We start from the raw sequence: 144,179 nt of genomic DNA on the forward strand, positions 1-144,179 counted from the left end.
AATTTTATATTAAATTTTTAATAAATTTAAATTAAAAAAGTTTTTTTTTTAAACATAATTAAAGAAAAATAATTTAAAACTAAAAAATAAAATACAAAAAAATTAAATTAATAAAATTTAAATTAATAAGTTTTTTTAATCAAAAAACTGTATGAAGAAAACATTAAAATTTTGTCTGATTTAACTATTATCGGCGACACTGTAATTGAACATTGTTGTAACTGAACATTTGTATAAACATAACAAAAAAAAAAAAAAATATAAACAAGAAAAATTATTTACTTGAAGCATAAACAAATTATTAATTTTGGTGAACATAAAAAAATAGAACTATTAAAAAGCAACTTTCTTTAAAAGTATACACCATATTTGTTAAAATAATAATATGCCAAAAACTTGCCTAGTATGACAAAAAAAAAAATAATAATAAATAAATGGCGTAGACTTGTAAGAGCAAATTGGAGTCTGGAAGTTTGGCAAACGGAAGCACACAAATGCTTACACCGTTTAGAACGTTCGACGGTTATAAGTATCGAAAATCGTTTCTTTGCATATTGAACGGCACATTGGGTATATGTATGTATTATGACGAAATTCATATCAAATATTGAAGTATTTGCAGTTACATGTGTGCATATGGAAGTGTATGTATGAAATTATTTGATTTCGGTTCTTAACCTCAACTTTATATCACAAAAGTATAAACTATCAAACATTATTATAATAAATATATAAAACACACAAACTTAGACTCGAAACACACGCAATTGCAACGACCAATTTGTTTAGAATGCTTGTTGTTTGTTTTGTTTAGTTTTTGTTCACTTTAATTTAAACTAATAAAATACCTAAAATTGCAACAATCATTATTGAATACGCATTATCGACATCTTGCACATTTATCGTATAAAAATACTGCACATTAACTCATTTCCTCGCATATTAACTACTTAGCGCATATATATATTACAATACACAATTGACGACACTTTTTCTATATATATTTATATATATATATATACAATCTGACGTGGGTTTTTGTTTGCTTAAATTGTAGCTTTTACATAATCGCTGCTGTCAGATAGTACAGATCCATAAGCATTTGCACATTAATTGGCAAACACGAGAGACGATCGTGTGTGTTGGAGTCCAATGCCAACCAGGATAAGGCATTGTAACCCTCCAACACGAAACGCAATACATCGGCAGTGAGTGAGGAATCCAGTGGATGATCTATGGCTGACGAATGCGCATTTGTCGAGTTAAGTATATCGTCGGCGGTCTGTATGTTTGGCACGTGGAGGTGCAATGCCGTTTTCAAGAATACAGGACAAACATCTTCCAAATGCGGGCAAGCTGCCCAAAACCAGGAAGGCATGCGTCCAGTTGGCGCTGTAGAAACCATGTAGCCCACGGCTAGCGGTTGCTGATTTATTGAGCCCACCTACAAAGACAAAATAAATAATTAGTTTATTAATATACTATAATTATTATAATGAGTGATTGAAATTACCTCTTCAACATCCTGTTGCTGTGCCGAGTTGAAGTTATTGCCACCGGCACTTGGCCAGCTGCGATTATCTTCCATGCGATCGGGACTGCAGTGATTCGATAAGCGACCAGGTTGAGCTAAAAAATAGTTTATAAGTGGATGTGTGAGTTTACGTTGTTTCAAAAAATTATAATAACAAAATAAATTTGTATATAATATAAAAGTTTTCATACAAGAATTTGATTTTGAGCTATCAGTTTGTATGGCAACTACTTATATGTAATAGCTGTCCGATCTGAACAATTTCTACAGAGATTACACCATTGCCTTAGACAATAACCCAATCCAAAATACGTTGTTGTTGTTGTAACTTCTATAGGCAAGCTGTTTTATTTTGGACGTTCCAAGCTTCGTGGCAAACTTAATATACCCTATTCAAGATATAAAAAAAATACTTACGATCCCAATCGAGCAGATCACCCATGAGCTCAGCATCAGTGAAGCCGCCATTTTCGTCATCATCATCGAATATGATATCATTTTCCAAATCTACTTGTGGCTCATTTTGAAATTGACGTGTAAATGACTGTAAAGAGGCGGAAACATATACATATATCATCAATATTTTTAGGATTACAAAAATTTACATTGCTTAATGTATTATGGATTGACGAAGACTTACCAAGCAAACGGCACTTGTCGGGAATACTAGTATGTGTGTGCATGTTACATCTTGTGGAGTGGATAGCGGGTTCTGCATGGAAATCTGCGAAAACCGCTCATCCGGTGTGAATTGGTCAGGCATTACGCGCAGTTTTGAATCTGGCTCCAACGTCACCAAGCAGGCGCTGAGTATACCAGGTGGATACATGAAGGAACATTGCTTACAAATATCCTTTAGTTGCTTGGAAGCTTTCTGTAGATTTTGTTTACTCAACAAAGAACTCCATGATTTTAGTTCGCTGTGACCGATGCGTCCAATACGGCCCACAACCAACCGCCAATGATGCGCTGTCTGTGAGATCAAACCCATTATGAAGTCCATCAGCTTCTTGAGTCCCACACGTCGCGCCGGTGCCTTACGTCTGCGCGCACGATTCGGTACATCTATATTGATGATGATCTTTTCAAACATCTCACCACGATCATCGGTCACGGTCGCGAGCAACCAACATTGATCTTCACTCAGACAATAGTTGCAATACATGACTGAATACTTTTGCTCGTTCAGTGCGCGCATACTGGATGATTGGCGGGAGAAGTCTGTCTTGTCATTTTTCTCATGCATTGGCGCCAATACATACGGCGGTGTGTACATTTTGTATGGTTGTCGATTCTTGTCGTCTTTGCTCTTTAGGAATGCTTCCATATTGGCGGCTGTGCCGAAACCGGTCAGACTCTTCACGGCCTGCGTGTGCACCATATGTCGACGACACTGCGAGAATATGTTCAACGCCAAGCAACGAATTTCGTCGGAGAAACGTTTTCGTGTACGCGATCGTCCCAATTCAACTATCGATTCCAACGATATGATTTGAATATTGATATTTGCACGTACCGAATCCGGTATGGACTTTAATAGCTCAGCATAGCAACGCAACAAGGCTATACAAGCTAAACGCTCCAATTCTGGTGAGTCGGAACCGAATGTGAAAGGTTCAACTACGTAGAGCACAATTGCCGGTGGGTTTATATCTTCCATTGTTTCACCCATACCCAAAGGATCGCTAAGTACAATTGGTGGTTTTGTGTCGGGTTTGATGTCTGGCTTCATGTCGATCGATTCGGCAGAATTCTGTTGTTGTTGCTGTTGATGTTGCATCTGCTGATGTTGGAGTTGTTGTTGCTGCTGCTGTTGATCCATGCCCTCGATCTTGGGCGATGTATGCGTTTTGTCTTGATCAACACCACTCACCGAACTGTGTATCGAACTCATGCTGCCCATTGGACTAGTGGTGCCACGTTCGCGTCCTGCTCCCGGTTGACAACTGCTATTCTCAGGTGGATTAAGCAACGTCTTGTCGCCAGGCACACGATTGAGGTACGGCGCTATTTGGTTATGAAACGCGCTCGCATACAATCGTATTTTTTCGGCTATAGCGGTATTATCTAAGGTGCGCAACCAATCGTCCAGTGGTGTGCTATTTGGTGTATTATCTGTGGGCGAACGTGGACCCACCGTCAACAAACCATCCCAACCGCGAATGGGCGTATGACGACCCAACTTACACATTTCATACGTAGAACTCAATTCTCTGAAATATGTTCGCGTATTCTGCACCACAAAATCAGTTTCCGGACACACAACCAGATACACAATATCACGCGCATACGCATAGGGTTCCAGCAGAAGTTTGTCCCAATAGTGTATGGCTAGTGGTGCTACTGAAACCCAATCCTTGTCATGTCCAACTATCACCGATGGTATCGGTTGTGGTTCGCATTGTCCAGAAGCACGTCCAGCCAAGCGATGGAACTGTCGCCAGGTCAATGGTCCGCTTACTGTGTAAGTAGCATCTTTGCTGCCCGCTGCACTGCGAGATTTCGAATGGAATGCATTTTGCAACATGGGTTGTATGAAGTTCATGGTGCGCACAATCTCTTTATTACTGCGTGAAAATCCAACTGGAATGTACGGCCACTTATGCACTGTTAGTCTGCCACCAAAGAGTTGATGATTCCGTTTGGCCGTGCCAGGACGGCTAGGGTCGAAAGGTGAGAGCTGGTTTTGGCTGGAAAATTCATTCACATCCATACGGTTACTTTCGAAAGCTAATCTCGCCTGCTCAAGTGCCAAACATATTACATCGTTCGCGTCGACGAATTCTAACACATTGGAGATGGCAGCCACCGATTGTGGTTGTCGGCTTTGTCGAGCTAAACGATGTCGGTGACGTTGTAAAGCTCGGTGTACTGCACTGCTAGACGTTTGTATGATGGAACATTGTTCAAGTAATAAATCAAAGATGACGTGCGCATGTTGGAGTGCTTGCGCATCGGGCTGTACGTGGTTAGCCTTGTCTGCTTGTGCAGGTAACAATGAGTTAGCGCCCTTAATGGCTAGAGAGGACGTCAATTTCACAGCAGTTGGCGTCAGAGCAGCCGCCAAATTAGCTATCAGGGAAGGTAATGACTGTTTCTTGTTACGGGCGGGATCTTCGGCAACACCCGTTATCTCCATCTCATCCTCGTAAAAGAGACCAGCTCGAAATGCAAGTCGTCTATTGACTACAGCACTAAAACCGCAGGTACAATCTACCGGATCGTCGTCCACGTACCCCGTAATATGTTGATTGCTGGCAGGTGTGTTCGAAGATGAAGATGAACCTGAACCCGTGTGCCCCGATGTTCCTGGCAGCGATGCTGGTGAATCCAAAGCACTGCCACCGCCAAAGGCACTTAACAGGCGCATACTTCCTGCGGCAGCTCCCCCACCACCACTACCGCTACTTCCGCTGATGCCGGCAACAGCTGGGTTCCCGCTTGCATTTGAAGAAGGCGGTAATGGATTAAAGCTTCCACCTGGCAGAGGCACGTAAACACCTGAATCTGCACCACGTATGTTACCCACTTTCTGAGAATCCGCATTACACACACAAACGGTGCTGCTATCGAAATTGTGATCTCGAAAGACATTCAACGCTGTGTCATATAGCAGAATATTCACGATCAAAGAGCTAACTTCGGGCAACTCACGCGCCACCACGGCGCCAGTCGCAACACCGGTTGATGGCAGATTACCCGCTGCGCTTAGCGGTCTAGGAAGATGTGTTGAAGGCATACCAACGCTTTGCGGTGTTGGAGGATGCTCCTGCGAATGATACTGTTTATTCAAATACGAGGATGTTGAGGTGGCTGGACTGGCCACAGCCATTTCATAAGGTGGCGGTGGATGCCGTTGTGGTTGCATCATGGGAAACGGTACCACCGAGGCGGGTGATGGTGATATCGGTGACATGCCGGCCCGTTGCATCATTTGCTGCATACTCGTGCTGCCGGGCGTATTTGTGAGTGCTGCCTGCGGACAGTTAAGCTGATTCAGCAAAAGATTATTTCCACCGCCGACGCCACCACCACCACTGCTCAACGGTGTGGGCACCGTGTTGGAGTGCATTGGTGATGGTATGGGGCCCAAGGGTGTGCGCGGTTGCTGTAATGGTGTGCGCGGCGCTGCTGAGAGTAGTTCGTGTAGTTGTTGATGTTGTTGTTGCAGTTGCTGTAACTGTTGTTGTTGCTGCTGTTGTGCTGCCGCAGCTTGAGCAGCGACCACAGCACGTGATTTCTGTGTTGTCCATGATGGTTTATAGGTGCAATTTGTTGGTAACGCCAGTGGCGGCAGCGTTTGACTAGGTAGGTTTGTTAGAGGCGCGTATTTGGATGAGCCCACAAACTTTGCACGCTTCGGCGGCCGATAAACATATGACCAATCTTCAATTGGCTCTTCAACGGGGCTACCCAGTTCGGCAAAATATTCTTGTTTGATTTTAATCATACCGCCCATACCGGCTTCCAAGCCTCCCGATATTGCGGTTGCTGCAGTAATTACACTGAGATCCGTCATTTGGATGTCCATTTGGCACGGGCTGGAATTAGGATGGTGCTGTTCATGTGATGGTGGTGTAGGAAACATCTTAGTCAGATCTTCCGCCATACTGGAACCGCCGTTACCGCCTCCATTACTGCTACCATTATTACCTATACTATTCGAAGCATTCGGTGTATTTGTGCAGTTTTGCAACGCAGCGATTGCGACCGCACTGGCGTTCACAGCAGCAGCAACTGCAGTGCTGCGCTTAAGATCGTCAATTGTGGTCGTTGCGGTAGAGCCATTGGATGGGTTGTTCGAGTCGGGCGGTGTATGTATTTGCACGCTGCCGCAGCCATCGTTTGATGTCTCAAACAGCTGCTCAAGATCGTTCATTGTTGGATTTAGGCCTTCAGCGGTATACAGATCACCACTGGCACTGCTTTTGCCATCTTTGCAAGGCGAAGCTGTACCCTGTAGCGCATCTGTAGTTTGTATGTCGAGCCCGCGGAAATAACCGCCGCCATTACCATTGCCATCACTACCCACATTTTCCTCCTTGATATTTGTCAAATTGCCACAATGCGCGGCTATGCCCACCAAACCACCACTGCTACTACCACTCGCAGACGCTGCGTTCATGGCGGAACTAGTTAGCGAATTGAGGGAGGCATCTATAGAGAGTAACTGCGAACCATATATCGAGCCCGGTGACGGCATAAGCGGTTTCGAGTGAGTATGACCTTCGTAGAGATTTTTGGTACACATGCTGCGACACGGTTTGGTCACATCGTTGAGCTTGAAACGTTTCATTGGATGATTCGCCCTAAAAGAGTAAATTGAAAGTTAATGTTAATTGATGTTAAGTAATGCAAATAAATTTGTAAGCGACTGCAATTTATAGGAAAAAATTGCATGTATAATATATTTGTGCGTTTATCATTTGTGCAATTTATACTCTCACTATGGAATGTAAAACAGTTATTCGGAACACATAAACACTGGCTTTTGTTTATCTTAGAGTCTAAAGATAGAAATATGCATAAACTGAACTGCAATTTCCCCTAAGAACTCTGTAAAGTATATGTAAGGGAATTTTAAAGCGGTTCAAAAAACACTCACCAAGCATTCTGATACGTGAAATCATACAGTACATTATATTTTGAGCAGTCATCATTGGCGAAACTATCGATATCCTTTACTTTTATTTCTGGCATCTTAAACGATTTCCAATAATCGTTGATCGCATCTGCCGCCGATATGGCAGACGACGTGGAAACTTCTGGCAGACCATTTCGACTACCGCTACCCGACAATGGTGTCGGCGCATAACCCGGTTCGGGTTTAATTTGATCAGCACTTAGTGTGGTCAATGACGGTTGTTGTATCTCGAATTTCTTAATGCTTATAGTGCCACATTGGGGACCAGCCGAACCCGTTGTGCCCGTGCCCATAATTTGTGCTTGTGACTGTTGTGAACCTTGTTGTTGTTGTTGCTGCTGTTGTTGGCCGCTTATAGTCGGAGTGCTACGCCCGACACTTGGTGGTTGTGGCACGCTGCCAGGTCCATTTGGTCCCACGCCAGTCACGCCACCGCCACCATTACCCGCCTCAACAGAGGGTGGCGGCTCTACGCTTGGCGTAGGCCGCACATAAGGCGATGTTGTGATGCTTTTATTATCGTGCTGATCGGTGGGTGTGGGTGCCGGTGTATTCTTGTCCAATAGATGATCAATCGGTGTTGGTGGTTGTTGCAAATTCGGTACGGATGGTGGTGCACGTGGGCTCATTGTTAACAACTAAGCGTGATAAGCAAAAATATAGTTAATATATATTTGAAAAATATTTATTCGGTAATGAAAGGGTGTTAAAAAGAACTAGTATAAACCTCAGGCACTCACTTGATCGGCTGGTGGTACAGACGTTGGCTGTGATAGCGTTGAGTTCGGATGAGGCGATTGTGCGGGTGTGCCAGGCGAACCCACCGAGGGCACCGGCATCAAGTCGCCCACAGAGTTGCGCGAATAAGTTGAAGCGCCGCCGTGCGGTGTGTCGTGCGGCGTCATCGATGCGGGATTCAAAGTTCTGTAAACAAAAATTGCATAATATAACAATTAGTTTGGCATCAAAATTTAAGTAATTTATTATGATTTCGTTTTTTAGCAAAATGTATGCTATTTATGTACATATGTAAGTTGGTATGCTGTTATGCATTCAAACACCATCCTAAAGTGATTTTTAAGAGTTTTGATGTACGATTATATATTGTAAAGGGTATACATATATGCAAATATTCAGCTACAACCATACAGTTTTTTATATAGTATGGAATATTCGATTTTATGTGTCTAAACTTTGTATTCATACAATTATTAGAGCAATACTTTGTTCTTGACCAGCGTTATTGTTACAATTTGTTTGTGTGCATTATGGCGGTGATAAATTCAAATCAAATTAATGTTCAATACTCAATGCATGACCCATAGCCAAGTATTCGATAAACTTGTACAATATACATACATATATATTTTTTATATTAACACATGCTTAATAAATAATAAAACTGAGTATAATTATATGCAATATGAGTTATTTCTCATTAAGTTGACATGCAAATACCGTGACCATCACCCGACTTGTTAGGCAAGTTACAATTTCTTTTTGGGGCTTTCGAGTTTTAGGTATTTATAATAATGTTGTAAGTTTGTATTTGTGGCAGCAAAATAAGAATCGTTTAGTTACCAAAACCAAAAGTCTTTCGAAATTTCTAATTTGTTTGTAATTGCAAGCTTATACCATCTGATCAACTTTTACCCAGTCTAACAAAAAAAATATTTTCACGCATTTTGAACAAAACTTAATTTTTCGACTTCAAAATAGTCACATTTTAAGCATGACAACGAGTTATCCAATTTCCCATAATTCATAAAAATTGCTCTGTTATCTTTCTGACGATGATTTTCAAACAGTGTTTATAACTTTTTTGACGTTTTAGTCATTAAAAAGGACAGATGGACGACTCGCATAAGACAATTTTTCGATGACTTCACGACCTTCTTTGAAAGTCCCGTGCCCTTCAAATCGTAATAAAGTAGACTCCCAAAGCACATTTGCAACATTTTCTTCGGTAACGTAGCCGCGACTCCATTTGAAATACAAAATTTCAAGCAAATTCAAACTTTCACACCTACAAAAAAAAAGGTGGTACCAATCCGAGCCAAATTTGATCAGATGGTGTATTGATATTAATATATTTAAAGGAACAGTAACTCTCGTTTGTAAAGTCGGTACCTCTCACACTATTTGAACACAATTTTTATCTATCTAACGATATAATTTTGATTTTTTGATTTCAGCTGATTCAACATCGAGTTATGAGGGGCACCGCAATTCAACTTTTTTTTCGAGACGCTTTAGAGTCCATTGCCCTAAATTTTAAGATCTTTCCATGAAAATTTATATAACAGTCTTCAAATGATACTACAATGTCACATTGGTTTTTTTAAAACAGATTTTAACTGTTTCATAAAAAATCATTCATATAAATAGGATTTGTGTTACACGAATTAAGCCTACTATAATATAAGAGGAGCAAGTGAAATGTTTAAGTTTAACCACTTTTTGAACTAAAACTTATTATAACCTTATTTCTTTACATTTCTATGGCTTCAACTTTACCTAATACTACATATGTATGTATGTAAGTATGCATGTTTGTACATATGTACATGAATTCGCTTTTATACAATCAAAACAATTTCAGTATAGTGTTAAACTAAATATGAAATTCAGTTACTAATTTACAGGAAAATATATTGTGTAGTTGCATCACCGTAATAATAGTTTTTAAAATAATAATATATACATATGTATGTATATATTTATACTATATGTATGACTACCAAAATTAGTTTTGTTATTTTCTGGGGAGTATGAATATGTTCCAACTTCACCAGTTTTTATGCAAACATTAGCACCATATCTTTTGAGTGTGTGAGAAAATAGCATTCTAATGAGTTGAGATACATATATGTACATATGTATGTGGACCATAGCATACAAGTAATTGTGTGGGAGTTTGCAGTCCATTTCCAGCCAACCAAAAAAAAACGATTAATAATGATATGGAACAGGATAAAGAGCAAGTGTATACATGTTGATAAGAGAATAACTGCGAGTAAGAGCGTGAGGTGGTAAGAGAAAGTGAGAGAGAAATACAGAGAGATAGAGAGATAGTGCGACAACACAAACCTTTGCTTTGGTATGGTGTCTGAAGTTTGATAATGCATAGTAGTGATGCCATTGGAAGCAGCAGCTGCGGCAGCGTCTACTGTGTCCACTGCACCGTCAACGGCGTCAAAGCAAACGCCACCGCCAACACCGCCAACGCTTTCGCTACGACACCGCAATAGCGAATTGCATAGATTTGTATTCAAATAGTTACTGCCGCCGCCGCCGCCGCCAGTAGTGATGCTGTTATCGGTGCTGTATAAGTCATATTGTTGTCGCCGATGGAATGGAATACACACTGTTGTGCGAGATGTAATACTTTTTACATTGCTGTGGTATACAGACGAAGACGATGACGCTGTTGCCGTTGCCGTTGATGGCGACGAAAAGAATGTTGTTGGTGTAGCAGTACGATATTGTTGCTGTTGTTGGTGGCTATTGTTGTAGCTGTAGCTGTTGCTGCTGCCGCTGCCGCTGCCGCATCCCGTCGAGCCGGTGTGCATTTTGCCACCCAATGCCATCATCATGCTGTTGCTCAGACGCACTGACGAAGCCGGCCCGGAAACACTATATATAGGGGATGTCATTGACAAAGAAGTAGTAGAAGCTGCAGTTTTTTTGCTGCTAGTAGAAGTAGTATGTGTGAGAACGGATAGTGTCGACGACGACGATGAAAGTCTGAAAATTGTTGGCCAATTTTTTTTTTCTTTACACCAAATATATGTTTTCTTTCCTGTGCTCTCCCTAACAATTTTCGTATTTACGTTTATATTGCAATATATATTATAGAGATTTATGTGTTGTTAAAAAAGACAGACATAAACTAATTAACTTTGGCATTCGAAATGTACCATAATCTTAAGAAAGCAGAATTCACATGACATTTCTATAGGTAAACATTTGAAATTTGAGGTTATAGTCATATTACAATCAAAAAGCAAATTAATATTGTTTGGGAAAGAGTAGTGTGTAAAATACAGAAGGTTTTTCATGCAGTACACAAAGTATATAGAAGATAAGCTAGAATTTGCAAACAAGATAAATACGAAACAGAAATACTTGCAATAAACACTAGGAAACTTGTTTGTTTACTATCTCATGAACATTATGCGTTAAAATAAAAATTAAGTTAAACATTTTTGGAGGTCAAATATTGTGAAATAATCAACGACTGAATCGTAATAAATTAAATTTGATAGACACTTATGCGTTTTATTAACTCTTAACTGTAAGTGCTCCTTATCACATACATACGCCTACTAGTGACTTTTCAAATTTCATTTTCGGAATCACAGATTCAAAAAATTGAGACACACAAATAAATAACTGCAGTCATTCAAATTTAAGTAATACATTGCTTTGAGAACTTACTTTGTGCATGAACAGGGTGTCTTTTCCGTTGGATCAACAAATCCCCAAAATTGCATTTGCTGCATGCGTAGCTTGGCCTCCACTTCATTGGCGTCGCCAATTTTTGTGTTGGTATTTTGCGTGTCCATGGAACTACAACCGCCACTACTGTTGCCAGCACCGCCAACGCTGCCGGCATTGTTGTCGTTGTTGCCATTATTACCACTGGTGGAATTGCAATCCTCGCCACCTACTGTACCACTGCCTGTGGCAGTTGTGGTTGTTACTCCGCCGGTGGTAGTAGAGAGGGATGAACAAGTTATTTGAGCGGTTGTGGCGCCAGTACTCATTGCTGTGGCAGCAACGCTGGCCGCATATGTCACATGCAACGTATTCGTTATGCAATCCTGCCATACGCGCTCTGGCATTTCGGTAGCCGCCTGTGGTGAGGCGTGAGTATTAGTTGTGTTGCTAGTAAAACTGCTCGCCGTGGTGTCATAGTAGGGTTGCGCTCTTGCTGACAGTTCATGCAAATGTTGCTCAACCATTGCAATACTGCTATTGCTGTTAATGCCATTACTTCCGCCAACCCCACTGCTGTTTGCTTGACTGCACGATGTGGCAACTGTTGTTACAGTAGTGACAGTGTGCATTTGCTGTTGCAGTTGTTGTTGTTGCAAGCTAGCGGGTTGTTGCGTTGATGTGGACTTTCGGCTGTTGCCTGTAAATTCATTTGTATTCGCAGATGAAATAGCCGCCAGTGCGGCAGCCTCCGCCGAAGATGTTGTGCCCAATGAGCCCTTTTGCGACGCAGCCGCTTCCATTTCCTCCATGTCATCCAAATCAGTGACTAGTACATAAATTGAGGGATGATACATTTTATGTCCGCCTAAACAGCAAAGAAAATTATACACGATTTCAAAATTAGTAATAAATTATGAGAAAATTTTTTTTTATATTTACCCGACACAACTTCAACCACCGGTGGCACATCAGAGTTTTCCTTATTGCACAGTGGGAAAAATGATGCCCAATCTTCTAAGATCTTCTCGGCCATTGGATCTGTAGCTTTAAAACTATTGCCGGTTAGTGTTGCCGCCATACCAAATGGCGCTAGTATTACTCGTCGCGGCTTGGGTGTAGTGGAGGAATTCGGAGAGTTTGAGTTGGTGCCACCGTCTCCCACAGCCCCGCCACTATTGGGGCTGTGTGGACTTGCCACATCTTCTGGCAAATTCGTTACATTGCCATGTTCATGAGATTGCGACAGTGTTTGCGAATTACCAGCGGCAGCAAAAGCCGCCGCTGCTTCAGTTAAATGCTCCTTTGATAAGGGCCGCACCGCAGGGTGTTCCCTCAAATCGATCGATGCGCATACCGTGTCGCCGTGCACAAAGAACGTAAACGAGAATGAAAGGTGCTGAGAACTGAAAACCAAAAAAAAAGAAGATGTCAATTAGAATGTTAAGAAAATTATTAGATTTTCATAAAATTTTAAAAATTCCTATAATATAAAAATACATGTAACAAGTTGAACGATGATTCGCGTGGTATCTCAAAACAGAACCACAGAGAACTTGTTATACATTTTCTCTAGGATTTCCAAGCAACTTATTGCCTTACAACTGTACGGGAACAGCAAGTTTTCATATTATTGGTTATCCAAACAACAGTAGTATGTTATGTATGCTCTAATATATGTATGTAAGTGTAGTAACTCACCTTCGGCCAAAGAGTCGATCATTGGAAGTACACGGTTGAACAAACCATTTACCAAAACGCACAATATCTTTGGTCAACACGAACCTGCAGAATTTTTTTTTATTAATATTCAATTGTTAATTACTTTTAATTATTATATATACCGCTCCATTAAATTGTGCAAAGCTTTGAATAATAGTGAGCGGCACTCGTAGGTAAGACCTCGTTCCCATGTTCCATTCCAAAGTGCTTGATTTGCTGGAATAAAAATTACAAAAGAAAAAGTATTATTAGAAATTATTGTAAAAATGCATACAAAAAAGAAGAAAAAATACAAAAAATAAAAAAAAAATAAACAAAATCATTGGACGACAGTTGAAAATGTTTATGTACATAAATGTTTATTCCAGAAAAAAATTTGTTATAGTTCTAACACCCACGACACACTCCAGAATCTAGCTATCAGAAATGTACAAATATGTATGTGTGGATGCCACTGCAGAACACACCTGGAGCGAAATATTGAATTTTTGAAATACTCAAAAGTTGCTAGTTGGTTTTGCGGGGCGAAAAATACAATCTTACATGCCCATAAGTATATATAGTATGTATGTTTGTATGCAAGTGCAAATAAAGGCAGTTAAATGATTTCAACCCGCGCCTACAACAATGTTTAACTATGAGGCTATTTAGAACGAATAATGTACATAAACAACTGTCAAAAGTTGATACCTAAACAGAATCACACATACTCATAGATGTATGTAGCGTATGTATAAAAGACATAAAATACAAATACAAGTGAGAAATTAACAATTGCAAAAATGTGCATCCGAAAAAAAAGGCACAGCAACATGTAAAACAATTTATAGAGACTTTGTGGGTATGAATGTAGGTTGCAATGTTTATATACATTTTACAGTCTCTCTTCTCACCGAGCATGCTCAGTGCGAAGCAATTTTACTTTTTAAACAGAATATTACTAAACGATAAGGAATTTTTTTGCGCTTTGTCAATGCCAGATAAAAAAAGCTTACCTTCTGTAAAGAAATAACTAAAACAAAAAATAATAATTTCCTAATTGTAAAATGACGGTATAAAAAGTAATTTGACGGATGAAAATTAGACCTTGAGATTGAGTGTTTTTTTTCATATGAACCACAATGTAAATAAACCAAACAGACTATGTATAAACATGTTGATTTAAGACTACTGTCTCAAGCATATAACAATTACAATGAATTAAACTAATTTCAAAGCAAACAAATTGATAAGCCTATCAGCGCTACTATTAATTATGAGAACGTCGAAGATTAATCCAAATGTGAACACAAATATACTCTTTTTTCAAAAGCAAGGCTATAAAAGGTAGTTTGAAAAATATATGCATGTAAGTATATTGAGAAGAATTAAATAGAGAAAATCGGGAGGCAGAGTGAAAAGTTTTGTATAGATATATGTATGCATGTATGTTTGTATGAGCGAAAAGATAACGAAGAGAAGTTGCACATTACGGAAGAGAAAGTTTTGTATAGGTGGTTAATTAAAAAGAAATTCAATATAAACCCTAAGGTATGAAATATTATTTTTTATTTATTATATTAATTAATTTTTTTTTATTTTATTAATCGTTTTTTTTTTGTAATTACTAATTGTTGGTAATCAATTGTAGTATCGTGTCACCAGCATAAAAAAAGAAAAATTAACTTGCGTTACATCGAAGCTTGAATACCCTTCACAAATTCCAAGAACTTTATTTTGATATGACAGTTCGTATGCCGGCTATAGTATAGTGGTCCGATTTGAAAAAAAAATAATCAAATATTGTTTCGTCGCTTTGGATAAAAAAAGATTACCATACAAGATCTTGATATTGATCTCTGTTTATGTGGCAGCTTTATGCTAAAATAGCCCGATCGTTACGAGCAAATAAGCAGCTTTTTTGTGAGAAAAAAGCAGGTGCAAAATTTCAGAGCAGTAACTCAAAAACTGAGGGACTAGTTCTCGTTTATACAAACAAACAGATGGGCATGGCTCAATCGACTCAGCTGATATAACGCTAATCAATTATAAGTATGTATTCCATAACTCGAAGTTTTCCTAACTCGAACTTGAATTGGCAAAAGTCCAATTTCATACAAATTTCCTTCCATAACTTGAAGTATTCTAACTCGTAAGTTTTTTTGTGAATTATGGAGATTCGAGTTAAGGAAGTTCAAGTATATTTTATGGAGTATTCATTCTGGATAGTAGTAAACTGAGTGTACCCTATTCAGGCTATAAAGATAACTGTAACAATTTATATAAGGGGTGACAAACAGGGAAACTCTAAATATATCAAAACAAATGAAATTTACAGTAAAGATGTTAAGAATAATTAAAATATAGAAAAGTGGTTAAAAAATAATTTCTATCTGCCTTTTATAACTCTAACACCGATTCTGTAATTGTAAAACTTGTGTCAACAATAATAAATATTGTTTACGCAAAAATTTAATTCCATAATAATATAACAAAAGGTAACTTTTTCAAATGCTGTAAATATTTATACAATTTGAAGTTGTTTAGAGAAATATAAATATTTACACTGGCGCCAAAAATGTGCTAATCTGAAGTCAATACCATAATCTGTTAAGCTTAACAAGCTAATTCAACCCTCTTGTAAAGGGTATGCATATAAAAAAAAAGAGGGCAATAAAAAGTACGGCTAAGAATTTCGGCCGACAGCGTATCATTGGTACAAGGAACTATGGGGTCAGGTCACCTCATATTATATACATATGTATATATTTTAGTGAAAATTTGAATCTTCTTTTATTTTCCATGCGCTCTCGCAGTGATATGAGATTTACAATAACAATAATCATAATAATAACATGCGACAGCGGTAATAATAACAGCACGTTTTAAAAATAAACCTGTGAATAAACACAAGCAGAGATGAAGAGATGTCAAAATACAAATCGACAAATAAAATTAATGAATGAACGAATAAGAATAAGCTAATAAACCAATCTCAAATGGCAACAAGCAGTAAACGAATAAAGAAATCAAATGCAAAAGCGAGATGAGAAGAAACTGTGAGCGATGAGGATGTGAACAATCATAAATAATGCTGCAATACCACCCTGACCGCCAGAGAGCAGCAAATGACAGCAGTGGATGTCGAAAAGAGAAGGTGTAAAGAGAGCGAATGCGTGAGAAAAAGATGACAATAATTTATTTTAACTACAACGCGAAAAGTAGTATATGTAGAACATACGAGAGTAAGTAGCGCGAAGATATATCTGTGTGATGAAAGCAATATATTTACTATCTCACCTTAGTGCTCGCGCGAAGTAAGAGGAGAAACAAATTGTAATAAAAGGTTGGTGGAAAAGAGCTGTTGATAAGGTAGCTGCTAGTGGCGCACTTTGGTGATGTTTACAAACGACAACAAATAGAGGAAAATGAAAGAAATAATAAGTAATGACGACAGCGGGATAATAAAACGCAAACAATAGCAACAACTTAATTTTTGCATGCACACAACCATGCACAGGTATACGCTGCTCTTGCATTCTTGCCTATATGCGGCAATATTTGTATTTATTTGAAGCACTACCGAGATATTATTGACACATATCGTATGCAATGTTGCCGTTTTGGGAATTGTATTGCAATGAGGGTAATATTGCATATGTGTATAAATAAAAAAAAGGATTTTTTTGGTGCGAATATTAAAAACTATTATTTACTAACATCATAACATATATGTATGTAAATGACCACCCAGTTCAAAATCATTAATAATATTTTTTTGTTAATAAAATTAATTTATTGTCATATAGGTAGATTGAAATTGAATATTAAATAAATAAAAATTAACTTTTTATCTAATTATTGAGAAAGTGGTCACACACCACAGCTTTTTTATATTATATGCACATTTGTTTCTTTATCAGAATGCTGATATGAGCTATGCGCTATTAGCTAGTTAAAAACTAAGCCGCAAATATATTTGAAATATTATTGTTATAAATACAAATGTTTGACATTATCATGAACTCAGGTATTTAAATTTAAAAATGTGTGATAAAAATACAAGTAATTACAAAAAATGCTATGGTGGTTCGATCTTAGCAATATATTCGGAGATTTTATCGTTGCCTTGGAGATCCAGACCAAACTTCGCGAAAATATCTCGTGAAATGAAAAAGTTCTTCAAACAAGGTCTTCATAGTAATTGGTCAGTTAAGTCTAAATGACAGTTGTTCTTGTTGTGGCGGCAGAATTCTGCCGAGTTGAAGGTCCTAGGCGGGATGAAAATCCAGTTATCGCTCACAGTGGCTCGAAATTGGCGATTCCGGCAAATAAACGGCTGTTTGGGTAAACAAAAAAATCAGTTCGATATCCTAAAAAATGAGGGATTAGTTCAAGTGTGCATATGCAGACAGGCAAAAGGACATGGCTAATTCGATTTAGCTCGCAATGTTGATCATTTACATATAGTAGTTTAAGAGTCTCCGATTATTTCTTTTAGGTTTCATTAAGTTTGAGACAAACTTAATATACCGTGCTAAGGGTATAAAAATAAGAAAATTATAAAAGATAGTCCACAAATATTCAAAGCTTGCATGTCTCAAAACAAAATATAAATTAATATCTTAATATGTACATAACTATGTAATTGCACACACACCCTAATATACCAAAGACATACCCACAATACACATTTGCGAAAATGAAAGAATAAAATATTAAGTTCGTGTGCACCGTTTTGTAAAACAACCATCCAATCTAAGTGGCAAACAGAACCAGCATTACGACGATAAGTCGACTGAACCGTGATGCACCAACCTCACAGCGGCGATCAAACCCCCCTTACCTCACCCCCAACCAAGTTCATAAATTCAACCTCAACAATGGCAAAATACACTCCCAGCCATTAAACAACAGTTTCTGCAAACACATAAGCGAGTGTGCGGCTACATATTTACATACATATGAATGTATGAAGGAAGGAAGTTACACAACAACAAAGCCGTTTATATTATCCAGCACGTGTACATTTTTATGCTCTGCTACACGGCTGTTCATAGTAAAAAGGTATATACTAACACCTATGTAAAAGGCAAGTAACAGAGTGCAGTTAATGATGCATGTACATACATACATACATTACTTAGCATGTATATAGGCAGCGGGATGTGTTACACACCCCAAGTTTGTGAATTTTGTACCTTTTTGTGTCCGGTGGTCCAACAACGCACAACCACAACAGTTGTATGTACACATGTGCATTCATAAAACAAAGCGCCAACAACCGATAACGCCGGCGTCATTAAGCGATTCGCTCTTTCTAGTTCCTCCCTTGAGAGCATCAAATACGTATGTAAGTATGTACATATGTATGTATGTATGTAGGATGTTGATGGTGTTGCCATTGTGGTGCAGTATTGCCTCTTTCTACAATTCTGTTTAGGGGTGAATTTGACATAAAAATATTTATTGCAGTTGCAATAGAAATAATGTGAGGTTAAAAATTTCCACACGCTAAAAAAATGGTTAAGTACAGAGATTTAAACCCGAACTTCCAGGCTTCCAATTAGCGTAAATTACTAAATAAATGAGAAATTACACATGGCACGTCGACATTCAGATTTATATACTAAACGCAGAAATTACTCACAAAGAGGTGACTGCACAAGACTGTGGATAATGTTATATGTTGGTTTGTATATCGACAACATTTGCCATTAACATACTTATGAATAACAGTTATATCAGACAACAAATCTTAGCGGTAAATGCCTATAATGAGTCGAAAGCTGTTTTTATTGTATTATACACACATGCATGTATGGGTAAGTATCTAACAGATATGGATATGTACGTATTTGTGTTGTGTTATGCCTTAAAATTTTGCGCAAATTTTCAATGTTTACGATTGGAAAGAAAAGAGCGTGCCACCACCAACAGCTTAACAGCGCGCCAGGTAGCCTCAGTAAACAGAAATTCTGTTGATTTCTTCTCTTTCATATTTTAACAGCATAAATTTAGATTTAGTCTCCGTTTCGGTCTTCGTTTTCTGTTATTCACAGTTGCTTCTTCATTGTCAGCAGGCATCACAAACCAACCGAACGTCCGCCTTACCTAAGCAGGTCTCGCCGGCCTGTGCCGTTTAAAATGTGTTGGCCGTACATACACACACGTATGTATTTATAAACATACATATCTACATATTCAGTGGGTCCATTCCGTCGTTGTTAAGCAGTGCAATAACCCGTAAAATGAGACCAAAGCACGACACTGAAATAAGAAACTCGCACAAAATTGTATATACGTATGTCTGTATGCACGTATTACTACGGATGCGGGTAAATCAACGAAGTAAAATGCTACCAAACAAGCGTGCGAGTAGACACCGTTAATGAGAGCAAAGCAAAAACAGCAAATTTTGTTTTATCTTCAAGCAGAAATCCATAGCTGTGTTCGTGTGTTCATTTTGATGCGTTTGTGCGTGTGTGTGTGCTTATGTACAAGTACTTCCAATGAGGGTCATTATAATCGCAAGTTAACACTGGCGAACGCTAACCTGAACATAAAAATATGTACCTATGCATGTATGTGTGTACATACATATGTATATAAATGCCTACGAATATCACATGCTAAATGTGTCACTACTAAAGATTTTCCCGTAAACAAAATTTAAGTAACTTCTTAAAAAACGGCAAAACTAGTAACTATTATTATTTGACTTTGGGACTACAGCCTGCTTTACAAAACCAAAATATGTTTGTTTATATGACATTTTAATCTTCGAAGCGCATATTTCACAGAGCATGTATGTATGTATGTATGTATGTATGCACATATATGTATGTGTATGTGTATGAAATTCACAAGGATGAATTCTTTGTATAAAGGAATATAATAGAGGAATATGGGAGCAATGATCGGCATGGAAATTTTAATCGATTGGAAGGGTGTGTGAAAAATTCAGATGGATGTCGGTCTGACATACATTGTATGTACATATGTAGCTAACCCGACTCAGTTGTTATTAAAACAAACAAATTTATACAAAAATGTAAATTTCTTCAGATAGTTTATAATAACATACATAATTTTTATCCAAAAACAATAAATTACATACCCCATCTCATTTCATTGTTCTGAATTGAGGGGGGTGTAACGGGTTGGTAGTCATGATGCCCGAAGGCCGTAACTGGCACAAATTGATGTTTACGAATTTAAAGTGCGATTTTTACTTATTAGGATAGTTTCGTCACCCTCTCTTTTTGGGAAGGAGTTTGAAAGAAAGCACATTGATTCATGACGTTATAAGCATTAGAGAAGACACACGACAATTTTCGTAGCCGGAAACTGGATTATTATTTGACTAGTCACTAGGAACTCGCCAGCATTCCACCAAAAGACTTCAGGAATGTTTTCTGCCGCTACAACAACAACAACAGAAAACTTTTAAATTATTTTGAAAAATGTTTATCAAGTTATTTGGCTTTATCATTTTCGTCTAAGCAAGAGACTTGAGTTCCTTCCATGTGATTTTGAAAATATCGTACAATTCCCAAGCTAATTTGTGGGCAATCTAAGAAAAGTAATGACAAATATAAAAGTCAATGAAACAATCCGAACGGCAATTGAAAATTGAAGAAAGCAATGGACTGTGAATAGCTATTCAAAACTGAAGAAAGCATGAAGAGTATTATTATACATATCTACATACATATGTATGTATGTATGTACATACAGTGTGCGACAAAACTAAAGCACGGAATCTGCCTTGTCGGTATTTAACCGAATAAAATCATAAAGTAGGCATTACGTGATGTTTTATTGATTTGTATTATTAGTTCATGTATTCTTCTTTTAAAATTAGTAAAAGTTAAACAAATTAACTTACTAAAATATTATATAAAATTAAATATATGAAGAACTCCAAAAATCTGGTGCGACAAAACAAAAGCACATAACTAAAAATTTACATTAATTGCACATTAATTGTTTGTCAAACGGTTTTTAATGATCAAAAATTCGTCATTCAGTACGGTTGGTTGTATGTTAAAGAGAAAGATATTTCAATGGCTCGAAATAAGTATTCTGTTCATTTTAGAAAAAAAATTGTTAAGGATTTTAAGAAAAGAGAATCGGTTATGACTATTGCAAAAAAGTTTGGAATAAATCATCCTAATGTTTCCCGAACATTTAGCTGATTTGGCAAATCAAGCTCTTTGGTTACAGCGCATAGAGGTTGACGGCCGTGGAGAGCAACCGAACGAGAGGATAAGGGAGTCATTGGGGCAATAAAAAATTACCCTTTTATATCGGCAATATCTATTGTAAGACAATTACGGTTAAATATATTACAGAGATCCATACAACGTCGAGCTGTCCATGGTTAATTTTCATGCTACCTGTAGCAAGTTATTGCAAAAAAGCCGTATTATTTATTTAAAGAACAGACTGGCGTGATTGGAAAATGCACATAAATTGAGCGATTACCAAATGGCAAACTGTACTTTTTTCTGGCGAATCGAAGTTTAATATCAGAGATTGAGATGGGCTGAAGCTGGTAGGCAGACCGAAGGGACAACGCCTAAATCAACGTTATAAAACAAGCGCGGTGAAACATGGTGGAGACAATGTACTAGTGTGGGGTTGAAAATATAGTATAAAAGCATAAAAATATTTCTCAGAATATTAATGCTGTGCAGAAGAATGGCTTTAAAATGGAGTTATCAACATGACAACGACCAGAAACACACTGCTATTTGTGTAAAACAGTGGTTTGTTGATAACAGGAATGAGGTTTTGAAGCGAATCGCACAATCACCTGATCTCAATCCCATAGAGAACCAATGGTAAATTGTAGATCGAAAAATCAGACTTGAGAATTGTAAAAATAAGGCCGTTTTATACATTCAAGTGAATATGGAAAAGCATTTCCTGGGACATATCAAATAAATTAATTGAGTCCATGCCTAGCCGATGTGCAACTGTATTGAAAAATTACGAAACCAAATATTGAAAGATTTTTCAATCATAAAATATTTCGTGCTTTTGTTTTGTCGCACCAGATTTTTGGAGTTCTTCATATATTTAATTTTATATAATATTTTAGTAAGTTAATTTGTTTAACTTTTACTAATTTTAAAAGAAGAATACATGAACTAATAATACAAATCAATAAAACATCAAGTAATGCCTAATTTATGATTTTATCCAGTTAAATACCGACAAGGTAGATTCCGTGCTTTAGTTTTGTCGCACACTGTAAGTAAATAGTTCGCTTCCGATTCACTTGACATTATTCTCAAATAGTTGTTTATTGATGTTTTAATAGGTCAACTCAAGAAGCCTCAAAATTCTAAATGTCAAGCCCTTATTTTTTGAACTCAATACAATTCTTTATCCATTTGAAGAAATGCCAGTTATTCAAGTCTACAAGTGTTTGCATGGGGAATAATAGTCAAACAAGTTGTTAAGTATGGGACAGCGATTACAAATGTGCATAGGCTATATGAATATTTGTAAATACAAAAATGTATATATGTACATATGTCGGTATGTATGTGCATTTAAGGCTTTCCCATGACGTACCCTCTCGACTCTCGAACAAACAGGTTTTACTATATCTACAACTTATTATTGTTTTGCGCATACCAAGCACAGAGAATGAGATTGCAGCAGTTCGAGAAGAAAAATCGTATAAAGAGAGCGATACAAATATTGACTCAACACTCAGTAAAGAGTCAAAGAGCTCTAACAGCGCGGTAGCGAAACGAACGTAAACAATACACATAACTGCGTGATGAGAAAATTCAAAAAATTATAAAACTCGTAATATGTAGATATGTATGTGTTTATGTACATATGTAAGAAAGTGGGTAGCGGTGAGGTGTTTACTACTACATTAGCATTTACACGACAGCTGTTTTACGCCAAAGACTTTGGGGTATACGGACATACGCGTTTGTATATTAATGTGTACGAATATAAAAATCAGATTGTGACGTCTATCACACAACTGGTATTAAAACCAACTCTAGTTGCGCCGTTGCCAATTTTCTTACAAGCGGGCGGATGAATGGCACACTCACCAACAACACTTCTAACCGGCAGATGTGAGACGACGTGTGAGTTGCGTTAAATTGGATGAGACCATTGTGGTTGTTGCTGTAGCCGCAAGGCCGTTCAGCTTTTTCGCAAAGAATATGTATTGGCGAAAGCCCGAATCTAATCTTAACTTTGCACTTCAAAACTACCGTTTTTTTTATACATACATACATACATACACACATAACTCTAAGTAGTTAATTAAAACAAGTTATTATGCTCTTTTTTATATGTGTATATAAGTTTTGATCAATGGCATTGGCTTGTAATAACTTAAACACGCATGTGCTTCAATAAATATCTGAACTTATGCAAATACGAATATCATGAAAGCAGCTCACAGGAAGTTACAAACAAAGCATTTCGAAATTCCATCAAACTGTCGGCAGAAAAAAATCAGTCACCAGCCACGCGCAATCACGTCGCATCTAACCTGTATAAGCGCACACACAACCACACACATACAGCTGCACATTTACTATGTGCATAGGCTTATGAACTGCCGCAATCATCACCTGCTCTGTGCTTTATCCGCTTTTTAACTCACTTTCTTCCCATGCACATCTCATCCAACTCTCGGGCATTCAACTTTTTCCTTTTTCTCACGATTGCATTTTTAAATCATTTTTATTTGTTTATCGCCTTTGTTGTATACAATATATTTTTGCATACAGAATATTTAGCGAAAAAATACAAAAAAGAGAAAGTGTTGCACGCGGCATTGTTTAATACAAACAATAACGGGTTAAAAGGAAAACAAAGTAAAAATAATTGATCGAAAATATTATTGTGTGTAAATATGAATACAGTTTTTACTAAATGTTATATACAAGGCCGGGGATGATTATAGTGACTTGTTGGAGACAAAGCTTTGCAAGAATTTTTTGGCAGATCACCGGGCATCCCTGAGAATATGAGACCCGCGTGGAAAAGTTTCCGAAATTCTCGCGAAATATGTATTTTTTTGGCGTAAAACGGTACTTTTTTTTAATAATATGAAAAAAAAACCTGGAAAACTGTTGCGGAAATTGCTGTTTTATTGAATTGCTCTCGAAAAAATGGTTTGATCTATTTGACCTAAAACAAAAAAAGGAAAACCACCGCGAAAGACAACAATTACTGAAGATAGAACCATAGCCTGGTAAGGCAGTGCCGACCCATTGAAGCCTTCAAAGCAAATAATGCAGGAAATCGATGAAGAATATGGGCTAAATATGTCAAGGAAGATGTTTAGTGACACACATTCAAAATCGATGGCATTTCGCGAAAACACATAGGGAGAGGAGAAGCACTTAATTTTTTGGAAAAATGGAGGAATTAAACTAAAATTAATAGAATTGGTTCTGATAGAAAATGTACTGTTTATCGTCTTAAAGGTCAATCTTTCAATCACAGGTACACAAAAAAACAGTGAAACACACAGGCGGAAATATTATGTTGTAACGGTTATCAACAATTAACAATTCCATGACAGCCGGGCCTACGTTTCCGGAACCGAAAAATCAAAAATCCATCAAAATAAAATTCCTTTAATAACCTCTATGAAATCGTCCAATTTATGCAAAAATTATACAAAGTAAATTTAATTCGTAGTGTCTTGACTTACCGGCAACTTTCAACAATTCCGCATCCACCAATTCACTAAGGTCTGGTTCTTCGCCATACCAAAATATCCATAATTCTTTGGCGGCGGCTAACGAAAGTGGTGGATGAACTTTCGATGTGCTAATCTCAAAAATCGGATTTAAATCCGAATTATCCTGCTTGGTGGACGGTATGCGGCGCCACACACATAGAATGTCAGCTTGCATACATCGTGAATAGGAGCGCAGGATGGGATCATCTAATGGATCACTTGACGCATTTACTCGTTCGCTGTTTACGAACTTACGCCATTTAATTCCGCATAAATCAGTCTGAAAAGAAAAGTTATCATTAGAAATTGTTTGATTACGTTTTCGAAATCATCAATATGTGTATTTTTATTAATAAAAGATTGTTTTTTATAAGAGATTGTGTGAAAAAATTATAATATTAATTATTACGTTCAAGTTTTAAGATATATTCGAAGATTTTAGCGTTGCCTTGGACTATGTATAATCCATGCCAAATTTCGTGAACATATCATGAAAAATTAAAGTTTTCCATACGGAGTTAGTGTGCTTGTCATCTACATACATATGTATATACTATATCAGTTCGATATGAACAATTTCTAATTTATTATAACGCTGCTTTGGACAATAAACTGAAGATATCTTTTCAAATAAAAATGCTTTCCATACAAGAATTTTGTTTTTTTTTGGTCCGTTTGTAAGACAGCTACCATAAATATGTACATACTAAGTTTATGCAGAGTGGCCCGATATCAAGGGTTCATACAAATGAGCAAAAATAGTATTTTGATAAGGTTTATGTTGCTTTAACAAGATTTTATTCCCGAATATAAGGCAGTCGGATGTTCGAACAATCTATAAGATGAGTATATTCCTAACTAATCAAAAATTTTCAAAATCGGAGCATTCTTCAAAAATATTTAAACGTTTTTAATGCCGCTATAACAACAACAAAAACAACAAGTGCAAAAGTTGACGCCAATTCGATGTAAATATGTCTATGAATACAGAAAATATAGGAATTGAGAAAAGTTGTAGCGTAGATGAAAATACACAATTCGCTCAATATAATTGGCGATACTCATAGCATAACGAACAAGAAGGAAATTACAAGCAGCAAAAATGAAAACAAATATTACTTGCATTCGTACTATTCTACACATAAACATAAACATGTGCATAAAAATACATACATACATACATGCACACCTTGAAAAGAGAATGAGTATGCATTGAAAACGAAAACATGGCCAAAGCGGCGAAAGAATGTGGAACATGCGAACGGTCTTCAGCCGTAAGCATTATCTTTGGTGGGGCAAGCGCCAAAAAATTGCAATTCTCAATGTTCACTTCACTGTGGTAAACAGCAAACATTTATACGTTTAAATGTAAGCAGCACCTACTCGCCGAAGTCAACAAAACACCAGCACCAATTAGGAATGAAACTGTTGTCATTTTTTATTTGCTTTGACTTTGGAAATGAGTACGAACACACACATATGTACATACATGTTGAATAACGAATGAGCTACATAAATATACGGGAGAGAAATACAGCCGCATCGGAACAAGTGAAGAAAATGATGCGCTAAAGCACACTGGCGGATATATTTGTATATAAATATGTATAATGTAAGTATAAAATGTGTACATAAATAAATATAACCGAGAGTCACAACAAATGCTATAACGAAATCGAAAACACAAAACATCAAATATTGGTCATAAATAGAGGAAAGAAATAATAAAAATAAAAAACGAGTGCTCCCTATATATTAATGAATCAGACATTATTCTTTCGTTACAACCTTGATCTACTCTCGAAATGTAATCTTAACTCGTTTACAAAATGAAAAAAAGTTTAAATATAAAACTATAATTTACTTTTACTTCGAAGTAAAAACAGCCGGTAATGCAAATTTGTTCTTAATTAAAATTATATATGTATGTATGTATATTGAGACTATGAAAGGCAGCGTGAAATAAAATCCACTTTATATAATGATGTATGTAAGTAAGTTGTTTTAACAGATAATGCAGGAATAAGTGTGACAAAGATACAGGTGACTACTATTTGCAGAAATACTACTATAAATTAATTTAATGATTAAGTATTAGTAACCAGAAAGAGTATCAGCCGAGATTTGCAAAATATACATACATATGTATATGTAGATATTTACAAACGAAAATAGAATTTATATTCTTAAACATTTATTTATTAATTACTTGAAATGTATACTTATCAACAAAAACTGTGTATGTAAATATATAAAAAATGATTTCTTTTTAATAAAGGAACAGAGCTTTTGCAAAGTTATGTTCGCAACAGTGTTTTTGATTAATTCGCACGTACATACATATGTACACTGTATAATAACAACAAGGCCCTCAGTGAAACTGCAAATGTGAAAACACAAGTCAGGTGGGTGTAAGAATCAAAAATGCTAAGCTCAAGTCAATATTATGAATTTAAAAAACATATTTAAGTTTGTTTTGCAAAATCTAACAAACACTCTTTATGTAAGTAGGTGAACTAATCAAAGTATGCAGCTCATATTCTCTTTTCTACTAATAAGACAACAAACACACTCTCTAACATATTACCGGGAATTTTTGAGAATATGAAGTGCTGTAGTATGTATATTTGTGATCAAATGATTTTTGAAACAATTATATTGATTTTATGGCTGTAACGGCACATAAATATATATTCATATTGGTTTTATAAATTTAAAACTCACCAGGGCAAAGAAGTTTGTATGGCAATCCTCCAAACTAGCGCCGTTGGTCTGATGATTTTGATGCGTCATAGTTCATGTATTTTTTTAACACAACAGCTCCTCATTTTCTCAATTATCGTTGATAATAAGCAATTTGCGTCTCAGCAAAAATTTCAATTAAATGAGAACTACACAGCAGCACCACGCAAGACAAAAGCTTCGTAGCTTCTGTATTTTGAATAACTAAACGATATTTTTGCTTTATTTTCTCTAACGTACCTACGTCATTACTGTGTCGTTTGCTCAGTTACTCTTACATTCATATAAATTATATAGTGCTATCGTTATTTTGCCGTTTATAACTTTTGGTTATGCTTTCATCAACTACCGTGTATCGCATACTATGCGAAAGCGAATTGATAAACTCGCAAAGCACATACACACATGCACACGTTATAACGGTCTGACGTACAGGTAGGAATTAGGAAGTGCCCTTGTTGCACTACTGTTACTGTTTTATTTCTTTTCCACTATTTATCTTTGTCTCACATACACTTATTCTTTCGCTTTTAAATTTATTTCGGTCGCTAGGTAATAAAAAAACGAATATTTAGACACTTTTTTACTACTTGTTTATGATTTCATGCTTTTATTTTATATTTATCTTTTCTTTTACTTGCTTTCTCATTTTTAAACTCTTTCTTTGGTTTTCCAAGCACTTATTTTTTATTTGTTACAATGTCGTTTTTGCTTTGTGTTCCGCTTTACATTTTTAACACTATACTGGATTAGGATTCCGATTCAAATTAACATTCGGATTCAGGTAAATCAATTTCGAAATTACCAACCAACCACAATTTTTACTAACACCAGTGTGCATTTAGTACATTGACAAACACTAACAACTCTGCCGACGTTTACGATCGACTATAGTCGCTACTGCAGCTACGATTTCTCACTTACACAAACAAATAAACACCACAGTTCAGCGACAATGAAATTTGTGCTCTTCGCAATTTTTGCACGAGTTTTGCCACTGATGACGATGACGACGACTCGTGCAACAACAAACACTAACACACTACCGCCACCGATAAACAGCACAACTGAACGGGATACTAACTAAACGTGCGAACGAGTAAGCGGCCAACAAACGAGCAGACGAGTGGTGCACAATGTGAGAACCGGTGACGTTACGATAGATAGAAAGAACAGCGGCGCGCGCGACTATGAACACTTTTATTATTTTTTTGTTTTATTTAGTATATTTTTTTCTGTTTTCTTGTTCACTGTTGATGATGAAGGGTAGCCCCAACACTGCTACTACTGTTCCGACACAACAGTCACCGACTAATACCGATGCCCCTCAGATTTTTTTTGCTTTGTTGCGACGCAACATAATGAGAAGAGAGCGAATTGCGATGAAAGTCGATGGTCGTTGGCTGAATGACTGGTTGCTTTGCTTGTGGTTCACCGTTTGTTGCTGGCTTTTCGTTAATCGTTGATGTTGATGTAGACAAAATATAAAATAATAGGTAGGTAATGTATGTAGTTTATTAAATTTTCCACTGCATGCTCAAATATTTTGTGTAGACATTTTGCTTTAATTATTCGTATGATGCGTATGAATTTTACTTTTGATGAGTTTAAGAAAATTTTGAATTTTATATTCTTTGATTATATCAAACCTGGTGAATAAATTATAATAAAAGATATTTGGTTAAAATTTATCACACTTTTTATACTTTATTTAAAATTGTAACTTTTATTACAATTTGTTTCACTGTTAACGCATCCAACGAACAGATGTGCACTTTTCCTCTTTATATACTTAGGTATATACATACCTACATGAGTGCGTACATTAACATGAAATCTTTTTACTGCTGCCGTATTGTAAGAGTTGTAAATTTTTTCAATACAAAAAACAATTTATATTGAAAAACACACCTTGGATTAATATAATCATGAGTAATATCACGTTTATAAACAATACAATTATTGAATTTTCTCGTAAAAATAATTATTTTTTCACTTATTATTCGGTTTTGCAAAATTTTTTAATAAAATTTCCTTCTCACTAAAAATATTATTGACCACAGCGATAGCGAACACGAAAAAATGTTAACCAACGAATGAACGACATACAAGTGCTGCAAAGTCGTCTATACACAATGGAAATTTTGTCTTTTTTACTTGTGCTTCTATTTCTACTTCGGAATGGAAATGAACCGAATCGCAGATGAAAGAGACAGCAACCACAACAACAAAACCTAACAGGGTTGCATTTGTTCTCAGTATTTTCGATTTTAAATGTCAAAACTAGCGAATCAATTTTTTTGATTTATTTTTCCTACAAAAAATAATAAACGTTGAATTGCACATATAATACACACACACATCAACTTATACATTACAATATTTAAAGGGCTTAGTTGAAGGAGAGAGAAATAATGAAAGAGATTTCGAAAAATAAAATTTTTCTCGATATGATGGGCATAAAAAAAAAGAGTATTTGAGTGCGGAACGCGACGTTTGGTGTTCTCTTTTGCGCTCTAGTAAAATAAAAAGCCGACACATAGCGGTCGACCTCAGCTACTTTGTCGAGTCGGTGCCCACATTCCAATAACCCACCGTATATTTGTAGACGTTATCTCATAGACCCTCATTAAATCAAACAGTGGCCCTAAAATCTTAGTTTTCATCTTAGCAATGCGAAACTCTTTCACAAATATACCTTGAACTATGTACGTGCATACATAAATAAATGTTTTAAGAGAAATGCGAAAGCAAGTATGTAACTAAATATTGTACAATAAGGAATCACTTCTCGACCAAAAATATGACTCAAATGATTTATTCAGATAACAGATTAAAAGACTCAAAAGACCCAAGTTCTATTCTTATAAAGTACCGCAATGTAAAAACTACTTTGTTAATTATGAATTTACAAATCCTTTTTAAAATAAAATGAAAGAACATTAAAAATTACTAAAAGAAATATTTAATCTCTTCAATTATATTAAAAAATAAATTTTTCGAATAGCATTTAAAACTCTTATGAAAGAAAATGGAATATAATACAGAGAGTTGGTAAACGACGTGCATTAATAATAGAATATCTCAAATTTTAAATCTTTCTTAGTAAAATTAAAAACTATTATGGAACTTTAATTAGCTTTGATATTTATTCCAACTTCTACTGCGATACATTTTGAGCATCTTTAATTGTGAAATTCATGGATTACTTTAAATATAATATAGCAAAGTAATTTTAAAACTACTTGAATAGTAATTTTATTTCCTTCTTGAAGTTTGTAGCTTCAAAAAATATATAGATGAGCTTGCTGTTACTAAATACCCGCGTTGGGGCGGTAGATTAGCCAATATTAACTCTATTCTCGAATGAATCGATAAAAAATGACCACAAAAACAATTGCAGCAGCGACTGCAACAAAATACAATAACTTAGTTTCTCTTCGGTTCTTACATTTCTATTTCTCCCAAGCTTCTGCTCTATCATGCTATCCTTACTGGCATTATTCGCTGTTTAGAATTTTTTTAGTTTAATCAAATATTTGTTTTTTTATTACGGTTTCTTTACTTCGATGAATTGAATTATTTTTATTGTAAATAAATTTTTATTGCATTTGCTATTTTCTTTCGAATATAATGAATTACATCTATACTACTTTGAAAAACGATTTATATATAATAAGGAATGTTTCTACATACACACAATGTTAGCGTAAAATAAAATTAATTAAAAAAGAAGATTATAAACAATCCGTTGGTCAACCTTTGAAAATTTAAGCTTTTGAGCATGAACTGTTAAACTACTTGAACAGCACACCAATATTTTTCTATACTAATTAACGCGTTAATAAGAGACTTTCAGAAAATTTCTATGCAAATCAATTGTATTTATTTTTTATACACTTTCGCACAATTCACTTATTTCTCCCGCTTACTTCTTCCGTTCTTCCCTTTTCAAATTCTCCTATTAGCACATATAAAGAGTAATCCACACTTCACGCATTTACTTATACACACAATCTCTTTCATATATGAGGAGTATGCACACATGCATATGGTACACTTTTGCTCCACTTTCCATTCGCACTCTTTATGCTTTTTTTTTTATTAAAGACCAATCGATATTTTCAAGTCTTTTGAATATTTACCCATTCGATTCTTTTCATATTTACCAACACACAATTTATTAATTTAAAGCTCTCTTACACTTTGCCTTGTGCGAGATAATTTATATAGCGATTGTTTTAAACAAAATTTCCATTAAATATACGAATACCGAACACTACCAACCAAAATCAAATCGAATAGCTGACGGTAACGACGACATGACATTTGCGACTGTGGAATCGAAAATGGCGATTATAAGAGAAAAAGCCAATTCTTGGTAAAAACAATCAGGGATGTATTTTCTTACATTAAAATCAAGTTTACAATGGAGAAGTTCTACACCTTAATTTGAATAAATCCACGTTTCACAATTATTGCTTTTGTGTTTTAACGGTGATATTTAAAAAGAAATTTATTTCCCCTATTTTCCAATATGTTGATTTATCTACATTTAAAAGTATATGTTATTATTCACTTCGAAAGCTTTCAACAAATTTACACTATTTTTTAAAACTCATACAATTTATTTCCGACAAACTGCGTTAAGTCAATGTCCTTGCTATTCATAATAACATTATTAGATTATAACAAATTAATGTTAGAAATTCAGTTAAAATGTCTTGACGCCGTGGAAACACAACACTGTATTTAGGGGGTGGGATAATTGATTTCCTCTCACTTTGCTGTCATATTATCTATCGTATTCATTTTAACAAACGTTGTTATAAACACCGATTATATATTGGTCTCGCCAATCGTAGTTGCAAAATCCTTCACTGGTGCAAAATTTACTTCATATACGAGTTGTTTAATTTTAATAATTGCACAAATATTCTTTTACCAAAATCGTATTATTTTTAAAGTAATAATTACTTCTATTATTAATTAAACTGAAACCATTCCAAATTCTCTACACTGTGCTTTCTTCTAATATTGTGAAGCCATTGAATCGGCGTTTCGCTGTCAAGTTCAACAGTTTAGAAACTAAAGATGACAACCTCTGCCAAAAAATATCAGTATAGTTTATCGGATCGATAAAATAACTTTAAAATATCGATACAATTGTTTTAAAATGTTAGGGGTATTTTAACAATAACACCGTAGAATTTCTTCAAAAATCTCAAAAATTTTTATACAAAAATGTATATTGCTTTTCAAATTCAAAAAGCAATTCTGAAATATTTCGTAAATTATGTATTAATAAAAACTTTATAAGTTTGATAAGTTTAAAGATCCAGCAAACAAATACCAAATACAAATTAAAATCGCGGCCATCTTCTGTTGCGATGTATATATTTGATTATCTGTTAAAAAAAATATATACAAATTATTGAGAAACGATCACACAACAGATAAAAGCTTTTAATATTAGCTGCCCATTTCGGCTATTCTATTAGTACTATTGTGATCTATTTTTTTTTTAAGAAGAAGAGGTTGTTACATCTGATACCGAAGTAAAAAACATCGAGATGAGTTTATATAAAAGTGCACAATTTTCAATAAATTTAAATGTAAATATTATTTTAATTGTTATAAGACGTTTATAAAATCTTTTTTACAAATATAGCAGAAAAGATGGCATATAATATCAGCATACTCAACAGCGGTAACTAAGAAAGCACAGGCACAAGCACAACGAAATGTGACCGATGTGGGAAAATCTTTGGCTTGCAAAGGGTATTTATAATTTAAATAAATTTCAAAGAAAATTTATTGATTTAACAATTTTATTCAGGTTCCTACGGTCACACAAGCCATATCATCCACCTCAAAATGTTCCGGACAAATTACGGTCAATATGTAACAATCTAAAAATATCCTTCGCAAGCGATTATAAATTAGAAAATTTAGAAGAAAAATTTAAAGTTTTAGATGCTTGTTTTCAAGATTTTCAACATAGCGTTCCAAATTCACAGGTTCATGAATTGCAAAGTATAGGTAAAACCAAAAAATCCGCCACTATAAATACTAATTAAATTGGAGAATATAACTTACTTTCAGGTGATGTAGTCAAATTTTACGAGACCTCTGTGAACACCACTGTACCTTATGATGCTCTAAAGAATGCCAAACTTCCAGAAAATTTACATATACAACATGATTACGTACGTTTTAATCCTGACACCGATTCAAAGTTTAATGGTCAGACCGCATTCCCAAAGAGTTCGACTCTTGTAACGGGTTTAAAGTATCGAGGCAAATATGAAGGTTATAATGCAAAACGCTCTTGGCCATAAGTTGGTTATTTTAATTTTGCAAAGTTGTTATAATATGATTGAATTGGTTAAATATAATAAACTTATATTATGCTAATATTTCATGTAGTTCTCTACGGTTCCTACCAAACTAGAATCCATTAAGGTTTCAAGGGCCTTCTGTACGCGAACATCTTTCAAAAGATCCATAGCTCGGTAATCGGACCTTACTGCTTCTAACGTTGGATATAACAACTTGTAATGTGTTTCAGCTACCGACGGCTTATTCATTATATCTAGGATTCTCTTTTGCAATTCAATTTCAGGATCGGGCACTTTTGTTCCTATATCTGCAGCATCGCCAAGTTCAATTTTTACTTGATGCTCTCGCCGTTCTTGAAGATATTTTATTATTCTATCATATTGAAGAACAGTAAGCGGCATATTGTCCGAAAGTAAATTTAAAAGCGTTTGAATAGCACTGGGATGGCGATCTTCTTGCATAGGATTACCCATATTTACCCCAGTCATGGGCTTCGGTAGAGATGCAACTAATGATGCTTTTTTCATCACATCGTTAGCCATTTTTTGGCGAAAATCTTTTGATATCAACATTATTGCATCATCCACGGGCATGTTTCGGTGCTCTGCTGGTTGACCATATAATATGTTGACTGTTATACTATTGTGTTCTTCATGCTGGGGCGTTATCAATATTGCATATAAGCAACCTCGGGACGAGATATTTATTAAAACTTTGCCGAGTGGCACATCTTCGTTCGGAAAAAGCACATCCACTCTTAAATTGATATCTTTAAGACGCTGTTCAATGTATTCCGCATATTTTCTGAAATTGTAAAATAAGATTTAATTTTTCTATTCCTGAACTCATATGTATATACACATAAATTTAATCATGAAACCTACGTATTTCGTCGATCAATTACGATAATTTCACAGTCATTATAATCTGGATTCATATTGGGCGTAGTATTTGTTGGCATAGGTTCTGGTCCTCCAAAATAGCCGGTATTTATATTTGTTGGAAGTGCAAGGTTATCAGACGCCGGTCGCTTAGGAGCTTGCTTGGATGCAGCGTTCCTTACAGTAATTACATTACCTTTAAATATAGATTTGGATAGTGATGAAGCGACTTTATTAGCTATTTCCTCTGATTCGAATTGAACGAAACCAAAATTTTTCTGCACCAGTGATCCTAATACTTTCCCATAAGGGAGACATATACTCTCCAACTGTTCACGGGTACACGTTGGAAGATTACCAACAAAAATTCGATTCTTTGCCAAATTAGGATCACGTATTATTTGCAAATTTGCATTCGAATTTTGTTTATTGTCGCTTTCCGCCATTTCTTTCAGCAAATAAAACTTTTCACAATTTGAGCAATAATTCAATGGTAATCAGATACAAACGATATTTTGTTATTCACATATAAGTGTGTCGATATTCACATATAGAAAATATCGATTAGGAATCTTTCGATATTAGTAATTCACAATAGCAAAGGAAATAAGCACGAATCTTTCAAATCTATTGCTTTTAGGTTTTTTATGTAATCCACCGCCTGTGATTTGAACCAATAACCTAAGGAGTTAGAGTGATGTGCTTGTGCTTGGAAAATGTTCATAACGTTTCATATACTCATAAATGTCATCAAAAAGTTGGTCGTCGTGTAAACTTTAACAGTAGAGAAAGAAGGGAACAAAGCCACTTCCGCAGTTGAGTTAAAAATACAATAATAAATATTAACTACTTTAAATGCGACGATCACAACGACTTATTAAATATAAAGATGTTGCGGATAAACCTAATTGTTTTGATGAAAGTAGCAAATTACTTGCTGATGATCGGAATTTTAAACAACAAATTCAAATTTTAGGAGCCAAAGCGGATAACGGAAGTAACTGTAATGAAAGCTTATCTCAGTTATTTAAAAAAATAAGTGAGGATCAAGGCACAGGCCATAACAAAAATACATTGTTTAATACTTCTAAAACCAACGCTGAGGTACAAGAAGTAAATACAAGTACAAATAACACATCAAAAGAAAATAATTTGAAATATATAAAGCGGGCTAGCAATAAACAGTAAGAGCAAAAATAATATATATTACGTATTTTATATCTGTATAAAGTATAGCCGATTAAAAAATTGTGAATCTTAACCAATTTTTCATCTTCAATATAAATTTAGAGGTCTAACCGCGACATCTGCAGCACCAACTACAAGAAGAGGCAGAAAAAGAGGATATAGTAGGTCTAAAAACGTTAGACAACATAAAAAAAGTCGCTTCGAAGCTTCAAATGAGGATGAAGTGAAAACACCTATCATATCAATTGACAATTATTTTAACCCCATAAGAAATCCATTGCTGCAAGTTGCGGCAAATGCACAGCCGAGGCAGAATAATGATTTTTATTGCTACCACAAAAACTCGCTATTACCTCCGGTGTATCCCAATCATTTTGTCAATCAAAACCACACCAACACTTTAATTAATCCACAACAATTGCAGTCTTTTGCAGCGATGGAGTCAGATGTTCAACCAGAAATACACTTTCCCACGCCAGAATTAACACAATCACTTGATTTAGATTCATCCACTTCCACAATATCGCTGCCGGAATCTCTTCGCGAACTGTTCGGATGTGATGACATTCGCGATGTTTTAAAATTGGAGAAAGTAGTATTTCGTATGCGTCTATTGCATTTACAAACATTGGCATATGTGTTAAATATCGAGTTTAATTATTTGCGTGATTTGGTTGAGAAAATAATGAAGTTGGATACAGAGACATTACAGAAAGTCATTTTTGCTTTTCAACCGGAAGCACATTTTAAATATAATACAGAAATCAATGAATAATTAAATCCACAACAATTCATAGTGGTTTCATAAATAAATATAAACAAATAACAGCGTAAAATATGTCAATAGGTCATATTAAGTGGTTTATCTTTAATTTAAAAAACTAAATTAATATTCTGACCTGATAATATACCCTTATTAAGTTTGCCTCGAAATGTGTAATACCCAGAAAGAAACGTCGAGGATCTTATAAAGATCAATGATCAACGTGATAAGCTTAATCGATTTAGCCATGTCCGTTTGACCGTCTGTATATACCCGATGGGACTACCCCAAAGTTTTTATGCTCTTACATGTTGCTACTGAGTATAAAAGTTTTGTTCACCTAACGGTTGTACGTATCACCTGAAACGAATTAGACGATGGACGTGGTTCAAGTCCCTAGGTACCGAATATAAGATCCTCAGTATCTATAGTTGACTTTTGACCGGAAATATACATATATTTGAAATTCAGAGGGAGTCCTTTCCTGACAATAGTAACTCTGTGTATCAAAAAATGGGCTGAGTCAGGTCAATACTTCCCTGAGCCCCCACATACCCAATGAACTACCGCGTGACTTTGTACAGTATATAACGGGAAATATGTGAATTATATCAATGAAAATGAGAGAGCGTGTTTTGCTTATAACAGTATATCTTTGATATATTGCCTATAACAGTGTATCTTTGTGTTTCAAATAGACAAAATTGGGCAAAAACTTGACTAAGCCCCGATATAACGAATATCAGGGTTTTCGAAAATCCGGCTAACTTTACTCCATATAACTGGCGGTTGAATGTCAATTTCCTTAATGAAACTGGGGGAATATTTTTTAGTGCGTGGCATAATAATAGTTAATAGAGCTCGAACACCTATATACCACATATAATGATTTTTGCATTTGATTGCTTGTATTTCGATGCTTTGGTTGACGTGTAACACCTAAGGTATTTCGTTGGCTTTGATTCCTGTAAGTTGCGAGAGTATAAAGTGTTCGGTTGCACGCGAACTTAGCCCTTCCTTACTTGTTTAGATATGGATCTGAAATTTTGCAGATGTTCTTTTCTCCTTAAGACAATGTTGATTTGTCGGAATACCGCTATTGGACCGAAATAGCATATACATGCTATACATACTGATCGATCAAAGTCAAGTCGCTTTATGGAAAGATTTGTTATTTGACAAGGTACATTCACTAAATATTTTTTTAGTGTTTTTAATATCTAAAGTTGCGCTAAAATCTCGGGACAAATTGTTGAGATCGGGTAACTATAGCAAATAGTTGCCATACAAATTGATAGATCACACTCAAGTTCTTGAATGGAATGCATTTTTACTTGATAAGCTGTCTTCAAGCTATCAATATTGTTCAAAACAACGCTACAATCTCCGAACTAATTGTGCAGATCGTACCACTATAGCATATATCTGTCTTTCAACCTGCTCCAACCAAATAGTTTTAGAGAAATGTTGAAGTTGGAGGCGGCAAGGAGCGAAAGTAAGGAAAATGTTGCAATAGGATCTTTTCACTTGTTCTAGCACACCCTGCGTTTAATGAGTTTATATGTACAGTATTGGTGCTGTACTTAACCCCCCGATTATAAAAAAAAACAAGAAATGACGAGGAAAACTCATACCACGAATATATAAAAAATTATTTTCCACATACATCAGTAGGTATTTATTGATTTGCAAATATGCCATATATTATTTCATGAGTTTTTTGTTATTTTGCTAACCGCCCATCTTCGATTACGACCTTACATTAATTTCATTTCAAACATAGCCCGTCCCAATTTGTCAACGTTTTCAGACAATTAGATCAATTTAATAACTAGTAAGTTATTTAACGTTATTAGTTATTAGCATTTATATTCTTAATTTAATGACCCTCGCAGCGGCAACGACTTGATGCTTGTATTTCATAATTAATAGCTGCAGAAAACAAAAAAATCTTGTTAAATGTATAAATTGTAAACTAGAAATATTTACAAATTCTTTTCAAGAATTTACCAACTGTAGTAAACTAATATTGCATATTCTTAAGTATGCCTCTAGACATTAAAAAATAAAATAATTTTATTTTTTAGTTTTAATTTGAATTAGCGTACCTAGGAATACATATTTTGAATAATATTACCTACGACTTTCATTTTAACATTTGCCTTTACTTTAACTCATTGTTTGGGTTTACTTTTGCTAAAAATTATGTGCTATATTGGTGCTTCATATCCCAACCAATTGAAATAGATTAAAAAAAAATGGAATATACAACTTAACTTGAAAGTATGCCAATTTATGATGTGTACATGTATATAAACAATCATATTCACAATTATTTATGTATTTCTTAATCGGATTTTCTTTGACCTAGCTTACTTTCGATTAGCAAATTTTAAATTTAGGTAAATATTCGTATCAGTATCATTTCATTCCAGGGGACATTTTCGAATTAAATTTTTTCTTTTATTTTTCGTCTTTTTACGTGTTTGTTATTGGGTCGGTCAGTGAATTAACCGAAGTAGCACTCACTTAATATTAAACACAAAAAGCATTAACAAATCAATTGGTTTCACCTTTGTTTTGAATACGCTTAACACTCGTAAGTGCAGAGTGGAGAAGTAGAGCAAACACTCAATCTAGCAATTCAATACGCATCACTGTCATAATTTATGTCTTGTTGTGCTTGCGTTGAGTCATCTGAACGATCGGATGTCGGTTCTGGATCCTGATCTGCGTCTACGCTCTGATCATTCCTGGCGGGGCTAAACATTGGTACAACAGCTGAGTCAAAGGCATCTCTCAGCTGGTTATTTGCGCCCTTCGGATCCAGATCGGTGGCCCAGCTAAAGTGCATAAGTGCTGAATCCACATTACCCAGGGTTTTATGAATTTTACCAATTAAATAGAAAACTACCGATTCCTTTGGTACCACCTCTTTCAATTCTTCGAGTTCGCGCAATGCCTCCTGATGTTTGCCCAATGAGAAGTAAATTGAGCCACGATGGAAACGTGCCAATGGATTTTTCGGATCCAACATTGCTGCTGTGTTTAGTGTTTGCAGTGCTTGCTCCTTTTTCTGCATAAAATATTGCATTGCACCAATATGCACCAGAATCACTGAATTTTGCGGATTGATTTTTAATGCTTTGATGTAATATAATTCAGCTAACTCGTATTTTTCTTGCTTGGAATATATAGTGCCCATACCAAACCACGCATTATAGTGACGCGGATCGCGGGCAACAGCAGCATGGAAATAGTCAGCAGCCTTATCTAATTCTTCGGTTAAAACGAGTTCATGCCCAAGGAGTGTGTAACTGTAAACAAAATCGGGATCCACCTGCACAGCCCGTTTGAAGAATTTAATTGCCGTCTCGTGCTCTTTATGCAATGAAAAGCAGTTACCAGCTACACACCAAGTGATCGGTGATGTTTTATCTTGATTGATTAAGTCCTGTGCTAGAGCTGATAGATCGACTTCTTTTTGCAAATGCCAAAGCGAGGATGAGTATATCTCCATAAATTCTAAACGATGAGGCTCATTTTCGTGTATGTCTTTAAATACGGAAATCGCAGATTCGTATGCGCGTAATTCATAATGAGCTAAACCAATGAGGGACTGTACCCAGCTGGAGCACAAGTGATGCTTTGGTATTTTGCTTTCAAAATGTTTAATAGCTGCTTTACACTGATAAAGTGTGAGCAGTTTATAACCTTCACCCAAATCTCGCAATAATGACATTAAGCCATCTGCTGACTGTTTCTTTAGTGAGAGCACATGATGCGCCATTGTTTGTGCGTTATTCAAACTATTGTTCAGTAACACTTTGGTGTCTTCAATGGAACGATTGTGACCAGTTGCTGATGTTATTGTCTCAATCTTTTCTTTGTCTTTTCGTGCGTTCTTCTCATTCAACTTGTCCGCATTGATATTAATACTTTTATCTTCGATCAGTTCGTTATTTAGAGAAATTTTAGGCATGCGCGTCTTAGTTTTCCGTGGCGGAGAACGTGGCAGTGCAAACTTGTTGCTAGTAATATTCGGAGATTTGTTGTTTTCTTTTACGGAATAGGCACTATTACTAAACAAGCGAGAACTGCGTCTTACTGCTGCGTTGGGAATAAGTGAACCTGAATATTAAATTTAGAAAAAATCTGAAATTTACTACGTATATTTCAAAATATATAAATGTAGACATACCTGACGATACACCACCTTGATTATTGGGTGTGCGTGGAGTAACATTGCCAGTTTGTGTAAAAACTGCAGGTTTGTTGGTGGTTGTGCCACTTTCTTTTCGATTTATAAGACTACTAACATGACTTTTCATTTTCTTTCCAATTACTTTGGATTCCTGATTTGCTTCCATTAATGTTTGTGGTGAAGGTGTGTTCAGCACACTTATATTCGATTGTGCATGACCTGTGCCGACAAAAGATGAATCACCACCGCATGGACTATGCATGGGTAAAATACCGAAGCTGGGTGTTGTTGGCGAGATTGCTGAGAGGTATTTGAATTGCCGGCGAAATGGAGTACCGGCTCCAACGTCGAAATTTTGTATTGGATTTAAACTAGTGTGTTCAGTGCTGTTGTTGCTGGTGGTATAACCAATTGGTGTATCTTCCAGCATCATCATGCCAGAATTTTGTAAACTACTGCCAATAGATATATTTGTCGTGTTAACACCGCGTAGCATGGACATTGAATTGTTTAAATTGTTGCTATTATTGTTTGGGGTGATTAGACTCTGGAGGGTAATGATATTTGGCTGTGGTTGTGGTTGCCATTGTTGCTCAACTGGTGTGCAAAGTATGTAATTTGAACTATTATTTGTATTATTCATTAGGATATCCGAAGAAGGATTATTTATGCCAATGTTACTTAAATACTGAGTACCACTATCGTTAAGCGTTATATTTTGTCCCGTATTACCACATAAAACCATGGAATTAGAATTTGCGCTGCCTTGACATGTATTGAAGACATCGGTATTGGAAATTTGGAACGTAGCAGCTGGATCTACATATTCGCCCATGTGGCATAGGTCGGCGAATGTTTGCCACATAAAGGGATTGAGTTTTAGTGCACGGCGTAATGCTTCTGCAGCCATTTTACTTCTTTCAGTTTTTACACATATCTGGGCAATCAACTGCAGCACAAAACATGCGATTTCACCAAATTCTTTCGCAATATCTTCCAGATTTTTTATATCACCAAAACCGCCGTTGACAAGCACACACTCGGATTCTGCATATTTCTTTAGTTGGAAAGCACATTTCGCTTGTAAAAACCGACAATACGGCGAACGACGTGCTTTCTCTTTAAGTAACCAATAAGCTTGGTGTATCAGATTTGATCTGTAGTAGCTAGTGGCGAGCAGAAAAATTGTTTCATCTGTCTCGACTGAAAAAAATGTAATGTAAATTTCATTGGTTATATAGTTTATTTTAGAGGATCACTTACCTTCACAGCAGAGACGTTCCGACAGGAAAACGGCATCTTTGTAATCGTAAAAGTTTAGACAATGCCAAATGGCGGCCTTTGGAACGAACAAATAGTAAATAGTTTATATATATATTAACATTTACATTATTAATAAATGTTACAAATTTATTTTACCTGCACTGGCTCCTGTATAATCATGTTATCTGTTAATTGTCTGTAAATACAACCCTTCGCATTTACTCTTCTACAATCAATTTACACGTATTACTTCAGAAGCACAACACCTAAAATAGAATAATATTTAAACACTTTCATCTTGAACTATTTCTCAAATATATTGTACCTTTATACTTGCAGTAGTTTAGAAAAATTGCTCCTTTAAAAGTTTTATCATGTAGTTTTGTGAGTTTAGTATTTTAATCCTGTTTCCCACAAAACGTCACACATGATACGAAAAAATGTTATTTCTCACCACAAAAAACTAGTTTTAATGTAAAATTATAACATTAATTTGTACATTTTGCCTTATTTTAAAATATCAAGAAAAAAGGGAAACGCTTTTGCAAGATCTGTCTTTTTACAATTGGGCAAGAAAATTTTGTTATTTTTTCCAACTTCACTTCGGGGGACGCCTGTGACTGACAGACTGTCTTTGGTGCTTATGCATTTGCCATCACCATTTTCAATGTTCTTGTATTATTTACGTCGATATATTTAAACCTTAATAGACAACAAAATACTTCACTTATTATGTGCTGTAACACTTTTCGAATTTCTATAACAAAATTATTGGTTTCTAATTTTATAAAGAAATATTGTAAAACCCTTCGTTTTTTCGTCAACGCAGAGGTCCAATCACATAACTAGGAGATGCCACATTATATAAATAGTAATATGAAAAACTTTAAAACAGAGATGTTTAGACAAAGATGGTTTGTTGTTAATGTACGCATCGGCAAACTTATAACATAATATACGAAGAGGTTTGATAAGAAAACAATTTTATATGCCCTTGTTAATTTATTATTATGCATTATAGGAAAGGTTATAAGTTTTATATTATTTTTAGAGTACATATATGTACATTTATAACCTTAAGCAAACCCATTTATTATAGAATAACTATTTAAATATTTTTTAAACTTATAAAATGGTGTATAAATTATACATGACTATATAAAAAATTTCCATTTGTTTCTAATATTCTTTACTTTTACTAGATGGTCGATTTAATCATTGTAAACAGTTAATATGAGCACCCTGTATTTAAATGTTTTTCCTTGACATATACTAGCACAAACAGCTGTTGTAATTTATAAGGTGGGGAAACGTCAACAAAGTTATTTTTCAGACTTATCACAAAATTCATGTTAATATCGATGGATAATTAGGAAAAGTGTATAGAATGATGATTTTACAAAATGCTGCTTAAATTGATAATATTGGTTTTGTTAGTATTTCTATTGGCATATTGGTAAGTATAGAGAAAAATGTCTTTTGCAAGGGTCTTGATAATTTTTCACCAATTTTCAGCATTCTACCAAAAGGGATCAGTTGGTATCTAGTTAAAAAGTTTAAGGTAAAAGTACGAATTGGAAGCATTAGTTTACGTTATCTTGCGTTGCGAAATGTAGATGTCAGTAAAAGTGGTTTTATTGTGGTAAGCACTAATCGGAATAATATAAAGCAATTATGCTAAAAATAGTAAATTATTTTACAGCAAATTGAAGAAATTTGTCTTCGTAGCAGCTTTTTTAACACAGAGGTAACAAAACTGCTATCAATCTATATAAGGGATATACGTATAAACAAAGATATACAGAGCAATGATGTCACATCAGAATCACTACGAGATTCTGAGCGTATACATAGTAAAGCTCGGTCGGAGGAGGAAAAAGATGTGCCAGATTTCCGGCGAGCTAAAGTACCACCGAGTATACTAACGTTCGCTCAGGTAAAAATAAATTGTGTGTTTATTAATTAAAAAACTTTGGCTTATGACTGATTATATTAGTTGTAACACGGAGTTCATTTAAATATCCAACAGAATTGTGTACATTTCACAAACCTTTTATTTATTTTGTATTTTTTTAGTTTATGGCTATGCACATAAACAATATTTCCGTAGTACTTATGAATAATAATTTCGATCCCGGCTGGTTCATACATGCAACAGCAAGGGAGTTACATCTGGATGGCAGTATTGTGCATAACGCTAAAACTTTACTAGTTAATGCAGCACTTAACGATGCTCAGGTAAGATCGGTATTTTGACTGATTTTCTGCATATGTGACCTGGTCTACGAAAAGGGAGCTAACGTGCGAAAAAAAAGCAAAAAAAAAAAGCATCTCATCTTCCATCCGAATCAACTAAAAAGTGAAAATTGATTTTTTTGACACCTAAGCCCCCTTTCCGTAGACCAGGTCACATATAACATTTTTCTATTTTTCAGGCGAAAATGTTGAGACATTGTCCCTCACGTCGACAGTCCTTGGAAAATCTAAATAAGATACAACCTTGTTTGGGTGAGATTAGTTTCGACATTGCCTTAGATGCTACGCTCTTTGCGCACGGTCCTTTATCAGTGGACGTAAGAAAATTGGATTTACAAAATAACATTTTCATTTTATAAACATTTTCTCTTATTATTTAGAAACTCTCTTTGGCAATGAATAATGCACGTTCCACCATACACGGTAGTTTATACGATTTCTTAAGTGAGGCGAAGCAACGTACAAAACCACAACAAAATTTAGAGAGCAGAGTGATAAGTACGGCTAATTCACTTTCGCAGCGTCGAAAGAGTTTCAGTAACGAGTCATATCAGAAGATCTCACCCATTATACCCAAAAATTTTAATTTTGTAATTAAAGCAGCTACCTTTTCGGCAGTGAAAGAGAATTCCCAAAATGATTTTAGCGCAAAAATTCAATTATTCAGTGTAAGTGTAAAATTATGCGTTGTGTGCTATATATTATATTTATGTATCTGCTATACACTTGCTTAGATTACTGGGAAATTCAATTCTAAATCTCTGAATGAAAATGCGCCGCTTCCAACATTGATTACCAAAGTGTTGCTACAGCACTTGGACATTGATACCAAATACGAAAAGTTGCTATTTGTTGAACAATTTACTATTGATTCCGTGGTGAGTATAACTTAACTATCATTTAATAATGTTTGTAAATTACATTGCCTTATCGATTTCTTCTTAGCTGGAAAACGATGTTCTAAATTTATATGTCATGCTTAAAACATTCCAAATAATATATAATCATTGTGAAATCTACGATTGGGTACACAATAACTTTTTATCGCGACAGCGTATAAGTCAGCAGCCGTTACAGTTAAATGCAACGAAACGTTCGTTGCCGGAACGTCTAGGCGCGAACACATTTTATGCAATACCCAACGAGAATATACTGGATCCGTTGCTTATAACGTCCAAACCGGCGAATAATGGCATACTTGAGGGCATATTAAAGCGCATAGTGGTTAAAGGTATGAATGAGCATATAATATTGCGATCAAAATACAGTTTTTGTATGAAAAACTTTTTTTGACAAAATAACTTCACAAAATTTGGCATAGAAAATTGTTCAAGGCAACGCTATAATCTTCGAATAAATTTTTCGGTTCGGACTACTATAGCATTTAGCTGCCATACAAACTAACTGTATGGAAACTTGTGATTAGTGAAGGATATTCTAGCAACATAATTTAACGTTTTCTCTTGTTTTCCTGTTATTTAGGCTGTGCAGAGTTCTGGAACGTTTCTGTGCTTATGAAGTTGGACGATGAAAACGCTGCTATGAGCGTTAGTCATACCAGATTCCTATTGGAACAAACCGAAGAGAAGCGCAGCTCCTTATATGGCAATCGACTTTTGAATTTGCTCTTGAATCAGCGTCATTGGAGCACCGAATTAATGATTGAATCATTATGGTGGTCCTTGGGTAATTCCATAAATGACACCAACAATTTGAAGAAATCACATTCTCCAGGCTCACCGTTCTTTCTCGGACTCAGCTTGGTCAAATTGAGTTCATATGCCAGTGTCACGAAACTAGAAGTGTCCATACATACGCTACGCACCGAATATAGCATGAGTCTTGCTGAATTTATAGTGAAGTCTGTCAATTGTATAAAACAGTATGGTGGTCTCAATTCCACCGGCAGTGACGTTGACAAGCGTGTGTCACGTGTTCCAAACACCGGCACAAATTCCATTTCTGGTGGTTTACTAATATCAGCGCGCATTAAGGATATCACAGCATATTTTATTAATCACCATCAAGCTTGTCTGCTGCTAAGCTTCTCAGATATATCGCTATCGCGCAAGCAACAGGTGTCCAGCTTCAAATTTGAGGATTTTCAAATGGCCATTATGCGTTCCATGAATGCGTCATCGCTATGCCTCAACGACTTCACCGACATATTCGCTAGTTGTAAAACAATACGCATTGAGCATGAAAAAAGCGAAAATAAAGTGTCAGTCTACATTCCAAGTAATACGGAAGCCATGTGGAACGCGAATTTGCACATGCACATTCTGACTTTGGCACGTGACATGTGCGATTTGCGCACCGAGCTGGCTTTGCCGCAACACACGGTAGAAATGAAGCCATCGCATACTAAGAAAAAGTGGATCATCGAACTGTCCGCTGAGTTGAGCACGGTATTCGAGATTAAACTCTCCGAACGGCATACGATGCAATGGTTTGTGGAGAACTTATTCTTCAGTCACAAAGAAGCGAATTTCATCTCTGCGGAGAATCTTTTCATCAAAATCGATGACCAGCACATATTCACATTGAAGGAAATCGACGTGCAGTCGTTACCACGCTTGGATATGCTCACGCAGGAGCGCGTGAATTGCGAGGGCTTTGTGCTGCCCACAAACAAAGTGTGGGTAACAACAATTGGCGCCTTTAAGGTATGGCTGCGGTTGAAAGATGCTGATTTGAGTGCGGTTTAACAATATTTATTTTTATATGCAGGCCATCTTTCCCTACGATCACGATTTCTATGACGCGGTGCAAAATGAGTTCGTGTCGCATTTTAAGTGGCTGAAATTGGTGCATAACTACAAGAAGAAGCCGTTTACAGCTAGCTCACCGCTCCCAAGTGATATGGTCATACAGGTAAATTAAAAATTTTATATACTTTACTATTTTAAATACTTAGTTTTAACAAACACTTATTTTCACTTGTCAAAAGATGTATGTATATATATAGTTCCTCATGTTTGAGATATCGGTCTGAAATTTTGCACATGTCCTTTTCCCTCCAAGCACCGGCTCATTTGTCGGAATCGCCGATATCGGACCTATATAGTATATAACTGCCATACAATCTGACTGCTGAAAACCTAGTTCTTGTATGGTGAACATTTTTATTTGACAAGTTATCTTTACGAAATTTAGCACAGATTATTTTCTAATGTAATGCTAAAATCCCCGAATATATTGTTCGGATCGGGCTACTATAGCATATAGTTGCCATACAAACTGATTGGTCAAAATAAAGCTGTTGTATTGAAAACTTTTTTATTTGACAAGTTATCTTTATGAAATTTGAGCTTGTTTATTGTCCAAGGCGGGGTTGCAATTTCCGAATGTATTGCTCACATCGCACCACTACAGCATATGGCTGCCATACAAAGTTAACAATCAAAATCAAGCTGAAAATCTCTTTATACCCTTTTATGCTATAATAAATGCACCTGTGAAAGGTACTATATCTTCAATACAGCCGAAATAACGGTTTTTTGCTTTTTTACATTTTTTTCTCAATTATTTTATTTTTTCCAATTTTTTTTATTTTTTATTTTTTATATATTTTTTTTTTTTGTATATATGTACATATGTTTTTATTTTATATACATATGTGTATCATAGCATATATGTATATATTCTTACTTCATTTTATTACACTCTTAAAAAACATTTAATAAACTTTTTTTTATTTTTTTTAAGATCAAAGAGTTTTTGCTCGAAATCAGCGACGATCCGTTTGAGGTGAAATTGCGTGACAATTATGTGCTGCTTGTGGATGAATATCTGGAGGGCCTGAAACGCAAGGCTATATTCGATAAGAAAATTGCCGAGCGTTGCCTGGTGCCGGCGAGCACAATAGAAAGCCTCTATGCGAGTTTAGTGCAAAAAAATTCCGAAATTTATATACAACGCTCGAAGAAAATAAGAGAGAGTGGGCCGGTGCGCACGCGCTTGTTGGCGTGGATTATGACGGATGTGGAAATAATGGCAATGGCCGATCCATCGCTGCATGGTACCGAGAATGTGACGCGTATTATGCGCGACATTGACTGTGAAAGCCCATGGCCGGAGGAGGGCTTGGAATTCACCACACTTTGGTGCCGCAGCGTGAATATCAGTTGCACAGAGTGGAAATTCATGCTGCGGTGAGTATAAATTTTACTGAATTAATTATTTTTAGATGTATTTGAAGATAATTTGTGATTTTTTTCTGCAGTGATTTTCCACAACCCATGTTCTACGTCAAATCGATGCGTCTCTTTGGTAATTTATGCGGCGCTGAGCAAGCTGCATCCAAGCGCGCTAAGCGTGATGTTTTCATAGAAGTTGGCGAGCCCTTCGGCACCGATGTTATACAGCGCAGCATGCCGTCCCAAAAATTCTATCACGACTTCGATTGTGAACTGGAGTTTTGCAGCTATGCTTTTGGTCCTTGCTGGGAGCCGGTGATGGCGCAGTGTAATCTCAGTTTCGAGAAAATTTCGGCACCCTCTAAAGATCCAAGTCCGCCCTTGCCTTTCTGGGATAAAATGCGTTTGCTGTTTCATGGGCGTCTAACAATGATTGTTAAGCAATTCACAGTTTTGTTGCATGCTTCATTGGATCCCTACAATACAACTGAGGAAATGGAGCTGACATGGAATAATGCCGGCATTGTGTGGACAAATGCAAAGATCATGTTCAAAGGTGAACTAAATGTGAGTATTAAGAGTGTTTTACCTGTAAGAAATTTTTTGCAATTTTGACATGCCTTCGTAGATAACGGTACGCACTGCTTCACGTTACGACGATTGCCGGTTGCTGCATTTTCCCAATCTTAAACTAACGTTTAAATTAAATTGGGTTTGCCTGGCCAATCCAAATGATCATCACGCAGTTATGCCTTGTGCGCCCGACAAATTGCCCGAGTATTCCAGCAATCAAGTGCACGACTCCTTCCGCGCCTTTCGTTCGCTTAACCTAAATATTTGGATTTCATTTGAAACGAAACCGAAGCATGGTGAGGAGGTGGAAATCGACATTCCAAGCTTGGTTCTGTACGGCAGCACTTTGCGTTGGTTCGAGAGCCTCAAGCTTATACTGTCCGGTGTTACGCGTCCAACACGCCGCGGTCCGGTGTTCAACAATGTACGTCCACGCAAGAAGCAACTCAGTCGCCATTATAAAAAGGCAAATTTACAAATGAGCTTACATCACTTTCAAGTGCTCTATTGGATGTCACATGCACTGCATAAGGGTTTCCAATTGAACGGCGGTCGTGTGTCCTTTAGTTCGGAATACTGTTTATCGCTTTGTCCCATCGATGATGGGCTGATTCACAGGCCGCGTGCTGACTGGTCGACCGTGTATATGAATTGCGAATTGAATGACGCTGAAATATGGTTGAAGAGCATACTTACCGAAAAACTCGATAGTAGTGCGGAGAATTTGGCCAGTGTCGGTGATGCTTTCAAAATAGTGCGTTTTTACTTTTTAAGTGTGGCCAAAGTTTCATACGGACGTGAGGCGCTCATACAAACCGGCAGCAGTCAAGAGGAGGAGTCGAAGGCCAAGAATACCACGCCCACACATAAATTGGTCGTTTACGATTTGAAAGGCGCGTGGACGAAAAACAATCGTGATGTGGCGTTCGCGCTCTTCGATTCGTTCATGAAGTCACAGAAGCTGAAGAATAACTTATCCACAGAGGCCGTGAAGAGCTATCGCAAGGAGACTAATTCCAATGTCATAAAGAATAAGCGTAGCGATAGCACAATCACACTCACAAATAATACCACAGAGGTGCTACCGAGTAAGTCCTCCACTTATCCAAGTTATAAATATATACATACTAACCAGCTCTCGAAATTTCCAGTTGCCAATGCCAATAGCGCCATCAAGAAGGTGCAACCCGCCAGCCATGCAACGGCAATGCTGCAGCAGCTAATAGCTGAGGCCGATCACAAATTCAACGTTTACAGCGACGATCAAAGCACGCAATCGCGTGAATTGCAGCTACAGGGTTTACAGGCGTGTTCGGCGCAAGATGTGATACATGAGAATTGGTCCATATCATTGGTAAATTCCCAAGTGTTGCTCAAGGGTTGTGAGACATCGGGTTATGTAATTATTAGCGCGGCGAAAGCGGAGATTCTGCAACGTGTACACCGTCCCGTTTGGCGTGATAGATCGCTGGTGTCCAAGACGACTTGGAAGGGTTTGCTCGAATGCATGCAGTACTATGCCACAGTGAGCGCTGGTGAAGATGACTCGCTCATTGAAAAGGAGATCATGTGGCTGACGGTGGATAATATTCAGGTAAGGATATTTGAAATGATTTGAGGACGTTCTAATTTAGGGTGGGTTCAATAGGATATACATACATATATGGTACGGAGAAATATCTTCAGGTGTAGCAAAACTTTGTATTAAATAACCATTTTGCTTAAATTTTGTCGAGGTCACTGACGCCTGACATTTAGCCAAGTCCACAACCTTTGTTTACATTTAGTTAAGGCAATAACCTTTATTTACATTTTATGAGGTCAATTACCTTTTTTTAAATTTAGCCAAGTGCACAACCTTCGGTTACACTATCCAAGTCAACAACTAATATTTACTTTTGGGGTCGCGGACACGTTTGTTTAAATTTTATGGGGTCAATAGTCTCTCTGTTTATATATTAATATCTCAATGACATTTTGTTTATATTTAGCCAAGTCCACAACCTTTATACACAGTTTTTGTTAACATTTAGCCGAGATCAAGAGCCACTTTGTTTAAATTTTAAGAGGTCCACAACCTGTGTTTACTTTTAGTCAAGGCAACAATCAATATACAATGAGGTCTGTGACCCTATTGTTTACATTTTAAGAGGTCAATAGTCTCTTTGTTTACGTTTTGATATCTCAACGACCTTTTTTTTATATTTAGTCAAGTCCACAACCTTTGCCAATACAACAATGTTTGTTTACGTTATGGGGTTATGACCCTTTTGTTTACATTTAGCCAAGTCAACAACCTTTAATATCCTCTTTGTTTGCATTATGAGGTCAATGGCCCCTTTGTTTACATTTTATGAGGTTAGTGAACCTTTTGTTTTCATTTAGCCAGGTCAACAACCTTTTCTTATACGAAAAATATTTTCCTTTTCAGGATAAAGACGACACTGTGATCAATGATTTGCCAGACATTCCGCATCTAGTCGGTAGTGGACGCAGTGTGGGCGGTGTTGTTTCGGAGACTGTGGGTGCCTTATCGATTGAGAATCCAGGTGAAACACAGCCTGTGCAGCTGCAACGCATTGTGTCGCGTTGTAAATGTGAATTCTTCTATGTCAGCTATGGCGACACGATAGATCCAAATTCCATAACCGAAGTACCACCACCACCATCCGAGGAAACGCTATCACCGTGGGAGAAACAAGACGATCCCGTGGATGCCTTCACCTTAATGCATCACGACCTCGATGTCTGCACGAATTCCTTGCAATATGCTATGATTTTAGATATTGTCAACAATCTATTGCTGTACGTAGAACCGCAACGCAAACAGGCTTTGGAGAAGTTGGCGCGCATGCGCTTTCAATTGCAGCTACACTCCACGGAGGATCAAAAGCGACCGATACAACAGAAACAAACCATGATACGCAGTTTATTGATGAAGATCCGTGGGCTGGAGAAGGACATACATCTCATCGGCAAGGATCGTGCCGAAGAGGGCGACACGCTGGAGCTGAGGCACGAATTCGAACGTGTGCAATTGCAAATACGCGAAAGTAAAGAGGAATTGAATACGCTTAGCGAGGAGCTCGACATGATGTTGTTGTGCTATAAGGAAACACAACTATCGCAGCTGAGCAAAATATCGAATGTGAGTGGGTGTTATAAACTAATGTTACCATATCATTTAGCATAATTTAATTGCCAATTGAATTCTCTCTTTTCAAACACCAGGTGCGCTCCGACAAATCGCTAACCATCGTGCGTGCAAATGAGATCTGCTTTAAGCGCGCCCAGTGGCGTCTCACAGAAACCGATGGCCAAATCGGCATATCCGATCTGGTGCTAAGTGGCTTCTTGTATACGAAAAAGTCTAAAAGTGACGATTCTGTCGAACATTTACTCGAACTGGGCAATATACGCATGAGCAATCTGATACCGCGTGAGATCTATCGCGAAGTCTTGATGCCGACAGAAATCCAAAAGGATATGCCAATCGACACGCATAAACGTGTTTTGCGCGTCTTTTGTCGTGAGAAACCGCCGGTAGGTGGGATTTCTGTGAAGGAGCATTTCGAGATCAATGTGGCGCCCATCACTATTGCTATAACGAAAAAATTCTACAGCACAATGTTGAAATTCTGCTTCCCCGATCGCGACGCTTCCGAAACGGAGACTGTAGATGATATTGAGGAGAATTCTTCCAGTTCCAGCTCATCATCGGCCGTGCAAACGAAAACAACCAAGAAACCATCGAAAACAAAAAAGGGCTCGAAAGACTCGGAATTCTATGTCAAAATTGAAAAAGACGATGTGGAAAAGATGAAAGAGCGCGCTGAGAAGAATAAACTGTTTATCTATATAAAAATTCCAGAAGTGCCTGTGCGTGTCAGTTACAAGGGCAACAAAGAGAAGAATCTTGAGGACATAACGGATTTCTCGCTCGTCATACCAACACTTGAATATCACAATGTCACTTGGACATGGCTAGACTTGCTATTAGCTATGAAATCAGTGAGTCGTCGCGTGATATTATCACAGGCCATAAAGCAGAAATTGCAAATACATCGCCGACAACCGGGTACATCGACTGGCGAACGTTCGTCGCCGCAGGAGGAGGACAAAGCAAAAATGCTGTTTGGTAATCGCTTATTGGTGAGTGCAAATTGTTGTATTATCAGTCAGACGATGTAATTAAAAACGCATTTATTTTTGCAGAATGAAAATCGCAGCCAAAGAAGAGGAGTTTTCAAATTCACCTCGAGTAACAAGTGATACGCCGTGATATCTATGAGATTTAAGTGCTGAAATTATATACATACATACATTATACTCTACATAGGTACATACATACAATATAAATACATACATACATGCCTATTGATCAAATTTGACACGGACTGTCCCATTTAAACCGCACTCAAAAGGAATCATTAAACAATTTTTCCCTAGATTATAGCAGTTTGTACACCTTTTTCCTTTTCGAGTAAAGTTTGAGCTCCATATGTCAATTAGTGTTTGTTTGGCAGCGGTTTGTTTACGACGCGAAGTTTGGAAGTTGCAGAAGTGTTTTGGCGAGTCTACTTTATCACCAACATAAGTATTTGAGTGGCACAAAGTATTCAATAAAGGTCGTGAAGTCACCTAAAACTTGCCTCATGCGCGTCTCGTCCATCCACCGCTGTTATTGACATAATAATAAAAACGAAACGGTTAAAGAAACAGAGTTTGAAAATCATCGTGTTGGCATCAGTGAGTAGCAGAGGATCTGAAAATATCTTATGGGTCGACTCAACTCATTTCGCTTAATGTTTTGGTCATGAAGCGTATCTACACTCGTACCAAATCCGAATTTTTTGAAATTTTGAAATTCTTGATAAAATAGCAAAGGACTCTAGATTCATAAAACGCATTAGAACTGATAATGAGACGTGGGTTTATGAATCTGACGTGGAAAATATCCAATAATCTATCGAATGGCGCGCCAGAAAATAGTAGACACGGAAAAAGAAACAAAATTCTGAAAATTAAAATGCTGAAGGTCATTCCAGTCGAAGCTTATACTAGTGTATGAAAACTGTATTAAACATTGACTTGCTTGTATTGGTTCAGAAAGAAACCTATTTTGAAAAAAAAAACTTTTTTTTAATTTTTTATTTTATTTTATTTTTTTAATTTTTTATTTCATTTTTATTTTTTTTAATTTTTTATTTTATTTTATTTTTTTTTTTTTTAATTTTTTAAAATTATTTTTATATTTGATTTTTATTTTATTTATTTTTTGTTTTTTAATTTTTTTATTATTTTTAATTTAATATTTCTTTTAATATATTTTTAGATTGTTTTTATGTTTTTAATTTTTTTAATGTATGTTTTATATTTTTTTTTATTTTTTTATATATTTTTATATTTTTTTTTATATATTTTTATATTTTTTTTATATATTTTTATATTTTTTTATATATTTTTATATTTTTTTTTTATATTTTTATATTTTTTTATATATTTTTATATTTTTTTATTTTTTTATATTTTTTTTATTTTTTTTATATATTTTTTATATTTTTTTTTTATATTTTTATATTTTTTATATTTTTTTATATTTTTTTTATAGTTTTTATATTTTTTTTATATTTATTTTATATTTTTTATATATATTTTTATATTTTTTTTATATTTTTTTTTATATTTTTTTTATATTTTTTTTATATTTTTTTATATTTTTTTTATATTTTTTTTTATATTTTTTTATATTTTTTTATATTTTTTATATTTTTTTAATATTATTTTTTTTATATTTTTTTTATATTTTTTTTATATTTTTTTTTATATTTTTTTTATATTTTTTTTATATTTTTTTTTTTTTTTTTATTTTTTTTTTATTTTTTTTTTTTTTTTTTTTTTTTTTTTTTTTTTTTTTTTTTTTTTTTTTTTTTTTTTTTTTTTTATTTTTTTTTTTTTTTTTTTTTTTTTTTTTTTTTTTTTATTTTTTTTTATATTTTTTTTTTATTTTTTTTTATATTTTTTTTATATTTTTTTTATATTTTTTTTTTTTTTTTTTTATATTTGTTTGATATTTTTTTAAATATTTTTTTCCGTCAGTCCGGGTCATTTTTGATCAGATGATGCATACACCCAACCAATGCAGTAAAATACAACAACACTTCTATTTATTATAGTTTTAATAATGTGTATTTAGATTTCTTTAACACAGTTACAATTTAAATTAATTTTAGTTATACACAACACTATAATGCTAGTACGAACGTTTGTATCATAACCATTAAAAAACTACTATAATAATTAATGTATTTTAATTAGCACACTTTATGCAATATGTATTACCCTCACACGAAAACAATAAAAAAAAGAACAGGAAAAAAGTAAAAAATACGAAATAATAAGTGTATAAGAAAATACAATGCTATGCAGTAATGTAGAATAGTATACTGTAACACTAGATGTCTATTAAATGTTATCTATGCCGTTACATACATAAGTTTTGTGTAGTTCCTTACTTAAACAATGGTTAAGAGACGTTACAGTAAAATTGCTTTAGAATTACTAAATTTCAATAATTTCTATTTTTTTACAAAGTTCTCAAAATAGATATCCATTTTGTTTCTGAATATCAAAACCGTTATACATACATATTCCTTCATCAGTTTGTTGTTATACATATCTAAACACTGTATTTTCGACATTCTCAAACTATTTAGCCTAAATATTAAACAGCAGATCCTTGACGCCACACACTAATTACACTGCAATCCTTATTTATTTTAACTGTTGCTTCAGCGGTGGCTGTAATAGAGAGAAAAAGAAATGTGTAAACAAAAAAGTGAAGAAATTTTTAGTAACAATAAAGAGCACTTGCAAATGTTTTATGTGGAAATTATTTATGTACTTGAATTTAATTAAAGGATGTAGGAAAATTCGAAATAATTTGACAATTTTTAATCCGTTTATAAAGGTACGATAATAAGGCTACTAAATAAATACTAAAAAATTATTAATAACAGTTCGATTGAGTACATCGAATATTGGAATTGATTCGAGTTTTACAAGGTGAAGGATTTTGAGTAAAATATTCAATTTTATGCCATTTATATAAAAATTTGAGGGATTTGACGCATGGACCATGCTATGATATGGTAGGTGGTATATTTGAGAGCCAACGAATTCTTATGTCCGGTTATCGTTTCAGTTAGTTTAAAATATATATTTGCTTCATCGAAATGTGTTTTATCTCTTGGATCGACTAAAACGAGTTCCAAGGAGCGGCAATTTCAGTTTGGGGAATAAAGAAAAATCACACGGAGTCAAATCTGTTGAATACAGTAGTGGATCGATGGTATTCACTGCGGTTTTGACTTTAAATTCGGTCACATTCGTGGCGATGGTGCATTATCATCATGTAAGAGACATGAGTTGTTCTTCCACAATTCCGGCCCTTTTCGACGGATGTTCTCACACAAACGCCTCAATACGGCCAAATAGAACTACTTATTGACCGTCTGTCCCCCCGGAACTAATTCATTAGGTTTTTTTTTGGTCGTTTTTTCTCCTCCATTTCGATATGGTTGTTTGCATCTCTCCATGAATGTGAGATCGGATTTCGCACCATCAAGCATGTCCAAGGAGATCTGTTTAAGGTACTCTTTTTGAAAAAAAAAATTCAGCATTAACATGTTTCATACCCAAAATATCCACAAAATTCATTCGAATGGACTCGCGAGGACTCGTCGAGCTCTCTTGCCATCTTTATAACACTTGCCTGACTATTTTCCCACCATCATATCTTTCACTTTTTTAATATTTTCATCAGTTGAAGAGATCGAAGGTCGTCCAGAACGAGACATGTCTCTTCATCCCCTTTGAAGGCTTTGCACCACTCGTAGGCTTCCGTTTTTGATAAAGCTGAATCATCGTAAGCTTTTAATTTTTATCCATTGTAAAAATCGCAACACACTACTGAGGGGTACCGACTTAAATAGCTGCTTTAAGCAAACTGGTTGACAGATCGTGCTCATATTGGGCATAATAATTACTGTCTACCAACTTAGCAAAATTGTGACTTATAAAGCGAGTGCAGAAAACCCTGGGGATACTTATTATTACAACTATAGAGCTTGTAGTTGCTTTTCAGAAACTACATATTCATATATATATATATGTATGTTGGTATTAACTTACCAATACAAACACCTTCTTCGGTATTGAGCGTTGCACCAGTTCGCTGAGCACATTGTTATGCGAGTCGTCTTTGCCGGGATCGGCCTTCATATTGTATTCTATTGTTAATTCGGGCAAGTTCACCCAGCCAACGCATAGCGGGTAGAGATTGTAGACCAGCTCCTTTTCACTGTACGCATAAATGGAGATATCAAGCTGAAAAGTATAAAAAAACAAAAATTAATTCTCTCTCTATGACATGTTTGAGTACTTTTGCGCTTACTTGCTTGTGTCCGGAGCAAATAAAATTATCCGCTATGCTAATGCTTAGGGTGGCTACCAAATGCAACACATTCGAGGTGGGATTGCGTAATACAACTTTATAGGTCATAGGCATTTTTACGAACATTTTCTCCTCAATGGTGCAGTAAATATTCAGTGGCGGCTCTTCGATCTCCAGTCCCTGTATGAGAAATTTCGATTCGTTCTCTTCTTTATGGCCGCTACGTCGCCAACGTATACAATAAACACCGAAATTGGGTTGCTGTTGTATTGTTGTTGTTGCTTGTGTTTCAGGTTCGGCTGTAACGATACGTTTGAAGAAACCACGACAGTGACCGGTGACTTGAATCGCTTCTATTGCTTTATTGAAGACAACACGCGTATTTAATGCACGAGCAGTCGCCGACAGCGCCGTCGAATTATCAACACCGTCTGTCACCTCCAGCGTTGTGGAGTTGAATTTTTCATCAAATGATGAACCCGAAGCAGTCATCACATTGTTGGCCGCCAACAGTGAATTCGTAGAACCGGCACTATTATTTATTATTGTCATGTTGTTCGGTATTTTGCTCATGAGGTGTTTGTTCATGTGCGCGCTGGCGACTACGTCGGTCGCATCACCGACAACTGCGTCGCGCTGCATATTCTTAATGGCGTTGAGTTTGCGCGCGTGCCTAGAACGACTGAAGAGCTCGGACTGCATGTCGCCACTTTTGGTGCGTTCGAAATCTTTCGCAGTGGCCCAGTCGCTAGTTGTGGCGTTCGTACGTAGCACGATTACGTCCTCGAGTTTGTCGCGATTGCGGTAGGTTTGCGTAAACTTTTTCCTCTTAAAGCTGTAAGTCGACTGCACCAAGTTGTGATCCTGAAATATAGAAAAATTGTATATACCATTTTAATAGAACGTTAAAAATGCATTCACAACACTTACACAAATGAAGTACGTTTCGAGTATGTCAATATCGACCGGTGCCCGCACTTCGATATTGGCGCGTAGTAAGAAATTTTCACCACGGTATACCTTTGTTAGCGGTCGCTTGCTAAGCGTGTAGAAACGCGCTGAGAACCGAAAGTCGAGCTCACATTTGATGTTGATTGTGTCTTCACGCGTTTTACGTAGTCGACTCTCGTCGAGGAACTCAATCTGGACAGGTGTTGAGACGGTAAGCGACTGCACATCCACCGGAGGAATGAAATTGCGTACGTTTTCGGGCGAATTTTCCACGCTGCTGGTTGTGCCACTATCGATCTGTGTCATGGTGGCCGCTGTCTTTGGACGTTGTATGTCAATGACGTAGGATGTCTTTTGCTGTAGCGCTATTGGTGTCTCTACCAAACTGAAGACATAGTAAAGCACTGAATTCGAACTTTGCATGGACAATTCGCCAGTGTCGATTTGTATGTGCGAATGCAATTTTTGGCGACCGGGCGATAGATCTGTGGTAAGAAATACTGGTAAAGAAGGAGAGAGAGAGAGGGAAAATGTGATAATTAATTCATTGATTGAAGAGCGAATAGTTTAGTTTAATCAATAGTATTAGACTTATTTAAAAAAATTAATTATTTTTACATTTAATTGAGAGTTTCATTTAGCATAGTTAACGGGTGATCCAAGTAGAGATCGTTTTTTTAATAGCCTTTTTTGATAGATCACAAAAGATTTACGTCTGAACAACGTTACGTTACAAATCGTTCAACTTTATTACGAAAATTCACGTTCTGTAAAGAATGTGTTTCGCGAACTTCGCTCAACTTATGGTCAACGTAATCGGCGTAGCGTACTATTCGCAACACCATCACACATCTTGGATCGAATAAACCACGTCCAGCACGCAGTGAAGAAAATATAACCGCCGTATCTGGTGCATACGAATACCGAGGAGAATCGATTCGTCGCCTTTCGCAGCAACTCGGACTGACGTATGGAACGACTTGGCGCATTTTATGTCGAGATTTTAAATTGAAAGCGTGCAAAATTTAACTTGTGCATGAACTGAAACCAGTCGATCCTCCCAAGCGACATCGCTCCGCTCTATAGGCTCTTAAAAAGTTCCAAGAAGACCCAAATTTTTCGAGGCAAATGAAGAAAATCAAGAGCTGCCATTTCATTCGGAAAAATAACGGTTTGGTGTGGTTTGTGGGCCCGTGGAATCATCGGTCTATATTTTTCATAAATGATGCCGGTGAGAACGTAACCTTCAATGGCGACCGTTATCGCGCCATGATAATCGACTCGAAATAGATCACCAGAATGATCAGATTAAGATCAAATCTACTCCGTTTTGTTTGATAATATGTGGCCAATTTGAAGGTAATTTGATATTGGATACTCTCATGGAAAACCTTCGTGTTGGGAGCATAAAATGGGACAGTCGCTTTCCCAAGACAGTTGTATTTAATTGGTGTTAGGTCCAAACTATCAGGAAGAACCTGCAAACATAGCTTCCAAAGCTTTTGTCGAGTAATTTTCGTTGTCGCATACAACTGGTGTTGGGCAATTGCTTCTTTGAGATAGTCTAATTGTTGACGGAACAGGTCTGAATTAAGAGTTTGGCTCTAAAAGAACAGCTCATAGAGGATAATTCCCTGCTAATTCCACGAAACACACACCAAAACTTTTCTGAAGTCAATCCTGGCTTATTCGCTATTTATGCCGGTTCATTGTTGTTCCATTAGATTTTTTTTGCGTTTACTCGCGTGACTCTCATACATCGAGCTCTTTTTATCTTTAACTCCTGGGCAATCGAAACAGTGCTTACCGTCATGGTCGGACTCGACAATGTTCAATACCTTATCCCTATTTTTAACAATTGGTCTTCCAGACTGTGGTGCATTTTTGACATCAAAGTTTCCAGAACGCGAAGCTAAGATTTCGCCAATATCTATTGACATTCTCAGCTGTTTGGCTTGCGTTCGTTGTTTCGCGATTGACTCCATATTACCTCTAATATGATTTCTTCAGATATTCTTAACGAAGAAGATGTGGATCGCATATGCAGTCCAGTATCCGGCCTTATAAGTCGGCAAATCGCCTTCTGACCAGTACAAACTTGACTAGGCGGTTAATTTCTATTCCCACCAACTCGGAGGGAAATATAAAAGTCTGAGCTCCCACGTGTTTAAGTCTTGATCTCGCACAGCTTCTACGGCTGGCATCCAACTTAACATTACAGCATGGACGCCGATAGGTCAGTGGCCTGTTAGAACCCCCAAAATCATTGAAGCTTGCCCTACTGGGAGCAAAGAGCTCACTGCAACTCTTGCGATAACCTGACTTGCTTAGTTTTATCAAATAATTTATTTTAACATTTAATAGTTGCCATATTTCATGATATAATTCTAAAATACGACTCCTAAACCAACACCAAATATATTTTAATAGCCAAAAATTAATTCCTATTGACAATGTTGTGCCACAATTCGATTAATCCACGGTTGCACAGCTCTAATGCTCGTATAGACACCAGGATAGTTCGCACGACCGCAGCCAGTACCCCACGAAACGATGCCATACTGTCGACCGCGAAACATTAATGGACCACCAGAATCACCTGCGCAGGAATCATTTATGCCCGGCAAGGAAGCGCAAAACATTGTTCTACTTAAATCGCCTTCACCATCTTGCCGATACTCGCGATTGCACTTGGTACGTCTGATGACACGCACCACAGCGGCGCGCAAACCCATAGCACTCCTACCATCCTCACGCCGCCTACCCCAACCGTAAACACGTGCACGCTGTCCCGGTCTCACATAGGTATTACTGAGTTTCACCAATTGCACACGCTGACCCGTCAAGGATGTGTCCAAACGCAAAATAGCTACGTCAAAATTATTCGTTTTTTTCCTATACTGCCGCGGTATGAAAATGGACTGCACAGTGGACCTTTGGCTATTGTTCGAGAGCAGCGTTGAACCGGCTTGTATGTCGAGGCGAGAGGCAGACGTGCCGACGACACAGTGGGCAGCAGTAAGCACACAATTTTGACGCAATAAAGTGCCACCGCATATAAATTCATCATCCAGACGAAGATTCACCATAAACGGTGCGCCCCGTAACGCTACGAAATCACCGCCGATGATCTTCTTGGTTATCGTGTTGTTCGTTAATGACGGAACTTGATCGGTGATCGTTATATTTGTGGCGGTAACTTGTGGAAAATAGTTGTATAGAACTAGATAAATTAGCAAAATGCCGAAATTGCATGTCTTATGATGCGACATCGGGCAGACAACTTTCACTCTTTGCCTTTCAGAACTATTTCAATGGTACTTTACTAAAAGAAAACAGTCTGGTTTTCCCGTCAACCTTTTATACTTTTCAAGCTACCGCGTCCATGATCTTCAATTCTTGTTGTAAAGCACTATTTATTTATATTTATTGCTTTTGTTACATTGAGAGAGCATATTTACCTAATCCACTTCCACTTCGGCGCTCGACAACTGGCAATAAGCCTTGTAAAGTCGTTGGGAAATATTTATTTTGGAACTTGAATTACAAGGCCTACGCAAATTGACCTTGGCGGCAAATATTTATTCAATTGTTAGGCATTATAAAAAACAGAATTGTTGTATAACTTTTACATTAGTTGAGTTGCAGTTGTGAATGAGCTTAGCGGTACTTTAAGCGCAACAAAATGATACTCTCGCCCACGGTACTCTTGTTATTGCTCATTCAAAGGATCTTGGCGTATCCGACAACTAGCGAAGTACAACGTGAACGACGCATTATCGGCGGTGAGCTGGCACGAATCGAACAAGTGCCACATTTGGTGAATATACGTTTGAATCGCTATTTCCATTGTGGTGGCTCGCTGGTGACGTCACGTTGTGTTTTAACAGCAGCGCATTGCATCGGCCACAATTCGCCGAATGAATTTGTTGTGCGCGGTGGAAATACTCGGCTGTCTGATGTAGAAAATTGGCGTACAGTTGAACGAGTTTTCGTGCCGCCCGAGTATAATAATCGCACATTCGAGCATGATGTGGCCATTATGCGTCTGCATACTAAACTACAAGGTGTGAATATCAAACCGATTGCAATTGGTGACTTTGCGCTCGCACAAGGCGAATATGTTACGGTTTCCGGTTGGGGTCTCACGCGTGAGCATGCTGTCCTACCACCGAATCATATGCACACGGTGCGTCTTCGTGTTTTAGAGCAGGCGCAATGTAAAGCATTCTATGATGATTATCGCAATGTCACCGATACGATGTTCTGTGCATCGGTGCCGGGTGAAAAAGATGCATGTTTGGCAGATTCTGGTGGGCCTGCAGTGGCGCGCGGTCGTCTTGTCGGTGTTGTGTCGTGGGGTAAAGGGCGTGAATGCGGTCGCGCCGATTCGCCGGGCGTTTATGTGAGATTAAATGTGGTTAAGAAGTGGATAATGAATATACTGTACAAACACTGTTAGGAGGCAATACGAATTTGTCAATAATAATGCGTTAAATTTAAGTTAGCATAGGTTGGGTTTATAGTATAATAATAAATATAATAATATCTCTATTACTTATATTGCACCAAAATAATCATATTTACTTTAATACAAATAAAATGAGACTGAACTAATATAGTAGATTGGCGATTTTTTTATTTTTAACAAATTACTATATATGAAGAAGTTTCGAAAATGTATTTGGAATATGTATTACAAAAATTGGCTACCATTTAAACAGTGACGAAACGAACGTGTGTATCATCGACTGAGTTGAAGATCACGCTCTTTCATTTATATTGTGATTTTGAAAACGTTCTCTCACATATTTTGTTTGAAACAGGTCCAATCTCTGATGCTCCTGTGTTTTGAGTAAGGGTGCTCTTTTAATCAAATTCTTTAATAGATCGTTCTTAAAACAATATGAGATAATATGGTTTTATCTTGCTCTGGTCTTCTATTTACTCGGCCATAAGTAAGTCACATGAATTTAATTATTTGGAACACTAGAGAAGAACAATAAAAATGACATATTTTTGGAAGTAAAACTTCGGAGGTTGGAAGCAGAAATGATTCTGAATTCTTTTGGATCTTTCGAACGGAGTGTCAAGAGACTCGTTCCAATAAGCGGCAATAGTTGTTTGAAATGTGTTTTAGCGGATAGTTTTTTTCATTCTTTTAATATGAAGAAGTCTATGGTGAGCATGCTCTATCTGAGCAAACGTGCCAAATGTGGTTTGCACGATTTAAAATTGGTGATTTTGGTTTGGCGACGAAGAACGTTCTGGACGGACAAAAAAAAATTTGAAGATGAACATCTGGAAGCAATATTCGATGAAGGTTGCTGCCAAATACAAAAGCGCTTGCAGAATCTTTGGGAGTCACTCAAGCAGCCATTTCAAAACGTTTAAAAGGTGGAAGATACTTCCAAAAGCAAGGAAAGGAATAGCAGATTGTGAGTAGTGATGAAAATGGATCCATTAGGACAACACTAAACGCAAAAAATCAAATGTGAAAGCTGGCCAAACAGCCAAATCAACGGTAAGCCGAATAGTCATGACGATAAGGTAATGCTCAGTATTTGCTTGGATCAGAAGTGCGTGCTATCTTATGAGCGTCGAAAACCAGGCGCAACCATTGATGAGGAACGCTATCGACAACTCAACAAATTGAAGCGAGCCAATAATATTCCATCATGGTAATGCTCTGCTTCATTTTGCAAGAATGGTTAAAAACTATTTGGAAAACAGGGGCTGGGAAGTTTTGTCTTACTCAAGTTATTGTCGCTTTGGAGTGTCATTTATACCGGCTGCTGCGGAAATCCCTTACTGGAATACGGTAACAAAAATTGGTTGATTTTATTTTTAGCCGTCAAACCGGCGCATTTATTTTGGGTTGGAACCCATATATTCCCAGAAAGTTGGGAAAATGTTATAGGTTCAGATGGGCAATACTTTGCACAAAACTATTGTAGATGTTTTTCTAAATAAATGTTCATATTTTGACACGAATATAGTTACAGATCCACTACACGTTCGCTTTGTTGTGGTGAATAGAAGCAAAATACATCAACAAACGCCTAAAAGTAGTCCAATTACAAACTGCCAATTCACAACTGACACGACATTTCTTTTGTTGTGATACATACTCAAAATGTTTTGTCGTACGAGCGATGTTTGTGCTGATTATAGTAACTTAAAATATTCAATCGCGAACATTTTTCTGCGACTATTTTTTTAAATTTTCGACGTAGATTATCTCAGCAACAGTGCATCGATGAACTTAATTAAATTTTGGGCGATGAAGCTTCATCAAAGAGCAGCGTTTATCGATGGTATGTTGAATTTTTCGAAGTTGTAAATCACTTCAAGACGAATTTCTTCAAAATAAGTTGTTGTTCCAAAAATTTTGATGCTGTGCGCAATGTGATATTGCAAGATCGCCATCATGAGATTTAGACAACTATAGGCATTAGTGGGACTAGCATAGTGTATTCAATATTACAAGATCATTTGATTGTAGAAGACATTTCTCTCGTTGGAACACATACAATTTGTCAATTGATTAAAAAGACGTGTGTTGTTTGGCAGGTAGAAATGTTAAAAGAATACAATAATGGTGCTTCGAAACACGTCTATGACAACGTGAATTTACACGTGAGAGCCGGATAGCAAACAGCATTTGACTGTATGGGTGTTTCAAAATGAGCCGAATTCAAAAAAGCTGTTCACGCACGAAGCATTTCCAAGTAAATTGTTGGCGTTTTTTTTTAGGAAAAACTGAATACATCACAACCATACCACTAGATTAATAGAGAGCAGTCAATTCTGAGTTGTATACAACTATATTCTTGCCAGTTGTTTTTGAAGAAATCAAGAAAACCAAGCGCCGCAGACGGTTCGCTCTTCCCCATGCAATGCGAGCTCTCATACATCGCCTGAATCAACTGCATTTTTGAGCACTCAAAACAACGATCCGATGAGTCATCCTCCATATAGTAATGACTTGGCACCGAATGACTTCTTTTTATTCCTGTTCATAACGTTTTTCGACACCTTAAGATGCGGTTGATGCGTTCAGAACGCATCTTTTGGAGATACCTTAATGAGAGTGATAAAAGTGCTTCGACAATTGGTTCAAATGCGAATGCAAAAATATAGCTCTTAATAGATAATATTTTGAAAAACAATTAAACAATTTTCGATGAATCGATGTTTTTGTTCTCTAATCCCGAAATATAAAAGACAACCTACATATATGTATTTAAAAAAAAGTTTAGTTCCCTTTTTCTAGTTGCAAAGCTTCAAAAAATCTCTTTTGACAGCGCTTCTTTGGCCTTTGGCATTAGATTAGATAAATAAATGAGGATTGCACCGCGACCTAAGGCCTTTGTGTCCTCTCCTATGTCACAACGACTCCCCAAGCCTCAGCATATTAATGAATTCCAATAAACTACTAGATGCTATTGTGGCGATGTGATACCTATTTGGAAACATGGAATCACGAGCCTTTATCCTGCGCCAACAGACTTCTGTGCAGTCAATTAGCAGGTGTTATGGAGTTTCAGGCTTCATGTCGCAGAACCGGCAATTCTTATAAGAAGCTAGGCCCATGTTATATAATAAGTGCCTTTGAGTTTACAGTGGCCAGTGTAGAAGGCGATATGTAGTCTGAGTTTATCCCATGGAAGGTTGATTACATTTTTAAACCTTTTAAGGTTTAACCACCCATTAGCAACTTGGCATGGCATATGCCTCAGAGTTGTTGTCAATACCTCATCCTACCCACTCCTTCATCCTTGCGGAGTCCCTTGGTATTGGGACCAATCGCAATGAAAGGTTTGGGTCCTACCATGTTGGTGGATGCTGTGGAGCGGGTTCAGTTCATTCCTGGCTATACCTTTGTGACCACGCACCCAGATAAGGTGCACTTGGTTACAATCTGATCGGCTGATCAGCTTTTCTATTCACTCCTGCACTAATAGCGATGTGATCTCGTAGACATAGATCGCTTTAAGTACAGGTTGCCTGTCGCTGAGTATAACTATACGCCCGTTGCGATACAATGCAACTATTGTTTATCTCTACGCATCGACTTATAGCAAAGGCCTCTGCTTGGAATATACTCGAAAAAGTATCCATAAGTATGGAGAGTTCGGTACGAGGTCCTGCGACTCCTGCGCAAATTCCCTCCAACGTTTTCGAGCCGTTCGTGTACCACTTGATTGTATTATCCCTAAGCAGTAGCCCGAGAGAGCAATCGTTCCTCTCAGCCTTACTGCTGACGGTAACCTTGAACTGCCTAGTGAACTTAACACTTTTGGAAGAAGAGCCAGTGATATTTGCTACTTAAGTCCTTCATGCGCTGGGAAGAGATTACCTTACCTACATTGTATGAGATTAAGAACATTCATATCGGAATTCTAGTTGTAAAAGATTTATTTAGCCAAATATAAATACATTGACAAATATCGAAATATTCCACAGTACAAATGACGTGCTTGTTAATTAATGTTTAATTGCTCGTTAGTTTCATAACTTTCTCTAAATTTTTTTAACATAATAAAACTAATTGCATACGAGGGAAACGTGATCTGAAATAATGAGCAATTTTTACATACGTAATACTAGAGAAAGTAATACCAGCAAGACATTTCAATCCCGTAGTTTAAGCTTGTGAGTATGTTATATATGGTAGAACAAATATGAAGGAAGAAAATTAGGGACTTCCACTAAACACAAGTTCGCTTAAACACGATGAGAATTCCAGGTTTAGATGAATGCACGAACGAACGGGACGAGTTATAGAATATAATGGGTTGTCAAAAAAGTCTTGCGGTATTTTTATTGAATTTTTTTTTATTGAAATTGAAATGAATTTTTGATGACTCATGGCCAGCTCTTGACCGATGCTACGGCTGCTACTATGCCGGTCTCTTTCGACCAATTCAGCGATTTTATCGCAATTTTCGACAACAGGCCTTCCGGAGCGTGGCGCATCTCCGACCACCTCTACACCAGAATGAAAACGTTGAAACCATCGTTGTGCGGTGGAAATGGAAACTGTATCGGGTCCATAAACTGCACAAATTTTATTGGCGGCTTGAGTTGCATTTTTGCATTTATCGTAGTAGTACTGTAAAATATGCCGTATTTTCTCTTTATTTTGCTCCATGTTTGCGACGCTATAACTCACGAACGACTTAAAAGAAACGATAATCAATCAAACACGTGTTAGCGCGTGAAATGAGCTTTCCAAAAAGGTACTATAGCATGACCCGATGCGACGAATAAAACTCGAACTACGCGCTGTCAGCGCCAACTAGCGAAAATACCGCAAGACTTTTTTGACAATCTATTATGACGTGCAATTTTTAACGACTTTTGCACTGTTATCAACGATATTGCTCGGGACTTTCAGTACTACGAACTAATGAGTTTGAAGTCACTAACCAATACTTAAAACATTTATGAGATAATTAAAAGCAGATATAATGTAGAATGTTAAAACTTGTCAAAATAAATTTAAATAACTTTCTTTCGTGCGGAAAAACGAGTTTAGGCTTGACTTCAATAAATACATAATACTCGGCTGCGAATGTACTCAGTTTCAAAAGACTACGCTATGGGTTTCAAACTAAAGCTAATTTTCCAGCTAGTGATATATCTTTCATGGCACCACATGCCTTGCACAGGCATTGGCGAGAGAATTGTGGGTGGCACCTCGGTTACAGAGAAGAAATACACCTATTTTGTGCGTGTGAATTACCAAGATTTATTCCTATGTGGTGGATCGTTGGTGAGGAATAATGCGGTGGTCACAGCAGCTCACTGTGTCAGCGACGCTAACGTAAACCAATTGCGTATACACGCGGACACCATTAGTTTAAGAGATGTAGGAATTGTGAGAAAAGTTAAAAAAGTGGTGATTTCGAATTTATACAATGAACGCACCTCGAACTACGATGTTGCAGTGTTAATACTCGCCTCTGCCGTACCAAATTCTAGTTTCACAGCAATTCAATTGCAAAAGACACCAGTGACTGCTGGCACGAAATGTGTGGTCATTGGTCATGGTAGCACAAAGGAAAGTGAATTTAATCCGATACAATTACAAGAAGTTTGGATACCGGTGCTGAGTCGTACCGCTTGCCAACGTAGATATGCAGGTGTTGCACATATTACGCGGTATATGCTGTGTGCATGGGAGTTGGGAAAAGATTCATGTGCAGGTGATTCCGGTGGACCAATGGTGTGTAAGGGACAGCTAGCTGGTATTGTATCCTGGGGTGTTGAATGTGCGGATTCCAGATTTCCAGGCGTTTATACCGATATCAGCAGGGTTTATACTTTTATCGAAAGAACGCTTGAGCGGTTTAAGTGAATTTCAATAGTTTTTTAAGTATCAAATTATCGAGTATTTGGAGTGATTCACTAACGAGTTACTTCATCTATGAAAAATGCATATATCATAATACAAATGTAAAATAAAAGAAAACAGACATACCACTTTGCAATAGTAATAAATTTTATCTGACCGGTTTGTCGTAATAATTTGTCGAATTTATTTTAACTGCAAAAGCTATAATTTGTTTTCCAAAACATGCGTTCTGAAGGCATAAAACGCCGCTTCAGATGTCGAAAAACGTTGGCTTATTTTTTACGGGAATAAAAATATTTTTTACGGTAGTCATTCCCAGTCCGAAGTCAAGATTATTCGCCGGATGACTCATCAAGTTGATGTTTTGAGTACACAAAAGTGCAGTTGTTTCAGTCGATTAGTGAGAGTTAGCATTGCGTGGTGAAGAGCGAACCGTCTGCGGCGCTTGGTTTTCTTGATTTCATGAAAGACAACTGTCAAACAGATGGTCGTGTATCACTCAGAATTTATCTGAGTTGTTCTAGTGGCAAGGTTGAGGTATATCCAGTTGCAGCAAAAAACAGGCACGCATTTACTTGGAAGTGCTTCGTGCGCGAACAACTCTTGTTCGAATCGGCTGATCTTGAAACAACCATGTTAACTGATCTTTACTTTCAAGCGCAAACGAGTAAATCTACGATTCATCATCTATATACATATATTGTATACATATGAATGATGTGGTAAATTGCTGACTTAGCTAGTACGTAAATAAGTGACGAAAAATTTTGTTTCGGCAACTCATAAACCGCAAAGAAAACCTCAGCCGATCGTATTTTGGTGGAAATTTATTGCAAACACGCTTTACCAAAGCGGACGTGACAAAAGTGGTTTGCATGATTAAGGAGGTATCCGAATTTTAGGTATTTTTTTGGCGCGATAAAAAAAAATCAAAAATTATTTTGATTATCCATTTTTTACATGCTTTTTAGTGATATTCTAGGAATACAAAACATAAATAATATAAGAAAAAAAATTAAATTAAAAAAAAACTGCAGGTCGGCGAAGTAGAGACTGATGAAACAATGGCTTGTCCTGGTGTGCAGGATATAAATCCTTTCCGTGACCTAAAATGAAAATTTATGCGAAATCCGTGAAGAGTAAAAGTGTGGTTATCGCACTACTAAACGTTTTTGAAAAAAAAAAAGTTTTTTACAAAATGGTGGAGGTTTGAAAAAATAAGTTTCGTTCTTCACTGTTTGTTTGTGGTTCGGAATTTTTAAAAATAAAAAGGTATAAGGAAGCTCTGTGTAAAATTTCATGTGAATCGGTTGAGTAGAACTTGTGATATCGTGCACACCGTTTCTAGAAAAGTAGTTATGAGAAAAACGAGTTTAAAGTTTGAGAAAGGCTGCGAAACGGTTTTGTCGGCGCGTCACAAAATGAGCTGTAACTCGGAAAATAATTTGAATTTCGAAAAATCCTCTTAGCCTTTAGGGGCATTTTCTTGAAGGGTTATACTATACTATAAAAATATGCAAAGAAAATCGATTTTTTCGAATTTCTAAACCAGAATACACCCTTAACAAGTGGTGATTTAGCGATTTTAGAAAATAAATCTTTTGTGTCGGTTTGTAGCTGGCGATGAAAAAAGGAGCCATTACGACAACCCTATATGTAAACGTAACAAATCATATGTAAAACCTGGTCAACCAACCAAATCAACGGCAAAGCTGAATATGCCTGACGACAAGTAAATGAGCTGTATTTGGTGGTATCGGAAGGGCGTGCTGTATTATGAGCTTCTAAAACCGGGTGAAGCCATTACTGAAAAAGATTTTCGAAAACAATTCAAACGCCCGGAATTGGCAACTAGGCACAAGACAATAATTTTCCATCATGAACAGCCTCAGCTTAATGTTGCAAAGCCGGTTGAAAACTATTTGGAAAACAGCAGCTGGGAAGTTTTGCCTCACTCAATCTTATAGCCCAGATCGTTTAAATTCACATGCTCTTAACAATCCTCGTTGACCTGATAGTTATTTGTAAATGTTTTCTTGTTTGTTGTTGTTCAAGAACTACACTTACATTCTATATATATTTTTAATGTTATGAAATATTGCGTATTGTTCCAGCAAACCTTTGTAGTCTGAAATAATATGCAATGTTTACAAATTATTTAATGAGTTTTTTAATTGCTTTGATCAATCAAATGCAAAAATCCCATATGCGTACATATACATATGTATATGTGCATATATACTTACATTTATGTATACATGCAAATTTTTTTAATTCAGCAAATAATAGTTATTCTACTGCTTGATACAGTTTCATATTCAAATTTGCAAACCAAAGCACACAGGGTGAGACAAGTTGTTTTAAAGAGCATCTCGGAAGAGAAATTTACTATTGTTTAGTATTCTATAGAAGTGCTGAAGAAAATAGACCATCGCTGGGTCCAGGGTAACGAGCTAAAAGGACACCACGTTGACAAACATCGTTTTTTCCAAATTTTCATTTTGCTTTTGCAGGTTTTGTATTTATCAGCCAGCTAGTTGTGAAAATAAAAGCATTTGTTTGACATTTCTGTGTATTACGCTTTGGCAAAGCGAAAAAGTTCCATACCCCCAAAAACACCCGTTATAATAATAAAAATATTTCATCTACTTCGAACGGATTCCAAGAGAACTAGTTTGTATTTATTTCTCTCCTATTATTGTAATAAGTTTTGACTTTTAGCGAAATGGATTCAAAAATGGAAGTTTTTCCAATATTTATGAAATCTTAACGGATCCGTTAGTCAATAGGAATTATTTACTGTGAGTCGGGCTTGTGATTGGCTTGTATTCTTGTGTTTATTCGGTCTCAAAAGTTTACCCTTTTTACGAGTATAAAACTATTTTTGAGAACAACTTGTCTACTGCGCCATCTGGCGGCACAACTTTTACCATCGTTATTCTCTTGTCAATATAAAAATACAAGTATGACGAACTTCTTTCACTTGCCTCAAGTAATGCGATCTGAGGGCAAGGGAAAAAGCCATGTTAGAAGGGGGGGAGTGGTTTAGTTGGTAGCCCAGTGGGGGACGATCCCTTAAACCTTACGGTTAAAAAAAAAAACTTCTTGAACATAATCGCTTTTATTAGGAAACTTAAAGCGATTATCACAGCGAAGGCAAAGTGCTCATTTTGTTGGCGAGGTACGATTATGACTTGAAGTATTGTACAAAAAAGGTTCATATAGGGAACGCAGGCTCATTTTGTTAAAAAAAAAATCTGTATAATTTTGCTTTGATGGCAGTTGAGACTGAGATCACAATTGAGAGTGTAAATAAATGATAAACGATAGACGATAGGGACTTCAACACCTGACATATATACATATATATGTAGTTCTGATAACTGATATGCTTATGGGTATCGAAATTATTCAATATAAGCTTTTATAAAGTTTGCACAAAATAAAGAGTCACGAACTGAAAAATTGAGCTGGAACACAGCGATAAACTCACAAATGCGAAACGCCGATTTCGATAAACTCCACAGGTGTATATAGATGTGTATATGTATCTATAAAAACCCTAGGCGCACACGGGAACATACTCAGTTGGGACAGTGACATGCTATGTGTCAATTCAGTCGACAATTAGTTTTGCAATTAATATTATATTTTGCATTTGGCCATATTTATGGGCAACAAGTATCCGAGCGTATTGTTGGCGGGAGTGCGGTGACACAAAAAAAATATCCATATTATGTGCGTCTGCACTATCGGGGAGAGTTCAAGTGCGGCGGTTCGTTGGTGCGGAACAATGCTGTACTCACGGCAGCGCACTGTGTCAAGGGCGGCAGTGTGAAGGCGCTGCGCGTACACGCGGACACCATTAATTTGGGCGACACTGGAGTGGTGAGAACGATCAAGAACGCGCTGGTTTCAAAAACATACAATGCGGCGACACTAAATTATGATGTAGCGGTGTTGATACTCTCCTCTGCCATACCGAGTGCTAGTTTATCGGTAATACCATTGGATAAAAGCGCGGTGGCTGCCGGTACGAGTTGCCTGGTTATTGGTCATGGTTACACCAAAGAAAATGGCGTCGTCTCACGACAATTGCAAGAGATCCAAGTGCCTGTCGTGAGTCGGGCAGTTTGTCAGCGCAAATATCGCGGTACCGGCGCTATTACACAATATATGATGTGCGCTTCGGAACCGGGCAAAAAGGATTCGTGTTCGGGTGATTCTGGCGGTCCGATGATATGCAATGGTAAACAGGCTGGCATTGTTTCGTGGGGTATGGGTTGTGGTCGTGTCAAATATCCGGGCGTTTACACAGACATTAGCAAGGTGTATAGTTTCATTGAAAAGGCACTTAAAAAATATCCGTAAGCAGGAAATGGAGCAAAATTGTATGTGATTGTAATAAGTACTGTTATCTTTGCGTGACTTAATACTATTAAGATTAAAGATATTGTAATTATTTAAATGTAGTTATTTATTGAAATTATAAAATAATTATATGTATATAATCTAAATTTTGTATATATTGTACATATGAATGTATTATAAATGGTTTCGTATGCCGGAAACGAAATCAGGTAAGCCTTACTCCTAACAAAGGAAATGTGGCAAACAAGCAACTGATTATGAAGATGTCAATTTATTGGGTTGGCTTTAGCCGATATATCAGCCAATATACTATATGATCATTATTTATTGAGCATAATGAGGTTTATACGGCAATTTAAAGCTTCAGAAATGAAATGATACTGGTGAATCGAGTGTTCTTATCCTGTGAGTTTCATTAATGGAGAACGCTATCGACAACAGTTCTTCAAATCGAAGCGAGTGATTGCCGAAAAACACCCGTAATTTGCGACTAGGCGCGAGTCGTGACCACTCTCCGCTTTACAAGGTGCGTTCCAAAGTAAACAGGACTTTAAAAAAAAAAAAACAGAACAAATGTTTTTTTTTCAGCAAAATCAATTTATTTTGTTCAAAATAGTCTCCTTCTGGTTTAATACAGCTTTTTGCACAAAAGCATGTCGAACGAGTGTTTTAGCCCGTTGGCCGGTATGGCCGCCAGTATGACAGTGCAAGCCTTTTGAATGGCCTTTACGTCTGCATAACGCTTTCCTTTCATGGGCAAATGTATTTTGCCAAAAAAGAAGAAGTCGCACGGTGCTATATCAGGTGAATACGGGGAGAGGTTTATGGTTAAAATGTGATTATTGGTCAAATAATCGGTCACAATCGAACCTTCGAATATTGGATTCTGAGCAATTTTTGGTCGTCAGTCAATTTGTGCGGAACAAACCGTGCACACACCTTTCGTAAGCGCAAATTTTAGGTCAAAATGCGATAAATCGATGTTTTGGAGATGTTCAAATCCATTTCCATGAATTTCAATGATTTCGGCTGATTTTTGATGAATTCACGCAAAGTTTCGATGGAAATTCCGGTGATCACGGATTTTGATTGGCCCACATGTTCATCGTCATTTATGTCCTCACGGCCCCTTTCGACCACTTTGAAAATTTTGAAACCACTTGTGCACTCTGCTACGGGATAGGCAATCATCGTCATAAACTTGTTTCATCAATTGAAACGTTTCGGTAAAAGTTTTACCAATTTTAAAACAAAATTTAATGTTGGTTCTTTGTTCGAAGCTCATTTTCGCACCGATAGCACAAACATACCGACACTTAGAACGCAATAACTTCACTTCTAATTAATGACATGTTATGAAATTCTCACTGGACAAACGATAAAGGTAGCAGATTCTAACGCACCAGTCGACATATAGATGGCGCCACCAGGGGGCGCTAGATTCAAAAAGTCCTGTTTACTTTGGAAAGCACCTCGTATGTTTTAAAACCGGATGTAAACTATTTGAAAAACAACAGCTGTGAAGTTGTGCCTCAATCGCCCTATGGCCCAAACCTTGCCCCTTCTGATTATTTGTGTGGTACGCCCTCTCTGGAATACGGTTCACATTAGAACAGGGTATCAAGGGCTCCAATTGCGAAGTCAAAGTGCTCATTTTGTTTGCGAGGTACGATTATGACTAAAAGTATTGTATAAAAAGGTTTCATCTCGGGAGCGCATGAAGTTAATTGCCTAGAAGTTAATTTTGTAAAAAAATATTCTATAATTTTGCTCTAACGGCAGTTGAGACTGAGATCACAATTTGAGAGTGCAAAAACTAAATAAATGTATGTGTGTTATACGAGTATATATACATACATATATGTATGTACTTATACAGCTGCGGTTAAATTCTCAGTGGTGCGCAAACGTAAAAGCGGAACTATTAAAAAGTATGCGGTAATGCCTTTATAAAAAATATATATTTCATACCATAAAAGCCTGAACAGTAAGTAAAACAAAAAAAAACTCATTTCAATGAATTATAAATATATCAGTAAAACTTATGAGGAAGTTTGACGGTCAAAAACTTGGTGTTGTAACATATTAAACCCGAAAGTAAAATATTATTTTTTTATTTCTTTTTCAAATTGAATATTGTTTTTTTTTATTGAAATTACTTAGTATTGAGTTGCGTAATTTTTATTTTTTAGTATTGCAGCACAGCGTCGTGGCTTTGAGTCAACAAGTTTTTGGCATCTTTTGTTGGAAATAGACTGGCATGCGTTCTTCACAGCCTCCCACAGCTGGGTGGTTGATGTCGGCTTACATCTGGCTATTGCCGCCTTGACATCAGTCCACAAATTTTCCATGGGGTTGATATATGGGGACTTTAGCGGCCATTCCATTACCTTAACATTCCTTTCCTCAAACCACCTTTTAGTAACATTACTTCTGTGCTTGTTGTTGTGCTGGAACATCCAAACAAGCTGCATTTTTTCACTTGCCTATGACACATGGTTTTGAGGAGTATTTCGACATACGAATCATCAGTCATGTTTTCCTTAATTCAATGAATCGGAAAGGCCAAGAAAGGCATTCCGAAACCATGAATCTCGCCTTTCCATGTTTTACCGATTTTGTTGTATACTATACTTCGGCTGATATACGGTATTGGGTGGTCCGTCTTACGTATTGATGTGATTCCGCCATACTTAACAATCTTCGATTCGTCTGACCATAAAATGGTCCGTCATTTTGTCGAAGACCAATTTAAAGGGTCTTTGGCGAATAGTAGTATTTTTTCAACATGCATTTTAGACAATAACGGCACTTTTCTTGGACTGTGAGCACTCATGTCGTGATCGCGCAAACGTCGGCGTACAGTTTCAATACTTGCAGCTACATACATTAAAGGCATCTTTTGACACAAGAATCGATTTCTCTCGCTGACATTACTGGCTTCTTCCTTGGTTGGTGCCTGATAGCGTTATGTACCATTGTGGACGAGCAACCAATAATATTTTGGACTTCGACATAAGTTTTGCCCTCAGAAATCAATTTTTTTATCAGAGTAAGTTAGTCGGATGTTCGAAAATCTTGTTGTTAGTTATATAGGGGCTGGGCCAAGTTGTCGCCCGAATTTATCTATTTTTATCCACAAACATACACTGTTATGAATAAAACACGCTCTCCTATTTTCATTGGGATAACTCACATATTGGCCGATATACATATGTGGCACAAAGTCACCCCGAAGTTTGAAAATCTTTATATTAAATATATGGGGGCTAAGGGAAGTATTGGTCCGATTAAACCCATTTTTGACATACAGGCATATCATTATAAGAGAAGGATTATCACTTAATTTCAGTTATATATAATATATCACACATTGACGGACATTTTCAATCAAAAGTCAATAGGTATTGGAGTCTAAATATTTGATTTATTAATATTTGAACAGTTTTTATTGGATTTAAACAATTTTGGGTTATAAGGTGTGACACACTAAAGACATTATTCGTGCAAAATTTTATCCCGTTATATTGATTGCTTCTTGATTTGTGTACTGGAAACAGAACGAATCAAGTGGAATTTAAAATTTAGCTATATGGGAAGTAGGCGTGGTTGCTGTCCGATTTCGTGACATAAGAATGTAAGAAGAATGTTCTAAATTTTGTCGAAATCGGGTCCCAAGATATGGGATTTCACTAAAAAGGTGGCAGTGCCACACCTATCAGCCAATTTTCGCACTAGCTCGCATAAAGCGCACTCATACCATCTTGGTGGTAAAATTTAATATCTCTGGTCTTTACATTTGGTGTTTGAGATGTGGCAACGCTCGTTTTCCTCATACAGTAGATATCGGTTATATGACGAAACGCTTGTACTCTACTTTAGGTTATATACAAAATTTTCATATTTTAACGCATTATACGTGGTTTTATTATATGATATTGGTTTTTTGAAAACAAATCGTTTATAGGCAAATATCGCATTTATGCAAAAAAAATTTCAGCAAAATTAAATCGTTACTCACAAATTTTAATACTTTTAAGGGGTTAGGTGGGTTTCAGAGGTACAAACAAAAATATATTTTTAGGATTTTTTTAATATATATAGCATATCAAAGGTACATATTTGAGCAATGTCTTCTGAACTTTAGATATAATAATGTTGAAACTTCAGACGTTGAGACCTCATCACCCTGGGTGTCTCATACAAAAAGTGCTCTCGCTGTGGACAGCATAACTTTTTATTGGTTCATCTAAAATTAAAAAACTAAACATATTCCGTAAGTACATACATACATAAATCTCGTTTTTGAACGAAGGAAATAAAAAAATATTAAAATTTTAATTTTTTCTCAGACTTTAAACAAAAAATCTATTTTTTTGGTAAAATTTTCCCCATTTATTGGTTAAAAAAAAATAAGTTGTAATGCAATAAAAACAAGTAAGGAAGGGCTAAGTTCGGGTGTCACCGAACATTTTATACTCTCGCATGATAAAGTGATAATCGAGATTTCATTATCCGTCATTTACATATTTTTAAAAAACCGTATTTGTGTAAAGTTTTATTCCGCTTTCATCATTGGTTCCTAATGTATATATTATACAGAGAAGGCATCAGATGGAATTCAAAACAGCGTTATATTGGAAGAAGGCGTGGTTATTAACCGATTTCACCCATATTTCGTACATGTCATCAGGGTGTTAAGAAAATATTATATGCCAAATTTCATTGAAATCGGTAGAGTAGTTCCCGAGATATGGTTTTTGGTCCATAAGTGGGCGACGCCACGCCCATTTTCAATTTTTAAAAAAAGTTTGGATGCAGCTTTCTTCTGCCATTTCTTCCGTAAAATTTAGTGTTTCTGACGTTTTTTGTTAGTCGGATTAGGACTTACAAACAACCGTTATGTGAACAAAACTATAATACTCTCCTTAGCAACTTTGTTGCGAGAGTATAAAAACTCTCGTTCAATAACTAGACACATTTTAAAGATGTGTGCACAATTCGAACTACATCGGTTCATAACTTTTCGAGAAATCAGGTCCGTCGACTTTAAAAACAGTTCGCACAGTTTCGAGAAAAACGCGTTTAAAGACGGCATACTTAGCCCAGCTAGCCTCGAACGTACAACTTCTTAAGGCTGTATCGCCGAAACTATTACTCGGATCAACTTGAAAATTTAGGACAATATTCTAGAGGTGTTGTAGAACTTAATAAAATACTAAAAAAAATTGATTTTTTGAAATTTTCAAACCCACCTAACACCTTAAGCACACTGAAACACTGAATTTATCCTATCGATTTATCGATTGTCAAACATATGATTTCGTAATACACCCGTTGCAATGTCGCTTCGTGTTCTAACAGCCAAATAAAAAATTGCAGTTTTAAATGATTTAAAAACTACCAAAGATCAAAAAATCATTGCTGCTAAGTACAACTAAGTATTAGTACTACATATATCGCGTATTAAAATCAATGAGAGCAAGATCCGCGCCATAACAAATCCCAATAAGAAACGGGAACCCTATTGTCCTGGTTTACGCAAATTCGTTCTCAAAATGGAATTGTTAGCGGACCTGTGTTGCTTTCTAAAGCACATGAATTTGCATTAAAATTAAATAAAGATTATGTGCCAGACCGTAGTTGGTCGCAGCGTTGGTGCCATGGCGAAAAGCTCTTCTTTATCCAAGAATTACGGAGAAACTGGCGAAAATAACGCAACAAGTCCAGAAGCTTTCATCTCTAACCGTTTGCCTCATATTCTTGACAAATGTTCTCACGATTGCATATTTAATACCGATTAAACTATACTGTCCTACAATCCGTTACCAAATGGAAGCTACAAAGGCCATAATTCAAATGGATTCATAACTCAAAAGCACCGTCTCACATTTGTGTTTCAACAATTTTGTGCGTTGGAACTTTGTTAAGCAGCAAACAATTAGTAATTGTCTCAAAAAGGTTGATTTCATTTTCAAGATGGTACAGGTTAAAAGTAAAATTGTTCATTTCAGGCAGGCATTGACAACATTTAAGTTACAGATGAGATTGCAGCCACTGAAAGCGACAACTATGAATGGCGCACACTTGATAACGAATATGTACATTCAATGCGATAATGAACTTGTCTGCTTTGGAGCCATGTCCGAAGAGTATATTGTTGCGATCGTATTGGCAGTCAATTAAAATTCAATTGAAGATGAGGAAACCTGATACTTGCATTAAACACCGCTCAACGAAAGAAGCCTTGCCAAGTTTAGATTCGATAGATGTCTATTTTTTCCATAACAATATATATCGCTTAGAGCCCTTTGAAGACATTGAAAATCTAATCCAAAAAGTTCTGAAAAACAAAAGTGCCAGAAGAAAATAACAGATTTTTTAAGTAACTCTTGACAATTTTCAAATGAAATGATTTAAATGAATTCAGTCCCCGAGCGCCAAAGTAATCGGAATCGTGCCATAAAAAAGTATGATCACATATATTAAAAGAATGTCTAGCACTACTAAGAATTTTACCGAAACTTTATGTGCAATTCTGATGACTGATATACTTATGGTTACCGAAATTATTCCAAATAAGTCTTTGTAAATTTCGCACGAAGTAAAGAGTCACGAACTGAAAAACTGATCGAGAACCCAGCGATGCACTCACAAATGCGAAACGCCGATTTCGATAAACCCTACGGATGTATAAAAGCACTACGCGCCCAGGGGAACGCATTCAGTTGTGCCAGTGACTTACTATGTGTCAATTTAGTCGACAATTAGTTTTGCAATTCATATTATGTTTTGCATTTGGCCATATTTATGGGCATCAAGTGTCCGGCCGTATTGTTGGCGGAAGTGCGGTAATACATAAGAAATATCCTTATTACGTGCGTCTGCACTATTATGGAAAGTTCATTTGCGGCGGCTCGTTGGTGCGGAACAATGCTGTACTCACGGCAGCACACTGTGTCAAGAGCAAAAATAAGGAGGGGCTGAGCGTACACGCGGACACCATTAATTTTGGTGACACTGGAGTGGAGAGAATGATCAAGCACGCGCTAGTTCCAAAAGGATACGTTGAAGAGACAATACATTATGATGTAGCGGTGTTGATACTCTCTTCTGCTATACCGAGAGCAAATTTATCGGTGATACCATTGTATAAGAGCGCGGTGGCTGTTGGTACGAATTGCCTGGTTATTGGTCATGGGGACACCGAAGAAGACGGCGTCGTCTCACGACAATTGCGAGAGATCCATGTACCTGTCGTGAGTCGGAAAGTTTGTCAGCGCAAATATCGCGGTATCCGCGTTATTACACAGACAATGATGTGCGCTGCGGAAAGGGGGCACAAACACGCACCCTGTCAAGGTGATTCTGGCGGTCCGATGATATGCAATGGTAAACAGGCTGGCATTGTTTCGTGGGGTAAGGGTTGTGCGCGTGTCGAATATCCGGACGTTTACACAGACATCAGCAAGGTGTATAGTTTCATTGAAAAGGCACTTAAAATGTATGCGTAAGCAGGAAGTGGAGCAGAATTGTATGTTTTTGCAATAAGTACTGTTATCTTTGCTTGACTTAATGCCATTACGATTAAAGATATTGTAATTATTTAAATGTAGTAATTATTAAAAATATACAATAATCTATATATTATACATATGTATGCATTATAAATCGTTTAGCATACCGGAAATAAAGCACAAATCAGGTAAGCCTTGACTCCTAACAAAATAAAGGGGATTTTCGAAATTTCGGCTTTTTGGAGCCATTGTTAATTTACATTTTGGCAAACAAGAAACTGATTATGAGGATGTCAATTTATTGGGTTGACTTTAGCCGATATATTAGTCAATTGATGGCCATTATTTATTGAGCATATTCAGGTTTGCACAGTAATACAACACCTCTGAAACGACACAGTGAGCTTAAAATTACGATATCACAGTCGTATGACTGTTTCATGACATGCCGTAGTTCAGAACGTACGCCGTAGTGCGCCTTGTGATGGAGCAAAGGGATTGTTCAGTTATAACTAAATCTTTTGAGCTGGTTCATTGGAAGCAAAGGATGCCTGTACAGCTTAAGGTATCGTGTCAAATAAAAAAGTTTACTATATAAGGATTTGTTCAGTTTGCATGAATGCTGTATGTTACAACGGGTGATCCAAGAAGAGCTATTTCTATCAATAACAGATTAAGCGTGAGTAGTGGCAAGCTGTCATGTTATTTTTGTTCAGTATTATTTTGCATTTCATCATTGAAAGACTTACGCCTGAACAACGTTTAAAAATCGTTCAACTTTATTTCGAAAGTTCACGTTCTGTAAAGAAAGTGTTTCCTACGCTTCGCTCAAATTATGATTATTGTAATCAGCCTACTGATATTCGAAACACCATTACTTATGTAAGTTGACACCCAGCATTCATTATTCGATAATATTCGACTGAATAGACCACGCCCAGCACGCAGTGATGTAAATATAGTAGCCGAAGCTAAGAGTGTACGCGAAAACCGTGGATGATCGATTCGGTGTCGTTCGCAACTATTCGGACTGACGTATGGAACGAGGTGTCGCATTTTACGTCGTGAAAGTCGTTGAGAGTGTACAAACTACAACTTTTGCAAGAATAACGACTTTTCCAAGCGTAATCGCTTTGCTCAAAGATGATCCGTTGTTTTCGAGTCACATTTCATTCAGCGATGAGGCCAATTTCTGGCTCTATGGAAATTTCAATCAGAAAAAAATAACGGTTTGTTTTCGTTTTTAGCATAAAACATTCTCTCTCCTAATTTACGTAATTTCATATAAGGATCGAGTCATGTGAAGAAGTTCACGCAAGATCTGGTTGCCTTTCACTTGGGATTATACAGAGACGATTCTTTTACATGTGGCTCAAGCTCATGACTTCCGGTCTTAGACCAAGTATCCTCTGGGTAGCCAAAGAGCATCAGTTTGAAGGCGGGCTAAACTGAGAAGGCGAATCATACCTCCCCAGGGTGGTGCGATGTTTGTGGGACCCGCCATGTAAAACCGCGCCCCATTGAAAAGCAAACAAACGCCCTTTTAATGACGACCATGGCAAACGTGATAAGGATTACGACTTAAGGGCATGCACCTGGAATGTCCAGTCTCTTGATTGGGAAGGTGCCGCTGCCCAGCTGGTTGATGTCCTCGTTGAGTAAAGGTTGATATCACCGTCGCATAAGAAGTGCGATGGACGGGACAAGGGCTGATACGAGTAGGTCCTTGTGGCATTTACTACAGTGGCCCAGTCATGGCATTCACCCCGCTGGATGAACGTCTGGCCACAATCCGAATCAAAGCGAAATTCTTCAACATATCGCTGATTTGCGCCCACGCCCCGACTGAAGAGAAGGACAATGTGACCAAAGATGCCTTCTATGCGCGCTTAGAGTGCACCTATGAGAGCTGCCCCCACCTTGATGTCAAAATTGGGCTGACGGCTTTAACGCCAGGATTGGTAAAGAAGGTATCTTTGGCACAACAGTCGGTAAACTCAACTTCCACGAGAAAACATCCCCAAATGGGTCGAGGCTGATCGACTTCACCGGGTCCCGAAATATGGTTATATGTAGTGCTAGATTCCAGAAAAATTAACCAAACTACCTGGCTGTCTCCGAATCGAAAAGCCACCAACCAGATCGATCATGTTGTGAAGGCAGAAGACACATCTCCAGTGTTTTAGACGTGCCTACGCTCCGAGGTCCTAACATCGACTCGGACATTTATCTGCTGCAGCCATGATACGCACAATGAAGGTTCGTTGTCGAGAAGCAATCACAACAGACGGCCGAACGACTTTCGACTCAACTTGCACTCAAGATCTCTGAGAGCACTCGTCAACAATTCGGTATAAGGGAATTATGAAACGGCATTTCAAGCTCTGTACGTACAGCTGCAACCGAAACCATTGGTTTTCGGAAAATGCAAACGAACAGCTGGTACGATGAGGAGTGCCGTGTCGCAGCGGAGAGAAAGCGGACTGCCTACCTCGCAACGTTACAATCGACCACAACACTTGCGGGATGGGATATACAGCCAGAGTTGAAGAGGGAAGCGAGACGCATTTGCAGACAAAAAAAGAGAGAGGCCGAAATGCGTGAGTACGAAGAGCTTGAAAAGCTGCCCGACAGGGATAATGCTCGAAAATTCTGCGAAAAGATGCGGCGACTAACCCGGCCGAGCTATTCAATGACGGCGGCGAAGAACTGATTAGGAGCATGCATCAGCTTCTTTGTAAAATATGGTCGAACGAAAGCATGCCCAACATTTCTGCGCCGACTACCATGTGATAAGTCTCCTCAACAAGTTCTATCGAGCGTATTGTACGGAAGATTAAAGCCCACCGTCAAAAAACTGATTGGACCTTATCAGTGTGGCTTTAGACCTGGAAAATATTCACCATGCGCCAATTCTTGGAAAAGACCGGTGAAAAGAGAATCGACACACACCCCTCTTCGTCGATTTCAAAGCTGCTTTCGACAGCACGAAAAGGAGCTGCCTTTATGCCGCAATGTCTGAATTTGGTATCCCCGCAAAACTAATACGGCGTGTAAACTGACGTTGAGCAACACCAAAAGCTCTGTCAAGATCGGGAAAGACCTCTCCGAGCCGTTCGATACCAAACGAGGTTTCAGACAAGGCGACTCCCTTTCGTCTGATTTCTTCAACCTACTTCTGGAGAAAATAATTCGAGCTGCAGAACTAAACAGATCCATCCTCGATAAGAATGTACGGCTGCTAGCATATGCTGATGATATTGATATCATGGGTCTTAACAACCGCGCCGTTAAATCTGCTTCTACAGAATGGATAAGGTAGCGAAGCAAAAGGGTCTGGCGTTAACCGAGGGCAAGACGAAATATCTCCTGTCATCAAACAAACAGTCGTCGCACTCGCGAATAGGCACCCAAGTCACTGTTGACAGTCATAACTTCGAAGTTGTAGATAATTTCGTCTATCTTGGAACCAGCATCAAGACTAACAACAACTTCTCTTGCCAACAGGTGCTACTTCGGACTAAGTAGGCAATTGAGAACTAAAGTCCTCTCTCGACGAACAAAAACAAAACTCTATAAGCAACTTATTATTTCCGTCCTGCTATATGCTATAGAGCCATGGACGATGACGACATCTGATGAGTCGATGTTACGAGTTTTCGAGAGAAAAGTTCTACGAAAGATGTATGATCCTTGCGCGTTGGCCACGACGAATATCGCATTCGATGGAACGATGAGCTGTGTGAGATATATGACGACATTGACATAGTTCAGCGAATTAAAAGACAGCGGCCACGCCGAGGAAGACCTCCACTCCGTTGGAAGGACCAGACGGAGAAGGACTTGGCTTCGCTTGGAATATCCAATTGGCGCCACGTAGCGAAAAGATGAAACGACTGGCGTGCTGTTGTTCACTCGGCTATAATCGGATAAGCGGTGTCTACGCCAATAAAGAAGAAGACGACAAACCGTAGTTGGTTGCAGCGTTGATGCCATGGCGAAATGCTGAAGAAGCTGGCGAAAATAACGCAACAAGTTCAGAATGCTTCATCTCTAACCATTGCCTCATATTCTTGACAAATCTTCTTCCGATTGCATATTTAATGCCGATGAAAATGGAAGCTACAAAGGCAAGCATGCGAATCCAAAGGGATTCAAAACTCAAAAGCACCGTCTCACATTTCTGTTTCTATGCAATGCAACCGGCACGTACAAACGTACATATCGAACATTATTATTGGATTTTTTTGCCACCAGATACATCTGCCCTTATACAGCCACTTGATCAAGGTATCTCATATAAAAATACAATACCGGCAAATCTTTATTAAAAAAACAAATTTGTGCGTTGGAGAAGGGCCTATCTATAATTGAATTCTTTGAAATCACTCACTATTTTGGAGGGTATCAATTATGCAAATCGTGACTGGAACTTTGTTAAGCAGCAAACAATTAGTATTTGTCTCAAAAAGGTAGATTTCATTTTCAAGATGGTACAGGTTAAAAGTAAAATTGTTCATTTCAGGCAGGCATTGACAACATTTAAGTTACAGATGAGATTGCAGCCACTGAAATCGAAAACTATGAATGGCGCACACTTGATAACGAATATGTACATTCAATGCGATAATGAACTTGTCTGCTTTCGAGCCATGTCCGAAGAGGATATTGTTGCGATCGTATTGGCAGTCAATTAAAATTCAATTGAAGATGAGGAAACCTGATACTTGCATTAAACACCGCTCAACGAAAGAGGTCTTGCCAAGTTTAGATTCGATAGATGTCTATTTTTTCCATAACAATATATATCGCTTAGAGCCCTTTGAAGACAAGGAAAATCTAATCCACAAAGTTCTGAAAAACAAAAGTGCCAGAAGAAAATAACAGATTTTTTAAGTAACTCTTGACAATTTTCAAATGAAATGATTTAAATGAATTCAGTCCCCGAGCGCCAAAGTAATCGGAATCGTGCCATAAAAAAGTATGATCACATATATTAAAAGAATGTCTAGCACTACTAAGAATTTTACCGAAACTTTATGTGCAATTCTGATGACTGATATACTTATGGTTACCGAAATTATTCCAAATAAGTCTTTGAAAATTTCGCACGAAATAAAGAGTCACGAACTAAAAAACTGATCGAGAACCCAGCGATGCACTCACAAATGCGAAACGCCGATTTCGATAAACCCTACGGATGTATAAAAGCACTACGCGCCCAGGGGAACGCATTCAGTTGTGCCAGTGACTTACTATGTGTCAATTTAGTCGACAATTAGTTTTGCAATTCATATTATGTTTTGCATTTGGCCATATTTATGGGCATCAAGTGTCCGGGCGTATTGTTGGCGGGAGTGCGGTAACACATAAGAAATATCCTTATTACGTGCGTCTGCACTATTATGGAAAGTTCATTTGCGGCGGCTCGTTGGTGCGGAACAATGCTGTACTCACGGCAGCACACTGTGTGGAGGACCTCAATGTGAAGGCGCTGAGCGTACACGCGGACACCATAAATTTGAGCGACACTGGAGTGGAGAGAGAAATCAAGTACGCGATGGTTTCAAAAGAATACGATGCGGAGACACTAAATTATGATGTAGCGGTGTTGATACTCTCCTCTACCATACCGAGTGCATCGGTGATACCATTGGATAGGAGCGCGGTCGCTGCCGGTACGAATTGCCTGGTTATTGGTCATGGTTACACCAAAGAAGATAGGAAGGTCTTGTCACAACAATTGCAAGAGATCTATGTACCTGTCGTGAGTCGGAAAGATTGTCAGCGCAAATATCGCGGTACCGGCGCTATTACACAATATATGATGTGCGCTTCGGAACCGGGCAAAAAGGATTCGTGTCCGGGTGATTCTGGCGGTCCGATGATATGCAATGGTAAACAGGCTGGCATTGTTTCGTGGGGTGAGGGTTGTGGGCGTGTCGAATATCCGGGCGTTTACACAGACATAAGCAAGGTGTATGGTTTCATTGAATATGCTCTTATGATTGAAAATATTGTATTTATTTAAATGTAGTAATCATTAATACTATACAATAATCTATATGTTATACATATGTATGCATTATAAATCGTTTAGTATGCCAGAATAAATAATAAAGCACTTATCACGTAAGCCTTGACTTCTAACAAAGGAAATGGGATTTTCGAAACTGTCGGCTTTTTGGAGCCATTGTTAATTTGCATTTTCATAGTCAATATGTGGCCATTATTTAATGAGGCAATACAAAGATTCGGAAACGACATGGTACTGGTGGATCGAGTATTCTTGTCCAGTGAGTTTAATGTTACGATATCACAGTCGTATGACTGTTTCATGACGCCAAATGTTTATGAGATGGATCAAAGGGGTTGATCAGTTATAACTAAACTTTTGAGCTGGTTCATTGGAAGCAAAGGTTGCCTGTGCACTGTACAGCTTAAGATATTGTGTCAAAAAAAAAAAAGTTTACTATATAAGGATTTGTTCAGTTTGCATGAATGCTGTATGTTACAACGGGTGATCCAAGTAGAGCTATTTTTATCAATAACAGATTAAGCGTGAGTAGTGGCAAGCTGTCATGTTATTTTTGTTCAGTATTGTTTTGCATTTCATCATTGAAAGACTTACGCCTGAACAACGTTTAAAAATCGTTCAACTTTACTTTGAAAATTCACGTTCTATAAATAATTTGTTTCCCACGCTTCGCTCAAATTATGGTCAATATAATCAGCCTACTGATATTCGAAACACCATCACTTATGTATGTTGAGACCCAGCATTCATAACTAGATAATATTCGTCCGAATAGACCACGTCCAGCACGCAGTGATGTAAATATAGTAGCCGAAGCTAAGAGTGTACGCGAAAACCGTGGAGAGTCGATCAAAAAAACTAAAAAATTTTATTTATTTTTTTTAGAGATTAGAGTTTTTTTGTTATAGTGTTGGGGGAGATCGAGCTATAAATTTTTTTTTTACTAAACTACAAGGTTTCTACCTAGCATATAAACTTCAACATTTTCCCCATCTTTCCCCCTTTTAAAAAAAGCGCATTGAATTAGGTTTGTCACTTGCATAAAATGAATACTGCTTTATTTTTTTTTTTTAATTAAATACTGAAATCCAGCTAAATTATTATCGGAGCCGGTGTGAAAATTGGACTATGAGCGTGGCACCGCCCAGTTTTTGGTGAAATCCAATATCTCAGGACCCGATAGACCGATTTTGACTAAATTTAGTATGTGGCATTTTTTTAAGTGTGAAATGAACGACATCGGGCGACATCGGACTACAATCCCCATATAACAACAATCATATCGGTCATTATGTGAGATATTCAATAGAAATTCGGACAGATGGTATTTCTGCATATCGAAAATGAGTTGAATCGGGGCAATATTTCCCTGAGCCCCCATATACGAGGTATGTCAATTAAGTAATGAGACTGATTCCATAAAAACCGTATATTTGAAAATTATTCTACTACTCTGCCATCCCCTTCAAAGTAGTCCTCTTGGGCAGCTATACAGCGATCCCAGCGCGTTTTCCATGCTTCGTAACAGTTCTGGAACGCTTCGACTGGGATGTCGCGAGTACCCTTGTCACGGCCGCCTGGATGTCCGTAGTCGATTCAAAATGGGTTCCTTTGACCACCGATTTTGTTTTAGGAAACAAAAAAAGTCACAGGGTGACATGTCAGGAGAATAAGGCGGCTGTTGCAACACGGCGATCCCTTTAGAGACCAAATACTGGGACATGCTGAGGGCGGTGTGGCACGGTGCGTTGTCGTGATGAAGGATCCAGCTACGAGCGATGTCTGGGCGTACTCTGTTGACTCGTTTTCGGAATCTTTCGAGTATTTGGCAGTAGTAGACTTGATTCACAGTTCTCCCCGGTAGAACGTATTCTTTGTGGACGATTCCACGGCTATCAAAAAGGCAATAATCATCGTTTTCACCTTCGACTTGCTCATGCGAGCTTTTTTCGGGAGGGGGCGCGCGGAGACAACAATTGTGAGCCTGGCCACGACTAAGAGCACTATCACCATACACTCTTACAATTTTAGCGTACGTTTCTGAAGCTGTTTCGCCCAATCTGGCGCAAAATTTTATCGCGACGCGTTACTCTTGGTTTCGTTTTTCCATTTTCGTGACGAGCACTACAAACACACATCTCCTCAACTTGACGCAGCAGGAGAACTAAACAAGCTAGAGCGATGGTACATATATCAATGGAGAGGGGAGGGATGCCGGAAAAAGAGAAAGGGAATTTCAAGGTCACAGGTTTACCGCAATCGCGGCAATAAAATCAGTCTCATTACTTAATTGTCAAACCTCGTACATACATAATATCAAGTTTTTTTTACGTCGTTTACGTTTAAAGTCGTTGAAAGCATACAAATTACAGCTTTTGCAAAAAGAACGAATTTTCCAAGCGTAATCGCTTTGCTATATGGCCTCTCGTAAAGTTCACAGATGATCCGTTGTTTTCGAGCCACATTTTGTTTAGCGATGAGGGCCATTCCTGACTCAATGGGTATGAGAACATGCGTAATTGCCGCATTTGGGACAAAGAGCAAAATGAAGGGATTCTAGATGTGCCATTTCATCCAGAAAAAAACAACGGTTTGTTTTGGTTTTTAGCTTAAAACATTCTCTCTGCTAATTTACTTAATTTAATATTAGGTTTATTATATAATATTTGAACAGTTGCTTCCTATGTACTTCCAGTAGGTGATTACTTCCGCACTTAACGTAATTTAAGGAAACTTTGGACGCTAGTCAGTCACAGTCAACGCAAAGCACTACAATGTCGCACACGCACTTGAAGTTAGTAATTTCTGCTTTCATGTTTCTGTGGCTATGCCACAGAACAACATTAGCAGCTAAGGCTAGTCTTCGGATAACTGGTGGTCGAACTACGACCATTGCAAGGGCACCTTATATGGTGCAAATCCGTTACAATGGTAAATTCGAGTGTGGTGGCACTTTGATATCGACAACTCACGTCCTGACAGCTGCACATTGTATCAAAGGCAAGAGACGCGCTGGCTTCATCATACATGCAAATACCACTAGGTTATCGCAGGCGGGCATAAGACGCCGTGTCTCAAGAGCGTTCGTGCCGCGTAGATTTACGACAGCAACTAAAAGAATGGACGTGGCTGTATTGAAGTTAGCCGCAGCTATCAATGGCACCTATGCACAACCGATTGGCCTGTGCAATACTCGATTGACTGCTGGACTTAGAATGACAATCTTAGGCTGGGGAACGACTTCGGAAAGTAGTAGTCGTGCATCGAATGTTTTGCGTAGAGTAAATGTACCAGTTATACGAAAAGCGAAATGCCGAAGACAATATAGGAATATTCAAACTCTGACAAGGACCATGTTTTGTGCTGGCGTTCCTGGGACCAAAGACTCATGCTCGGGTGATTCTGGTGGCCCGGCAGTACACAATGGACGTGTGTGCGGCATTGTCTCGTTTGGTTATGGCTGTGCACGTCCAAACTATCCTGGTGTCTATACGAGTGTACCGATGGTGCGGAGATTTATAAACCGTGCATTGGCACAATAATGTCAATATCTATTGTAATTTGTTTTGTTTACCGCAATAAATATTTACCCGAATACTTAGTTGGAAAAAGTTAATAAGCTTATGTTTTATTTGCTGTTTACAGTGTCTGCTTTGCTGAGGAATTACAGTTGTAGTGTTGTTTAAGCATGAAGTTCAGGGTCAAGTATAATATCAAGTACAAAGGGTGCTCTACTTGAGTAAAAAAGCATTATAGCAGATGAATTTTATGATTTTTTTGTTTTTGGAAATAAAGCTAGTCTTTCTATATTGAATTAAGTATTTAGCTGTATGTCTGTCCGTCTGTTTGTATACTCTATACTATAGCATATTGCTGTCATAGGAACTGAACGATGAAATTAAAGTTCTTGTATGGAAAACTTGTTGACATACATAATTTGACGAAATATCTTCACGAAATGTTGAATATGAATTATTGACCAAAATTTTGTTCAGCAATGAGGTCTATTCCTGGTTCAATGGGTATGTAAACACGCGTAATTGCCGCATTTGGGACGAAGAGCAATCTGAAAAGATTACAGAGCTGCCATTTCATTTAGAAAAAACAGCGTTTTGGTGTGGTTTGGGGGACGGTGGAATCATCGGTCCATATTTCTTTAAAAATTATGTCCGTGAGAACGTTACTGTCAAGCTCGTGATCTCGGTGACATTTGGTTTTAACAAAGCGGCGCAACTTTCCACACATCGCATCAATCAATAGATTTATTGAGACAACAATTCGGTGAGCACATAATTTCACATTTTGGTTCGGTCGATTGGCCACCAAGATCGTGTGATATCACATCGTTAGACGTTTTCCTGTGGGGATATGTAAAGTCTAAAGTCTATGCGGACAATCTCGCTTCGATTCAGGCCTTAGAGGTTTTTGAAATAACAGTTTTCGTTCTTGGGTATATCGTTTCTAAACACTATTAACAAGAGTTCGTACAGAGCCATCATCTTCAATACTCTAAAGCAGTGGTCGGCAAACTTACACGTTCAAACAATTTATATATAAAATTTTAATTCTGATTTTACTATTGTTAAGTAAATTTTCAATTATAAATCCGAAATTTTTGAAAAATTTTTAATTCCAATTTCGGGAATTAATGTCGAAAATTCGGTACCTGCTGTTGTTAACACTTATTTATTTAAATTTTCGAATATGATAGCAGTTAATGCAGCCGCTGAACGAACAGAAGATAATTTATAAAGAGAAACCCCCTTTTATTTGTAGAAATATGTATGTATAAATATGCCGCAATACACAATTTAAATTGGTATAATTTTATAAACTCGCTAAGTAAATATATTTAATTTGGTTCGATTGCTCAACACGTGTCTCTAATTGCATTACAATACAAAGGATCGGAAAACTTCCATTCATAAAAATCACGAAAGAATACTTTGCTGTTATTATACGCATATTCAATGGAACTTGCTTTTAAAGTGTAATTTGCAGGCTATTTACTAGCAGCCAACGACCGAATACAAATTTCAACACGGATTTGAAAAATGTATTTCGCGCTGCATAGACGTTTTCCGCATATTGAAGGATTTATTCTGGTATTTTTGCAAATTATTTCAAACAGTGCAGCGCACACATTCTCCACACTATTGGATGGTAAGATAGTGGGTGGCCAGCCAACTACAATCGGTGAGGTGCCATATTTGCTGAATTTGCGGCGTAGTGGTCAATTCATATGCGGCAGTTCGCTCGTAACGCAACGCTGTGTACTCACCGCGGCGCACTGTGTGAAAAATGTGCCAGCGGCGGATTTAACGGTGTACGCAGGCGCCAGCCGACTATCCGAAATGGGTGTGATGCGTCAGGTGGAGCAGCACTTTGTATCGCCATTCTACTCAACCTCAACACTAGATATGGATGTGGCTATATTGAAATTGAACGAGCCGTTGAGTGGACCAAACATTTCCACAATTGGTTTGTGTAATAAACAGCCTGCCAGCGAGGAGTTTGTGAAAATAAGTGGTTGGGGTATAACCAGTGAATACAACAATCAACCACCGGATCAAGTGCGTACGACATTTGTACGTGTTGTTGCCAAGAGTGATTGCATGCAGGCATATTTAGGTAAGGCTTTGTTAACCAGTACGATGTTCTGTGCCACCATACCGGGTGAACGGGATTCATGCTCTGGTGATTCTGGTGGACCGGTCGTTTATGATGGGCGAGTATGTGGTATTGTTTCGTGGGGTTTCGGTTGTGCACGCAAAGAGTATCCTGGTGTATATACCAATGTGGCTAGTCGACGTGTAAACGCTTTTGTGAAACAACTGTTAATGCAACACTGCCAATAATGGAAGTTTTGAAATATAATATTTGTACGAACATATTGATGTATCTACGTGTTTTACCGAATAAAATTTATTTGCAATATTACCAAACATTTGTGATTTTGTCGACATGGTTTTCTAAGGTTCCGGCGAACCAAAGCGTATATTCGTTAACTATGGATATTATTGGAGATAGAGAATATAAATAATTTCCAAATACATATGTACCTGTTGTTCAAATTTATATGATTTTAAACTAGTCACAGCTGTTGCAATACATTCAAATGTAGCAAAATTTTAGCTACTTACATACAGATGTCGCGGCTGTTATTATATTTTGTTCCTACGGAGCGCTTGTTACCGGTTGCAACTCACATAATCATTTGCACTGCGAATATTTCAGACAAAATTACTCATTTTAATCATATTTTGTAGTATTAATTAGGCTTTTGCCATTGTTAACAGTTTTGCAGTACATACTTTTATTATTCACATGTTTTCGCGAGCAATCGGGAGCCATCGGCAATTGTGTAAATGACGCCCAATTTTTTCATGGACAACATTTGCTAAACACTGATTACCGCTATTTTTGACTGATTTTTAAATGAAATCACAAAATTGCAGATTAAACAAAATACTAAATTTAACAACACATTTGTATTGTATAATCAACAATTTAACACTCACGGCTCCGAAACATAATCGGAACTGTTCAAATGGCGGCGGAAGTTTGACATAACAGAGGGTTGCCTTTGCGGTGTAAAGTTGTTCATAAAGGATAATAATAATAAGCTTTATAATTATAGTATAATATTTTTAACGGAATACATTTTTAATTACATGGTTGTATGTATATTCTATACACACATACTTTTATTTTAAAATATTATAAATATATAATATGTGTATATATGTAAATATGTAAATACACATGTGTACATATATTTATATTTTCGATTGCTTTGACTGTTTGTCTTGGTCTTTTAGTGTATTTAAGAATTTTTTCAGCATTAGCATACAATTTGAAAAATTGTTTTCAATTTAACGAATTATTTAACAAATATTTTAAATATTAATTTTAATATTTAAAGTACGCTTCTGCTTCAAGATTATAATAATTTATTTCAAAGGAGATGCAACTCTAACTACAGTTAGCTATGGCTACCTTGCATTTGCTGCTGTCAGTTTCCGTTGGCGCGAGTGAAAACGTTTAGCCGCTTTTTTGACAATTTGTAAAATTTTGTTAATTTCTGTTAAATGTTATTTTAAGTGCGGTTTGTTTCTAAATGTATCGATAATATTGAGTGATTTGCATTGAAAGCAAATATATAATAAGTCCGGGCGTTTTTTGTGTGTGTGTATGAAAGCAATATTGCTGAGTGATGATCGGTGAAACAAGTGAGCAAAAGAAAAGTGGTGTGGTGTATGTGAAAAAATATAAAAAATATGTTATAATTATTGATGTGTTACGTAATATAGCATATAGGATAAGCAAACAATGTGAAAATAATTACAGGTGAGTGCATTTAATTTAATAAGTAACTACATTAAGATTCGAAACTGCTGATCGCTTGCTTAGTGCTATGTACATATGTATGTACAAAGTGGAACAAAAAATCATACTAGGTTGGAATTCATTTGAAACAGAATTTAATAAAATGAAAGGAAACATAATTTACGGGCGATCTGAGGCCGGGCTGCGGAAGCGAATAAGGTTGGTTGACTTTTCAAAAATTATCTACCGTGGTCTATGAACTTCCGTTCCCACGACAGTCGGGTCTATGTAACCGGAACTGATTCGGATTTTTACCCGGTCAAGGTCTGTCAACTTGACAGAGTTCTGCCGCTACAACCAACAACAACTTCAGGGCTATTTTATTTGATTTCCCAAATTTAATTTTTGTTTGAGTCACCGTCGCTGTAGTATATGAATCTACTATTACACGAGCTCAGCTGGTTCAAAAAGCTGTTGCTATTAGTTCTTTTCGCTATTTGGACATGCGTACAATTATTTTCCAAATTTAATTTTTACTTGAATTGTCATCGAGATAGTATATGAAGCGATTATTACACGAGCTCAGCTGTTTCAAAAAGTTGTTGCTAAAATTTCTTTCACTATTTGGACATGCGTAGGTAAATCAATAGTTTTTTTTTCGTTGTTTGAGCAAGCGAGGGTAATTAAATATTTGAGGTACAGACTTGTACAACAATATTTTAATATTAAAAAGGGCTTTGTTATTTATAACAAGCAAATATGTAACTTAATATTTTATTACATAAGGAATATTTTATTTAACTATTTTTGTTTTCAACGTTTACTTAAAGAGTAATGAATGAAAAAGTACCAGACATATACTTGTATGTATATGCATGTACATATGTATAATATTTATCAACAAACAAATATGTTACCACCAAATAAATGAAAAATATAAAAATATCTTATTTAAATTGTTTTTACAACGTTCTAAGGAATTATTTAATTGGAGTAAATAGTAGATATTGTCTAGCAAATATTTAGCTGATATCTTTTTTAATTCAAAAAGAGCTTTGCATTGTCAAAAACAGTCGTTTGATTGCTAAACTTTTTAGCTTAAAACATTCGCTTTCTTAATTTGCGTAATTTAATATAAACGTAGCTTTTAGTATAGATTATTTGAACAGTTGCTTCCTACTTCCAGTAGGCGATTATTTCCGCACCTAACGCAATTTAAGGAAACTTCGGACACTTATCAGTCACAGTCAAAGCAAAGCACTACAATGTCGCACACGCACTTGAAATTAGTAATTTCTGCTTTCATGTTTCTGTGGCTATGCCACAGAACAACATTAGCAGCTGATGCTACTCTTAAGATTGTTGGTGGTCAAACTACGACCATTGCAAAGGCACCATACATGGTGCAAATCCGTTACAATGGTAAATTCGAGTGTGGTGGCGCTTTGATATCGACAACTCACGTCCTGACAGCTGCACATTGTATCAAAGGCAAGAGGCGCGCTGGCTTCATCATACATGCAAATACCACTAGGTTATCACAGGCGGGCATAAGACGCCGCGTCTCAAGAGCGTTCGTACCGCGTAGATTTACGACAGCAACTAAAAGAATGGATGTGGCTGTATTGAAGTTAGCCGCAGCTATCAATGGCACCTATGCACAACCGATTGGCCTGTGCAATACTACATTGACTGCTGGACTTAGATTGACAGTCTTAGGCTGGGGAACGACTTCGGAAAGTAGTAGTACTGCATCGAATGTTTTGCGTAGAGCAAATGTACCAGTTATACGAAAAGCGAAATGCCGAAAAGAATATAGCGGTATTCAAACTCTGACAAGGACCATGTTTTGTGCTGGTGTACCTGGGACCAAAGACTCATGCTCGGGTGATTCTGGTGGCCCGGCAGTACACAATGGACGTGTGTGCGGCATTGTCTCGTTTGGTTATGGCTGTGCACGTCCAAACTATCCTGGTGTCTATACGAGTGTACCGATGGTGCGAAGATTTATAAACCGTGCATTGGCACAATAATGTCAATATCTATTGTAATTTGTTTTGTTTACCGCAATAAATATTTACCCGAATTCTTAGTTGGAAAAAGTTAATAAATTTATGTTTTACTTGTTATTTACAATGACTGTTTTCTTAAAGAATCACAGCTGTAGTTTTGTTAAAGTATGAAGTTCAGGGTCAAATATAATATCAAAGTGTGCTCTAGTTGATGAGTAAAAAAACATTAAATTAAAAGTTGAGTTGAGTTACGCTTTTGTGTAAAATTTGAGTCCAACGAATTTTTTATCTTTAGAAAGCGGATGAATTTTAAGATTTTTTTTTCATATTTGTAAATAAAGTTAGTTTTATAAAAAGCTTTCTTTGTTGATTTGCCGTGAATACTTAATTTTTCGGTTGTGAATACCCATAATACAAGACTTCCGAGTGGAAGTTGTGGTTTAAAGTATTTTTATATTTGAACAGGGTATATTCAGTTTTCCACGAAGTGAATAATACACGGAAGGAAATGACAAATGCTCTATAAAAATTTATATAAAAGATCAGTGTGACAATCTGAGTCGATTTAGCCACGCATGTCGGTCCGTCTGTTTGTATACCATTTGTGGAACCTAGTCTCTCAGAGCTAAAACTTTACAGATGACGTTTTCTTAACGAGAAGCTGTTCATTTGTCGAAACCTTCGATACCGGAGTACTGCTGCCATAGAAAGTGAAGAATGAAATTTAAGTTCTTGTATGGAAAACTTTTTTAATTGACGTGATATCTTCACGAAATTGTCGGTATGAATAATTGTCCCAAGCAACTATAATTTCAAGGCAACGCTACAATCTCCGTACAAATATTTTGGATCAGACTACTCTAACATTTAGCTGCTATTTAAACTGAACGATCGAAATCAATTTCTTGTATGGAGAATTTTGTTATTTGTGATGGGTTAACGTTACTGGTTTTGTTTTTCGAATCAGTTTACTAACGCGAATCTTTCTTAGGTTTAATACTAAGACTTTTAAGTAATTTTTACTATATAGTTTGCAATTTTTTGTTTTGAATTAAATATTTAAATGTTGTATATCAAAAATAGATTTCATTATACTCTCTTTTCATCATCACCATTCATCACTTACCTTGATTACGCAAACTATTCGGCACGCTTATGTTGAGACTGACATTTTGCAGGAAAACATTATACGGATTATTTATCGTCGTCGCTATCGGATAGTATTCGTTCACTAGCATTTGCGTTTCTTTGCCTAGATTGCATTGCGTATTCAAATGGAATCTAAAAACAAATTGCAAGCCATTTAGAAAAAAATAAATACGGAAAATTACAATTTTCCGGCTTGTAATGCAACTTACGTGGGAGTAATATAACACACTTGATTAATTTCAATATTATCATCCAGATCTCTGCTACGACTGTAATGACGAAATGGATGGCGTGCAAAAAATGCTGATTTTGTTAAATGTACAGTCAATTTTTCCGAACCCATTTGTGCTTCAATGCGTGCCACACGCAATTGCGTGTTTTCCAAAAATTGATACGCCTCGGTATAGAAATGCACTTGATAGTACAGATGCGGTTCTAGTTTCAAGTTCGGATCGAAGTGTTGTATTGCAATTTCCGGTTGTTGTTGTTGCTGTTCGTTATGCTTTTCATTTGCATGCATTTCGCTCAAACTCTGGAATGATTTACATTTACTAGCTGGCAATCGGTAAAAGTGTGTGCCATCTGTCAGTATGATGACACAGTGACGTATTTTAATAGGTACATCGGTGAGCAGCCTAAATGGAGTAAATTGTTTGGCATTAAATTTATTTTATTCATTTTTTTTTTTATTATAATTTCACAAACTTACTTAATAATTAGTTGCACGTTGATGGTATCGTCATTCTTCAACTCCAAATGATTGAAAGTGGCATACATTTCTATAAGCTTGGTGAGCTTATCCATATCTATTGTAATGGGCGACTTTGCCAATGCGAAAGCATTGTCCCAACGCTCTATAATTTCAGGTGCGCTTTGACCTTGCGAGATGGGCGCTGCGCCCTACACAAAAATAAACAAAAACAAAAAAGAAACGTTAACTTGCACCCAAGCAATAATACCATACATCAATATATAAAATTTTTCATACAAGAACTTTTTTAATTTGTATGGCAATAATTTATTCAATAATCCATGCGAAATTCCTTGAAGACATTACAAAACAAAAAAGTTTTCCATACAAACACTTGATTTTGATCGTACAGTTTGTATGGCAGCTATACGCTATAGTAGACCGTTATGAAAAATTTTAATGGATATAATAGCATTGTCTTTGGCAATAATCCTTACTAAATTTCGTGAAGATTTCTCGTGAAACAAAAATTTTTTCCATACAAGAACTTGATTTCAATCGCTCGGTTTGTATGACAGTTACATGCTATAGTGGTCCGATATCGGCGGTTCCGACAATTGAACAGCTTCTTGGGGAGAAAAAGACATGCTCAAAATTTCAGATCGATATCTCAAGAATTGAGGGATTAGTTCGCGTATATACAGGCGGACGTACAAGCGGACATGGGTAGATAGATAGATTGATAGTTAGTACTGAGGTATTGCACTGCGACCTATGGTCTATTGTGCTCTCTCCTCTATCACATATGGTCACCAAGGTCCAGCATCCTGAATAATTCCAGGAGCCTGCTGGGACATGGTTGAATCCACTCAGCGAGTCACGCTGAACATTTCTATATGTATATATTATAGGGTGCCCGACATTTTGCTTCTTTGCGTTGCAAACTTCGTGCAAGCTTAATATAAAATTATTTTCGAAAATATTCTCATTTAATTTACAATATGAATACGCACTTGAAAAACTTTCCACAGATTCTCCAGCACAACTATGCGCTCGCTTTGTTCGCAATTAACGCGCAGCGCTAAAGCTTCAATACTGCAAGCTATAAAGTCGGTTATGGAAGCTGTTAAGAAGGCGCAACGCAATGTCTTCAACAAAACATCTGAGAATATAGAGGACCACTGTTCGCGCCGATAATCTGTCAGCATGACTGAGTAAAGCCTGCAAATACACTCATGAAATTATCTCGTAGGTGTTCAATTATTTGAATTTTGCAGTACTAACGTTAATGCATTGGCATGATCGCCACTTTTGTAATACTCTTCGGCCATCTCAATTGCGAGTTTGTTACGAAAGCGTGGACATTTGTAAATTTTGAATTGTGCACGTGCTAAGCTAAGTAAATTTATTATTGCGTTCTGTAATTATAAAGAACTGTTGTTATTTGTTCGTATTTTTTGCATATCCAAGCTTATTGTGCTCACCGAGTGGTTGAAAGATTTTTCGTTCTCACGTATAAGCAGGTTCGTTTGTTGCTCTGAGATGGGGTCGCCAGTTTTGACCGCACGTATGCCAAAGAATTCCGTGTATAACGCTAGCGAGTTATTATTTTGTACGCCGGTTGGTGTGTTAGGATCAGTGGGGCTTAGTAACATAGCTAAAAGAAATTTAATGAAATTTTCGGAGTTCAATTTATGAAATACGCTTATTCACCGCTACTTTCAAGAAATGCTTCTTTGCGTTTTTTGGTATATTCCGCCGCTTTATTGTAGTAAATGCCAGGATTTTGAGTTTGCAACGCAGGTAAACCATTTTTGATCGCCTCGCAAAACAGTTCCGCAAATACGCTATGTCTAAAAGGGAGAAATGAAAATGAAATTAGTGAAAATGAAAGGGAGAAATGAAATTAGGCCCTTAAAATATTATATATTATATATTTTTATTGCTTCTAAAATAAGTCGACTTACTGCGTACTGAGCCAGGCATAGTGTTCGAATATTAAGTCCTTAAAGCCTATACGATTTCTATATTTCTCTATATGACTTATAAAATGATTGATTGCATCACGCGGCACCTTCAGCTTAAACATTAACCGACATAGTTTATAATTCAGGAACCCGGCTATAGTTTTCATTTCAAGGCAATTAGTGTCGGTTATACGTATCTCATCGAGCGTAGCGTAAGCCTGAGTATAATGCCTGAAATATATTTATAATTAGTAATTGAGTTTCTTTTAAAATAATTATTATTTCGAGTATATACAGACGGATAGACATGACCAAATCGACTTTGCTCAACAAGCTGAAGATTTATATAAATATTTTTTTTTTAGTTTCTTCTCGGTGTTAGTTACTTCTTAGTTTAGCTCATAAAAAAAATTAGTACTTATGTAATAAAAAACGCTTACTTCAGTGCGGTGCTAAAATCCTGTCTTATTTCCGCAACAAACCCTAATTTGAACTGATGACGAATCTTAAGTGTTGTGTGCGCCACAGTTAAATGATCACGATGACCACGCACACGCTTAGACATAAGCGCATAGTAGGATTGAGCCATGTCTAGGAACGCAGATTCCAGGCGTAGTGTGTAACCTGCACAAAATAGAGAATATTTGTTTAAATTGAACACATTTAGTCTTTTGCTTTACGCACCCATTAAATGCTCCGTATGCGGCAGGATAAATAACATTTTGCTATTGATACCGCAAGCTGTGGTTAAACTGGCGGCACGTTCAGAAGCTAATAAATCTTCACCCGGCGGCAGCGGTGAAGACTTTTGTAATAACACCAGACATAAGCGCGTATTTCGTTCCTATATTACATACATATTGAATTTAGTACTATTCAATAATCACTGAAAAAAATGTAATTCATACCTGCAGTGCGCTTTTAAGGCTTTGAATTGTAGACGCACATTGGACTTGCTTCTCAGACCATTGTGGATCGTTCCATTCCATATCTTGGAATAACACAACTACCGCAGGCAGTACATGCAAATGCTTTAGCATCCAATTTCTTTTAAGTATACCTTTTGGTTGATACCAGTCGTAGGAAGCACGTTTCGGCTTAGCCACAGGAAATTCGTAACCCGGTGGCAGTAGCTTGAACTGCACAGTAGCTCTAGAAGTAAATAAAAAACATAAAAAATTATATTTGTATATAATAAAAAAATATACCAATTTGCTTACCTATCAGCTTTTCTATTGGTGCTAAACGCATCCCATATAGCTTTATGTACAACATTGTGCGTCGTGTCCAGTCCACAGAAACCAATTAGCGGTTGTGGTGCAACCAATAGCTCTGACGGCAGGACAGTAACATCGACTGACATGTTTATTGATAACTAAGCTGAAACTATAATTCTATCCAAACTGAAGCAAAGTTGGTGGCACACTGTTGTTAAGAGTACGTAGGAAAACACAGTAAGATTTTATTGGAAAAACTAGAAGAGCGATTTCTATATTGTTGGTCATCCAGTGAGACTATAACAGCATTGCGTTGCAAGTTATCGTGTTTGCTCTACACATATGTATTCAATTTAGTAAAAACTAGGTTTGTTCACATACAACCTTCAACACTTTTATAATGGAATTAATCGAAAATGAGTTGCACTCCCACAAAACAACTATAATAGAAAAAATTTGCTTAGAAATTGTGACGGAAACAATTTGAGTTGACGTCTCATCTGACGTTAACAAAATAAACAGCTGATGTGATACGTTGCCAGACCGGGTTGCAAAACCATGACGGCATTTCGGCGTGACCCAACTGTGTGGATTTGTAAAGAGCGAGTGCGAAGATAAGGGACCAGTTGAATCAACTTGCCCAGACATGATTTTAGATACAAGTACCAAACCGTAATATCAAAAAAATATAAAATATAAGAATTAATACAAGGAACTAGTTTACACTTGTTGTCGTTAATATTGCATATTACAAATGATATTATATGGACCTCTAACGTAACTGAAAGGTATTTTTCTTGGAGGCAAGATTTTAAATCAGACGTTTTGTCGTTTATGTTGTCTTGTTACTTGTTTTCTTCCGTTAGAAGTGTTAATATCCATAATTCTCACAACTTTTACGTTTCTAAACATTATTTATGTAAAAAACAATATCTCCTTATTACAGAACATGAGCCAGTGTGGAGCTTTCTTTCGGTAGTGCTGTTAGAAAGCTTAAAGCTTTTGTACGTGCTTTATCATATACCAGTCAAGTCACGTCTAACTTTTTATAAAGCCTTTTCAAAGAGGGTTGTTTATGTGTATTTGCGTAGTAAATAACTTTCTGTGGTGTTTATGAACGTGAAATATGTCATGGAGTAAATATGTATGTATGTACATATGCTTGTGTCGTGCAAAATTAGCCGATACTCAATGTCTGCAATATTAATTAGTATGTTGTTTTTGTTGAATTTGTTCTATAATTTATTTGATGGGGTAAAACTTAATACATATTTATATCTTCTTCAGGGTATAAAGAAAAGGCGCAAAAAAAAGGAAGGCTTTGTTCATAATTTTAAAATTCTTAATTTAATCTTTAGATTCTATGTGTGACAACGTTTTTTCCAATTGTCGAAACAGTTCTTAAATTCAAATTCCTGAATTACATGGTTACATGGCTCATCTTTGCCACGTTATTCGGCCGATTGATCGTATGTTGCCGGGTCGTAAGCATAGATCCAAGACTCATTGCCAGTAACAATACGTTTCATGACATCCTGGTAGTCGGAAAGCATTGTTTCAAAGACATTAACGCGTTTGTCGAAAAACATTTGAAACCAGTGTTTTTTCACTTTTCTTAGATCCCAATAGATCCTTCAAAGTGGTTTCACTGATCTTTTCGATATTCCAACGATGTCAGTAAGATCTCTGACTGTTAATCATCGATTCTCAAGCACAGTTGCTTTATTTTATTGACGTGTTGAACATCAGTTGATGCTGATGGCCGTCCTGGACGTGGTTCGTCCTTACCGCGTTATCGAGCATGTCACTGATAGTCATATCAACCTTTTTTTCGCCTTACTTTCGGTTCTCCGTTCGACCTTAGATTATCTCAAATGAAAAAAAATATCACCAAAACAACTATAAATTAGTCTAACAACTTTTAATTAAATGTTCATTTAATTTTCTCTTAATAGTAACCTACTTCCGAACCTTTGTATTGTTCCAAAAACAGTATTTCGAGTATTAGTCTGATCTAAGCCTTCCAATAGGGGAACTCGATAGCACAATTTAGTTAAAAACATCGGACATAAAGCTCTAAGAGGACTGGTGAAGTTGTTGAAGGAAGTCTCGACATAAAAATCCACATCAACATTTAATCTTTAGTGATTTTTTGTGTGATAACGTTTTTTAAAAAAAAACCAATAAAATTTGCAAAACAGTTCTTTATTTGAAGTCAAATTCCTGAATTACATGCTTTTTTTGGGCTTCGGCTCATCTTTGCCAGATTATTCGGCCGACTGATCGTATGTTGCCGGTCGTAAGCATAGATCCAAGACTTATTGCCAGTAACAATACGTTTTATGACATCCTGGTAGTCGGAAAGCATTGATTCAAAGACGTTACACGACGCCGTTTTCGAAAAACATTTTTGGAACCAATGTTTTTTCAGTTTTCTTAGATCCCAATAGATCTTTCAAAGTGGTTTCACTGATATTTTCGATATTCCAACGATGCCAGTAAGATCTCTGACTGTTAATCATCGATTCTTAAGCACGAGTTGCTTTATTTTATTGACGTGTTGATCATCAGTTGACTATCAGTTGATGGCCGTCCTGGACGTGGTTGTCCTTACCGCGTTATCGAGCATGTCACTGATAGTCATATCAACCTTTTTTTCGCCTTACTTTCGGTTCTCCGTTCGACCTTAGATTATCTCAAATGAAAAAAAATATCACCAAAACAACTATAAATTAGTCTAACAACTTTTAATTAAATGTTCATTTAATTTTCTCTTAATAGTAACCTACTTCTGAACCTTTGTATTTTCCAAAAACAGTATTTCGAGTAAAAGTCTGATCTAAGCCTTCCAATGGACCACTCGATAGCACAATTTAGTTAAAAACATCGGACATAAAGCTCTAAGAGGACTGGTGAAGTTGTTGAAGGAAGCCTTGACATAAAAATCCACATCAATAGGTTACAAATACTATAAAGCGACCATATTCACGAACTGGACGAAGGAGTACATACTGGACCTTAATGTTGCATTTGACGACGTTAAAATTCCGATCCTAAGATATTAGGTGTAACATTCCGCGATAACTGCCAACAAAATCCTCAAGTCGTTAGCCGCCAGATAATGAGGCAAACACATAGAACCGTTGTTGGCAACATATGTACAAGGCAATCGACCGGCCGGTTCTCTATTACGCCGCACTGATATGGTCGCCTGGGTGTAGTGAAACGCAGGCGAAGAAGCTTGAAACACAATAGGATGCCTCTTAATGTTTCCGGATGAACACTTACATAGCGAGGTCCGTATGCTTCCGGTTAAGAAAAATAACGAACTTCTGTTCAAACAGTTTCTGCTGGGATGATGTTTTTTGATGGTTTCGTAGTCGTCAAGAGGTGTTTCCTTTACTACTTAGACCAAATCGGCTACTACGCCGACCAGACTTCGAACGCAACTCACTTTAGACATGCACTGAGCACCAGGTGCAGCCATAAACACCTTCATCGACTCTCCCTCAGTGAATGGCGTATGTGGAGTCACTGAGTCGCTGCCAGAATCTAGAGAAATCCTTGCGCAACTTCGTTCTGGATACTGTAGCAGGTCAAACTACTACTTACCCAGAATCGACCCTGACATACCAAGTATATGTCCAGCATGCAACGAGTTGACTCTAACCACTTTTTTGCATGCCCAGCCAACCTCACTCATATAATACTCCCCATCCTCTGGTCCGACGCCATTGAAATAGTACGATTCGTGGACCTACCGTTAGATGACTTCGATGACAACCAACCTGAACCTTGTGACCCAAGCGTCGATTAGATAACCTAAACAACAACAATAAATTGTTTGATCACCTATCGTAATTGGACCTTATACTTCGCTAGGTTTTTTCTCCATTTTTTATTAAAGGATTTTAATATTTCTTTATTAAAAATATGATTATTATTTTAAGATACCCACATTTTCCTGTAAGTTTTATCATAATTTCCGAGAACTACTATCTCTTGACTACGTTTATCGAGTCTGGATCAATGTATTTTTTTTTGTGATTTCGAAAAAATAGTCATTTTATATTTTAAAAATACTGGTTTGATTTTGAAATCTGTCAATACATATTTGTATGTGAGCTTGACCAAAAAATGTTATATACCGTTAAAATTAGAGGAATCTCTCTGGTTGATTCTTGAGGTTTAAACGTATAGTAGATCATTTTTATTTAAATTCCCTTTAGCTCACCAGGATATCTAAAAGTATGATATATGTGTTCTTCTTGTTCCTTCAAACAGTTTTTTCAACTGGTTTCCGGTAAAACTCTCGACCTTGCCGCGTGTGCACGAAAAGGGCATTGACCTGTTAGAATCCCTACCTATAGGAACAGTCTGGCCTAACTGTGACCGAAGAGCTCACTAGATCCTGAGGTGAGAAAATGTCGATAGAGTTTGGCGACTTCATGATCTGGAATGCAGTCAAAGCGTCCAAAAATTCTTTATTATTCACACACATACTCATTTAAGAGCCCGGCTTCTCTGTGTTTGACAGCAGCTTTCGCGGCCATGTATTTTCTGGTTGTTTTTATCTTAGTGAACCACACATGCTGATGAGCGCCCTCCCCTGAAGGCTCTCGCCTCGTCAAATGTAATCTTTTCTCGCGCCATCCACCACAAAAAGACCCCCTAGAAACATATAAACATAATTATGGTGTCGAAGAGATGAGAGAAAAGGTGGGGTATCCTTTGGCCTCCTCTGCGGCAGTACAAGACAATCAATGCCTTTATGCTCGATTTTTTTTAGGTTAATTGCGGGATCACTTCCAGTCGCCTAATTAGTAACTACGCTGAGCTACCCTTAGGAATTTCATACTCATGATGTTTTCAATAAGCTAAATTTTGAAAATAGAAGGCAAATATTTCGTATTTGGAGGTTAACTTCGAAAAATGGAGAAATTACTTATGAAGTACTCTTTCTCTCAAAAAAAAAAAAAAAATTCGGTCAATACCCAGAAAAATTTGTATTCTGTCGTATAGTTTTATGGATTATATTATATATTTTTATTATACATTATTATCGTTTACTTGCCCAGACCTCAAGAGACTTAAACGAAGGGTCAATCGGGTCAGACAAGACATCGCAGCTGATTGGAAGTTGCACTATGACAACGCCCAGGTTCACACCGTCTTTCTTGTGAACAGCTACCTAAAAAAGGCCGGCATCTCAACGCTTCCGCAGCCAACCTACAGCCCAGATGTGGCCTTCCGGACTTTTTTTGTTTCCTTGCCTGAAAATGCCGATGAAAGGCAAGCACTTTGAGACGACAGAGGGGAGCCAAGCTGCATGCACCTCGACTCTAAAGGCTATTCCAGAGAATACCTTCCGCGACGCCTTCAATGCTTGGAAATCGCGCTCGCAGCGCTGCATCGACGCAGAAGGAGTCTATTTTGAAAGTTTTTAAGTAATTTCAACGATTGGTTCAATCGAAACTACAAAAAAGATAAAATTGAACTTTGGGTTACATCGGAATATTCCATGCAGTAAAATAAAACTTCGGACTGAGTAGGCAATTGATAAGTAACGTCCTTTCTCGACGAACATAAAACAAACTCTACAAGTCACTCATCATCCTAGCCCTGCTTTATGGTGCAGAGGCATGGACAATGAAAATATGATGAGTTGGTTTACGAGTTTTCGAGAGAAAGGTTCTGCGGAAGGTTTAGGGACCTTTGCGCATTGGCAATGCCGAATACCGCATTAGATGAAACGATGAACTGTACGAGATATACGGCGATATTAAAATTGTTCAGTGAATTAAAAGACAGCGGCTACGCTGGCTAGATCATATCGTCCCAATGGATGTAAAGACTTCAGCTCTGAGAGTATTCGATACAGTATCCGCTTGGGGAAGCAGAGGAAGAAAAAGAACTCCACTCCGTTGGAAATACCAGATGGAGAAGGACCTGGCTCCATTTGAAAAATCCAATTGGCGCCGAACACCGAAAAGTAAGAACGACTGGCGCGCTGTTGTAAACTCGGCTATAACCTCGTAAACGGTGTCCACGCCAATAAAGAAGAAGAAGAAGACAATAAAACTAAATCGATACTAGATTTGACACACTTAACAGTAGTTACTAAAAGTAAAGAATTAAAATTTTGCACGAAAACTAAAAATGTAGAACTTGATTTTCAAGGTGTTTGGGATAAATTGTAACTCATGCTGATATGGACATCGAAGGTCTTCTATCGCCATGCAATCTCCGTTAAAAATAATTGAAAAAGTGCCAAATTATCCTAACTTCGAAGACATGTTTCTCTCTATGAACGCCATTTTCAAACTCCTGCAGCACGAATACCCCTAAAGCATAACTACGTAAGGTCTAAGAGTAGTATGATTGGACCACTCTACATACAAATTAGCGTATAGAACACACCCTCATATGAAGTACCCACAGTATATAGTTTTCCCCATAAAATTTAACAACTTTACAATGACACCGCGGCTGCCTTAGGTGGTCCTACAATTTTCATGACTTGAATAAAAAACTACTGGAATAAAAAAACTTGCGTGCAGAAAAAATGGATGGTTACAAAAGCCTGACTGTGTATATACATACATATAAAGTAAAATATACATACATAAGTAGTAATATAAAAAGTACCGCAACCCCTCAGCTTGTCCAGGCAGCGACAATGAGACCCCTGATTTTGTTTGCAAGCATGTTGTTGTTGCACTAACTACTATGCCACCCCAACCACCAACACGGCCATTGGTACAACTACGGCTATGTCCGACTACACAACTAGAACCGCAAGCTATACATGTGACTGCACTCCCTCACTCCAGCCAATACATATAGAATACGTATTCGAGCGACAAACACTGCCAGGGGTTGGCGTTTGGTGTGATGGTGAACCGCGCTGCGCTGACGCTGCCGCCACTGCTGCTGTCGCTGCTGTTGCTCTAGTTGAGGACGTCGACGAGAAGTCGATATGTATTGCCATCGTTTTATGTCTGTATGTTTGTATGTTTGTATGTCGACTACTGAATGTCTAAACAAATGAGACGAGTCGTGAAAAAAAGAGAAAAACTGTGGAAAAAATCAGCGTGGACAGAAATAAAAAATCAACCCCTGAGCCTGCATGTTCGCTGCTTCGGCTACAACTTTTTTCCCTTCGAGCGCACTAGCTCGCTCATACTCACACACACACACACACACACACACACACACACGCTTGCCGGTCTTAATTACCAACACTATGGCAAAAGAGGAGAACGGACACCTCACTGTGCGCCAGCATTTTTTCCAATTTTTTTCAAATACCCATTGCCTTTGTTGTTGGCATAAATAAAAATAAAAACGGAGTACAACAAAAAAAAATGGAAAAATGAAGCAGAAAATATTGCAGTTTTGTTGGTTGAAAAAGGAAAGCAAAACTCTGCAGCAGCTGTTTAGAGCAGAGCAGACGCTATTATGCGCCCACTGTGCTTTGCCGCACACCCCGCGCTCTTCACTTGCGCCACATTTTTACATTTCTTCCGCTGGCCGTTATTAACAAGACGACTAACTGGCAAACACAAAACTTGGCAAAAGTTTCTTTCCGACATTTTAAATATTGTTGATGGGCTAAAAAAGCAACAACAAGGACAGAAAGACGGAGTAAAAAATTCTACCGGACTTTGCTGGAAAATTTAATTAGTTTTGTTTTTTTTGTTGTAGCGCTCTCAGTGCTTGACTCCTTGCAGCACCTCGAGAATCAATTGAAATAAAATAAAGTTCTTTGGCGATAGTCGAGCGATCAAAGCGAGCTTCCAATAGCCATTACCATTATCAGCGCGGCTGGTTGTCCGTCAATTGGACCACTGAAGGCAGCCATGAATCCATTAGGCGAATATTGTAGCGTGCAAACAAACAATTGCTGAAATGTTGAAAAGTTGAAAGTTTGAATAACTTGAGGTTGCCCGCCGCATCGTGCCGTGTTGTCCGTGTTGCAAGCGACTTTAATGCCGTCGCTTGGTACCTCAGCGCTGTGTGGCACCATTCATTCATTGTACAGCAGCCGGTTTTTGTATTTCCCGCAATTTGAGGTAATTACAAAGCCGTGCCGTACCGCATTCAATGCCAGTCCGGTTTCCGGTTTTCACCTTTTCACCAGACGTCTTCCGCTTGACGGTACTGGGGAGCGCAGCGTTGTTGCCGCCATCTCAAACCACTACAAAGCCAAACCAGCAACGCTGGCGTTTACCGGCAACAATCCGGCTACGGGTCGGTAGCCATACCTACCATTCCTACATATGTAGTGTGTACGCCCTTGGACTTGGTCGGGGCAGTCATTTGCATACACGCTAACACGCTAACTTGCATACATTCATACTATATATGTAGCACCGTTGATATTCCAATAGCGGTTGCACTTCTACAAACGCTGGCTCAACGTTGCCTTACGCTTCGTTGCAATTAACTCGAGCAGGTTTGCATGCATGATGCATTCACGGCGGCAGCACAGGTTACAACCCCATCAAACGGTCTCTCTAGATTTCTGTAATTCCACATACAGCTGTGTTTGTTGTAGTCGACATTGTCTTAAGTGCATGTGTAGTGGTGTAAGCTAACGTCTCTTTTGCGTTTCCAGCTTTCTGACGGAATGGTGCTGTGACTGACTACGTCCTGCTTGTGCCTGAAATTGGGTTGTCGAGTTTGATAGGTAGCTAGTCGTGTGCGCACTGCTGAAAAAAGCAGAAAACAAAACGCGTCCAAATTGGTGTATGTAAATTGGAAAGAAAATTGTAAAGAATAAATGACTGTAAAGCACTTGATAGTATTTTGCAAACCACACGGCCGCTCTGCAAGCTCCCCATCCTACTTTGACTGGCCGCCGGTCTGGCAGTTTTTCAACTTCCTTTATTTCATTGAAAACTACTGTCTAAATGTACCGCCACAAAGACTGGCTGCTCGCTTTGTTATAATCTTCCAATATGCTTACACTTCGCCTCATCAGTGTGATTTTCATGTCTCTCTGTTTGCGCTCATCACCGTAACCTTTGGCTCTGTAATTTTTCTTCATTCCAATGCAGAAATAGTATAGTACGAGTCGGAATCAATAAATTAGAGACCTTGTTTTCTTTCTTCTTAAAAACAACCAGTAAACATTTACAAGTTCTGCAGGAAGTTTTAGAAATCTCTTTGGTTTCTTAGGAAAATGTACGAAAAGTATTTAACGGAACAACAATGTATTGTATTATATGTCCTCTGGTTCAATAATCTATAATTCTCAGCCAAACCAATACTTTTATTTAGTCCTCCTCTAAGCACAACCAATACGAGCGAATACACGACTGAATTTATCTACTTTCTAACTGTAAATACCCAAAACGATTTTCTTCAGCGATTTCGCTTCGAATAAATCTATCGAATACCTGTAGAGCATTCTCATCTTTAGCCGAATTCCTTCCCTTCACTCTGTTTGTTATCTGGCATAGCCTTGCTCGATGTTAGTAATACATTTATGTATGTATATGTATATGCTTTAAATAGATTATTGTCTTGAATAACACCAAAGTTTCCTTTTCTAATATATATATACAATGCAATTTCCCATACGCAGACTTTTCTAATACTATATAAGTACCTATACTTATGTTTTGATGGAACGTCGGCCTTACGTCCAAAGACGGATAATAAGAGATATTGTTCTTGGAATCCCAAAAGTGAGAAAGGTTTTTTGAGTTAGGATTATAAAGGTACCATAAAGATAAGAAGTGGAGGAAAGGGACAGATGGTCCTTAAGCGAAGGTAAATATACTAAAGTTGCCGTAAAAGAAGTTCTTCAACAGATTCACGGCCACCAACGAAAGTTTCTAGGCAAAACCTTGAGATTGTACAGGGTTTTCCAACAAGAGTGATATGATTTCTTTTCAAAAACAGAAATTACATAATAATTGTTAAGGAAATACAAATGATTTTTTATTTAATGTGAAGTGCAATCGATACAATTAAGTTTTGACAACATTCAAATGGCCGTCACGATTTCTTTTGCAGCAACGAATTCGATGAACCCAATTTTCGAGTACTTTATGTCATGAATAGCAAGTTCAGTACTGACTTCTAAAGTTTGGAGGAAGTCTAATTTAATGCTTAAGACCAATGACTTCGAATAACTCTACAAGAAGTAGTCTAATGGTGTTTAATCACAACTACAATGCCGTTTAAAGTTAAAATTTCTTAAAATAGTCGAATCTCAGTAAACGATTGGTCCCAAACTCATTACATTTTTTCAAAAAACGTCGTCGCGTTCAAGTCTGTGCAGCAATGCTTTTCGACTACCAGGATGTCATCAAACGTATTATTACTGGCGATGAGTCTTGGATCTATGCTTACGACCCGGAGACAGATGATCAATCGGCCGAATATTGTGGCAAAGGTGAGCCGGAGTCGAAAACACCACGTCAAAGGAGGTCAAAAATCAAGGTTATGTTGACAGTTTACTTCGATTATCGAGGTGTGGCGCATTCCGAATTATTTCCGACCGTCCAAACTGCCAACAAGGAATACTGTTTGAGTATTGTGCGTGGTTTTCGCGAGGCTAATCGAAAAAGGAGACCGCATACTGTATTGATTCTTGGTGAGTTTTTCGCCAAATTTTCAATCAATATCGTGCCGCAACCACCGTATTTGCCTGATTTAGCTCTGTGTAACTTCTGGCTGTTCAGCAAACTCAAACGACCGGTCCGGGGAAACCATTTTGAGTGAATTGAAGCCATTAAACGTGAATCGCTACGCGCATTGAAGACTATTCCGGAAAATGACTAAAGCAACTGTTTCGAGGATTCGAAAAAACGTACAAGTGCATTCGAGTCAAGGGAGGTAATCTCCCTTTGAGCGGGACTTCATAGATTTTAAAGAATTTTAAAATTATGAACAAAGTCTTACTATTTTTTGCTACAGTAAACACTCGTAAATATAAGGTCAATAGCAGCGCTCATATCTAATCCCTTCCTTACTTGTTTCCGCAGCTGCAGGTTGTTTTTATAGCTATAAATTAATGTCTGATACAACAATAATGGCTCGTGCTCTACAACCGTTTCAAAATCATTAGACAGCAAAATCGATAAATCAATTTCAAAAACACTTGCCACTGCAATCGCTTAGGCAATTGAGCTTAGTTTGCATTTTTATTGTGCCCACTTTCTTGACGGCTCAAGTAGGACGAGTTTTTGCACGCAAATGCACCTGCAAGATCGAGATAATGTTGACATATTTTCAAACGCGATCATGAGCGCCTTTAGGGCTTGAAGCCAAGTTGGCATGCTATATATGTACATATATGTATGTTTATCTGAGTAAACTTAGGCATTTAATTTGGCTCACCTGCGAAGCTACAATAATCGAAAGCCGACGCATGGGAACACATGTTTTGTTGCTTAAAGAAGTGCAGAACACAGCTGCGGCAACATTAGAGAAATTTATGGACATTTAGAAACGAGCCGCTAAAAGATTTATAGATATTATGTTAAATGTCGTATGCTATGTGAAGGGTTCAAGAAACATATACTCGCGTACTAAGCTTTTACTAAAGTCAGTTAGTTTGTACATTTCATTGCATCGTTTGATTGTGTTATTCACGATAAGATAAAAAGTATAAATGCCAACCGTATGCAGCTGTTTTAGTATAAAAAAATAGAACAGAACGACAGAACTTTCCCACATTTTACGTACATAGAAAGTTAGAATAATATATTCATGCTAATATCCATGATGAGACCGTTTTTACCAGACTTCGGCATCAATATCTTGAGCTTGAAAAACTTAGTCGTCTCGAGCTGTACTCTTTTGGTATGTACGGTTTCGGTTCGCTATAGATCAAGGGGTCGGAACTAAAAAAAATTCACGGTATGATCGAAGCTCAAGTGATATGTTGAAGAGTTAGCTCCAAATCAACTTTCAAGAAGCGGTGACCAAAATGAAGATATATTGCTCGGAAATGCAAGAAGGGAAGTGTGCATTCAAGCCGATAACAGATCCATTAAAAAGGCCTCAAAACTAGTGCGTTCAAAACCAGCCAAGGAACCTCATTAGCTATATTAACACGTACCTTCGACATTCGATATGTTTGAGCGCATGCTCCAATCGGAATCGCTGAGAACTACAAGGCTGATGAGCCCGTAATAAAAGGCTCACTCACCAAACACATATGGCTGGGAACGAGTTGGTGGTACCTTAACCGCTTGCGTTCTGGCATTGGATCAATGTACCCCGCGCGAGCTTAGCAGGAACGTAAGAAGTCAACTGAAATCATTCAGCTTCAAAAAATACCTTAATTTCTTTCGATTTATTCGGAGTCTATAAACATAAACTTTGCTTAACATCTCTATATACTCTATTTCCGAACGAGTTTTATTTCAAAAATGAAGGGTGTGTTATTCTTAAAAAATAAAACTACAAAATTTTGAATGCCAGTAAATCAATTTGGTCAAAGTTAGTTGAATATAAAGGGTGATCCGTTTCGACGTGCCCTACTTAAAAAAAAATATATGTATATATAAACTTTAAATTTAATAAGGAATGTTTATCATACGAGAAAACATTCTTTGGCATATATTTTTTGAAGACTATCTCTTTCAAATGTTGGCCGCTGCAATGCCTGTGATGGTCCATCCATTGAGTCCAATTTTCGATGACTCGTTCGAGCATTTCGACTAGTAACTGGCGAATGACACGCGTGATGTCTTGCTCTAAAGCCTGAATCGAAGCGACATTGTCCGCATAGCCTTTAGACTTCCCCACAAGAAAACGTTTAACGATGTGATATCACACGATCTTGGTAGTCAATTGACTGTCCCAAAACGTAAAATCATCTGCACCCTCAATAAATCCATTGATAGATGCGATGTGTGGGAAGTGGCTCCGTCTTGTTGAAACCAAATGTCGTTGAGATCACAAGCTTCATTTTTAGGAATAAAAAGGTTGTTTATCATGGTGCGATAACGGTCGCCACAGACGATTACGTTCTCACCGTCATTAATTTTGAAGAAAAAATGGACTGATAAATCCACTGAACTTTTTAAGACCCCATAGAGTGAAGCGATGTCGCTTGAATTCCGGCTTCAGTTGTTGCACAAACTATATTTTGTATATTTTCAATTTAAGATCTCGCCATAAAATGCGCATAGGTATTGCCCGTCTGCATTTTCAGATACAGCTGCAGTATATTTTCTTCACTGCGGGCTGAACGTGGTCTACTAGGTCGAATATTATCCAATTATGAATGCTGGATTTCTAGATGGATGATGGTTTTGCGAATAGTGCGGTCAGTAGGCCGATTATGTTGACCATAAGTTGAGCGAAGTCCGCGAAACACATTCCTTACAGAACGTGAATTTTCGTAATAAAGTTGAATGATTTGTAAACGATTCCAGTTACAAAGGAACGTTTTGAATATACCGTTCAAGAATATTTTGGGTATTGATGGTAGTTCTTTGCAAAGTGATAGGAGACAGTCTTAACCGATAACTTTCATTTTTCCTACCAATTCTCGTACGTTCCACTGATCAGTTCGAAATATCAACCCTATATCTCAGCCCTCTACAAATTTGGAGCGTTCAAAAATATTTTATCTTCCTCTTAAGACTGAATTAATTCTCCCACAGTGAAGATCATTTACAATCGGGTTAGACAAATTACGAAATTGAGTTGTGTGACCTTAAAATAAAAGTTCAAGTTTTTTGAATTATTTGCTGGCTTAAAGGTAAACGACAACTAATTAATACTTTTTTCTCATTTTGATCTCATATAACTGATTACAATGTAATGTTTGTATAATTATCCACATTAATGACCACTTATAAAAACTTGATTCTTCAGAAATATTATCTCTAGGTCTAAAAGCGTATAATGAAACAAAGAGCACAAATGGCCGGTTCTATGATGACAAAAAGCATATGTAAATGTTGTAAATACAAAAACAATTACATTACAATTTGAACCCATTTAATTTGAATGCAATTTAAAGCGGAATTGTCTATGGTCAGGGATTAAGCAACAATTTAATATGCTTGGACATAAAGAATTTCAAAACTCAGCGCATAGTTGACCATCCCTTAACAGCGTCAAAAGGGTCAACGTACTAAGAATATAAAGTAATTAACATGCGAAAAGGTCGAAATCTAATTGCATACTTAATTAGACGCCGGGTGAAAGGTCACGGTCATGATGCCGCTGAAGCGCCGGCCGCTACAACCGCTTTCACCATTGTTACGGGAGAAAGGACGCACAGGGAAGGTCGTGAGGGCGGAAGAAGCAACGTTGAGCTGTAGCTAATAAGTCGCAGCCTTGTAAATCACCAGCCAAATCTGGGTCAAAGCGAACGCGGACGGAGAAATGGATTGGCGTCAGCGAGAAGGGTTAAAATCTTAAGCGGATTGCGTTTTTTCCACATTTTGGCGCCGGAAATTCGGTACGCCGAACCGGTTGTAGCTTGCAGACTCTCAATTAAAAGCGCAAAGTTTTGAATTCCGCTGTAATGAAATTGAATTTTAAAAGATTGTTGAAGTTGACTAGAAAACTAGGTATGTCGCCTGTTGCCGCAGCTTTTGCAGCTTTGGTCGCGCGCTGATAATTAATTAACAGGAATTGTCTGACAACTACAAAAAAAAAGTGCTAATGAGAGGCTGTATGGGTTTTAAAGTGACGGACACGAGTTTAAAAAAATTGACAAATTCTTCTCACTTCGTATGAGTGTGTAGATATAAGATACATATGTATGTACATGTGTGTCTCTCTTTGTATTTATATGCATATATATTTGTATTTAGTATGTATGCATATTTGTTGTCCTCATTTGCCTTCCCTATACGGGACAGCGTGTGCAACAATAGCCTAATTTTGTTCATTCTCTGCAGCGGCGTCAACGAGTTGAATGTCCGCGGCGGGGACACAGCGCTGCTAGCCGTTCGTTTCATGTGTCAGCGCTGCTGTGAGATTTGAATTTAAATCAGTTTTGACAGCTTTAACCCTTAACCCTTTTTTTACGGACGGACGGCGGATGCTTTGACTGCACATTGAAGGGTTGGCTTGGCTAGTTCGCAGACCATCATCCTTTGCTGCCCGTTGCCCCTTTTAAGCTATTTTTGCTGCCTTTTCCTTGTTTTCTTTGAAAAGCGAACAGCGTAACGTTGAACGATAGGTCGCTGTTACAAACATACATACATACGTATCCTGTTGTGCGGGAATTTACTTCGTTGCATCTGTTTCCCCACACACTTATCTACATACAAGTACAAACGCTGTACTGTCCGATGTTGCAATGATTGTTGGCTTTGTTGTTGTTGGTATTGCCACTGCTGCTGTTGCATAGAACTGCTGCCGTTCGCTATTCCACTATACCTTTTTATTGTTGTTTTAATTCTGCCCTGTGGTCTGTAATTGCTTATTTAAGTGCGTTGAAGCTCGTCCTTTTTTCGGAGAGCAAAAAAAAAAAAAAAAAATAAAATAAAAAGGCAAAAACAAAAAATGATAAATTTGGTTGAAGCAAATCTATGATACCCTTCACAGGTGCATTTCTTATAACATAAAAGGGTATAAAAGATATTTATCTCGATTTTTATTGATTGAGTTTATATGATAGCTATATGCTATAGTGGTCCGATCTAAACAATATTTTCGGAGATGAAGGCATTGCTTTGAGAAATAATCCAGGCCAAGTTTCAGAAAGTTATCTTTTCACAAAAAAAAAATTGTTCATAGAAGAGCTTGAGTTTAATCGTTCAGTTTGTATGGCAGCTATATGCTATAGCCATCCGATCTATACGATTTCTTCTGAGGTTATAAGTATGGCTTTAAAATTAATCCATGCCGAGTATCGTGAAGATATCTTGTCAAATGTAAAAGTTTCCCTTACAAGGACTTGATTTTGAACGATCAGTTTGTATGGCAGCTATAACCTATAGTGGTCCGATATCCGTTGTTCCAACAACTGAACAGCTTCTTGAAAAGAAAAAGATGTGTGCAAAATTTTAGATCGATATCTTCGAAATTGAGGGACCTGTTCACCTATATACAGGCAAAGACATGGAAATGGTAAAATAGACTCAACTCAACCCGCTGATCATCTATAAATGTGTGTATATACATTCCTTATAGGGTCACCCATATTTTCTTCCAAGCATTCCAGACTTTGTAACTAGCTTATTACATACTATTAAGGGTATAACGAGCACAGAAAAAAAAGAAATAGAAGAAATTGATGGACATAAATGCGCAAAAAAAATTTGAGCTGATTGTAGTTAAAAGAGCCGACAGTTGAGCTACGAAGCTGCTAGCACAAAACAATGGAATTCCGTGTGTAATTATTCCACAGCGAATGGTTGGCAATGCAGGACACAGCGCAACGTGCCGACAGGAAAGGGTTAAAATAACCTGGACTTCAGCAACCCCATATGCTGATGCTGCTTTCCAAATATGTATGTATGTGTGTGTGTGAATATATTTGTTGTGTGCTGCTATCTGATGCTGGCCGTGACATCCCGGTATACGGGACAGATGTGCTTATTGACCGACGCACGGATGAACGCCATGTAAAATCAAACAAAAATTGAAAATCACAAACAAAATAAAATACAACAAAAACGGGCAGGGCAAACATGCTTAGAGGCTTATTAAAATAAAGGTAGCTATGCATATGTATGTATGTGTATGTGTATGTGTATGTGTATGTGTATGTGTATGTGCATTGTAGAGGTACTTATCGACCGCTGATTTGCATGGCTTCGATATTAAATAGCTTTATTACATCTCCCGCTGTAATAGGACCATAACTTCAACTATTTTTGCTTACATACATAAGTACATATGTATATACATATACATATATATATATATAAATGCTTCTTGAAGCGTGTTGTTCGTATTAGTACAACTGTCATGATAGATAAAATGCGCCTTTAATGAAGAGAGTGCATGTATCAGCTGACGATTGCAATGATTTTCATAGATAGACACTAAAGTGACATGTGACAGGTCAGCTGTTAAGAGAGAAATAATTGAATAATGACAAATGGCATTATTCCTAAACGATCATTATTCGGTTTGAGTTACAGCCTTTTCGAATTTGCTGCAGTGATTCCAAGACTCCAAGACGTGTGATAAATTCATTATCAAATTTTTTCAGCATGTTCTATATATGCATGCCGAAAACGACAAAAATTTTGATTCGGTTTTTTTTGTAATGCCGCCATTTGGTCAAATTTTGATTGTGTTTTTCGGAAGTCATTGTACGAACAATATAATTTAGTCAAGTTTTTTAAGCTTCATCCACAAAAAAGGTCGGTGTGACTGCAGCAGTGGAGGAGGAGGCTTTTTAGCGGCCTAAGAGATCACTTGTAAATCGAATAAGATTTAGTTTTTTCCTTTAAAAATAGACTGCATGTTCTTAAAATACTACAGTGGGCAAAAAGTACTAAGACTTCTTAATTAAAATTTTGCGCGAAAGCCCATTCGTCGACAGATTTTTTTCCTTTAATGGGCAAATGAATGTTTCCGAAAAGGAAGAAGTTGCACGGTGCCATATCAGGTGAATACGGGGAGTGGTTAATTGTTAAAATGTGATTTTTGGTCAAATAATCGGTCACAATCGAACCTTCGAATGTTGGATTCTGAGCAATTTTTGGTCGTCAGTCAATTTGTGCGGAACAAACCGTACACACCACCTTTCGTAAGGTTTCGATAAATCGATGTAGTTCGATTCCATTTCCATGAATTTCAATGATGATTTCGGCTGATTTTTGATGAATTCACGAAGAGTTTTGATGGAATTTCCGATGATCACGGATTTTGATTGGTCCACATGTTGATCGTCATTTATGTCCTCACGACCACTTTGAAAACGTTGAAACCACTCGTGCACTCTGCTACGGGATAGGCAATCATCGCCATAAACTTGTTTCATCAATTGAAAAATTTCGGTAAAAGTTTTATCAATTTTAAAACAAAATTTAATGTTGGCTCTTTGTTCGAAGCTCATTTTCACACCGATAACACAAACATACTGACACTTAAAGCACAATAACTTCACTTCCAATCGATGAAATGTCGTGAAATCACTGAACAATCGATAAAGATAGCAGATTCCAACGCACCAGTCGACATATAGATGACGCCACCAGGGGGCGCTAGATTCAAAAAGTCCTGTTTACTTTGGAACGCACCTTGTACATAAAGTGCATTCGGCGATTTTTACGTTGAGTGAAATTATTCAACAAAGAAGTTAAATTAAATTTTGTGTGCGGAATCGAATTTCTCTTGCCGAAACGTTCAGAATGTTGGAAAAGGTTTTCGGTGCTAATAGTTTGTCACGAGCAAGTGGTTTTGATTGGTACAAATTATTCAAAAAGGGTCGACAAAACACGTCCAGGACGGTCATCAATATCAACTGATGAGCAACACGTCGTCATAATAAAGAAATTGGTGCTTGAGATTTTATCGGTTAACAGTCAGAGATGTTACTGCCATCGTTGGAATATCTGAATAATCAGTAAAAACCATTTCGAAAGATCATTAGGCGCTATTGGTTCCGAAATCACTAATTTTTTTCGGAAAACACCATCGCGTTAATGTCTGTGAAACATTGCTTTCCAACTATGAGGATGTCATGAAACGTATTATTACTGCCGGTGAGTTTTGAATCTGTGCTTACGACTCGGACACAGATCATCAATCTGCCGAATGCGTCGTTTGCGCGAAGCTATTCGTAAAAAGAGGCCGAAATTATGGTCGACCCATACTCTTGGTTTATATACCACGATAATGCACCGTTACATACTGCATTGACTCTCCGTGAGTTTTTCGCCAAATTTTCAATCAATATCGTGCCACAACCACCGTATTTGCCTGATTTATCTCCGAGTGACTTCTTTCTGGTTATTCAATAAACTCAAACGATTGCTTCGGTGGAACTGGTTTTGAGTCAGTTAAAGGCATTAAACGTGAATCGCTACGCTCATTGATGGATTTTCCGGAAATTGACTTTAACAACTGTTAAGAGGAAAAAACATGGCACATAGATTTTGAAAAATAAATTAAAAATTTTATAATTATGAGCAAGTTCTTACTATTTTTGTTCATAGGAGTGGGAATAAATATACTTTTGAAATTATACACGATTCATACAGTAGTTTTTTTCTTAATTTCCCATAATCGCTTTTTTGAGCTTTCATATCATTTTAATTTCTAAAAACTACTTCTTCATTGATGTCTGCTTGGAACTATTTGCAGAATAATTTTTTGAAGGCAGCATCGTTAAGCTTTTGGTGCTGTTATCAACTAATGTTTCTGATAATATGTCTTTTAACTACATATACGAGTATGTATAAAGATAAGTTCACGGCAATTACAAACACACTGTTGGCTTTTTTGATCGTAAAAACTTTTAAGAAAATATTTTAAAGCAATTCATTAAAGAAGTTGGATGAAAATGCAATCAACGCCCACAATTCATGTATTTGAAAAACCACAATGCAGTCACGTTAAGTGTTGGTCCGCCTATTATAACCATTGCCCACTCCATCTTCATTGACAGTTTGTGTTGCACAAGTGTCAATCTCCATATTTTTTTTTAAATGGCGGAATTATGTGTCAGATTTTTTTTGGGAATTCCGAGATATATGCCATCCGATGTTGTTATTCATGGACTAGGTTAGGAGAATCGACTTTTCTTTCAAATACCAAAAATCGTACTCAATATTTATGAGATTTCCTAAAAATATATTGTGGCAAAAAGAACCCGTAAATTGTAAATAAAACACAACTCATTCATCAATATCGCCTTCAAAGAAGTTCCTACCAGATGAAATACACTTCTCCTAACTATTATCCAGTCCTCGAAACACTTTCCATAAGCACTTTTTGGAATGGCCCACAGCTCCTTCAGCGAATTTTGTTTCATTTCTTTCATCGACTGAAAACGTGCTCTACGAAGCGGAAATTACAGTTTGGCGAACAAGAAAAAATCACACAGAGCTAAATCTAGTGAATACGGTGGTTGATAGGTAGTTTTCTTTGCGTTTTTGGCTTTAAATTCAGTAACAATCGTGTCTCGATGCGATGGTGCATTATCATCATGTCAAATCCATGAATTGTACCGCCGCTTGTACGGATGTTCTCACGTACAATACGTGCAATTCATGATGCCCCAAACCTCGAATATCGAAAAAATTAGCATCATCTTGATTTTTAAGCGCCTTTGGCGTGGGGTTTTTTTGGTTCCGCTTCGTTTTTTTCAAACTCATAAATCCATGTTTTATCGGCATTTAAAATGCTCTCCATCTATGTGGGATCGGAATTCGCAAGATCAAATATGTAGAAGGAAACCTGTACTCTTTTTGAAAAAAAGCAGCATTGAAGGAGGACCGAGTTGAGCAAGAACGGGCTCGCGAGAGATGTCGAGCTCACTTGCCATCTCTCTAACAGTTGTCTGGCGATTTTAAAGCACCATTGGTTGAAGAGGTCGAAGGTCGTTCAGAACAAGGCATGTCTTCAACGAACGCTAGACCGTCTTTGAAGGCTTTGCACCACTCGTAGGGTTGTACTTTTAATAAAACTGAATCACCGTGAGCATTTTCCAACATTCACAACGATTCCGCATATGAAATTTGGTTAAAAATACGAAATTTGAGACAAATTCTTTCTTCGATATTAAAATTTTTCGTGTGAGGTAGGATTGTCATTACTGATTACCGTGATTTATTTGGTCCAATTGAAATTGTACAAAGAAATATTGTATAATAATTATCATTGCCGTATTTTCGAGACGCCATGTATGCAGTAAGTTAGTTACCTACTAGAACTGCAGCACTGATTTACCTTTAATCTTAAAAAATTTTCTTTAAACGACGGCTTTGGTGGAGGTGTTGAAAAGTTAGCGACGCTGCTAAAATACAAATCATAGTAATGAATTTTAATTAGCCGCTCTAAAAGGTGGCTTCATGCTCGGTATATCCAAGTACAAACATATATATTCTAGTTGTCGTGTATATGTATGCATGTGCTGAGGGGTCGCCTTCATAAATTCATCGCCGCTATGATTTAATGGCGCTGCATGCCTAACAACAATTAAGCTCCAAACTTAGTTGCGGAGCAATTGGTCACACGCTCAGGAGCGTAGGGGCAATAACTGTTGTTTGTGGCTTATGTCAATGTGTTAAATGAGAATTGTAAATCAAATGTGAATTTGCGCTTTATTAATTGTGCAATGAATTCATAAATTCAAGTTATTTCAAAAGGCGTAAGCAAGAAAAATAAATAAAAATCTTATAACTATAATGTATAAGTATATGCGGTATATATAAAAATGTTTATATATGTGTAACTGCATTTCGGCTGCATTGCCTTTGTCATTTTGTCTAGTGACAAGTTAATGTCTGACATGTCAAATGCTTAGCTGCAGCTGGCTTGAGGTTCAGTTGTTTATGGGGAAACCTGATATGGACTGACTGCTCACCTGCAAGCTTCCACCAAGCTATCGATAAGTATAAGTAGGTATATATAATAGTATGTGTGTACATTTGTATATATGTTTAAGTATGCACGTGTGCTTGTAGGTAGTTGGCTTAAAGAATTTTTCATTCTTATATTTATGAGCGTTTTTATGCTTGTAGGCGTGTTGTACGGTGTTGCGGCTCCAATTGCCTGGTTGCAGGCGTGACCACATTTATATCATCAACGCATGTGAAACTGTCAAATAATCTGTTATGCGAAATTAAAATTCATAAAATGCATTTACTACGATAGTGGGTAGATCAGAAGTTGAGTGTCAATATTTTTGGAATTTTTTTAGTTGTGAATTTTGAGTTTTGGTCAAGAAATCGTTTTGATAAAAAAATGTGGAAACTTTATTGGACAGACACATGAGCTGGAGTGAACAGAATTACAGTGAAATTCCCTCCCATTACGGACAGTCTTCATCACCGGACAGCTCCCATAACTGGACAAATTTCATGAATACAACATTTTCATTAATATTTTCTTACAAAACAAGATTCTATAACCGGACATGAGTACGTTCCAACACGGTCGGTGCTACTTTTTAATTGGAGTAGATACTGTTTGCGCGGTTATAGCCGAGTTTACAAGTGCGTTCCAGTCATTATTCCTTTTCACTGCTTGGCGCCAACTGGAGATTCTAAGTGCAGCCAGGTCCTTCTCCACCTGGTCTTTCCAACGGAGTGGAGGTGTTCCCCGGTTGGGACTGCGTCGAATACTCTCAGAGCTGGAGTGTTTTCATCCATTCAATGTTGTTGTATATCTCGTCCAGCTCATCGTTCTGCGGTATCGCCGTTGCCAATCCGCAAAGGAACATACATTTTCTGCAGAACCTTTCTTTCGAAAACTAGCAACGTCGTCTCATCAGATGTTGTCATTATCCATGCCTTTAAACCATAAATCAGGATGGGGATGTTGAGTGACATGTAGAATTAGGTCTTTGTTCTCAATTGCCTACTCAGTGCGCAGTAGCAAAGGAATACTATTATTATAGAAGGTCTGGTAAAAAGAAATCGATTACTTTTGCATTAATTAATGAGTTTATTTAACAGTTATTGTTAGAGTGATCCGATATACTCATGCCCGGTAACTCGAAAGTCGATTCTCTTAAAACGATTTTTTCAACAGAAGTTCACGGATAGGAACAGGCAGTAATCACTTGATGCCAGGTCCGACTTTAGGTTGAATACAGAACAAACCTGCCAACCAAGCCAAACTTACGGAGTTTTTGGTGAGTCACTATCGATGTGAGTGAACTGGAGTTGCCCTGGTAAGACATAATTTCTCACTTTTTAGCGCTTCTGAGCGATTATTGTCTACTGACGGTCCAAATATTGACAGTAAAGGTTCGAATTAATAGAACGTAGTAGAGCACATCATTTTACATTCCAATTCCACCAAACACACACTTAACTGGTTGTAAATACTGGCTTAGTTACCGGCTTAGTTTGCGCCGACTCTTCGTGATTCGACCATGACCGTTTTCTGTTTCTGACTCACTTTTCATGACCTATAATCTTCTGCTCTTTCGACATTTCTCTTCAGTAAGGTTTGCCTAGGGTTACCATATCTGTCTCAGTCAAAATCAGTCCCGTTACAATCCAGCGACGATTGATGAACTTCGTACGAATATGCTTGAAAACCGTCAAAAATTGGGTTCAGTGACTGGACTTTTGCAAGCGTGCCCGTGGTAGCCATGCAAAAGAAATCGAGTTCCATAAATAATGGCATCGAATGTACTTTCACGGGAATAAAGAGTTTCATTGATTGCCGATTTTGTTTTATTTGAAAAATTTTTGTAGCGCTCTTATTGAAAAACCCGTTAAAATAGACTCTATTTCCATTATTCGATATTTCGCCAAATACCCAATGTGAGCATATTATTTGAAACACCATCACTTATCATGAGACCCAGCATTCATTATTAGATAATATTCGATCGAATAAACCACGTCTAGTACGCAGTGAAGAAAATATACCAACCGTGGCTGAGAGTGTACACGAAGACCGTGGAGAGTCGATTCGATGCCGTTCGCAGCTACTCGGACTGACTGAAAAAGTTCAAAGAAGATCTGATATTTTCGAGCTAAATTTTGTTCAGCGATTACTGGCTTAATGGGTATGTAAACAAACAATATTGCGTTTTTGGAACGAAAACCAACCTGGAAAGATTCAAGAGTTGCCATTTTATTCAGAAAAAACAACGGTTTGGTATGGTTAGTGGGCCGGTGGAATCATCGGTCTCTATTTCTTCAAAATTGATGCAGGTGAGAACGTAACTGTCAATGGCGACTGTTATGGCCACTTGATAACCGACTATTTTATGTTTGAAGTTGAAGCTCGTGATATTGGTGACATTTGAATTCAACAAGACAACGCCATCTCCCACACATCGCATCAGTCAATGGATTTATTAAGAGAATACTTCGGTGGCCAGATAATTTCACGTTTTGGGCCGGTCAAGGGCCACCAAGATTGTGTGATATCACACCGTTAGACTTTTTCCTGTAAGGATATGATATAGTTTAAGTCCATGCGGAAAATCTCGGTTCGATTCAGACCTTGGAGCAAAACATTACGCGTGTCATTCGTCAGTTATCAGTGGAAATACTCGAACGAGTCATCGAAAACAGGATTCAAGGGATGGACCATCGGATACGCCAAATGCCAAGAATGTTCGGAATTTTCATTTAAATTTTGCGAACATATATTTTTACTAACAATTTATAAGATAGAGAATAATCCTGTTGAACCGTCTAATTTTCCCCTTAAAAACACTAAAAACCTGATTTTAAAACAAATATTAACTTTTGTACCACCTTTTAAAAATCCAAAACTTGTTGGCTAAAATAGTGGTTACCTACTAGCTGCGTGCCTTGTAAGTTTCGGTTCTTAATCAATGTCACCAATAAACTTATTTGCCACTACTTACAAAGTTATTTCGATGCTCCCAAGTGGCTGCTGGTGGAGTTGTAGGCACATATTTCCATATAAATAACGTATACATACATGTATGTGTTAGCGATCGTACATTTTATAGTCAAGTGAGAGATTTACGAGTGGGGAAGTACAATGAAGAGGAGTTAACTTCTGAATTTAATGACTTTAAACCGCATCAAAAGACACGCCTAACCTCAATGCATTTAAATGTAAATGAGTCTTAATAGGTTATAAATAATAAAAATTGGTTAGAAAAACTGGTGGCGAGTAAATTTTCATTCAAATACTTGTATATTTGTATGATCACGTTTTGCTTGGATAGCTAGCGGCTTTCAACTCCAAAAGTTGGAACTATTGCTAAGGAAGTATTGAAAACGTTACAGATGTGTTTTGAAGCGTTCTAGTTGGTAGCCCATTTTTATTCTTCTTCTTCTTTATTGGCGTAGACACCGCGTACGCAAGGATAGCCGTGTTTCCAACAGACGAGGCTGTTCTGATCTTTTCATTGGGTGTTTTTACGTGGCGGGTCCCAAACCCAGCGCGCAACCCTAGGGAGGGATGTTTCGCCTTCTCACTTTAGCACGCCTTCAAGCGGATATTTTTTGGCTACTCAGAGGATACTCGGTTTAAGACCGGAAGGCGTGAGCTGCTTGTGCCATATTTAAAAGAATCGTTTCTGGCCACTTCCAAGTGAATGGCGCTCAGAGAACTTTCCTCACTGTGCGTGAACTTCTACACATGGCTCCATCTTCCAATTTTGGCTTTAAAAACTCGCCGAAGACTGTACACCATCCCGACCTAAAAAATCATTATAATTACTATACTCATTTCTTCGGTTGTTGATTGCGATTTTATTTTTTTAATCTATCACTACAAGATGGCGTAACTTGATTAACTCCTAAACCTTAAACCAAAAAACCACATGTGAAACCCTGCTAATTAGCCAAATAAACAGGGAAACGGATTGACGGCAAGGTAATGGTTTGGTGGGAAACGCTACCCACAACTGTTTATCCCATTGAAGCGAGTTATTTGCCGAAAAGTGCCCGGAATTTGCGACCAGTCACCAGGCAATAATATTCCATCAAGACAATCCTGAGCTCATGTTACAGCGAGTGGGAAGTTTTGCCTTAACCTTATAGGCCAGATCTTCCTCCATCTGACTACAGAACGTCCTCACTGAAATACGGTTCACATTAGAACAGGGCATTAAATATTTTAAGCCGGCGCAGTTTTTTGGGATAGTCCATAGATTGCCTGAAAGATGTAGGGGTCTGATCTGGTTAGTCTTATTTCTAGGCCGTGAGCTAAATCACATCATCTAATGCCGATTTCTCAGCAAAAAAAAAAAATCATTCTCAGGCCGAGTTGGCATTAGATCAAGAACGCAATCTTATCTGAGATATTCGTAAAAACATAACTTTTCTTGCTTACCGATGCTTGGTGTAAAGCCAACCAGTGGAGAGGAAAATACTATAAAGTATTGAGTATACGGTGGACCTTTCCATATAGCTTGGGCTAGGACTTTCTAAGTGATTCATGCTCATATAGCATAGTTTTTGGTTTTAATTTTTCATTCTGGTTAGAACTCGGTTATTGTTCAGCACTTTGCATAAATTTGAACTATGAACCATGCCCTCTCTATTTGTACCGGTCTTGTGGTAGGTGAAGTTCGCTTTTCTTCTTTCGTTTTACAAAATGGAAAATGTACTGTTTCCAGCTTTCGTTTTCATTAAAACTCTGTTATTGTTGAGCATTGTCAAGGCAAATTTGAACTATGATTCCTCTTTATTTGTATCTGGAGATATTTGCTTTCATTGGACCAGTATTTTCTGTGAAGTTAAAATAATAAAATTCCTTTCTCCATCCTTACTTTCAATACCCAATCTCTGTGTAATGAAAACGATTGTGGTACGGTTGTTTCATACTCTCCTCTTACCACCGTCATCTTCATCTGCCGGCAGATGGTATTTTACAGTTTGCAAATCACTTGATTAGTGTTGACGTTTTCAAACAATGAGAGAAAATTAATAACTGTGCCTTTGGACTACACCTTCTGATGCTTCGCTGCCACAAAGCACTGTGCGAAAGTGCCATTTTGAGTTCACCTACAGAGAATGAACTGCAATGGCAATATTTCTAAGAAATCTCAAAAGAATTCCATACTTTTATGTTTCACTAATTTTTAGTGAATTCTTTTTTATATGCTTTCTTCTTTTGTCCAATTTACCAAAGCGGATTTTTCTTTTCGAACGAGAAGAAGCTTGGGCGAGAGGTCGGTATTCAATGCAAACTTCTTTGTTTCTGCATCTCCCCGAGCTTAGCTTGTCAACACAGGAAGAGCAAACGAAACGAAAAAACACCTTCTAATGAAAATTTGCGGCGGCCAAGAAGAGCCACAGAGTCGTAGAGAAGCCAAAGGAAGCAATATCATAAGGACGCAATGATTTCGGTTTGGCAAAGTGAAAAAATGTTGAGGAAAAAAAAGCGAGAATGCAACTTAAGCGAATGCTAAAGAGGAAAGGCAACCATCTGCACGAATTGTAATTGAAAAGATTTCCCTCTGAGAAATGGCGCGAATCTCCGGGTTTTTTTATGATGCTCAAAGCGGCAGCAGCTATTGGTAGCCATAATGCTACGATTACTCAGCTTTAACTAGAAAAAAATAATCAGCTCGTAGTGGGTGGTTCTTCGAGTCTTAAGATGGCACATTGCATGGCTGCTGCATGGAGACGCTGAAAATTAATAAGGAAACCCTTGGGATATGTGCTGCGCTGCATGCACTACGTGCAAAGAAAGTCTTGCAAGCGCACAGAAAATGCAACGCTAGATTTCCTTTGGCGCGTTGGCAACGCAGTGTGCGTCCGAAATGAAGACCTGTGACATCAAAGTCGCATTCATAATTAGATTATAGTTAGGAGATGCCAGTAAGTGTCCTCGGAGAGTCTCAATTTGCTTTTGCATAGGGAATTTCTGATCAGCGCTTAAAAAATTGGCAGCTGCGTTTATGAGCAATGTTTCAAGGTTTAGCCGACCCTACGCTTATTAAGCGCGAATTTCGCTATTTATCACCTCCTACTTGAAGTTGGCTGTGGTCGCTGCGGCTGCTAGCTGTGCGCAAATAAATAACCGCAATAATTGCGAAATAAGTAAGTATTATGGAAATTTCACGTAAATTGAGGAAATGCAATTTTCTAGATTTCGTTTTTGCCCCTCCCTCTTCTCCCTCTCTTTCGCGCTTCTTACGGCCAGATGGTCGGTCGTGTTAATTTAGCATTTGGCGTTCGCCAGTGGAAGGTGAGTGGAGCGCTAGTAGCTTGTAGGCATATTTATGTGACGGTTTGCCGGTGCACAAAAAAGAAGGAGTCATTGGTTGACTTGCTGCTGGTGGTCGCATTGCATTCGCTAAAGAGGCAACAAAAATACCAAACCGCAATTATGACGGTCCGTTGGGGCGTTTGCTATTTTTATTTTTTATTTGAACTTCCGGTTCGTTGGCTGTTCTATGACGCATTTAATTTCACTGCCTACTAAAATTTGTGTGTGGATGGGCTATGCCGTGAGGGCTTTGCTGGATAAAAATAATTATTCGACTCGGCAGAATTCGTGATTGAAATTAAAGCTTTTTGATGATTTATTTATTTTTCTCTCTTATTGTACAGTGATGCTTTAAAAATGAGATTAAAGGTTTATAAGCGCTAATCGTCGCCTAAAGTTTAAGATTTTTTGCGGTTTGACCGATAAGTGATTGAAAGCTACTTTGGATTATGCTACAGTAATCTCTCACGCAATCCAGTTAATCTCTTTAAACTGCTTCAATACTCAGTTGACCAATCATTCATAGTCCGTAAGTGCTCTCTGCTAAAGAAGATATTGAATGTCCTTTCATGAAGGTACGACAGTCTCATCATTAGGCTAATAGTTTCTCAGAACACAAGAGACCTTAAATAGCCACATATAATATAGTCAATAAAAAACGAAAACAAGGAATACTGATATTTGACATTTAAGGTAGTAAAACTCGGTTAATGATAACTCTGAACTTCCAAGACAACTGTACTTACCGAAAAATATTGAAGATCTCACCGATTTTACGGAATAAAATACGGAAGAATCGCAGTGTCGGTAGGTGATTTAATTTTGTTTTTGGTAAGGGAATGCCGCAGTGAAATCGGAGAGAGATAAGATACTGTAAACCTTAACTATTTTTTCTTCGATGGCGACCGTCAAAAATTAATTTACCGATTTTCGGCGTGATCGCATGTTATAAGCCCAGATCGCATCGAAGACCGCAACTACAGAGGGTTACGTGATACAAATTTACGATTTCAAATTGACAGACCGCCGATTGAAGACACGGAGTTGGCTAAGAAAGTTGGCATTTCGAAAGACTGCATGCGTCATAACCTGTTGAAATACTGGATGTCTCTGGCGTATCCTAAATACGAAGGAACAATTCAAAGAATTTTCGGGACTTACAAGTTGGTGTATTCTACATCTAATAGTTGACCCCTTTTGGCGAAGAGGAAAGTGCTTTTCCACCATGACCACTCATCGGCTAATAGTTCCACTATAGCTATGGTCAAATTAGTCGAATTATGCTATGTACTGTTGCTACATCCACCGATCGCATTCACCAGATTTGGTCAGTGCGATTTATAAAGAAAACGTGTTTTTTCAGACGAAATGTGAAATGGCTGGAGTAACGCTGGGTCAAATTCAGTATTTTCGACCACTTTTGCCATAGTTGGGGCCTAATGTCAGCAATAATAGGCCGAATATTCTCTTTCAGGGCGTCAATCGTTTTGGGTTTTCCTGGCTTTCTTTTGTCCAGCAGTGTTAAAACACGTGATCTTAGAGGTCACGCTTCAGTACATCAATATCCTCTAATTCAGACACGAAAAAGTTATTAAGCATGGCTCTTTAGCGTTTCCCATTGACTGTAACAACATGATCGTCTTCATTATCATTACTACAAATGCGGCAATTTTGCGTATTAACGTACCCTTTTAACGAAAAGTGAGCTTCATCGCTTGTGAAAATTGGGATCGGTGGCCATCTCGTTTTGAGCCCATTCAGCGAATGTGCGACGGGCTCAATGGGTGTTCGACTTTCATTCCTGCACGAGATGGGTTTTGCTAGCCAAAAACCAATATAGATATTTCCGCAAAGTCTTCCTTACGTGAATGGGCACAACACTGATTGTAGCGCGCGATTGCGTATGGACTCATCCTGGTCTTCTTCCGCTTACGCGTTTACAGCCGAAAAAAACAAACCAGTCTTGGTAAGTGAAGAAAGCTCTTTGGGCGGCATTCACTTGGGAATGGCCAAAAACGAATCTTTTGTTGTCATATGGCTCAAGCAGCTCACGACTTTCGGTCTTAGACCCATTATCCTCGATTCTTCGATTGATTTTTTTTATATTTTCTAACTTTAACCACTAAAGAATATGTCTACAACAGGATTCTTCAAAACTAAAATTATTTGCGGTTATACAAATCGATATTTTGCTAATGCGGCATTCAAACTGGTTTGGCCGGATCTGGAAATTTAAACGCGTTTTGCCCGAAACTGTTTTTCAAAGAGATACTCAAGTTTTCTCAGGTTCTCTGGACTGATTTACTTGAAATCTTTATGGATTCGACTCTATAGACTAGTCATTTTTAAAAATTAAAATTTTTATTATTTTCAAAAAATTTAAAACTGTCAAGAAAGTGACACTTTTATAAGTAGCTGACCCTGCTCTAGACTAGAATTTCTCTTCAAAATTATTATGTTTTTATTGTAATAATGAAAATGACAAATCACATAGTCAAATGCTGATGAAAAAATACCGCAACCACCGTATAAAATTGGAACTAGTATATTTATTCATTATAAAGTTCTAATTTTACCAGTCGGCCAATTTATCTTTATGAGAAATGAAAAAGTGATTAATCTTTTTAGAAGCCACATTTTATTGCCACATTTCATGAACTAAGTAAGTAATGAAAATTAATCACTTTTTTAAAAACTCATTTTTCAGCCAAACTATATCTTTTTTTATTCATGGTTTCAAAAATAGCTCACCCCTCTGCCGAAAAAAATGTACTGCAGCGCGTGTTTTTGCAAACATGACGAACTATTGACACACTCCCTGACTGCCTGACTATTTGCTCTTTTTTATCACAAAGTTAACAAGTCAATTAAATACGCACAACTCAGGGTTATAGGCTGAAGCGCGGTCCGTGATAAGTAACCTCAAAATTGGCAGACGCCTGTACCAAAAACTGAACTGACAAATTCAAGTGTTGAGCAAAATTTACAAGTGCTGCTGGCAGAAAAAATGACTTAAGCCTATTAACATTTTTTGCCTTGATTATTTAACAATTGTGTTTTTTCGAACTCTCCTGCAATGATGAGCGCTGTCTATTCAATGTGTTGCATGCTGTCAAAGCTTGTTTGAATTCCGACTTTTCACCGTGCGACTGCAACTCACCCCTCGACGCAATTTGTTAACCCTCATTTTTTCAGCAGTCGGCTCGAAAAAAAATTAAATCCGAGCCGAGCAATGTATTACGATCCCTTCCGTGTGTTTTTTGGTATTGTTGGATCTCCCCTCCCAATTGGAATCTGTTGTGATCGATCAATTGCGGTCGATCACTTTCTCTTTTTCCATTGATTGATGATGGAAAACTATTTAATGTATTCATTGGTAGCTTTGTGATTGGTTTAATGGGGCGTTAAGCGTTCACACAATAAGAATTGTTTTGTTGCTTGTTTGTTGTTCAATTTGTTTTTGTTACATTGCAGCCTCTACAGTGTAGGGTATAATGTTTGCCAATTAAGTATTTATTGATGACTGTGGCTTTTGTTCTTCTTTTATTAAGGTATCGATTATGTGCTCTAATTGTTGCTAACAATGCCAATTTTATTGATTCTATTTCTTGCTAACGATTTGGGAACAAACTGTAGAAATATGTAGATGCTAAGGTCTTTCAAGTATCTTACAGAGATCGTAAATAAAGACCTTTTGGCCTTTTTTTTAAGTAGGAAGAGGCATCAAAATCTGAAGTGGGGAATTCAATCCACTAAACCTAGCCTACTCGCAACTCCAGAGGTCCTACGAAACCACCTGATTAAGTATTACTTCGTGGGAGTGATATCACATTTAGGTCTCGTCTAATCTGTTCTATATATATGTCTCAGTTTTCTCATGATTCAGGCTGCCGCTTCGCTGACACCTTTCCAGTTCTCAGTGGACTGACACATGAGTGTCGTCAAATTTTCCACCGTAAAACTACCAGCGAGTGTAGTTTTAAGTTTTTCCCTGTTACTTGAAAAGCGAAGGCAAAAAAAGAGTACACGCTCAGAGTCTTCAAAGCACTCTGAACACGTCGGAAAATTCGGACTAATGTAGTGATGGAATCTATACAGGTAGCTTCTAAAGCACCCATGTACACTTAGTATTTGGGTTAGGCCAGGTTGTCTGTCAATCCACGAATGGTTGTCCTATATTAGTCTGTGGGTTCAACGTCCTTTGAGTGAGGTTTGCCACCGTTCAGATGGCTTTGATAATATTCGTCACCCTGGATGTCAATGTGCATCATATCGGCTATTACTTCAGCAGCGTCACTTGATATTGTTAGGAAAGCACTGATAACCCTTTGCGCCAACAGCCTGTGCACTGTGCTTTAAAAGAGAGATCTTTGGGGATTTGAAAGAATATTCATCGAAAAATTCAGAGATGACCATGGTATTAGCAAAGTTTAAACTAAGGTCCTTCTAAAATGTGATATTTTGCTATATGGGAACATTAATCCTTACCTTAACAGGATAAATTAAGTTTCCCACTATGTTTGTAACATCCACAGCGAAACGTTGGAGATCCTATCAAGTATATATAGTATGTATAAAATTAACTGCGTGACATCTGTTTTACTTGAGCTCATTTGGGTTCGTCTTCAATTTTTGTGCCAAAATGCTCACTTTCGACCTAAAACAGCCTCGCGTTGACATTGCTCAGGAGATGTTGGACTCAGTCCGCAATGACTCATATCTGCTCCAGAGGGTACTGGCAACGAATAATAGGTTTATGGTTATGACCGGGAAACTAAAGCTCAATTTTCGCAATGGAAACTAAGTTAGGTCGAATGTGATAGTTTTGCTAACATTTATTTTCTATTACCGATACGTCTTGCATCATGAGTTCTTGCCAAAGTCGTATGGTCAATAGAGAATATTACCTGCAAGTTATGCACAATTTGCTCGAGGCAATCCGCCAGAAACGCCCAGATTTGTGAAAGAACCAAAAAAGACTTTTGAACCATGATAACCCCTGCTCTCGTATCGTTGCTGGTGCGCGAATATTTGACGAAAAACAACACATTAATGGAGCCACAGCCACCGTCTTCTCCAGACCTGGTCCTTTGCGATTTTTTTTGTTTTCAAAACTGATGAGGTCCATGAAAGGACGACGCTAAGCTACGATTGAGGAGATAAAAACTGCTTTGAAGGAAGAGCTAAACAAAATCACAAAAAAACACTTCTTTAAGCGCTTTGAAGATTGGAAAAAACGCTGGCAGAAGTACAATATATTTAGGTCTGATTACTTTGAAGGGGACAATATAGTTATTCATGAATAAGTAAATCTTTTCTCAAGAAATACAAAATTCGAGATACGTTTTTGAACAAACCACGAATTATATAGGTTTCCTGACTGTGGGTAACGAGTGCTGGAAACAGTTGTAGAGTTCAAAAACCCGTTTTGGTTTTCGGAACATAAAATTTAGCAAGTTACGTGTTGTTGGTTTGACAAAATGGCCGCAAGGTTCTCAAGACGATCGGATTTATGCAATAACATCATCTACATATATAATACAAAACGTATATACCGTAACTCCTACTATTATCTACCTACTTACTTATCCACTAAAAAATATTCGCGAAACTTTTTATGTTTTTACAATACAACAATATAATGTCAGTCTCAAAAATCCGGCCATTTTTTATTGTAAGCATTACGATAGGCATATCGCGGCAACAACAAAAGTCAATTTTTTTACATAACTGTTTTTTTATCTGCTGTTATATTATGCTGTCAAGAACTATAACAATTCAAGATTTATGCACACTCGCCTCAATGCAGCGGATAGTCTGTCCTAAAAGGCGACGCAAATCGGATTTTTTTGCCATCCGTCAGTGTTTCAGGGTCTACATAACATATTTGCCGTTAAAACGCACATCTGTATTTTCATTAAAATTTATAGAGCGTAATACTTTTTTGTCGACACCTTTTTTTTCTTTGCAGCAGATACACGCTGTTACTTTTTACGAGTGCACACACTCCGGAAACATTGCTACATATTGTTCGCATCCTTCGGTTCGGCTTCGGTTGTATGGAGTTTTTTCTTCATTGGTTAGACAATAGTGAAATATGCCAGCATGGGACCAACAAATGAAAATTGAAAATAGAAAAAAATTCGGTGTGGCAAAAAACTTTTGAAAAATTTCATTAAAATTAACCCGGAAATTATGAGCGTGTCAAATAAAAGCAAAAAGAGAGCGCGTCAATGCAAAAAAAAAATGAAATCTGAATTAAAATAACAACCTAACAAGCCGTCAGCACATCGCGACACTACTGACATTAACTCGTTTATTTTTTTTCTGACGCTCTGCACTAGAAATACTTGCTTTTTTAACAATTAAATTATTTTTTGCCCAAAAAGTGTTGTTTTTTTGGCTTTTTGTTGTTGACGTTGTTGCTTGACGACGGTGGCTCTCGCTTGGGTACTAATCCAGGGAGTCACTGCCACCACCAACTAACATTACAATCATCCTCATCATCATCATCGTAAGCATCAGCATTAGGATCAACACCGCTGAGGGGTGGCTACCGTTTTTATATGCCCATTAACGCAGCCCACCCCTCGTGCCTCCATACACGTGAACTTATATATTTGTATATAAATGTATGAGTTCTTCTTAAAAAAAAAAAAACAGCAATAGTCACAAAATGCGTTTAAAGCTGTGAAAATGTTATTTTTTTGTACGCATAATAATATTTTTTTTATTTTTTTCGGTATAAAATTACGTTTTTTGCTTAGAAATTTTGAAAGTACACGATTTGAATGTTAGATAAAGTCAAATGGATTTATGTTACAATTTTAATTTCTGTTTACGCCAGAATATATAACGCACAGATGTATGTATTATAGTTTATAAATAAGTATATGCATGTATATAAAAAATTCAAGGATCAGCGTTGTAGAGATGTCAAGATTTTAACAAGCAGTGCATCGAATGAGATTAGAATATATAAAAAGTTGATTGAAAGTTGTCAGCCGTAGACGTGAAGCTTTCACTAAACTTGGGTGCAGACTTTCTGATTACTGTAGGGTGTTTCATAAAAAAATGGCGTTAAAATGACAGCGATTCCCTGTCAGTTGGAGTCATCAAACTGATTTGGAATCCATGTTACGGCCATTAAGCAGTTATAGCCACTTCTGAATTTTAAAAAATTGATTCTTGTATATATCGAATGTACATATCGTCAACTAAAATGCAAAATAACTTAACATCATTTTTCATAAGTTTACAGGCGATAGAAAAACGATGTAATAGAAACCACTTATATTGAAACAAAATTTGAGTTTTGGTTATAAATTGGTTATGTCTGATGGCGGAAAGTGAAAATTTTGTGTTGTGTTATACAAGGTCTGTCGCAAAAGAAACAGGACTGTTAAAAAAAACCACAAAAAATTAATATTTTTCAAAAGTTATATTTTTTATTCAGAGTAGTTTCCTTGTGCTTCGATACAGCGTTTAGCCCGGTCAATTAGCATTTCAAATGAGTGTTTAAGGTAATTTTTCGGAATGCTCTTGAGAATATCGGTCGTCACCTTTTGGATAGTTGAAATGTCCTGAAACCAGTGTCCTTTCATGGGCAAATGAAGTTTTCCAAATAGATAAAAATCACAGGGTGCCAAATCAGGTGAGTATGGTGAGTGATTAATGGTTAATATGGAGCATTTTGTCAAAAATTCGTTATGCGTTATCGTGCAACAGGCGGCAGGACCCTGCCTTACGGTATTGTGGTCGAGCACGACGAATGCGTGAGAAAAGACGCTTCAGAACACCAAGGTAAAACACAGTATTAATCGTTTGGCCAGGTGGGACGAACTCTCGGTGTACAATACCCTCGGAATCGTAAAAACAAATCAGCATTGTCTTTATTTTTGACTTCTGAAGACGACCGACTCCTGATCGTCACAGAGGTCCTCATGACCTTCTTGGAATCGCTTAAACCACTAATGCACATTATTACGGGATAGGCACTGATCACCATAAACTTTTGTCATCATTTGAAATGTTTCAGTAAACGTTTTCCCAAGTTTAAAACAAAATTTAATATTTGCTCTTTGCATTTTACGACCGATGACCAAAAGCTGCTGTCACTTTTTGATCGATAACATCGATTGTAGTTATCCAATTGTCTTAAAATTTTTACGAAATGTCAACAAGAGATCAACTTTTTATTTCATATACCCACCGATAGGTGGTGCCACCAGAAACAGTTATATTTAAAAAGTTCTGTTTCTTTTGCGACAGACCTTGCATATTCGAAAAAAACGTATGAACGCATTTTATAAGATTTATCTTAATTAATGTAATCAGCTCCCAAACCTTTAAAAGCGTTTTACTCGAAAGAGTGAGTTGGTGAGGAAAATTTCTATAAAATAGGTGGGCCGATCTACCATTTTGTTTGACTTTGATTGTGTTTAGTCAATTGAAAAGTCCCTGGCCTACCACAGTAAAACACAATTTTTGTTAAAATTCGTTTCTTTTTATATCACATAGGTCCCTTCAAGTGTAATACACTGATTATAGTGACCCTCCAACCCTTCGATACAATTTTTGTAGAACGATTTGTGCTTTGCTTCAAGAAAGGAATCAGTTTCGGCGATTACCTCTTCTTTCGACGAAAAATTCTTTTCGGCGAACATTTCTTTGAGTTCTGTGTTCATGAAATAGTCGGTGGGAGCCAGATCGGGAGAATATGCTGGATGCGGAAGCCATTCGAAGCCAAATTCATGGATTTTTGCCATCGTTTTTACGGACTTGTGACACGGTGCATTGACTTGGTGGAACAACACTTTCTTTTCCCTCAAATAGGGCCGTTTTTCGGTGATTTCGACTTTCAAACGCTCCAATAACGCATGTAATAGTCGCTGTTGATGGTTCTTCCCTTTTCAAGAAAGTCAATAAAAATTATTCCATGCGCGCCTTAAAATACAGACGATATAACCTTGCCAGCCGATTGTTGCCTTTTTCCACGCTTTGCAGCGGGTTCATCGTTGGCAGACTGCATGCGGATGACTGTCGTTTGAACTTCGGAGTGAAATCTTGGATCCATATTTCAGCGACTGCCACGATATGTGTATTAATCTTCAAACACTACTTCGAATCATCGACTCGTCATTCGTTTTGGTCAAAAGTGAGCTCGCGCGGCACCTACTTTGCCCAGAGCTTTCTCATACCCAAATATTTTTGAATGATATGATGTACACGTTCAGTTGATATCTTTAGAGTGCCTGCTATCTTGAACAACTTAACTTTATGGTCGTCCTTTAAAAGCGAGAATGAGATTGTGCTCCCTTGAACTCTCGCTCATTCAGGTTTGACTGTATACTCGTATCTATATACGCTGTATGAAGCTTCTTCAATTGGGTAGACCTTAGGAATCGCTGACTTGTATTGGGACTTCGGAGGAAAACCGATTTAACTAGTTCCTTTCATGGGCCTCTTCAGTTTAGGGAACAAGAAAAAGTCAGAGGGGGCCAGATCTGGGGAATACGGTGGCTGCGGCATCATTAGTGTGTTGTTTTTGGCCAAAAAGTCGCACACAAGCAACGATGTTACGTTATCGCGTTATCGTGGTGCAAAAGCCAATTTTTGTTCTTCCACAAATCCGGGCGTTTCTGGCGGATTGCTTCGCGCAAATTGCGCATAAGTTGCCAATCGATATGTTTAGGTCCTCAGCAACTTCTCTAACGATGATTCGACGATTGGCCAATACCATTTTCTCCACTTCATTAATTTCTTCGTCTGTTGTTGAAGTGCTCGGGCGTCCGGCACGCTCTTCGTCGTTCACATCTTCTCGGCCTTCTGAGAACATTTTGTACCACCGATAAACGTTGCTTCGGTCCAAGGTAGCTTCTCCGTATGCCACAGTCAACATTCGGAATGCATCCGCGCAATTAATTAATTAATTTCGTTTTTCACACAAAATTTGATACAGGTTCTTTGATCCATTTTTTTGAATAGGTAAAAATCGAAGACGATCCAAAACATGTGCAAGCAAAGCAGCTGTCAACAATTAAATGAACACTCAAAATGGCCGAGTTTGTCGGCATAAGTGAGAGACATGAGTACCAACATAACGCCACAAAAAATTCGAAATTCGAATATACATAACCCGCGAAAATTCAAAATTCGCGATACTTTTTGAACACACCTCGTATATACATAGACTAGTGAAACTTTTAAGACAATATAAGAACTTCTGGGATTGTGAAAGTTTTCCGGGTAAAATTAAATTTTAATGAAACTAATTTTCAATTGACTGTTTTGAAACAATCATTTTGAATCATTTGAAAGATCATTTGGTTTAGATAATATTGTGTTCCTAATCAGTATGGCTACTCTACAGATATTATTATTTGTTCATATCACCTCTTCGTACTCATTTGCTTTGCTAGACTTGAGCGTAAACGAAAGCATTTCTGTCGGCTACTTATGCATTTATTCAATCAGCCCTTGGAAGTAGTTTTGAAACTGATGAATATACTTAAGTACAAGTAGTTTTAATAAAAAGAAATCCATTATTTTGGATGAAATTGAATATTTATTTAGCAGAGTTAGAATGATTCGACTTAGGTCAAATATGCACCCGCGTTTTGGTGATACTTTGAAGGAGATTTCATAATGACACTCTCACCGAAACTCTCCTTCTTATTAGCAAGAAACTGGCACAGTCGATTTGCACAAATTTTTTAAACAAATTTTTCATGAAAAAAAAAACATTAGTCATAGACAGGGTCAGATGGTCATCCTCCGTAATAATCTCCAAATAACAAGCTCTCGGAGCTGCTGTCAGGTCATTATTGAAGTGTATTTATTAGATTTACTATATTTCTGTCATAAAAAGTTTCTCTCTAAATTTTATTGAATTTTAAAAAGTCATATTTATAGTTTTTAAATATATTTAAATCGATTGCTTTTCACATTCACGAAGTACTGACATTGTAAGTCATTATACCTTGCCATCTAGAAAATCAAAATAAATTTGCCATACCTCAGTGCCTGCGAAGTCTGTTTGTGTCTCATCTCATCGCGCTGGTTCAAATATTTACTCATAATTAAAATGCACTTTGTCCACACTTCTAAAAGCAAAACAGCGAATAAGCTCGCAACAATTCCCAACAAGATGCTCATTGAGACAACCTCAAACCTTATACGGTGGCATGTCGCTGGGGGCGTTGATTGCAGTGTACACCGAGGAAAATTTTAAGCTAAGTGAGATATTTCAAAGGTAGGATATTTGATTCCGATGATTTAACAAGCAAAAGCTAACCGAATGATCAACATTTCATTAGACCTGAATTTTTTTCACACACTTACAGTAGACGATTGGCAAATTATGGAGTGGGACGGGGCCCATTCATATATCCAAAGTTAGCAAAAACTCTCCTTATGAGTGTAACTATATAAGAGAAGGAATTAAGTTCTTTGATAGTTTTAAAACTTATTTGCAGTAAGATTTAATCTCCATGAATGGTGTATCAAAGGCCTGAGAGGAATAATTGAATAGATTCTTTCAGTCTCTGAATGTAAGGTCTTCAAGGTGGTAGGTGCGAAATTTTTTTATTGTTTCGAATTTCGGCAGTTGGTATACCTTCAAATTGAGGTTACTTCTTCGCTGGGCTTAGCACCAAGTTCGAGCTAGATGGTAAGGCCAGTAGACGAGCGGTCAAGATTTCAAAAATCTATCCGATTGGAGTAGAGTCTACTCAAAAGCCTCTAAAGCAATAAAAAGGAAGCTATTAATTTTTCCAAGTGCAGTTTAATTAATCTTATACATATTTATAAGGTAATACTAAGTTAGGTGGCCTTCACATTATACAGTGTTAATATTATGGGGCGTGCACCGTGTTCCCATCAACGCCAAGGATGACCGTAAAGGAGAAATCGGGACAGTTCGCTGGATAAAAATAATTACATTGGCGATTGCATTAGCTGTTTGGTGTGGAGCTTTAGCGTAAATTAAACAAACTAATGCCGACAAGAAAAATGGAAATCAAGAGGAAGAAGCGAACGCAGCGGCTATGAAGCCTAGGTGGCTACAGCAGACAGAGGATAGTTGCCGACGAACCAAATGGAATGACATTCTTTGGCTGATTGTCAAGGAAATATGCCTAACAAGCCGACGCATGGCCTCTGGAGATCGGCTGGTGGTTATGGTTATGTGTATGTAATGGGAAGTCAGTGCCGTCAAATATGCTCTCGTAAAAGACAGTTAGCGCGTCGTGACCAGCACACTGTCAGCGCATTTGTTGATTTGTCCGTCCAACTGAAACATAATTAAAATTGCGTTGAATAAAATTGCATGAAATGAATTATACATTTAACGAACTCAAATGTATATACTTGCAAGTACATATAATGGGTGGTGCATTTGGTGTACTTCGCTTTAAGTCGCAGGGCAGCATTCTTTGTCAACCGAAAATTTGACAGAAAGTGAGTACTGGAAATGTAATTGAATGAGATGAAACGGAATAAGTAGGTTGTGGAACTGGCACAACCTGAGCGATATTATACAAAATACCTAATTTTTGATTCTTGTTAGAGCGTCACAAAGCATCCATAAAGTAATTTGGAGGAATGCTACTGAGTCGATAGTCTTTGGCGTGCTAAAAAGACGGTTCCATTCCGGTTACGTAGACCCGACTGTCGTGTGAACGGCAGCCAAACCAAAAGATCTCTTATTAATCTTATTAAAGTTATCCCTTTCGATATCATTTCTTAATTGAAGCCTTGGAATAACTCGAAGCTAATTTTCATGCTGGCGGCAACACATTCTAGGGATTGGAAAGTCCATTTTGCTGTTCAAAATATCATTCGATCATCGGTCAGAGACATTAAACATTATTTTCTTAAAGTGAAATATTTTAGACAAGGACTTGGACAAACTTGAAGTGGTTTTGGGGCGTTGATTAGAGTTTTAGAGCCATCTTGATATCTTCTTCTTACTTCTTGGCGTAGACACCGCTTATGCGGTTATAGCCGAGTTTATAACAGCGCGCCAGTCGCTCAAGTGCAGCCAAGTCTTTCTCCACCCGATCACTCCAACGGAGTGGAGGTCTTCCTCAGCTTCCTCCGGTGTGTATTGCGTCGAATACTCTCTGAGCTGGACTGCTTTTATCCAGTCGGACGACATGACCTAGCCAGCATTGCCGCTGTCTTTTAATTCACTGATTCGAATGCGATATCTGACAATAGAAAATCAAAGACGTGGACTTGGACAAAGCTCATCTCGGTTCCATTTTATACGCAAGGGTTTCATATCTTAACGGATATTATGTGTTGCAAGTTCGATATTGGTCATTTAGGCGCTGCGTTTAGATAATGTGAGATCTTCTGTTAAGCAGAGCCGAGGATGATCGATGGTATGATTCACTGCCGAGGCGAATATCGTTCAAATCATTCATAAGATACTGCTACTGAAGCATCGGGAAACTGCTTAGCGGGTCAAGCTTCTGAGAAAAAAAGAGTCGAAGAACTTATGTAATTGGAATCGTTTTTCGTAAATAAGAGGAAATCTGAGCTTTCCGGTGATAAATTCATTTTATTTGCATTAATTTTCAATAAAAAGTCGCCATTTATGCCACCCTGTACTCCAACGACCAACAAGAAATAGCCGAGTTTAGGCTGTCCTTGCCACTGTGACAGGCGTATTTGACAAAGAAGACCTGGGGAATTGGCGACAAAGTGGGAGAACTAGCGGTAAATACCAGCGGGACATCTTCAATGGGAAATAAAAATTTAATGCAACGTTGCTAACACGACAGCAGCCGACATAAGCTGGGCAATAGGCGGCGTGGGCCGGGCAAAGCAGACGTAGGCTTACACAGGAAACAGGCGAGGGAGCGTGAGGTCAAGGATATCTTCTTTCTTCCACGTGTATTTGCAGTTTGAAAAAGTCTCTTTTAGTGAGAGAATATAAATTCTTTTGCACCGGTATCTTCGCATGTGAGCCGACGCACTTTACCACCGTATAATGACTTGCGACACGTTGCATTATAAATGCAACCGATACCAACAGCGCTTACATATGTATATATGTATGTATGTGTGATGAATATGGAAAAAATGTATTGCATTGCAAATAGGCGGGCATTAATGTTTCATATGCAATAAATATGCGAAATACACACATGCATGAGTCGATGAGCATAAATATGTATGCTTGTATTCATTATTGGAAGGAGCGCACCTACGTTCTAGTGGGAGACTCATTTCATATGCACACACACACACACATACATACATACATAAATACTTAAGCTTTGTTAGAGAGGTGGCAACATTTCAAGGAGCGTGCCACACCAACAAAGCGACCAATACACAAGTGTATTTGCATTGATATGCCTAGATATGCTTATAGGCATATACCGCATAACATATAGATACAAGTGAATGGGCTCGTACGCGCGTGTTTTGTTCATTGGGTGTGTTCAAGTGGCACATTATTGCTGCTGCCGCTGCTGCTGCTGCTACACTTGCCTATCTATCATAAGATGTGCCACAATGCCGTACATTGCCGCTTGTTACCTCATTGCATTCGCTTTCGACGCATAAAGCAACACATCGTTGCTACTTGCAGCGCGAGCTCAGACTCAAACTCTTCGTCGGATTCCTTCACACCGGCCCCGCGACCTTTCATTCAAAGTGTGCGCATTGTGCCTATGCATTTGTGCAGCGACTTGAAAAAAAGAGAATTGCAGAAAAATGTGAATGGTTTATAATGAACCTCGCTCTCTGTAGAATCTATTTATGCGCATACATATATATGAAATAATATAGTATTAGTATTCTATGTAGTAACCCAATGAACAATAACGGATATACGGTCTTGAAAGGGTATACGTTTGACTTAGAAGTGCTTGAATCATAATCGCGGTCCAGTGTTGGGAGAAAGCTTGTGTATATAT

The 144,179-nt window shown here is 37.4% G+C and overlaps 12 protein-coding genes across 18 annotated transcripts; 8 read left to right on the plus strand and 4 right to left on the minus strand.

Moving 5' to 3' along the window:
* Window positions 1-349: 349 nt before the first annotated feature.
* On the minus strand, window positions 350-32,871 carry LOC126761341 (mediator of RNA polymerase II transcription subunit 13). 3 transcript variants are annotated; one of them, XM_050477406.1, is made up of 14 exons: window positions 32,005-32,117; window positions 28,726-29,450; window positions 27,784-28,349; window positions 25,030-25,339; window positions 13,463-13,556; window positions 13,320-13,403; window positions 12,561-13,024; window positions 11,619-12,486; window positions 7,919-8,102; window positions 7,140-7,816; window positions 2,175-6,843; window positions 1,952-2,078; window positions 1,514-1,629; window positions 350-1,444 (listed from the first exon to the last, which is right to left on the minus strand). In XM_050477406.1, the coding sequence occupies exons 3-14, from the start codon at window positions 27,850-27,852 to the stop codon at window positions 1,061-1,063; spliced, it is 8,046 nt and encodes a 2,681-aa protein (XP_050333363.1). In that variant the 5' UTR covers window positions 27,853-28,349; window positions 28,726-29,450; window positions 32,005-32,117; the 3' UTR covers window positions 350-1,060. The 3 variants fall into 3 exon arrangements, with proteins under 3 accessions (XP_050333363.1, XP_050333364.1, XP_050333365.1); XM_050477407.1 differs by lacking the exons at window positions 28,726-29,450; window positions 32,005-32,117 and adding an exon at window positions 32,779-32,871; XM_050477408.1 differs by lacking the exon at window positions 28,726-29,450.
* A 431-nt stretch (window positions 32,872-33,302) lies between these two features.
* On the plus strand, window positions 33,303-34,220 carry LOC126761966 (39S ribosomal protein L50, mitochondrial). The gene is made up of 4 exons (XM_050478406.1): window positions 33,303-33,416; window positions 33,473-33,582; window positions 33,641-33,843; window positions 33,907-34,220. Exons 1-4 carry the CDS (start codon window positions 33,375-33,377, stop codon window positions 34,140-34,142), a joined length of 591 nt encoding a protein of 196 aa, XP_050334363.1. The 5' UTR covers window positions 33,303-33,374; the 3' UTR covers window positions 34,143-34,220.
* Window positions 34,130-35,551, minus strand: LOC126761965 (uncharacterized). Its single transcript, XM_050478405.1, has 2 exons — window positions 35,028-35,551; window positions 34,130-34,947 (listed from the first exon to the last, which is right to left on the minus strand). Exons 1-2 carry the CDS (start codon window positions 35,468-35,470, stop codon window positions 34,215-34,217), a joined length of 1,176 nt encoding a protein of 391 aa, XP_050334362.1. The 5' UTR covers window positions 35,471-35,551; the 3' UTR covers window positions 34,130-34,214.
* Window positions 35,552-35,741: 190 nt separating this feature from the next.
* LOC126761517 (ras guanine nucleotide exchange factor E-like) lies at window positions 35,742-37,161 on the plus strand. Its single transcript, XM_050477806.1, has 2 exons — window positions 35,742-36,208; window positions 36,315-37,161. The coding sequence occupies exons 1-2, from the start codon at window positions 35,880-35,882 to the stop codon at window positions 36,985-36,987; spliced, it is 1,002 nt and encodes a 333-aa protein (XP_050333763.1). The 5' UTR covers window positions 35,742-35,879; the 3' UTR covers window positions 36,988-37,161.
* A 1,465-nt stretch (window positions 37,162-38,626) lies between these two features.
* On the minus strand, window positions 38,627-43,286 carry LOC126761470 (cell division cycle protein 27 homolog). Its single transcript, XM_050477650.1, has 5 exons — window positions 42,768-43,286; window positions 42,599-42,708; window positions 42,443-42,518; window positions 41,177-42,382; window positions 38,627-41,106 (listed from the first exon to the last, which is right to left on the minus strand). Exons 2-5 carry the CDS (start codon window positions 42,620-42,622, stop codon window positions 39,620-39,622), a joined length of 2,793 nt encoding a protein of 930 aa, XP_050333607.1. The 5' UTR covers window positions 42,623-42,708; window positions 42,768-43,286; the 3' UTR covers window positions 38,627-39,619.
* A 481-nt stretch (window positions 43,287-43,767) lies between these two features.
* LOC126761830 (protein KIAA0100) lies at window positions 43,768-54,406 on the plus strand. The gene is made up of 17 exons (XM_050478240.1): window positions 43,768-43,898; window positions 43,958-44,084; window positions 44,145-44,378; window positions 44,519-44,680; window positions 44,878-45,015; window positions 45,079-45,366; window positions 45,433-45,576; window positions 45,644-45,929; window positions 46,181-47,364; window positions 47,429-47,572; window positions 48,407-48,852; window positions 48,924-49,404; window positions 49,466-50,498; window positions 50,562-51,004; window positions 51,842-52,558; window positions 52,642-53,562; window positions 53,626-54,406. Exons 1-17 carry the CDS (start codon window positions 43,846-43,848, stop codon window positions 53,680-53,682), a joined length of 6,858 nt encoding a protein of 2,285 aa, XP_050334197.1. The 5' UTR covers window positions 43,768-43,845; the 3' UTR covers window positions 53,683-54,406.
* A 1,304-nt stretch (window positions 54,407-55,710) lies between these two features.
* LOC126763609 (trafficking protein particle complex subunit 11) lies at window positions 55,711-101,938 on the minus strand. 2 transcript variants are annotated; one of them, XM_050481270.1, is made up of 16 exons: window positions 101,473-101,938; window positions 101,161-101,404; window positions 100,937-101,096; window positions 100,693-100,876; window positions 100,253-100,483; window positions 100,005-100,138; window positions 99,770-99,942; window positions 99,570-99,703; window positions 99,299-99,506; window positions 98,304-98,494; window positions 97,804-98,229; window positions 97,572-97,726; window positions 58,796-59,316; window positions 57,866-58,729; window positions 57,604-57,798; window positions 55,711-56,211 (listed from the first exon to the last, which is right to left on the minus strand). In XM_050481270.1, the coding sequence occupies exons 1-16, from the start codon at window positions 101,613-101,615 to the stop codon at window positions 56,185-56,187; spliced, it is 3,990 nt and encodes a 1,329-aa protein (XP_050337227.1). In that variant the 5' UTR covers window positions 101,616-101,938; the 3' UTR covers window positions 55,711-56,184. The 2 variants fall into 2 exon arrangements, with proteins under 2 accessions (XP_050337227.1, XP_050337226.1); XM_050481269.1 differs by having other exon boundaries at window positions 99,999-100,138; window positions 101,473-101,937.
* On the plus strand, window positions 68,424-69,352 carry LOC126763615 (trypsin alpha-3-like). The gene has a single exon (XM_050481279.1). It carries the CDS (start codon window positions 68,424-68,426, stop codon window positions 69,180-69,182), a length of 759 nt encoding a protein of 252 aa, XP_050337236.1. The 3' UTR covers window positions 69,183-69,352.
* On the plus strand, window positions 72,759-73,696 carry LOC126763614 (trypsin alpha-3-like). The gene has a single exon (XM_050481278.1). It carries the CDS (start codon window positions 72,786-72,788, stop codon window positions 73,548-73,550), a length of 765 nt encoding a protein of 254 aa, XP_050337235.1. The 5' UTR covers window positions 72,759-72,785; the 3' UTR covers window positions 73,551-73,696.
* LOC126763611 (trypsin alpha-3-like) lies at window positions 80,143-87,160 on the plus strand. Of its 3 annotated transcripts, none has more exons than XM_050481272.1 (2): window positions 80,143-80,804; window positions 86,830-87,160. In XM_050481272.1, exons 1-2 carry the CDS (start codon window positions 80,297-80,299, stop codon window positions 87,096-87,098), a joined length of 777 nt encoding a protein of 258 aa, XP_050337229.1. In that variant the 5' UTR covers window positions 80,143-80,296; the 3' UTR covers window positions 87,099-87,160. The 3 variants fall into 3 exon arrangements, with proteins under 3 accessions (XP_050337229.1, XP_050337230.1, XP_050337231.1); XM_050481273.1 differs by having other exon boundaries at window positions 80,143-80,770; window positions 86,796-87,160; XM_050481274.1 differs by lacking the exon at window positions 80,143-80,804 and having other exon boundaries at window positions 86,297-87,160.
* On the plus strand, window positions 88,110-96,512 carry LOC126763613 (seminase-like). Of its 2 annotated transcripts, XM_050481276.1 has the most exons (2): window positions 88,110-90,147; window positions 95,968-96,512. In XM_050481276.1, the coding sequence occupies exons 1-2, from the start codon at window positions 89,879-89,881 to the stop codon at window positions 96,464-96,466; spliced, it is 768 nt and encodes a 255-aa protein (XP_050337233.1). In that variant the 5' UTR covers window positions 88,110-89,878; the 3' UTR covers window positions 96,467-96,512. The 2 variants fall into 2 exon arrangements, with proteins under 2 accessions (XP_050337233.1, XP_050337232.1); XM_050481275.1 differs by lacking the exon at window positions 88,110-90,147 and having other exon boundaries at window positions 95,695-96,512.
* Window positions 92,118-93,052, plus strand: LOC126763610 (trypsin beta-like). The gene has a single exon (XM_050481271.1). It carries the CDS (start codon window positions 92,159-92,161, stop codon window positions 92,960-92,962), a length of 804 nt encoding a protein of 267 aa, XP_050337228.1. The 5' UTR covers window positions 92,118-92,158; the 3' UTR covers window positions 92,963-93,052.
* Window positions 101,939-144,179: the final 42,241 nt, after the last annotated feature.

Source organism: Bactrocera neohumeralis, chromosome 6 (assembly GCF_024586455.1).
Source record: "Bactrocera neohumeralis isolate Rockhampton chromosome 6, APGP_CSIRO_Bneo_wtdbg2-racon-allhic-juicebox.fasta_v2, whole genome shotgun sequence".
Lineage (NCBI taxonomy): Eukaryota > Metazoa > Arthropoda > Insecta > Diptera > Tephritidae > Bactrocera > Bactrocera neohumeralis.

Bases quoted from the DNA above. Each gene is read 5' to 3' on its own strand.
- LOC126763611 (XM_050481272.1), top strand. From the start codon at position 80,297: ATGTGTCAATTTAGTCGACAATTAGTTTTGCAATTCATATTATGTTTT. The intron at 80,805-86,829 runs CTGTCGTGAGTC...AGATCTATGTAC, and splicing joins ATTGCGAGAGATCCATGTAC to CTGTCGTGAGTCGGAAAGAT.
- LOC126761470 (XM_050477650.1), bottom strand. From the start codon at position 42,622: ATGATTATACAGGAGCCAGTGCAG. The intron at 42,519-42,598 runs GTAAAATAAATT...TTCGTTCCAAAG, and splicing joins TTATACAGGAGCCAGTGCAG to GCCGCCATTTGGCATTGTCT. The intron at 41,107-41,176 runs GTATGTCTACAT...TTTAATATTCAG, and splicing joins TCAAGGTGGTGTATCGTCAG to GTTCACTTATTCCCAACGCA.
- LOC126763614 (XM_050481278.1), top strand. From the start codon at position 72,786: ATGTGTCAATTCAGTCGACAATTAGTTTTGCAATTAATATTATATTTT.
- LOC126763613 (XM_050481276.1), top strand. From the start codon at position 89,879: ATGTCGCACACGCACTTGAAGTTAGTAATTTCTGCTTTCATGTTTCTG. The intron at 90,148-95,967 runs GTTATCGCAGGC...AAATACCACTAG, and splicing joins ATACATGCAAATACCACTAG to GTTATCACAGGCGGGCATAA.
- LOC126763610 (XM_050481271.1), top strand. From the start codon at position 92,159: ATGTATTTCGCGCTGCATAGACGTTTTCCGCATATTGAAGGATTTATT.
- LOC126761830 (XM_050478240.1), top strand. From the start codon at position 43,846: ATGCTGCTTAAATTGATAATATTGGTTTTGTTAGTATTTCTATTGGCA. The intron at 44,681-44,877 runs GTAAGATCGGTA...TCTATTTTTCAG, and splicing joins CAGCACTTAACGATGCTCAG to GCGAAAATGTTGAGACATTG. The intron at 45,016-45,078 runs GTAAGAAAATTG...CTTATTATTTAG, and splicing joins ACGGTCCTTTATCAGTGGAC to AAACTCTCTTTGGCAATGAA.
- LOC126763609 (XM_050481269.1), bottom strand. From the start codon at position 101,615: ATGTCAGTCGATGTTACTGTCCTGCCGTCAGAGCTATTGGTTGCACCA. The intron at 100,139-100,252 runs GTAAGTCGACTT...TCTCCCTTTTAG, and splicing joins TATGCCTGGCTCAGTACGCA to ACATAGCGTATTTGCGGAAC. The intron at 59,317-97,571 runs GTAAGTGATGAA...CTTCTTTACCAG, and splicing joins GAATAGTTTGCGTAATCAAG to TATTTCTTACCACAGATCTA.
- LOC126761966 (XM_050478406.1), top strand. From the start codon at position 33,375: ATGAGTTTATATAAAAGTGCACAATTTTCAATAAATTTAAAT. The intron at 33,417-33,472 runs GTAAATATTATT...TTACAAATATAG, and splicing joins AATTTTCAATAAATTTAAAT to CAGAAAAGATGGCATATAAT. The intron at 33,844-33,906 runs GTAAAACCAAAA...ACTTACTTTCAG, and splicing joins TCATGAATTGCAAAGTATAG to GTGATGTAGTCAAATTTTAC.
- LOC126761341 (XM_050477407.1), bottom strand. From the start codon at position 27,852: ATGACGCATCAAAATCATCAGACCAACGGCGCTAGTTTGGAGGATTGC. The intron at 13,557-25,029 runs GTAAGTCAAGAC...TTTTTATTCCAG, and splicing joins GGAATTGTTGAAAGTTGCCG to CAAATCAAGCACTTTGGAAT. The intron at 6,844-7,139 runs GTGAGTGTTTTT...TTACTCTTTTAG, and splicing joins TTCACGTATCAGAATGCTTG to GGCGAATCATCCAATGAAAC.
- LOC126761965 (XM_050478405.1), bottom strand. From the start codon at position 35,470: ATGGCGGAAAGCGACAATAAACAAAATTCGAATGCAAATTTGCAAATA. The intron at 34,948-35,027 runs GTAGGTTTCATG...TTACAATTTCAG, and splicing joins GTAATTGATCGACGAAATAC to AAAATATGCGGAATACATTG.
- LOC126761517 (XM_050477806.1), top strand. From the start codon at position 35,880: ATGCGACGATCACAACGACTTATTAAATATAAAGATGTTGCGGATAAA. The intron at 36,209-36,314 runs GTAAGAGCAAAA...ATATAAATTTAG, and splicing joins AAGCGGGCTAGCAATAAACA to AGGTCTAACCGCGACATCTG.
- LOC126763615 (XM_050481279.1), top strand. From the start codon at position 68,424: ATGGGTTTCAAACTAAAGCTAATTTTCCAGCTAGTGATATATCTTTCA.